This window comes from Cavia porcellus, unplaced genomic scaffold (genome assembly GCF_034190915.1).
Source record: "Cavia porcellus strain 051 isolate PalLab524CR breed Dunkin Hartley unplaced genomic scaffold, mCavPor4.1 scaffold_32, whole genome shotgun sequence".
Classification (NCBI taxonomy): Eukaryota; Metazoa; Chordata; class Mammalia; order Rodentia; family Caviidae; genus Cavia; species Cavia porcellus.
This window is the reverse complement of record NW_026947515.1, coordinates 29,409,199-29,534,404: the sequence shown is the minus strand read 5'-3', so window position 1 is coordinate 29,534,404 and position 125,206 is coordinate 29,409,199. Positions and strand designations below refer to the sequence as shown.

At 56.9% G+C, this 125,206-nt stretch overlaps 2 protein-coding genes, 1 long non-coding RNA gene and 1 other non-coding gene across 15 annotated transcripts; 3 read left to right on the top strand and 1 right to left on the bottom strand.

Moving 5' to 3' along the window:
* Positions 1–18,047: 18,047 nt before the first annotated feature.
* On the top strand, positions 18,048–53,172 carry Aatk (apoptosis associated tyrosine kinase). Of its 7 annotated transcripts, none has more exons than XM_063242291.1 (14): positions 18,048–18,237; positions 37,890–38,023; positions 40,550–40,697; positions 43,039–43,118; positions 43,382–43,500; positions 43,626–43,713; positions 44,584–44,741; positions 46,003–46,087; positions 46,161–46,282; positions 47,576–47,725; positions 48,080–50,627; positions 50,711–50,858; positions 51,004–51,221; positions 52,018–53,172. In XM_063242291.1, exons 1-14 carry the CDS (start codon positions 18,156–18,158, stop codon positions 52,129–52,131), a joined length of 4,194 nt encoding a protein of 1,397 aa, XP_063098361.1. In that variant the 5' UTR covers positions 18,048–18,155; the 3' UTR covers positions 52,132–53,172. The 7 variants fall into 7 exon arrangements, with proteins under 7 accessions (XP_063098361.1, XP_063098360.1, XP_013002600.2 ...); XM_063242290.1 differs by having other exon boundaries at positions 37,887–38,023; XM_013147146.3 differs by having other exon boundaries at positions 18,049–18,237; positions 44,608–44,741.
* Positions 53,173–53,767: 595 nt separating this feature from the next.
* Positions 53,768–120,232, bottom strand: Baiap2 (BAR/IMD domain containing adaptor protein 2). 6 transcript variants are annotated; one of them, XM_005001434.3, is made up of 15 exons: positions 120,066–120,232; positions 104,439–104,514; positions 101,069–101,155; positions 79,114–79,175; positions 78,349–78,420; positions 77,645–77,782; positions 67,457–67,609; positions 64,982–65,206; positions 64,597–64,798; positions 63,857–64,058; positions 62,793–62,861; positions 62,245–62,407; positions 60,601–60,635; positions 58,366–58,410; positions 53,768–54,564 (listed from the first exon to the last, which is right to left on the bottom strand). In XM_005001434.3, the coding sequence occupies exons 1-14, from the start codon at positions 120,117–120,119 to the stop codon at positions 58,383–58,385; spliced, it is 1,566 nt and encodes a 521-aa protein (XP_005001491.1). In that variant the 5' UTR covers positions 120,120–120,232; the 3' UTR covers positions 53,768–54,564; positions 58,366–58,382. The 6 variants fall into 6 exon arrangements, with proteins under 6 accessions (XP_005001491.1, XP_003464938.2, XP_063098387.1 ...); XM_003464890.4 differs by lacking the exon at positions 58,366–58,410; XM_063242317.1 differs by lacking the exon at positions 58,366–58,410 and having other exon boundaries at positions 64,597–64,678.
* On the top strand, positions 96,114–96,215 carry LOC111755466 (small nucleolar RNA U13). Its single transcript, XR_002790025.1, has one exon. It is a non-coding gene; the product is annotated as a small nucleolar RNA U13 (small nucleolar RNA).
* Positions 120,233–120,550: 318 nt separating the features above from the next.
* On the top strand, positions 120,551–124,730 carry LOC106026498 (uncharacterized). The gene is made up of 2 exons (XR_001200138.3): positions 120,551–120,764; positions 121,293–124,730. It is a non-coding gene; the product is annotated as an uncharacterized LOC106026498 (long non-coding RNA).
* The last annotated feature ends 476 nt before the right edge of the window (positions 124,731–125,206 follow it).

Below are 125,206 nucleotides of genomic sequence, written 5' to 3'. Positions count from 1 at the left end.
TCTCACGCCCCAAAGGACCTTCTCCCCACCCCTGCGGGCCCTCAAAGCCCCCAGGCCACTGTTACAGGTCCTCATGGCTGGAGAGACTCCTGGGGGAATGGGCACCCCTCCCCGGATACCCCTCGCCATCGAGATGTGGTAGCCTAGAGACTGGATGGGGTGCCTTGAGAGCAGCACTGGCCCAGCCCGAGCACAGAGCACATCCTCTGCTCACTGCGCTTAGCCAGGATGGCAGCCCACATGGATGGAGGTGGAAATGGTGGGGGGAGCTCCAGGAAAGCCACCACATCCTAGATTGGCCTTGTGTCAGTAGGGACGCCACCAACGCGCTCCCAGCCCTGACAGAAGGACCTGTTACCCTGAACCTCTGTCCTCACCTGCAGCTGGGTGCCCAGCGTCCTGGAAAGACCCTTCGGGGATTGCAGGTGCTGCTGGTCACGTCTGGGCCTGCTCCGGGGGCTACTCGAAGATCTCATCCACCAGGCCCACGGCTGCCCAGCCCCTAGCTGATCACTCTGGGACATGAAGCCACCATCAACTGTTTCTTATCCTCACAGAGGAGCTGGCTTAGTCCCTGATCCCAGGCTGGGTTCTGGTGACCAGAGGCTGTAATGATATGGCGTCCCTCCCTGGCAGAGGGTGCGTGCAGGACCACCAGCTTCCACCCACTGAGTTCAGAGGGCATAGCCCAGGTCAAGAGGGAATTCAAACAGTGCGAGCTGCACACAGCCTGGGCATACAGGGCCCAGGGCAGAAACTGAGGCTTGGTTGGAAATGGCAGTTCCAGAGTCTGGCGAGAGCCAGGCAGGCCAGCACCGGACCTCTGTTGCCCTCTGTGCCCCTGGTCCTAGCTGCCTCTGCAAGTGAGATATTGAACAGACAGGGGCAAAAGGTGACCTCTGCAGACAGGCAGAAGGCCGTGGGACTCAGCCCCAGCCAGGGGGCGGCCCCTGGCCCCCGATCCAAAGGCTTCCGCTGCTCCACTCCTTCTGGGGTTCATTCGTTCCTGAGCTCCTTTGATTTGTTCGTCCTCCATGCATGCCTGGGTTCACTTACTCAGTTATTTGCCTTTCTGTTCCTTCCTCCCTCCCATCCTTTGTTCAGTTCTCACTGGTTCTCTCATTCCATTTTTCACTCCTTCCTGTCACTCCGGCACTCAGGCTTGTGCCCAGCATCCCCCAGGCACTGGCCTCCCACACCTGCTGCCTTCGCACCTCTGTGCTTGTTATTTTTAAATTCAAGTTTTGGTTGTCACGATCATCCGTCATCCGTGTGTGCCGCTAAAGGGAGGGACTGAGCTTCTGTCTTGCCCACGGCCCTCCTGTCAGCCACTCAGCGTGTCCCACACCCTGCCTGGGTGAGGTGTCCCTGAGGAGCCGGAGCTGGGGGAGGCAGGCAAGCCTGCGCTGGGCAAAGGGACTGAGACACCAGTTCTGCCTTCTGGTGATGACACGGCCAGGCAGGGGCGGTGGGGGCTGGACCCCCAGGGCTCTTGACACCTCAGTCTCCCAGCCCCTTCTAGCACTGTGTGGATGAGAAGACAGCACAGCGGGAGATGGGGCTGGTGTCACCCAACAGGCCACACACTGGAACGCCCCATTTCTGCCGTCTTGACGGCCAGGCTGTCTTCCCAGGCTTCGTCCTTTCCCAGCCAGGCTGGGTGGCGGTAGGGGCCTGGGGAGCGAACAGAAAGCCAGGAATTTAACAGTCCAGCTTTTCTGCCTTTACTTCCTTCCTTCTCTTTTCCTTGAGTCTGAGTTTCTGTTCTTTTTCTAACTTCTTGAGGATACAACTTGTAGCTCACTGGCTGCCAGTCCTTTTGCCTTTGAAGTAATTGAAGCCGCACCCACAAGGGTTGGTATGTTGTGTTTTCCCTATCCTTAGATCCAAAATATTTTCTGATTTTCATGGTGGCTTCTTTGAACCATGAACTGTGTAGACTGCATTGCTTTTCTTGTCTTTTTGTTTTTGCTTTCTGACTTGGCTTTCCTGTGGTCACAGAAAATGTTTCATCTTATTTCAGTCCTTTGACTTGTATCTGTGCAGTTTTGGTAAATGGTACACCTGTGTTTTTAAGAGGCTGTGGTTTGCAGTTGTCAGGCGCAGGGTGATATCTGTACCACCGAAGTTCAGGGAATCACTGTTTTCTGACTGCCACAGCCATACCGATTTCTTTTCCTACCTGCTCTACAGTGCTCAAGACAGGAGGGCTAAAATCCCCACCTTTGTACATCATCTCTTCCTCTCCGTGCTTTGCTCATTTTTGCTTTCTGCATTTGGAAACCATATTATTAGGTGTATACACATTAGTGCGATTGTGACTCCCTGTGGATTGACCCGTGTCCTTACAACCCGATCCTCCTCCACTCTAGAAGTGAGTCTGCCTTGAAGTCTCCTTTATCTGATCGTAGTTTAGCCGCACAGGCTTCCTGTGCTTAGGGTGTTGCCCGTGTATCTCTGCCTGCCTTTTTACTTTCTGTGGCCTTGTCATTAAGCATAGCACAACAGCAGCCACAGATAATATGCAAGCCACGTTGGGACGGTCACCTGCTGACCCTGACCCAGGGCCGGGCAGTGAGAGGAGGATGGACTGATCGTGATGGGCTCTGGTCTGGGAGGACTGACTGGTGGGGCTTTCCGACTCCTCCTGGGTCGCCCCACAGAAGCTCCCTGATGGGTACTGAGCACCTGGGAGTCTGCTGGGCCCAGACCAGCCACCGACTGCGAAGCACCTGGCGAGACCTGTGCCTTGGTGTCTGCAGGCTTCCATTTTCAGGAACCTCAGGACCTCATATCCTGGGTATTTTGTTTGCTTATAAAAAAACATAACTCATAGTGAATATTATGGTAGATTGAGGGGTGGGATTGTGGTGGGGAGAGACTGGGATGCTCGGCAAGGCAGGGGTTGTGTAGAGATCAGCCTCACAGGCTGTGGCATCTGGGGAAGACTGAAGAGAGAAGTGGTGTTCGTCAAGCTGCAGAGAGCACACTAGTCTGAGGAAGGGTGGGCCTGGAGGAGGCCACCGCTTTCTGTCACGGTAACCAAGGTTACCCCCCACACACACTGCTCACCCTCTGCCCCTAGATGGCACTTACTACACCAAAGGACCTAGGAGCCTCTGTGCTGAGGGCTGAAGGCTGACCACTAGTCCCTGGGGTCCTGTCTGGAGAACTCAGCAGAAGGGGAAGCCATGAAAGATGAGCACGGAGGGGAGCAGGACCAGAAATAGGGGGAGACAAGATGACAGTTGCCACCTGTGGTCTCAGGCCTCAGAGAGGTACAAGCGCCAGGTGCCTGAGCCATGACCATAGCTGCTGTGTGAAGTGGGAGGTGTGGGGCTGGGGACCAAGCCCAGAGCTGATGGGGAAGGGGCCCTTCAGGGTGAGAGGGAGGGTGGGTCCAGGAGACCTAGGTGTTGGGGCATCTCTGCGTGCCCACCTCCCCCGGGACCCCCTTGCCTGCCCTGCCAGCACCTTGCACACACACAGGACCTCCATGTTCGTTTGAAGTTGTTTATCTTCCATTTTTCTGGCACAAGTGGCATCTGTCCTCATGTCCTCTTCCTCTAACCCTGGTGACATCCACCCCTGTCCACCTCTTCCCCCGACAGCCCCGCAGGAACTCCCAGCAGGTCCAGGGCTGATCATGGGCCTATTTCTTCTTTGGAATTTTCTCATTGATTTCAGAAAACTCAAGCAAGAAACTGGTTTCACATAAACACCCTGTTTTCTCAGGCTGTAGGTCCTGAAGCTAGAGCAGATGAGGGTGCCTCTTCTATGAGGCTCTCAGTCAGGGGACCCATCCCCAGTGTCCAGTGGGTACAGGAGCGCCAGAGACCTCGACATTCGCCTTGAGCCAGACCCTTGACAATCACGTGAGGCCCCTGCGGGGACTCACAGTGACCTGGGTCCCTAGGGAGACCCTCAGGCATTCCCACCGGGCCTCGCCAAGTGGGGCTGTGATGCTGCAGGCTTTCTCTGTGAAAACTGAGCACAACCCTCCTTTAAGCCTTGGGCCACCCATGTGCCAGTCCTGGGAGTTGAAGATGGGGCTGTGAGACTTGGGGCAGGCTGAGGGCTGAGCAGTTGGGGAGCATATTAGGTGTACCCCCACCCGCCATGCAGTGCAGCATGCCTGCCAGCGGGTGATCACCATACAGCAGAGCTTGGCAGGGTTTCCCGACTCCTAGTTGAGCTCCCCTACCTTGTTATCAACCCTCCCATCCCCTTCTGCATTGACTGCCTGGAGCATGGTTTCGGCCTCCTCATCAGTTGGATGTGGCAGGCAGGATGTACCTGAGCTGAGGGAGGCACGAGTCCATCAGGGAGCTGCTGGGCAGTGCCCTCCCTGCTCACTCGGGCACATTACATTCGGTGAAGCTGCTCTGGTCCTTGTCTAGGGTCTGGAAGGCCTTGCGGATGGCTCTCCAGCTGCCCTGAGGCCTGTGCCTTCACATGTACTCAGAGAACTAGGGGTGGTTGAAGGGCCTGAGGCCATCTGGTCTCTGGTCACTGCATGTGGCCCAGCAGTCTAGTAGACAGTGCTGGCCTGAGCCCAGGGATGGGGCAGCAGTGCCTGTTCCCCAGTCCCCACCCACCAAGGTCATGATTTCCTGGGCTCACCAGTCCTGGGACACACGAAAAGTGTAATAGCTGGGCTTGAGCCCAGGGGTAGGGCAGCTGGCCTGTCTCTCTCTGCTGGCCATGCCAGGGTGTGCTGTGTCATGGTTTCTCATGTCTGCAGGGAGCACCTGTGTATCTGTGCCTGACAGGGATGTATTCAGAGCCAGTGCCACCTTATCATCTGGGAGAAGTCTCATCTATCCAGAGAACTGCCTGTGGGATGCTGCCCTGCCTGGCTGTGCACCCCATCCCTAGAGAAGACCACAAACCTTGGGTGGGGGGACAGGGCTTAACAGAGGGGCAGAGGCCAGGGGACTCAGTACTCAGCTCCAGCCTCTCTGTGCCTGAGTTTCCCCGCTGAGAAAGATGGATGCTCACAGGACCCAGAGCCTGTGTCCCCGGCTCTTGTCAGGGAGAGGTAGATGTCATTGTCCATACTCTGTAGGGCACCTGTGTCCTGCCAGGTCTGCCAAGGCCAGCTGGGACCCCAGAATCCAGCTGGCTGGTCAGGGCTCTGGGCACTGGCAGAGGGGCTACACAGGTGATCTTGGGGCAGCACCCTGAGCCCACCAGGCTGTTTCCCAGGACAGGTTGGATTTTGGGGCTTGTGGAGTGGCCACCTGAGAGGCTGCAGGGCTGGAAGGTGTCCGGGGCTCCTTGACCCTCCCAAAGTTCACAGGGTGGTGGAGCCTTCTGGAACTTGCATCCCTGCTGGAAGGGAAGATCTAGGGGCTCATAGTCCCAATCAGGGAGTGGGCGGTGGGTGGAGTTGTTTCTCCCTCCTGACAGGTCAAAGGTGACAATCCAGAACAGAAGGAGCAGGGGCACTTCCTGTCCTGGGAGTCCCCACTTCTCTGTGACGTTGGGGGTGATGGGAAATGGTGGGCAAGGATGTTTGCACCCTTTGTGCCCCACACCTGGGTCCCTGTCAGTCACCCCAGTCACCTGTGGCAGGGAGGGAAGCAGAGTGGTACCAAGCTGGTGGGGGTACCACAGGACAGGCCCCAGCACCTCACTTTCCTCCCCTACACCGCCATCTCGAGATCCATTCTGGAAGACAAGACCCTTACCTGCCCCTTGGGGTCCTGCCAGGGACCTCTCCCCTGCCGGTGTTTTGGTTTTTGTTGTCGTTGTTGTTCTTGTTTTGGTGCAGGCCTTGCACGTACTAGGCAAGCACTCGCCACTGAGTTCCATTCCCAGCCCTTTTTATTTTTCATCAAGTTCTCACTAAGTTTCCCAGTCTGGTTTTGAGCTTACGATCCTCCTGCCTCAGCCTCCCGAGTAACTGGGATCCTGGGAATGTGCCCCCACAGCCAGCTGACCTGCACCTGCTTTATGGAGCACAGGCTGCACCAGAGCCCAGGCTGAGCCAGGAGTCTGCACCCTCCTGGGTGCCAGCCTCCCGTCCCCTCCCGCTCCACTCCGTCCGGACTGCACCGCAAGCAGTGCTGGAGTTGGCGGAGAGGCCGAGCCACCAGCTGTTGCTTGTAGCTCCTGCATGCAGAGTGAGGGGCAGCCTGAGGAGGCGGGGCTGTCCAGCTTGGTGTGGGCCTGCCCAGCTCTGGGGCTGCCCTCAGTACCAGTGAGGCGTTTTTTCTCCCTGCAGGAGCCTCCCTTTCCCCTTTCTACCCCCCGCCTCCTTGCCCTCCACACCGCCCAGCATCACTGGGTGCTGGATGTCCTTCATGCTCTGCCCTTCCTGCTCCCTGACCCTGCAGAGCACCCACACAGCACCCCCTCCCTGGCTCAGGAGCTGCAGCACTGGCCAGGAGCGCCCAGCTCAATGCTGAAGTGCGAGAAAGAGCTCGTTGGTGGGACAGGGTTGTGGGGTAGTGAGGTCCCACGGGTGGGAGCCTGGGGAGCCTTTGTGCTGGGAGACCCTGGACCCACAGCCCTGCCAGCTCCCACCTTGTCCCCACCCAGTACCTGGGGCCTGAAGGTCTGTGCAGATCTCAGGCTCCCTGGACTGTCCTTGCTTGTGACCACCCTCAAAGGCTGCTGATGAGCCGGCAGGAGCTCACACCTGCACACACGCACACACCTGCAACCTACACACACGTGGCAGCTCTCAGACCTGGGTACCCCCTTCCGCTTCCTACCCCTCCCCTGTGTTTCTCCAGGTTCCCCTGGACTGTGGGGACTTCGTCTCATCATCCCTGGCTGGCCCAGGCCCACTCTCCTTCCCTCTCCCGGTGGGCTTATCCACTGGGCTCTCCTCAGGGGCTCTGGGAGTGTGAGGCCGGCTGCTGCATGGTGGTAGTGGTTCAGGATTTCTGTCTATGGCTGCTCTGCCTGTTTACGTCTTGAGGCTGCGACTGACCCCTGCTGTCCTCCTGGGTACTCCAACCTGGCACTGGCTGTCCCAAGGGGCTCACTGGACATATCCACCCTGGGCCTGGTAGAGTGACCACCACCAGCAGCGGCCGGCCTTGCCTAGCCATGGGTGGGAGCAGGAGGAGCAGACAAGACCGGGGAGAGGCTGAGCAAGGAAGAGCGCCCAACCTGTGACCTTGCCCAAGAGACCAGGCCTCCAGCTGCAGCCGCAGTGCTGGGTTGAAATGGCTGCAGGGTTGGCCAGGGGTAGGGCTCAGGGCATGCTTGAAAGGTGAGTGCTATGGCAACGTGGGGACCATGCCCGTAGGTGCACCCAGAGAGGCTCCTCCAAGCCATAGCTACCTCCCAAGTCACCGTGTTCTCCTAGTAGGGCATAAGGGAAGGAAAGGTGACCCTTGCTGGCTCAGGACACCAGGCATATCATCACTTCTGTCTGGGACAGGTGGCTTCACCCCTCATGATGCCCAGAGCTTGCCCAGCATCAGTGGGCTGGTCATACCAGGGACAGAAGCTGGGAGGGGGTTCAGAACAGGGCTGCATGCTGTGGAGGGACATGGCTTTCTGGCAGAGAGCCTGGCTGCCATGGTGGCTGGTCCTGGTGGAGGTATGGAGGTTTTTGTCCTAATGAAGGCTATGTTTTTATGATAGGTAACCAGTGACAGTGACCATGGTTGAGTGGGCTCTGGCCCATGCCACGCTCAGGAGAATCTCAGGTGACCCTCAGAGCATCCCCAGGCAGGTTCAGGAGGCTGAGGAAATGAGCCTCAGATTTCTGCTCCAGAGAAGACCATAGGGTGCATCCCAGCCAGGAACCACAGGTGTCATGTCAGATACTGGGGAGACGCCCAGACCAGCAGAGTGTAGAGACTCCAGTTTGTCCCAACAGCTCACTTCCCAGAAGGTGGAGCCATCCATCTCTGATAGCAGCAATTGGAGGCAGGTGAATTCCTGCCTGTGTTGGGCTCTGAGTGTCCTTGTTTTAACTGAGGGGAATGAAAGCCAGGCATGGCGGCATGGGCCTGTGATCCCAGCACTCTAGGAGGCTGAGGCAAGAGGATCACAAGTTTGAGCCCAGCTTAGGCAACTGGGTAATTCAGAGAGACCCTGTCTCAAAAAAGGGGTGGGGGAGGCCGAAGGGGCTGGGATAGAGCTCAGTGCAAAGGCCCTGGATTCAATACCCCGTCCTGAAAAAAAAAATTAAACTTTTTGGATGCTGAGCTTTTCTCGGACCATTTCCAGGTCTCCTTTGGGGACACGTCTATTCCAGTCCCTGCCCACTTTGGCATAGTGGATTTTTTGTTGTTGAGCTTTAGGAATTCCCTTTGTATCCTTCATAGTAAGCCTTCCTCACATACACAATTGGCAAGTACTATCTTTCATTCTTTAGATTACCTTTTTATCCTGTTGATGTTTTCTTTTGAGGCAGAAAATTTTTAAATTTTCATGAAGTCAAGCATGTCTATTTTTTCTTCTTTCATTGCTGGTGTCTTTGGTGTCATGTCCAAGAGATCGCTGCCAAATCCAGTGTCAGGGAAGGTTTTATCCTGTTTCCTTCTAACAGTTGTGTGGCTTCAGTCTTATGTTTAGTTGTATGAGCTAAGAGTCCAGCATCATTCTCTTACTCTACTTCTCCTGGAGTTATTTGTTTCAAAAAATCTATCTCTCCCCCAGTGACTGGTTTTCACAGCCTTGTCAACAATAATTTGGCCAAATATGCAGGGCCCTCTCTTCCATCCCATGCGTCTGTGCCTGGCGTGTGCCACAGCCCAGTTTTTTTCCAGTACTGTAGCTTTGTAGTAAGCTCTCAATTAGGAAGTATGAGCCTGCCAGCTTTTTTCTCCTTTTTCAAGACTGTTTTGACAACTCCATTTCTTTTGAGATTTCATATGAATATCAAAATGGGTTTTTCAAGCATGATATTGGCACAAAAACAGACTTGAGGATCAACCAAAAAGATTCAAGGATGCAGAAAAAACTCCAGATGCACTCAGCCACCTTATCTTTGACAAAGGGGCCAAACACATTCTCTGGAAGAAAGATAGCCTCTTTAATAAATGGTACTGGAAAAACTGACTCTGCCCATGCCAAAGACTAGAACTAGACCCATGCCTATCACAGTGCACTAAACTAAAATCAAAATAGATCAAAGGTCTAAATATTAAAAATAGAAACACTGAATCTTCTGGGAGAGAGGATAGATAAACTCTTGAAAACACTGGTGTAGGCGAAGACTTTATGAACAAAACCCCAGTTGTGTAGGAACTATCACGAAGAATCAACATCTGGGATCTCATCCTACTAAAAACTTTTGCACAAGAGAACCCATCAACAGAGCAAAGGGACTCCCCACAATGTGAGAAAAATTGTTTGCCAGCTGTTCTTCAGACAAAGGATTGCCATCGAGAACATACAAAGAACTAAAAGCAAAAAAACCCCAGAAGCCCAAATTTAAAGACCCATCCAAAAATGGCCATCTGAAGTGAAGAGACACTCAGTTAAAGAAGTAGAAACAGCAAACAAATATAGGAAAAGATGTTCAATATCCAGTCATTTGAGAGATACAAATTAAAACAACACCAAGATTCCGTCTCCAGGAAAAATTGCAATTATCAAGAAATCAGCCAATATACCAGGCGTGGCACCTGCCTGTAATCCCTGCACTAGGGAGGCTAGGGTAAGAGAATTGTCATGAGTTCGAGGTCAGCCTGGGCTACATAGTGAGTTCAAGGCCAGCCTGAACTGCATAGGGGGACCATGTCTCAAAAAAAGAAAAGAAAAATCAACTAATAACAAATGTTGGCAGGGCTGTGGAGAAAAAGGAACCCTTCTCCACTGTTTATGTAGACAAGTATAGAGAGCAAATCAGTGTGGAGATCCATCAAAAAACTAGGAATAGAAGTCCCGATGGATCCAGTTAGCCCCCTTCTTGGTAGCATCCCAAAAAGAATTCAAAGCATCATACCACAGTGATACATGCATGCCCATTTTTTATAGCAGCACAGTTGGTAATAGTTAAATCTTGGAAATAGCCCAAATGCCTATAAGCTGATAATTAAGTAAAGAAGCTGTGTGTTTTTTTTATACCATGGAGTACTACTCAGCCATAGAGAATGATAATCTTAAGACATTTCTAGATAAATGGATGCAGCTTGAGGCCATATTTTAAGTGAAATAAATTGGACACATATACATACATAATACATAGCTTCTCTTGTATGAGAAACCAAAAGTGTAAATAGGGACCAAAATGTACAATCGACCCTGTGAAATAGGAAGAAACGTTCAAAGGGGAGAGGGAACTAGGGAAGGCGTGGAGAGGAAGGAAGGAAAGGAAAGAAAAAAGATAAAAATAAAAGGAAAAATCCGAAAAAAAAAAAAAAAAAAAACACGAAAGTAGGGGACTGGGGATTTAGCTCAGCGGCATAAGCGCCTGCCTTGCAAGCAGGCAGTTGTGAGTTCAATCCCTGGTACCGATTAAAAAAAAAAACGAGAAAAAAAAAAAAAGAAAAGGAAAAATGGAAACAAAACTTTTGTAAATAAGGAGGGGAAGAGGAGTTGAAGGGAGGTGTGAAAGAAAGAAATCAAGACATACCATGTACAGATAACAAATTCCCTAGCATGCATGTGATCATTATATATACCTAAAATTTACAATAAATTAATGTCTTAAAAAGGATGGGTTTTCTATTTCTCCAAAATCACTGCAAGCTAGAGAGAGATTGCACTGACTTTGCTGATCACGTGGGCAGCCTGGACTTCACAGACGGTTGCCATCTATTATGTCTTCTTTACTCTCAGCAGGGTTTTGTGGTTCTCAACGGACAAGTTAGTGACTCCCTGCGTGTTTTATTCATTTTGATGCGATTACAATTGGAGTTTTTGCAGCTTCCTTTATAGATAGTTTATTGTTAGTGTTTACAAATGCAACTGATATTTGTGTGTGGCTTTTGTTTATTGCTACTTTGTTGGATCCATTTATTAGTGCTGGCATTTATTTGTGGATTTTTTTTTTTCAGTAGTGGGAATTAAACTCTGGGCCTTTGCACTGAGCTATATCCCCAGCCCTTTCTTTTTTCTTTCTTTCTTCTTTCTGAGACAAGGTCTTGATAAGTTGCCAGCTTGTCCCGACTGGACTCACACATGCAGCCCCCTGCCCAGCCTCTCAGAGTGTTCTGGGATGACAGATGTGCACTCCCATGTCCATCTATTTGTGACCTCTGTGCACACGATTGTGTCACCTGGGAGCAGAGGTGATTCTTAGTTATTTCTTTCCAGTGGGGTGGCTTTTTATTTTTCCCTCACCTAGTTGCTCTGGCTGGATTCCCCAGTGCTGCTGGAGCGGCAGCAGCCAGAGTAGCTCTCAGGCTCATTCCTGACCCCAGAGGAAGGGCACCAGCCGACATTTGGTGTGTGTGATGCTTGCTCTGGGTCCTCCACAGGCGCCTAGCACTGTGTCAAGCTAGTTCCCTGCATACCCAATTTGCAGAGTGTTTCTGTCACAAAGGGGCATTGAATTTGGTTGGCTCACTTCTCTGTGTCTGTTGCCACGATAGTGTGGTGTTTTCATTCTTGGTTCTGCTAAGGAGGGTTATAGTTTAGATCTGAAAAGGCCTCCACACCATAGCCTCATGTGTTTAGAAGGTGACAGGGCCGTGGGGGGCTCTAGCTAGGAAGAGGCAGGCCCCTGGGGTGTGACCAAAAGGCTGTATCTCCTTCCGTGGCTCTTCCTTCGACTCGGGCCTCCTGTCTGCCATGAGGGGAGCAGCTCTCTCTGCCATGCTCCACGCCCACGCTGTTTCCACGTGAGCCACAGCAACTGTCTCCTTCTCGAAGCTGCTGGTGCTGAGTATCGTGTCTGTAAGTGACAGACAAGTGAGGCGTTGCACTGAAGTGTCGCCTGGTGATGACCCTTGTAGCCTGCAGGTGGATTCTGTGGGCGTGTGAGTCCTTGAGGGGTTCTGCTCACTGGTTTGCTTCTCTTGTGGTGTCTTTACTGCCCCGGTATCAGGCAAGAGTTTACATAGGGTCAGTGGGGTATTCTGCAAGAGTTTACATAGGGTCAGTGGGAGTTTTCTAAGCATGTGGTGGCATACGGCACTGAAGCCAGTGGGTCTGGGACTTTGTCAGGAGATTTTCGATTACTAATTCAATCTCTTATTAACCATAGGTTTATCTGGGTTTGCTGTTTTTTGTGCATTTGACCTGCCAAGTTTTGTGTTTCTAGGAACTTGTCCAGTTCCTGGAAGCAAGAGATGGTGATGTGGCTGGAAACCACAGGTCTGCCTGGAGTGCCCGAGGGGAGCAGAAGACCCTGAGCCTGCTGGGTGACCAAAGCCGAGCAGCTGTCTTTGTCAATGCCCTGGAGAATTAAGGCCAAAGGAGGAGGCGAGGCTCTGTTGGGCCACGTTGGCTCCTGTGGGTGCCTGGCCCTTGAAAGGGCCCTTGAAGGGCTGTTACCATGGTGAGACCTTGGGGACTGGAGCAGGGACCCCACATCAGAGGGTCCCTCTGGTCACGGCCCGTCATGAAGAGGACACCTCACTGTCCATTTGTTTTCCAGGCCTAAGCTTCTTGTCTTGATACTTCACCTCCGTAGTGACAGGGAAATCAAGGCCCAAGCAGCCTCTTTTCCACCCTGGCTCCTGCACTCTCTGCCTTTTCCCATGGGCTCCTGAACTTTGCAGGGTTACAAGCTCCTCGTGTGATCCAGCAGCTTCCCAGGCTGTGCACCTGTGCTGGGCCTAGAGAGGCTCCAGTGTGGTGTCCTTGCCTCTGGTCTGGAAACACCTCCCTTGCTTTGGCCACTGTCCTATGAATACAATGGCCGGGTCACCTCAGGGAGGGGCCCTGGAATCGTCCAAGAGGCTTTGCCTTCAGCCCTGGGGTCCAGGCAGCACCGGATGGGGTGGGGGGTAGGGCACACCCAAGTGCCACTTCTCCTCAGGAGCAGCTACACTGAGGTGACATGGAACAGACTAACAATATGTGGCCCTGCCAAACAATGGGATTTACTCAGCCCCACGCAGATGAATGAGGAACATACAGCAGGTAAAGGAAGCCACATGGAGACATGACGGGACATGGGAATTTATTTTTACGCAATGTCCAGGATAGGCAGAGCCATAGGGAGAGCACAGATGGGGGGTGGTTGGTGTTCAGTGAGGTCAGGTTTCCTGCTGGGATGTTGAGAATGCTCTCAACTGGACAGTGTGCAACTGTGTCCCAGCTGGACAGTGTGAAGGTATAAATGCCACTGGGTGGCACGTGTTAAGATAGCTAATTTTGTTATGTTCCTTGTACCAGAATGAAGAAAGGAAACCCAGTTCCTGAGAATGCTTTAATAAAGCCAAAGCCCTGGGAAGAGTGAGGCGGGGGCAGCCTGGCCTCTTGCTGGGGCTTGAGGCCAGGCGGAGGGGCAGCGGCATAGTGCACACAGGGCGCGGCACAGGCTCCCATCTTCCTGAACCAGCACAACTTGGGGTGGCCAACAGCCTGTCCCCTGTGGCCCCTCCAGTTCCACTCTTGCCTGGAACCCCCCCCCAACCCTGGTCTCCCTGAGTGAAGCAGGCCTGCAGGGGGTCTCCCATCTGGCACTGTCTGGAGCACTGACCAGCAGGGCGTTCAGGCCCCCTCCTGCTGGACACCCCACTCAGCTGGGCATGGGAATGGATGAGAATTAGCTCCTCTCTCCAGGAGCCTCTTCCTTGGCCTCCTCCAGGCTGTACCTGGCTGTGCCCTCTCGGTGGGTGGGTGCTTCCTGGCCCGATCTAAACACTGGGCAGCAGGCTTGCCTACCCAGGAGGGCTGTGCACTCACTCTTACGGGCTGCCCTCTGCCCACTGGTGGTATCTCTTTGGCAACTGCCAGAACCACTCCCTGCCTGCTGGGCATGACTATGGTGGGCTGCACTGTGGGGCAGGGCTTACTCCAGGCTAAGGAGCTTAGGGCAAGCTGGGCTGCTGGTAGGGCGACAGCCCTCTCCCTGCAGCTGTACCTCTCCCCCTGCGCAAAGGTCAGAATAGCGTGAGAGCCAGTCACCCATCACTCTACCCCACCCTCACCCCCAGTAGGGGTCACAGCCAGTGGCAGCAGAAAGGGTGGGCTGGGGGCCCACCCTTGGTTTCACCTTACTGCATGCGTGAAGTTTCCCCGTTGTTGTGCCTGTTTCCCTGTTTCCAGGAGGTCCAGTGCTGCGGCTGAGTGGGAGCCCCCGGCACTTAGAGATGCTGTTCAGAGCTGGACAGGAGGAGCTGGGGATGTGTTTGGAGACTGCCTATCTGGTGTGCTCCTGCCACGCAGAAGTGCCCCTGTGGTGCCCTCGGGGGTATCCTGCATGGTTCGTGCTGAATTCAGGGCAGCAGTGCTCACGCACCTAATTGGGATTACAACACTTATGGGAAGAATTCAGGCAGGTGTTGGCCTGGTCCCCTCGGCCCTGTCTTTCAACTCTGCACCTCTGTGGCTGGTTAAACTGCCTCCTGGAGCAAAGGAAATGTTCAAGTCCTAACCTCATTCCTGCGAATTGGCCTGTGCAGTGCTCAGAAGCAGGGATCTTCACCGGGGGAACAGGGAGGCCTGGGCTGGGGTGCAGCTTGGGGCTGGAGTGCTCACATGCAAGGCCCTGGCTTCATCCCCCACGCTGCAAGACAAAAAGATGAGGTGGAACTGGCACAGGGTGGGCCCTACCTCAGTGACAGTGGCGGGCTGGCTTCTGTGGTTCCAGCACCCGGTGTGCGCAACCCTTTGTCTGGAAGCCAAGGGACACTCCCAATCCCCCTGCGGGTCTCTTCCTGCCCCTTGTCCTGCCCCTCCCTGAGCCCCTGAGTCTCAGTCTGCTGAAGTGGACTTGCTGGAGCCATCCCAGGCCAGGGGACCCATGTAGAATGTAGAAAGGAAAACCCACAGTGTCCTCCTCTCCTGCCCATGCCAGGTCCAGGACAGGATGCTGAGCGGGAGTGACCACGGGCTCCAGAGGACTCGGCAGCCTTTCCACTCATGCCTTTGTTCAAAACTGTGGGATTCTGTTCATCTTGTATTGCTCATCTTGTATTAATGTTCTCACATGGATTCTGACTCTTTAAAATACTGCATTAAAATATGTTACCTAAGTCACAATAAAACACTTTAAAGACTTCAGTTCAGTGGTTTTTGTTTTGTGTGTGTGTGTGTGTGTGTGTGTGTGTGTGTGTGTGTGTGTGTTTGAGGTAGGGCCTCACTGTGTTGTCCAGGTTGGTTGTGAATTCCTGGCCACCTGAAATCCTCCTGCCTCAGCCTTGAGCTCTGGACTATAGGTACATGCCACCATGCCCAGATCAATCAATTCAGTGGCATGTTTTTGATTTTTTTTTTCTTTTTTCCAGTCTGGGATCCAACTCACAATCTTGCACTTGCCAGGCAGGCATTTATCTGCTGAACTAAATCCCCAGCCCTTTTTTTTTGAAGCCAGTCAAATTTAGCAGTGGTGGTGGTGGTATACCAACTTTAGTGACACTAATGTTAATAAGTTCTGATAACCCACTGCAATCGGACCAGCCTTTTTTTTGGTTTTTAACCATCACTTCTTTCTAATTCCAGAACATTTTCATCACCCAAAAAGCAGCTCTGCCAACACGCCCCATTGCCCCCTGGGGCCCAGGATTCTGGCAACCACCAGCCTACTTTGTGTCTCTGGATTTGGCTCTTCTGCACGTTTCATGGAAATAGGATCATGCACCCTGTGGCCTTTTGTGAGGGAAGCTTTTGTGAAGGCTTCTTCCCAAGCACTGAGATGCCCAGATTCTCCAGGCTGCAGCTCACATCAGCGCCTTCATCCTGTCTATGGGCCCTAATGGTGCTTGGCAGACCTGGGCCAGTTCGTCTGCAGATGGACACAGTTACTGAATTTTTCTTGGGAGGAGGTTGAGACAGGGTCTCTCTATGCAGTTCAGGCTGAACTTGAACTCACTATGTCACCTGGGCTGGCCTCAAACTCCTGGCAATCCTTTTGCCTCTACTTCCCAAGTTCTGGGACCACAGGTGTGTACCACCATGCCAGGTTTACAATTACTGAGTTTTTTGGTGTCACTGAAGTTTTGCTCAGGTGGATCCTGCCTGCCTTATACTCATCGGAGTCAAGCCACCCCCCCCAACCCTCTAATTCTCCAAGGCTCCCATTATGTTCCCACACCCTCCATACACCCCAGTATTTCCTTCCAGAGTCTCTTGTGCTACCTCTTGGACTGGCAACTCCCTCTGCGCCAGGCTGGCCCCGTGTCAGCTCCTTCAAGGAAAGGCGTCTCTGTGGGTGGGACAAGACTTAACAGTATCCTTTGACACTGGATCCTTTAGCTGCTGTTCCTGGCTATCGTCACTGAAGGACCTCCAAGGACCCTGTGGGACTGTGTCCTCCCTAATATTAGGTGACAGAATAGGGTTCTTCTTTAGGGTCTTTCACTTAGAGGTGCTCGATGACCCTGGCCTGTGATTCGCACAGGCCAGTACTTGGGCCCACTGTCATTAGTTGCCCCCTTCTGTCTGCCCTGTTCACCGGGACTCGGGAAACCTGAGCCCCCAACCCTCCTGGGAGCTGCCGCTGGGCCCCGGCCACTGGAGTGGGTCACTACAGGCCCTGGCAATCTGGACAAAGACCTCACCCAGCTCCAAACCAGCACCAGCTCTATGTACCAGTTATCCACACTGCCCAAGGCCAGGTGCCCTGGCCATTCTCTAGGTGGGCAGGCCAGGGGCTGCAGTGCTGACCCTGGGGACCTAGCCCTGGTCCCTCACATTCCTGGGCCACAGCCCTCAGGGGCCATCTTGGAAGCCTGTCTCAGGGCAGGATCCATTCTTGTTCCCCAGGGACCTGTGACCCTCCAGGGCCCCTAGAGAAAATAGACACAGTGGATGATGACCTGTGACTCCCTCTGGGGGCAAATTCTCCATGACGTTTCACCAGCATGGCCCCTTGTTCACAGGGGCAAAGCCGCTGAGAGAGGTGACCATGCCAGCAGGGCCAGGAAGGATGTTCTGGACACCTGGCCTGACACAGGCTTAGGGTGGATGAGGCTTGGCTGCCCATAGCAGGGGGTTCCTAAGGTTCCAGAGGGCAAGGTGGGGTCTCTTGCTTTGCCTGTGTGTGGGGAGCACAAGATAGCACCCCCTCCCCCAGGCTGCCGACCCAGAGCACTCTGTCCTTGTCCCTGGAATTCTTTTCTCTAAGCCCTTAGGGCCCTGTGGGACAGACACCCCCCTGCTCCCTGCCTTTCAGCTGGGCTCCCCAAGGGGTTTTGCAAATGGACCTGGAATGAGTGCCCCCTCCCCAGCTTGACAAGTTTCCAAGTACTTTAAGACCTCCAGGGTGGCCCTGCAAGATGGCGCTGCGGGTGGGGTGGAAGGATGAGGAGTTCACAGAGGGACTGAGGGGTACACACTGCGGGGTATGGCAGTCTGTGCTCCAGTGAAGTTCGTTGCGGGTGGGGGTGGCGTAGCACGTCTCCAGGGCTGCCGCTGGTGTCGCAGCGCGGCACAGGTACAGGCAGCTTGTGCAAAAATAACCCCCCTCCCGCCCCACAGCACAAGCGCCGCCCAGTGGGCACGCAGAGGGCCAGACCCTGGCCATCTGCGACGCCTACAAGCCACGCCAGCGCTGCCGAGCCCCCTAGGCTTGTGCAGCCCCCCACCCCGCGACTCCGCTTCCCGTGGGCTTCCGTGACCCTTACACCAGTCTACATCGTGCGCCCTCTGGGCCTCCGCGTCCTCTGGCTTTGGTGTCCCCTGACTCCGTGTTCCCCTGCGTTCGTGCCCCCATCCCTAGCTTTTCTACGACCCCCCTACAAGCCTCTGTGTCCTTGGCCTCCGCACCCCGCTTCATCTCCACGTCCCCGTCTCCCCCCTCAGTACCCCTCCCCGAGCTCCCCCAGGCCGGTCCCCGCCTCCGCGCCCCCATCCCCCCAGCCTCCGTGCCTTGGGGCTCCGTCACCCCCCCGCCCCCCGCCCCGCGCGCTCCCGCGTGTTTTCGGACTGCACCAGCCAGAGCCCCGCGGCGCCACGGCGGCGGGCGGAGGCGCCTCGTCTGTCGCCGCCCCCGCTGGTGCCCGCTCTGCGGCGGTGGCTGGGGGCGCTGGGCGCGGGGGCCGCGAGCTCCGCACCTGCGGCGGCCGCTGGGCGATGCCGCGGCGCGGGCCCGGGCCGTGGGCGCTCTGAGGCAGCGCCTGCCCGGGATGCTTGGCGCGCTGCTGGCCCTGGCCATGTCGTCCTCCTTCTTCAACCCAAGCTTTGCCTTCAGCTCGCACTTCGACCCTGGTGAGTCCGCGCGGGAGCCCCGGCCGGCTCCTCGCTGCAGCTGACCCCCGCCCGTCCCCCACTGCGGACCAGCTGCTGCCGCCCAGCGCTGGGGGTACCGTTTTGCATGGGAATTAACCCTTCCTCCACCCCGAGCCTGAGCCCGCGCAAAGGACGACAGCACGGCAGGACCCCTAAGCTCTTCAGAGGTGGGCAGGTGTTGGGGCCCGACCAGGTGCATCTGGGGCCTCCAGCTGCCCGCAGGCAGCAGTCCGGGGCCCCTGGGTCTTCGGGATGCCTCCTGGCGCAGGTGCCACGGTCTGCGAGGGCCTGTGTTGGACCCCAGTGCGCGGCTGAGGAGGTTGCCAGGACTCCGGCCCTTGGGAAAGGGTAGGGGCGTCTGCGGCTGGGGCCCAGGCCTGCTGTGGCCTCCTGCCTGTCCACAGCCTTGTGTGGGAGGCTCTTTTTCAGGCCTGGGGCTGTTTCCAGGGATCCCTGCCCAGACCCCCAGCAGCCTGTGGGGGGAAGTGGGAGTCAGAGCTGGTCCCCAGGACAGTGCCCACCTTGTAGGGGCCTCCGGATGGGCCTCAGGTGCTAGGACCCCGGATGGTAGGTAAGCCCAGTGGGGCACTGTCAAGCCAGCTGCATAGGACCCAGGCCAGGCCTTTTACGGCGCCCGGCAGTGGGCCTGGTGGTGGCATGTTTACCAGTGGGCGCATGGTCGTGTTGGCAGACTGGCAGCGGAGGGGCTGGGTCAGCTGGAGGCCCTAGGTGCTGCCAGAGGGTGGGCTTCCTTCCCTCTGCCCTCTCCAGCGCTCACACCTGCTTGGCCTGAGTGGGGGATGAAACCCTTACCTAGGGGCCCAGGGTCCCACCCACATGTCCCTGGGGCTCTGGCAGAGGGCCAGTGCAGCCTAAACAAAGCCTGGTGCACACGTGACAGCTCTCCTGGGTCTCCCTCCCTGGAGTGGGGCCAGCGTGGATGGTGACGTGCCCTGGGCAGGGCCAGGTCTGAAGGCATCTGTTCCTGGGGAAGAGCAACTGGCAGGAGTTCTGTCTGTTCATCCTACAGCTGAGGGTGTCACTTGCTGAGAAAATGATTTCCTGGAGTGATTTGAGGGGCTCAGGGATAACAGTGCCATTCTCAGTGGAAGGCCAAGGACTCAGTGGCAGTGGCAGTAACTGTCCAGGCTGAGAGCAGGGAAGGGCCAGGGCAGCAGTGGGGCCAGGCACCCCTGCAACGGGAGGTCTGGTCTGGGCCCCCAGGCACTAGTCAGTGCGCTCGGTCCTTGCTCCTGGGAGGCGAGTCCAGACTTGGGGTGGGTGGCCTGGAACTGTTGGTGGGGTGGGAAGTGGGTGCTGGTCAGACTGACTCTGGGAGGGAGGATTCCTCTGCCTGGCCCCGGCCTCCGCTTTCTGCTGCCCTCGAGTGCAGGTGTGACTGTCCAGGGCAGGAGGGGCCCTTCCCCCGCCAAGAGGAGCTGCAGCTCTTTGCGGCTCTGGCACACGTGTGCTGACAGCTGTGATCAGTGTAATTATAACGTGTCTGGCTAATGACCGAGGAGAGGAAAGACGTGTGAAGGCAGGAGGAGGCCTCCGGCCAGGGCTGTGTGTCAGGTGTGTGCTGTGTCCCTCAGCCAGAAAGGTGGCAGTGGAGAGGGCAGAGGGCCCTCCTGGGGTCACAAACCGGGGCCTCCAGGGCTTTGTACAGTCCCCGTGTACATTAGGGAGAAGGTGAATTGAGGTTCCCTCCCTTCCCCCGCTAACTTGGCCCAGTGTGCAGAGCTAGCCAACCCCATGAAGTTCCTCTGTCTGTCTGTGCCTCTCTAGGCCTCTGTTTTCCCATCTGTAAGATGGGAGGGTGGCTGCAGCAAGGCCTGGGTAGGGATGTGATGCTTGGAGAGTACCTGATGTGTTCCAGGCCCAATGTTTTGGAGGCACAGAGGTGTGTGGTAGTGTGGGGTGAGTGGAGCTGAGGAGGTGAGAAGTGTGCACAAGCGTGGCTGTGTGTGCATGAGGGCGGGTATGGAGGCAGTAGAGCAGGGTGGCTTGGGTGGGGGGTGAGAGGTGTGGGGTCAGTGGAGGTCGGGGGTGTTGAGGTGGAGGCATGCAGAGGTGTGGAACTGTTGGAGATGGGAGGTGTGTGGAAGTGGGGGGTGAGGAGGTTTGTGGCCTTCTGGGGCACAGCATGGGTACAATGGCTCCGCTCTGCAAGGTGGCCTGCTGGCCTTTCCACCCCAGATGGAAGGCGATGCCTCCCTCTTGCACCCATGGGGGGTCCTACTGGGGCTGCTGACCTGGGAGGGAGGCCCTCACCTCTGTGGAGGTGCCCATTTGCCTATAGAGTTGCTCAGGAGGCCTGGCATAGGCACAGGGTCCTGACCACCAGGCCATGCGCTGCCCACACAGTGTTCTTCTGGCACAGGGCTTGATGGACTTCTAGGGGGCAAGGCCGTCATTATCACACAGGTGGAGGACAGGTCCAAGAGATGGGGCTGCCTGCTACCACCAGCAGCCATTCTGGGGTATTGGGGGCCAGCCCTGGACATCACTTCTGGGCAGCACAGACCGCTCAGGTGAGCCCCAGGAGTGCTGCCTCCTCTGAGGCCTGGCTGTGCCGCTGCTTCCCTGGCACGCAGGACAGGGGTGGCTATGGTGGGATTCTTGGCAGTTGTGGCCCAGTGGCCTCTCTGCAGCGGGCCAGTTACCTTCTCTGAGTTCGGCTCTGTACCAGTGCAACTTCCGCTGGGGAAACTAAGCGGGCAGGGAATGTAGGAGCTGGGAAATGCAGGGTGATAGGTGGCTTCCTGGGGGCTGGGGGGCTAGGCTGGACTGGAGGGAGTGGGGCTCCCTCTTTTCGGTGCCCTGAGCAGGGCTGCATTCCTTCCTCCAGCTGCATTGTGAGCAGTGGGCGTTCTGAAGCTGTCCTGGGCACGGCAGTGGGTGTGGGGTACCAGGCTGCCCTGCACTTCGAGGGGCTGAGTGCTGCTGGCTCCTGCCCTCCCTTGCTCCCTAGTGCCCTCCTAATTGTCTCCCTTGCACTTCTGTGTCCTTACCTGGGAGGTGGAAATTGCCGTGGTGTCCGTGCTGGAGGGGTTAGTGGTGTGTGGCCCCCTTGTTCCCAGGATAGGTGTCACTCTGGGCCAGGCCGTGGTACTTGGAGTTGGTGGCAGCTCCACTGCAGGTCCAGCCTCTGGCTCACATCCTGTCCCCTGCCCAAGTCCTCACCTCAAGCAGGGGTTCTGGGTGAGCACTTTGTGACCCCAGGATGGTGGCTCCCTCCTTCAGTGTGCAGGTGGGGCACACCTGGGGCCCTCAGTGACCATGTGAACTAGGGATCCATGCACTCTTGGACACCTGTACTCAGGGGGATCGGGGCAGGAGTGCCTCAGTTCCCGGCTTACAGATGCGGCCCCTCGTGCTATGGAGAGCAGAAGCTTCTGCCCAGTCCACACACACAGCCCATGGGCATGGGGCTTGGCTACAGCCCAGGCTGTTGAGGCTCTGCCTCTGACAATCAGCCCCTTGTGGGACCTGAGGACACAGGGCAGGCTGAGGGGCTCCTTGGAGGAGTCCTCGATGGAGCCTGGTCTCAGAGCAGGTGGCCCCTGCTGGCCAGCTTGTGACACTGGGGATGGATGATGTGAGTGTGAGGTCGCAGCCCCCACAGTGTGTTCCGTGGGAAGCCAGGCCATGCCTCTCTCTCATGGGGCTGCGGGACCTCTGCTCTCCCCATGCCCTCCCCAGACCTCCGTGGCTGCACAGAAGGCTCGTGGGTTCACACACACGTGTATACCTGCAGCACAAGTGGCTCGCACATGTACCATTCACTTACCTGTGTGATAACACATTCACCCACCTGTGTGCACACCTTGTGCGACATGGGGCACAGAGCTTGCTCTTCCGAGTGCACTGCCACCTAGTGGGGCCTCCCTTGGTGCCACCCTCTCATCCCGGGCTGCTGCCATCCCCTGTCTGTGCCCTTTGGGGCTTCGGTTAATCAGAGCCCGTGCTCGGGGCTCTTGTGGAACTCAGTCCCTGCCAGGGGCAGATCCTTTTCCTGGCCTTGTGATCTGGAACTGGGCACACTGGTGATCCAGCTTTTGCATGGGCCTGAGTTCCTGGAGCGGGCCGAGCCAGCCCTGACTTTGTCGGTGCCCCAAATGCCACCTTGCATGTCATGGTGCAGAGGCCCCTCCATACCTGCCCTGTCCCTCGCCTCCACTCTGCTTTGTGCAAGAGGGTAGGCTGGCCCTGACCCTGCCACGTGACCATGCACAGTATCTTGCCTTTTTGACATCTCTCTGTCCCGTGGGCTTGGCAGCTCTGGCTTGTGTGCTGTACCTGAGGGAGCGGGGCCTTACCACGGCAAGGCCACCCTGCCCCACTCATGTCCCTGCATCTCACCTGTGGCCAGGGCAGCCTTCTCCCTTGGACATGAGGGCTCCTCCCTGTGCCCCAGGTGCCCCCTGAGGTTGTGGGAGTTTGAGTGGTGTCACCCAGGTTCAGACCCACCCAGAACTTCAATGAGGGTCCCTGTTTGGAATCAGTGTCTTTTCCTTTTGTGGCACTGGGGATGGCACATAGGGCCTTTGCAATCATCTAGTGACAGTGAGTCACTAGGCTGTCTAGGAGGGACTCGAGCTCAAGATGGTTCTGCCTCAACCTCCCAGAGTGCTGGGATTAGAGGTTCATGCCTTTCTGTGCAACAGAAATAGGGCCTTCGAGATAATTAGTTAAGATGAGGTCACACTGAGGAAGGGGTACCCTAAATCCAGTGACCAGGATCCGTGTAAGGGGACACAGACCACACATAGGAAGATGGCCATTATGGCTTGTGTCCAGATGTCCCCCCAAAGCCTCATGTGGCCACAGGCAGGGCTTTTTCAGAAGTGACGGATCTAGAGTATGTGATCGATTCATGGTGCAGTGCTAGGATCGAGGGTGGTGGTGATTACTAAATCAGTCCACTGATCGGTGTGGCATTGCCGGAGTCCCGGTAGCCTGGGTACAGTACAGGGGCAGAAGAGGCTTGTCTGGTCCCTTGTTGTTTTGCTATCTTCCACGTGCCACAGGCTTTGTTTCTCCGTTGTGATGCTTGCCTGCCACGCCACCCTGCCTTGGAGCCAGCTGACAGACTGAAATCTCTAACAAACTGTGAGCTAGGCAAACCTTTTCTCCTTTAACTCTGGGTGGTGGGTACTTTGTTGTGGCAAGGAGAAAAGTAACTGAAACAATGGCCATGTGAGGCAGAAACTGGAATGATGCAGCCACAAGCCAAGGGCACCTGGAACCCGGAGCTGGAGGAGGCTGAGAGGACCCTCCCCTAGAGTCTGGAGCGAGTACAGGCCTGCCCATCCCTGAGCTCAGACTTCTGGCCTCCAGAACGGAGAGAATGAAGTCTGGCTGAAGCTGCCAGTTTGTGGTGCTTTGCGTCAGCAGGCCCAGGAAGCTGGACCGAGAAATCGTGGGGCCAGAGGTGGTGGCTTCCCCAACTTCATGTACTGCAGGCAGGTGGCAGTAGCCTTGGGTGGGACGTTTCCACCTCAGAGTCCACCAGCTCCCCGACTGTGCTGTGAAGGGGTGCGGGCTAGTGGCAGCCGCCAGACCCACCCTGTTTGGGGCTGGGTGCACAGTGGTCACTGGCCTGGTCTCTAGCATCGAGGTTGGCTGGAGGGCCCAATTGGTGGGGAAAACCTAAAAGATGTCCCTGCTGTCCCTGGCCATGTGTCCCCAGCAGTCCCCCTGCTAGACCTTGGGTTGGATTTCCCTTCCTGTCATCTTGAACATCCTGGGGATAAAGCTGGGCCCATGGAAGCCGAGTTGGCCTTACCTGGGTGGCATCTCATGCAGACACCTGCCAGGGATCCCGGCCTGCTGTCCAGGCCACTGGGCCCTGTTGTTTTGTCTCCAGCTGGGTAGGGTGGAGTGGGCCCAGGAGCCACATCTGGGGCAGGGAGAGCCCTGTGCTGCTCCCTGTGGACCATTGGCTTCTGGGTCCCTTGGCTGGCCCTGCCTGGCTGTCACAGAGGAGCTGGTGGCCACAGGAGAGCAGCCACGGCCTCCCTGCCCCCCACAGAGGAAGCTGACAGAGGAAATGAGGGCAGCGGACGCGGGGCCGCAGCCAGTTCCCAGGCCGCCTGTCTGGGTGGACGGTTGCCTGAGAATGTCACCATAGGCAGTGTCACACGGCGTCCCTTGCCTTTCTGTGCCAGGGCAAGGGTGGGTGGGGGTTATGCAGGGCACAGCTTCAGCTGGAACCACACGGGAGCAGCCACCAGAGCTGGTAGGGTGCATGGGGCCACCCTGGGGTGGGAGTGGGAACATTGGCTTTGGGCCATCGAGAACGCTGCCAGAGGACACAGCCACATCACAGTATGCCAGGCCTCCCTAAGGGGCAGTTCTGGGCAGCAGGGGTCGCCTGTCACAAGTGGCTGAGGTTAGGTTATGGGTAGCTTACCCAGTCGGTCCCAAGGGGGACCATTTTAGTGAGTGGCCACGCCTTCTGGTCCTGGCCCCTGATGATATGGGGGGTGACTCTACCTTCTCCCTGCTGAGAGAGTGGAATCCAACTCCACCCACTGGCTCAGGTTGCTAGGGAGCCCCTCCTGGTCTCTTGCTCAGGCACTTGGCACTAGGCAGTTCTGGGCAGCTGGCTTAAAACTCAAGGTGGCAGGCTGGGGGTTTAGCTCAGCGGCATAAGCACCTGCCTTGCAAGCAGGCGATCGTGAGTTCGATCCCTGGTACCGATAAAAATGAAAAAGAAAAAAAAAAACTCAAGGTGGACAGGACCTGCCTGCCAGGCCAGGGTGGGGCGCTTGGTCCCACAGCTGTGCCCTGAAGTCATCCCTGGTGACCAGCAGGACAGTGGGGAGGGCGAGTCCTCTGTTGAGTCCGCAGGCAGTTGGGCCCCTCTGGCTTTAGGTCCTGCCTTGCCGGCTTGACATTCTTCACATTTTGAGCAAGGGGCCTGGGTTCCCTTAGCATGGTAACTCAGTTCCTTTTCCTGGTTGCTGCTGTTCAGTGTGACCTGCCAGCCAGTGGCCAGGCCAGGAAGGCATCCTGGTGGGCCGTCACCTGGTAGAGGCATGTGGTGGCTTTGGGGCTCCTGTCCCGTTGGGTTTTCTCTGTGCCTGCTGCCTCGAGCCATCCGTGGTCCTTGGCCCTGGCCTGAGCGGCCTTTCCTTGAGCTCCCAGCTTCTCATTGAACATGGCCCCTGGCAAAGGTGCTGGTGTCTTAGTGGATTTGCCTCCGCTGGGTGGATCATGCTCCCAGCCCTGGCAGCCTCCTTGGCCCCGGCCCTGTCATAGCTTCTGGGCCACTGCACTGCCAGGCATGGTGATGACTCACTTGCTCCTTCTCGGGTGAGAATTCAGTCTGTGTGGATTTGGGCTGTCCCACAAGGTGAGGCCTGCCTCCCGTCTCCCTTACCTGCCACGAGGTTTAATTTGCGCACCCTGCAGGTTATCCAGTTAGTATAGAGGCCATGCTTTTAGTGGTGTCATGAAGTTGTGTGACCATGGCTACTGTCGACTTTGGAGTGTTTTTATCCTCTTCATTAAAGCCCCATGCCTGTTAGCCACCACTCCTTCCCTGGCTGATGCTGCCCTGGCACCCACGAGATCTGCTTCCCACCTGCAGTCAGCCCTCCCGGATGCTCCTGCCGGCAGGTCCCGTGGTTTCTGGTCACACTGCCCTGTGCTATTTAATGTGTGGGCACCTCTTGGCCAGGGCCTGGTGATGTGGTGTGTCACAGTCTCGGGCCCTCAGAGGGTCTCTCGGAGACCTGAACCCATCCTGAAACCTTTTCTGTGCCAGGTGAGCGCCATCGCCTAATCCTAGCCTCCTGATTGCCAGAGGCCCTGAGCACCTTTCTAGGCATCTGGTGGCCTTGTGGCCAGTCCCCTCTGTGAATGGTACCTGAGCCTGCTTGTTGCTCTGGCGGAAGCCCTGGTATATGCTGGGTGGATCCTGTCAGACATGTGTGTCCTCAGGCTCGCTGCTTGTCGGCTTCCCAGCAGCCTTGTCCTGCCTGGCGATGGGTATGGCAGGGGATACCAAGTCAACTGTGGTGGCAGGCGTACTTACACCTGGGGAGGTGCGTCCCCCGTCTCTCCCCAGCTCCTAGGATGCCGAGCACCGCCAGGCACACCCCTGGGTGCAGGTGGCTTGATCGTCCTGAAGTCACCTGGAATCAGCCAACAGCCATTCCTAAGAGGGATAATCAGCAGGGTGGGTGGTGCTGTGCCAGTTCTCAGCTGTGCTAGTCCCATCCAACCTGCCCCTCCCTGGCCACGGGCACGGAGCTGCCCACACCTGCAGCTGCACCTGGTCTGGGCCCTGCCCCAGCCATTCCGTGGCTGCGAGACTTCTGAGGCTCTGTCCACCCCCTTCTCCATTCAAGGGGCCCTGAGTGGGCACAGCTGCTCAAGAGCCAGAACTGATGTATCACGTTCCTTCCATGACAGGCAGCCCAGAAGTCCTGAGTAAAAATAATTCCAGCCACCATGCACCCTGGTCCGGCTGGGCCCTGCGGCAGGGCTGAGCCTCAGGGCGTCCACTGTTCTGGTGTTTGGTGGTGTCAGGCTGGGCCTAGGAGTTGAGGGCAGTGTGTCAGGAGGCTGAGGTGGGGTGATATCTGGGCAGAGAGGACAGTGTGCAGCACAGGGACCAGCCCTAGGACAGACCAGTGAGGACCCTGTGTGACCTGCACCTCACCTCCTCATGGGCACAGGGACATCCTGGGCACCCACCCCTTTTGAAGGCCTGCCTTGGGGTGGGCGTAGGTTGCCAGGGAGAGCAGGGGCTGTCGAGGGACTTTGTGCTGGACTTGTGTGTTACAACAGACTTGTCACCAGCAGGTGTCACTCTGGCAGGACTTCCTTTCCTCCCTGAGCCTTTCAGGTGTTGCGTGTTGATTTCAGTCCGGCCTGTTGAGGGGCAAGCCAGGTAGGTTCCGGGGTCTTAGGAGAGTTCTGGAGAGTCCCACGGGGTCCCTGCATAGAGAGCAGACACAGGGCATCCAGGGCTGGTGCTCCCACAAGAGTGGCCTCTGTGTGCTCCAGGATCGTGGGGGCGGAGGCGGTGTGAGGATGGTGTGCACAGGTGAACACATGGCTCTCCTTGTGAGAAATGCACACATGAGGATGTGTATGCACTTGTGTGTAAGCATACGAATGGTGGGAGGATAGACACGCTTGCACGTGTTCATGTGTCCATGCACAAGTGTGTACATACGGTTGCACGCATGGCCCTTAGGCAGGCACGTGTGTGTCCATGTGGGCGCCTATGTGCGTAAGGCCCCAGTGTGAGAATTGGGAATGTGCGTGGCTTACCTGGGAGCCTCCGGTTCCCCCGCTTTTAGGCTTCTGGGTACTGGTGACCTTTTATTTCCCAGTCCACACTGAGGACAGAGAGGAGGCCAACACCACTCTCACCTGCCGTTCGCTGCCCTCCGGAGCTGGATTCAGGGTGCCTTGGCTACCTGTGGCCTCCCCTGCTGTGGTCCACCTGCCAAGGGGCTGACCTATGGATTACTGTGCCTGCAGCCCTACCCTGGCCACCTTGGTGGTGGCCAGCAAGGTGTTCCAGTTGTTTGGAAGAGAGGAGGAGGCCTGAACTGAGCAATCTGTCCAAGGCCTGGTGGCTGCGAGTGGTAGGCTGGCCTTGGCCCTGAGGGTTACACCACCCTTGGCAGAATGGCTGTGGCCACTTCTCAGCCATGGGACATCCACATTCAGCTCTCTTGAGGGAGTCTGTTGGGTGCCCTTGTGGCTGGGGAAGCTAGGAAGGAGCTGGGGTGGGCAGTGTTATGCCTGGGCCTCTGGGGGTCATGCTCACCTCTCCCGGCTTGAGAGTCAATGGGATTTGGCTGCCCCCTTCCTGGACCTCAGAGGTGGGTAGCGTGGCCCTCTGTGCCCTGCCTGTGGGACTGAGGGCTGGCAGGAAGTACCAGCTAGTGTGGGTGGGGCACCTCTGGATGTGGCTTCTGTCCTGTGAGACTGGAGAGACAGGTCCAAGTGACAGCTGGCCAGAGAGGCTGGGCTCTTGAGGGTTACCAGGTGGCACCAGACAGGGCTTCCATTCTCCACCTGGACAGGGTGCTGTGTCCCTGCTTGGGAAATTCGCTTCTCCATGTCCAGGCTTGGGTAAACCTTTTCCAGAAAGCCCTGACAGTCCCACAGCTCTGCTGTCCTCAGATGCCTTCTGGGGGACAAGGCATCTCTCTTCCTCCCCTGCCCCAGGAGCCCCAGAACCCTGCTGCATACTCCAGCCAGCAGCTGGAGGAGACCTCTGCAGCAGATGCTTGGGGAGGGGTGGCCCTGGCCTGGCACCCTTGTGGGGCTGGCTGTCTTGGTTTCCCAGCTGTAGGGGCCCCATCTCGGTTGCATGAGTTCCTTCCTGCCCAGATCCCATTTGCATCATCAGGTGGGTGGGTGGCAGGGGTGGGACTGGTGCCAGGAGGTGCTCAGGGGCCCAGCCTGCCCATGCCTCATCTCCCCAGGGGCTACAGGATAGGCCCTTGGGCTTGGAAACTAGATGGGGTCCCTGGAAGGGGTCTCCAAGACAGCCACCTGCTGGGATGTGGCTCTCATTCCAGAAGATTTGGGGTGGCTTTGTGAAGTGACTTGTCTCAAAGTAAGAAGTAGGGCTGGAGATTTAGCTCAGTGGCATAAGCGCCTGCCTGGCAAGCACGAGGTCGTGAGTTCAATCCCTGGTACCGCAAAAAAAAAAAAAAAAAAAAAAAAGGTAAGAATTAAAGGGGGCTGGGGATGTGGCTTGATATGAAAGGCTTGGGGTCAACCCTGCTACCACAAACAAAAGCAAGGAAAGGAAAAGAAAAGAAAGACAGGGGGAGTGGACAGGCAGGCCTACCCCCAGGGGTACCCTGGCAGGTGCCTCAGCCTCTCCAGGGTGCCAGGGGATGAGGTGCTGTGTGCAGGATGGGGAGAACAGCCTGACCCTCAAGAACTAGTGAAACAAATATCGAGCATTGCTAAGGAAGTGGTGAGCTGAGACACCTCTGGGCAGTGGGGCATCGGGGACAACAGCTCTGCGCAAGTCTGGGGACATGGGGCGCCCTGCCGGACCACTCTAGGGACCCAAGAGGTCCGTGGTTGCAGGGCTCGAGCAAACGGGGACCACAGGGCTGTAAGAATGTTCTGGAAGCAGAGGAGATGGCCAGTGGGACCCGTGTTCCAGGAGAGGCCATCAGCCCAGGCAGACAGGACCAGTGGAGACTCCAGGATCTGAGACCCCAGGATCCGAGACCCCAGGGTGGAACCTGGCCTTGAGGTTCTTTAGAGAAAGGCAGGACTGCATGAGGTCTGGGGGTGCTGAAATAAAATGCACGCTCCTCCCCTTCTTAGCGCAGCATGGAAGACACCGTGGGATGAAACCTAGGTGGTTAGGTGGTTTCTGCAGCCAAGGAAATCGCCATTCATGGCTCCCAGGTTTCCAGCTTTACCTTTTCCGACATTGTCGTGGCCGGTATTTGCAGTCCGTATTCTGCCCTTGGGTTTGGCTTTATTGAGGTAAATCAGTGTAGACCGATGCGCATCTCTGTATTCAGGAATTTGGACGCATTTTAGAGAAGTTCTGAGCTGCAGAGGCGCCGGTGTTCATGGCCAACCCTGACCCCAGCCAGCGCCACAGGTGCCCCGGGGCCAGATGCCTCCCGTGCACCCTCTGCTCTTAATCCGTGTGACATTCTGGTGTTATCATCTCCCTGATTATTTTTTTTCTTTTCCTTTCTTTTCTCTCTTTTTTTTTTTTTCTTGTTAAGATAGGGTCATAGGAGCACCTTGAACTCATTTTGTAGCCCAGGCTGCTCTCAAACTCAGCGATTCTCCTGCCTCAGCCTCTGGAGTGCTGGGATTACAGGCATGTGCCATCACACCTGGCTTTCTCCAATTATTTAAGACATCTTTTAAAATTCTTTTACATTGTTTTTTAACAAATCATCTGCTGTTTTTATTTGAGGACCTCTCATTGTTAAATATTTAGAGTACTTTCTTCTCCATAAACACCGCTGCAGTGACTCGATTTGCGTGGGAAGGTTTTTGTGGTTGTGGCCTTGACTTACACAATTTTTCATCCACTTTTGCCCTTCGTTTCCGTGTCCCTGGTGGTTTCTTAGCTTGAAATCCTCAGTGGGGCCTTAGCTGACCATAGGGCAGGCTGGGCTCTGAGGCTGTACCACTTAGCACCGGCCAGAGAGCCCAGGCAGCAACTCTGCTTTCCTGCTGTCATTAAAAACTCCTGCTGCATGGACGGTGGATGTGGCATGCCCGCCTGTAATCTCAGCACTCTGGGAGGCTGAGGCAGGAGGATGGTAAGTTCTGGCCCAACCTGGGCAACATGAGACCCTGTCTCAGTATAAAAATTAAAGAGGAGCGAGAGATGTAGCTCTGGTGTGAAGGCCCTCGGCTCAGTCTCCAGGATGGCAAAAAATAAGCGTTTTAAAATTATGACCAAAGCTGTCGACATCTTTGGAGGGGGTGGACATTGATATTTCCTCACTGTGAGTGGTATCACGTGGTTTTCTCCTTCGTGCTTTGGGGTATTAAAGTCCTGGTTTTGCAGGTGATGTCTGTATTCTTCCTAGTGCTGTGTGCCTTTAGTTTGAGGCTTTTATTGATCATACCAGATTTTTTATTTCTCATAGCCAGATCTCCCTTTTTTTTTTTTTGGTACCAGGGATTGAACTCACAACCTTGCTCTTGCCAGGGAGGCACTTAAGCCACTGAGCTAAATCCCCGGCCTAGATCTCTCATCTTTTTAAAAAATCTTTTATTCCTTCTATTGCCATCTCCACCCAGGATGACACTGTGCTGCAGAGTCGCCCAGTGATACGGTGCTGTCTACAGCTGACACACAGCTCTGGATTCAACCTCAACCACCACACAAAACCAAAACAAGCCCCTGCTGGTTACCTGTTTTCTCTTAGGATGCACTGGAGCAACCTGGACACCAGCGGGGAAGCCAGGCCTGGCCTCTTGAGCCTGCTGGCTGCCTTCCTGGTACGCAGATCCCTGCCAGCCAGGCCACGTGGTGGGGTGGCTCTGTGGGCTTTGCTGCATTCGCAGGAGGAGTGGGCTCTGTGCTCTGCCCCTCCCTTCCCACATGTTGGCCCCTACCTGTCCAGGGCTCTGTTGGAGAAGCCCTACTTCGTGGGCAGGGAACAGTGGGAGTAAATGAGTGTCCTGGACCCACAAATTGTCAGATAAAACAAAAGCTTGATCAAGAGAGTGAGACTGTCTTGGCCTGAGATGCAACTTAGGTTGCACTGAGTGTGGGGGTCAGCCCTTGCCCCTTGGTCTCTGGGAGGCCCCTGCCCATCTCCGCTAGCGCCCACCCAGGCCCACACACACCCCTTGCATCCACCCCTGCTGGAGACTGAGCACAGGGTCCATCCACAGGCTTAAGCCCACCCTCTCTCCAGTCCTGAACACAGTGCTACAAAGGGGTCTGGGTACAGGAGCCTCACCCTTCGAGCCCCAAACTCCTGCATGCAATGTTGCTTACTCTTTCTTGTTCACTTATGGGCAGTTTGGGGCAAGTTTAGTGTGGGCCAGGCTGGGTCTGTGCAAAGGAACCTTGACTTTTTGTGCCACCGAAGACAAATGAGAACCTGGTGCATACCTGTAATCTCAGCACTCTGGGAGGCTGAGGCAGGAGGATTGCAAGTTCCAGCCCAGCGTGGACACCTTAGCAAGACTTTATCTTGGAAAAAAAATTACCAAAGGACTGGGAACATAGCTCAGTGTGAAGCCCTTGAAGAAAATTCTCAATACTGGGAAAAGAAAGAAAGAAAGCGAAAAAGGAGAAGGAGAGTGAGCCCTGCATCATTAGACGGGTATATATATTGGGCAATAGTCTTCCTGAAGGGCCCAGCAGGGGTAGGGGCACTGAGATCCCAGCTGCCCCTCACCCATGTACTGGCTGCCCTGAGATTTGGCCCAGCTTGGGCAGTGTGTCCATGGTTCCTGGGCTTGGCATTCCTTGTGCCTCTGTGGGGCCAGAAAGGCCAGTGCCTCAAGCCCAGACCATGCTCTGGGGCCCCTTGGCATCCTGGGCCATGTAGATCAGCGCAACAGGGAGCAGGCTGTACGAACCCGAATTCCGGTGCAGTGAGAGGCTCAGGAGGGTGACAGGAAGGGGCAGTGAGAGAGGGAGCCTAGCCTTTCCCTCTTTGCCTAGAGCCTGGCAGGACACAGTCCTGCTCTTGTGGGGTGTGGGGCACTAATTCTGGGCTGACATGCTGAGGATGTGGGTGTGCAGGGGCTGTGAGTGTGTGGAGGCTGTGCTTGTGCGTGGAGGCTGTGAGTGTGCAGAGGCTGTGCCTGTGCACAGGCAGCCAGCAGCAGACGCAGGTGGAGCCTGGGGAAGTGGATCAGGCCCCAGGGGAGAACTTGCTGGCACTGCGGGCTGTGTGGCAGGGCGCTGGTTCCCACTGTGTAGAGCCGGAGCAGGTCAGGTGACCTGGAAGTGTGTGCTCAGCAGGGCTGAGGCTCCTGTCTGGGAGCCACATGAGGCATGGCCAGGGCTTGGGCAGCTGGGCCACCTCTGCCTCACTCAGGTCACTCCCAAAACCCTCCCGGCGGCCAGGAGCCAAGGACTGATCAATTTCATGACCTTGGCAAGGCCTTCCTGGGAGGTGGGGCTGGCTCCAGGAGCTCGAGCTGGAGTGGAGCAGGCCATGAGGGTTCCATGTTCCACGCCACCCTGTCATCTAGGGGTACATGGAGAGGCACCTGGCCCTGAGGGTCAGGAAGTGGCTGTGTCCAGCCCCTTGAGTCTCTCAGCAGACCAGACAGCCAGGACCTGTGTACTGGAGGTCTCAAAGTGGTGGCAGGTAAAGCTCAAGGCCACTGGGATGGTCTAGGGCTGGTGCCTGTCCGTGGTGGGCAGCATCCCCTCAGCTGTTTACCAGCGGCCCCACGTGGGAAGGGGGCCAGGGACCTGTCACTCTCCTGAGCCACTCTGGGGAGCTCAGTGTTAGGGGCTGAGTTCACAGGGTCTGATGGTGTGGGCCACAGCAGATGGCCCAGCTCATGTGTCTAGCTCCTCCTCACACAGTGTGGCGAGTGCCTTGGGCTGTGTGGTCACCCCACACATGGCTCAGGCTCAGCACAAGCATAGAGCACAGATGAGGGGACAAGGTCTTCTGGTGGGGGAGTCATGGGTGCCATCCCTGGCTGATGTGGGAGGGGGACATCTCTCTGTTGTTCACTGTATGAACTAGGCAACACCGTGGGGAAAGAACCCTGCTTCCAGATGGAGATGCTGGGGCTCAGGGCCTGTGGTAGTCAGAGTTTCAGCTGCTGGACCCTGTAGTCACCATTTAAAGGAAAAGTTCCATTTGGCTTATGATTTCTGGGTGTTCAGGCCATGGTCACCTGACTCTCAGGCAGAGCCATCAAGTTGAAAGGGGCTAGTGGAGCAGAACTGTTCAGTTTGTGGGGGCTGGGAAGCACAGGAGGGGAACAGCGCCAGAGAGGAAGGGGCAGAAGGATTAGACATAAACCCTAAAGCCATGTTGGATGGGGTGGCACACGCCTTTAATCCCAGCACTCAGGAGACTGAGGCAAGAGAATCACCATGAGTTCGAGGTCAGCCTGAGCTAAATAGTGAGTTCAAGGCCAGTCTGAACTGCATAATAGACCCTGTTTTAAAATTCAAAAATAGCCTGGTGTGGTTGTGCATATCTGTAATCTCAGCAGCTGGGAGGCTGAGGCAGGAGGATTGCTGTGAGTTTGAAGCCAACCTGAACTACACAGTAAGACCCTGTCTCAAAACAAAATAAAACAAAAATGAAAACATCCCCCCAAATGAAAAACCCAACAAAACAAAAAAATCCACAAAAATCCTCTCAAAAAACTAAAAAATAAGTAAATGAATAAAAAAACCCCTAAGGCTACACTTCCTTGACCTACCCAGACATCCCTAGGAGTGTGCTCCACCAACTACCCTGGTGACCCCAAAGCCAGCCTCACCACCACAGGGCTAGGGTAGCAGAGTTGCTCCTCCACCCCAGGCTGCCCTGAAATGTCAACCTCTGTCTTACCTGCTCCCTCCCAGTTTGGCAGGGACTTCCTGCCTGATGGGGCCCAGGTAGCACCATCGACCTGGAACTGTCCCTGCCACGCTGTGGAGGGTGGCAGGTAGTCACTCGCCCCTATGGCCAGATGCCCCATTACCTACAGGTCAGTACACAGCAGCACCCAGGGGGCACCCAGACAGGCAGAGTGGGGCAGGACCCCAGCACCAAGTGCCCTGGGGGCCAATGGGGCCAAATTCTGGGCAGGCTCCCTATTCCACTCCTGGCAACGCCTTTCTAGAGCCACACGTGGCCACACTTGGTCCGCCAGTCCCTGGACAGAAGCCCCTGATCCCGTCAAGTCCTAGGACTTGCTGCCCCTCCCAGGGTGTCTTTAGAGGGGGCTGACGGCAGCTCCTGGAGTCCCTGGCCTTCCATCCTGCAGTGAGGGACAGGGCTCAGGGGCCCATAGTGACAGAATCATGGGCCTGAACCACAGAGTGCAGAGCAGGTGCACAGAAATAGTGGTAGAGGCCAAGACCCCGGTGGGGCTGGACTGGCACAGCAGTTACCTAGCGGAACCCTGGGGTACCTGCTGCCATCAGGGTTAGCCGCAGCTGGGCGGAGCACATGGAGCTCCCCCATCCCTGCCTGAAAGGACCCGGTGCTCACACGCGTCCTTACACTGGCATCCCCAGGTTGCGGCCCCTCAGGCAGGCCTGTGCTCTGTACCAGTTGTATATTTGGTCACCCCAAACCTCCCCTCATCTGCCAAGGGATCCGAGAAGCCTGCTCCTCTGAATCACATGTGCAAAGCAGCCAGAGTGCTACCTTGTGGGGACGAAGGTCACACAGGATTAGCCTGTGGCTGGACCTCAAGGACTATGGGTAGAGCAGGTGCCCAGGTGGCCCTTGAGTCCTAAACAACCCCAGACAGTGGCCCCTCAGAAAGACGGGGTGGAGCGCCATTGGTGAGGGTGGGGCCTCTGGAGTGGGCGAGGCCTCAGGTGAGGGTAAGAGTGGGGCAGGCTGAGTGTGGGCGGGACTTCAGGTGAAGTGGGGGTTGCCTGGGGCAGGGACAGGGCCTCCCTGGTGAGGCTAAAACTGCCTGGGTGGGTGGAGCCCCACAGACAGGGGCCAGGCAAGAGGGCAGGGCCCTGATTCCAAACTCAGCTGTTGAGGTCCAGGCCCATCCTTGTCCTCTTTGGCTCTGCCCTCTCAGCCTCCTGTCCCCCTCCTTTGGGCCTTGGTTCTGCTGTCTCTGCCCGCATCTCAGCAGAGCTGGCCCCCGTACTCCAGCAAAGGACATTGCTGACTGGAAGGGTTTGAGGACTCCAGGGCTCATCCTGGATGACCTGGAAGGTGGCCTGGCCTACTTGGCATCTTCTGGACAGGCAGCAAAAGCCTTCAGACTCTCATCAGAGCTGACTGGTGGCCAGCCCAGCCCATATCCCAAATGTTGCCTAGAGGGATGACTAGCCCAGGAGGGCGAGGCCTGCCTGTCCAGATAGACACTGGAAGGTGCCTCACTCTCCCCTGTGACCTGTCCATACCCCACACCCCACTCCCAGGCTGGCTTCCTTGGGTGAGGGCTGTGAACACAGGGAGGGCACAGTTTCCCAGACTCTGCTCCCTCGCCCCCTGGTGGACAGAGCTAGGAAGTCTGTGTGTGTGCACAGCACATCCCAAGTATAATCTGGGTTCTTAACACTGCCCTGGCCAGCCCAATGGTTCAGGGCTCTCTAGTGGCCCATCTGTGTCTGGACTTCCTGTGCTAAAAGAGCAGGGCTGGATCCTGCTTGACTCGTTTGATCCATGGGCCCCTGTCTCCCCTACCACTTCTACCCAGCCCAAAGTGCCACATGGCCTCCCTAGCCCCATGAGCCCCTGGGGTCCCTTATGAGTTGCAGAGCCTGGCACTGCCCTCAGGACATATTGTCCTGCAGCCCGGCTGCCTCCCAGAATCATGCCTGGGGGGTACCCTGCCCGTCTGAGTCCTGGGGCTTTTCTCTTCCTTTGTAGTCAGCATGGGTGATCGGTGGTTCCCAGGCCCTCTTGACACCCAGAGGGTGATTATATCCCTGAACTCAGCAGAGTCTCGCCCCTGACTGTGGCTGTTACAGGAACAAAAGGAGCGGGGACCTTCCTGACTAGTAGGAACAGATTGTGAGGGGACAGTGGTGCAGTCTGTCATGGCTCACAGAGGACTGGGCAGGGCTGTCCGTGACCCCTGGCACACCTGTGGGCATTTCTATGGGCACATGTAACTCTCCTGAGCCTATTTTCTTCCCTGCCAAGCGGAGATGATCCCTACAGAGCAGGCTTGTGGACTCAGGAGAAGATGTGTGTACACATGCCCATTCATGCATGTGCACATGGTGTGTGCATGTGTGTCTGTGCACATGAACCTGTGGTGTGTGTGTGTCTGTGTGCACATTCACTTGTGTGGGCCATGCAGTGTCTGGTGCACGGCATGTGAAGGCAGCGTGTGTGCTGTGCTGTGTTTGGCAAGTGCAGTGGGGCCCCAGAGCACCGGGCCTGGGCCCCACCTTCTCGGGTCAGGTTTTTCTGTCCAGGATCTGACTCCCAGTGGGCTGGCCAGAAGGGCCCCTGCTTCCGCAGATGCAGGGAGACTCAGGCGGAAGCCTCAGTTGAGGGTTGGCGGGCAGCTGAGCGCTAGCACAGCTGAGGGCTGAGTCAGCCTAAAGCCGAGGAGCCGGCCTTCTCCACCTGGTGCCGTGCCGTGGGACTGCTGGCACGTGGCCTGGTCCGAGTCTCCTGACCTATGGCCTCAGTGTCCCTGTTCCAGAAGGGCTGGGCATGAGTCTGGAGAAAGGTCCTGATGTGGATAGATGGAGCAGGTCTGCTTAGCCCTCTGGCTGCTCTCTGTGGTGCCGAGCGACCCCCCTCCTCCCGGTGGCCCTCTGTGGTCAGGGCTGACAGCCTGGCCTCTGTTTCCCCCTCTGAGAGGATGGAATTCACTTGAACCAGCTGCTGGAGAGGGTGCCCTGTTGTGTCCAGGACAGAAGCAGGACAGAAACAGGACACCAAGAGGCCTTAGGGGTGGGTTGGGCATGGGACAGCTTGGAGCAGCTCCTGCCTGGAAGAGGGCCATCTTCTGAGAGCCAGGGAGCTCACTGCACCTTGCAGAGAGGAGGCTTGTAACATAGGCCCTGGCCTCTAGTGTCCAGGCCCCAGCATGTGGCTAGGGGCCAGTAGCGAGTTCAGTGGTTGCTCCTTCTAACAGTATCTGTGATGCCCTCCTAGCCTCAGAGGGACAGAGTAGGGTACCCAAAGTCCAGAAGAAAAAAGAGGGGCCCTCCCACAATCCCTGAGACCCTGATCTTGTAGAGATGTCTGTGAACCCCTGCATTGGGAGCTGGGCCCAGTTTTGCCCCACCGGGGTCAGAGTGACCCTCAGTGGTCAGCCACAGGACCACGAGCTCTGTCTGCTGGCTCTGGGCCTTATCAGGGTGCAGGGTCCTGGACAGCTTCCCTGAGCATGAAGTTGGTGCTGAGGCCCAATGCAGAACACAGGAGTCCGGGGTGGGCTGCGGCTGGGCGAAGGAGGCAGGCCCTTGCTGGATGCCCGGCTCAGGCCCCCTCCCCCACATGCTCCCTTCTCAGCAGACGGTGCCCCGCTCAGCGAGCTCTCGTGGTCGTCCTCCCTGGCCGTGGTAGCTGTGTCCTTCTCTGGACTCTTCACTGTCATCGTCCTCATGCTGGCCTGCCTGTGCTGTAAGAAAGGTGGCATCGGGTTTAAGGTGAGGGCTGGGGTCCACCATGGTGGCCCACTGGGCCCCTAGGGGGTCTCACACCCACTCGGCTTGAGCTGCCCGCCCTCCTGGTTCTGTGGGGCCTGGGATCTCACAACCCTCCTCCTGGGGCTCTCATGGGCCCCTGCCCACTGCCTGCTCACTTTTGGGTTGCCCTCTATAAGCCATGGCCTCCTGCTGTCCTGTCCCAGGTCAGGGTCAGGCCTGTCAGGGGTCAGAAGGCCGAGGGAGGCCTTGAAGGCTGGGGTGGGAGGGGGTTCCTGCAACCTGAGGACTCTGACTCAGAGTGGAAGGGCTGTCCCTGGGGAGGACCCTTGTTCATTGAACACAGAAGCAGAAGTCATGCAGACAGGCTTCCTAGGCACCAACCGGTCACTTGGAGTCCCCAGTTTGAGTATCTTCTTCCCATGAGCATCATCTGTATCTAGATGCCAAAGCATCTGTGAGCAGCCACATTGGCAGCTTCACTGGGCCCAGGGAGGCTGGGCTTGAAAGGTGGATCCCTCTCTGAAGATGGGGCCTGAGGGTAGACTGTCCCCCACCATGCAAGCCCCCCAGTCACCCCTATCCAGCTGTGGCTTGGTCCAGCAGGAGAAGCATGAAGCTGAACCCGACACAGAGGCTCCACCTAGGGTGGCGTGGGCTGCAGTTCTGCTGATCAGCACATTGCGGCCTGGCCGGGGCCTTCCAGCCATTCATGCACCCACGCAGGGCAGCCCAGCTGGGCAGGAGGTCAGATTCCTGCCCTTAGAGAGCAGGGATGGGAGGAGCCTCTTAAGGCTGAGCACAGCACCCTCTGTGTATTTCAGGCCCAGCCACTGTGGGTCTCACATTAGAGTCCCCCTTCTCTCCCCAGCCCCAAGGGGAGGCTTCAGGCTGGCATCTGCTTGCCCCCTGCTTTTTCCAAAGCTGCCTCTGAATGCTTTTAGGGGAGCTGAGTGCCCGGGTAGCATTGGTGCCCCCTTGCCCCTGCCCTCAGGCACATGGTTTTGATGGAGAATCCTGAATCCAGGGCCTCAGAGCTGTAGGGACAGGGGTGGGGTTGGGACAAAGGGTGGGACCTGGGCCTTCCTCGAGGCCGTGAGAACAAGGCCCTATACACAGGCAGGCACCCCCGCCCTGTGCCCTCATCACCTCCTGGGGAGCATGGTGCCCAGAACATTCCAGTGCTGGCAGACCCTGGTGGGAAGCTGCCTCTCAGGCTCCCCTCCTGGAGCTGCCCTGGGGAAGGGGCTGGGCAGCCCCGATGCTGACACTGTGCTACTTGATCGCCCGCTGTGCTGGCAGCACCTGGTGGGCACCCAGGCTGAATGGGCAGGTAATGGGCTGAGCCCACATGGGGAGGGGGTGTGTCTATGGCCCAGGCAGTGGGGCCTGGGCTGCAGGTGGGATGACAGGAGGTCTTCTGGGCCCCAGGGAAGGGGGTTTGCTATGGGAACCAGCTTCTCTCACTCCTTTCCCTGAGTGGCTCTGCCTCTGGGTGCAGACCAGATCGGCCCCCAGGAAAACCAATAGAGAGCCCACAACTGCCTCTTTACAGTGAGAAAAGTGACAGAAAAGAGGGCCCCCAGGCAGCAAGGGTATGAGACCTCCTCCCTCCTAGTCCAGTGCTCTGTGCAGGAGCCAGGGCCCTGAAGTGGGCAACCAGGTTCCAGCTCCCAGAATGCCCCATGACTCTGCAGAGCGTCAGTTTCCCCGATGGGCAGCGGGGCTGTGGGGCAGTCCAGCACGTGGCCGGGAGAAGCTGGTCCTGGCGTGTGTGTGCCTGTGCACACTTGTTTTAAATTGGGCCTGGGTCTCGTTCTGGGACTTTGGGGTGTGCTACAGCTGCTGTGGGGGCTCCTCCAGTGAGGTGTGGCAGCCCCATTTCAGGTCAGCACCCTTGCCAAGAGGAGCCGGGCCCCAGGGTAGGTGTGTGGGGAGGTGCAGGGTGGAGGCCCATGGGTGACTCTGTGGGGAAGGGGGTGGGACCTGCCTGGGGGTGGAGATGGCCTGGGCTTGCTGCCCCTCTTCTGCCAGAGGTAGGGACACATAGTTGCTTCTCCCAGAGGACTTTGGGGACCAGGTAGGATGATGTCCTCTGTCCTTGAGATTGTCCCAGGACAGGATAGGACCACAGACAGGGTCTGGGGTGAGGGCTGCTGGATGTTGGGGTGGTTGTGGTGTTGGGGTCTGGTTCTGGTTCAGTCCCTTGCTTCCAGCTCCTCCCCAGGGTGGGGCTTTGCCCATCCCTGGCCTGAGACTTGTGGCCCCAGGCTCACAGTGTTTGCTGAGGGCTGAGGCACGTGTCCTGGCTTACCACTGGCCTTGGCTTCTGTTGGGATAGCTGAGTCCCTGGGGACAGAGGAGCTAGGAGCCGGGCTCTGCAGAAGAGGTGACAGAGCAGTTTCACAGGATAGGTGCCCTCTACCCCCTGCCTAAACCTCCTTAGGAAGGGGTGCCTCGCGGGCCCCAGGCGCACCCTCTCCTCTGACCCTCGTTGTGCTGGGCTCATGGCTGTGCTCTGGCCTGCAGGAGTTCGAGAATGCTGAGGGGGACGAATACGCGGCCGACTGCTCGGCCCAGGGCTCCCCAGCAGTGGCGGTGCAGAACGGGCCTGACGTGTACGTCCTGCCACTCACTGAGGTCTCCCTGCCTATGGCCAAGCAGCCAGGACGCTCAGGTGAGTGGGCTGGGTAGGGCGAGCAGGGCTGGCCTCCCTGTCCACTCCCCCATCTTGGGGGTCAGCAGGCCTGGCCCTGGGGATGCCCAAGGACCTCAGCTCTGGCAGTGGGGACAGGAGGGGCTGGGGACATATGGGCCCTCTAGATGCCTCCCAGGCTGGGCTGTGGCTGAGGGTGTGCTTCTCTCTCTGGAACTGGGGGCCAGCTGTCAACAGGTTTGGGGACAGCCTTCTACCTGCCACCTCCCCACCCAAGAGGGTGCTCTGTAGAACAGAGGACTGGCTGGGACACAGTGCGGGCTCTGTGGGCCTAGGACCGGTCACTTTTCTGTGCTGTCCCTGAGATGGTCGACCCTAGATTCCTGTTCCCTGTGTCCCCGCTCTCCAGGGGGGACATGGGTTCCCCTATGGGTGGGGTCAGGAATTGGGGTGGGGGACCCAGCCAGTAGGTACAGAGGTTGTCCTCTTCCTGGGGATCCCTTGATTTGGGACTTCCCTTTGCATGTCCCCCTTTAGGCCTCCTGGGGTCCTTCCCACGGTGCTGGCCATAGAGGCACAAACATGGGGCCCAGGGTCCAGAGGTGATGCCCAAGGAATTGGAATCTGTTCTGTCCTGGATGGAGCAGGGTCCTTGATCTCAGGATCCCCCCATCTGGAAGTTCTAGCCAGGGACTGCCCCCCTACTGCCCAGCCTTGCTTCTCCATGGACATCGAGGGAGGGCATGTCAGACCAGGGAGCCCCACAGACCCAATGTGGGCTCTGTTGGCACCAGGCATGTCTCCATGGCCACTTGGCCTGCCTTGCTCAGCCCTGACCACCCTGTTTCCCATCTTAGGCACTGGTTGGGCCAGCAAAACACAATCAGATGACCTCCGGCCACCACCCAGGCTCAGTGCTCCACACGGGTCCTCCAGCCCCAAATCTGGAGGAGGGGTCACTGGTCAGACAGGAGGCTGGGCCTGGGACTCCAGGCTGGGAGCACATTTGTCCACTGACCCAAAGGCTTGAGCTGTTCCAGCACCTCCTGAAAGTGCAGGCATCTCAGTTGCATGGGGTCCGCCTTCCTGGATGCTGTGGGGGTCTCTGAGTCCTGTGTGGACACTGCTGGGAACAGATGGGAGCCACAGACCACCCTCAGTGTAATGTGCTAAGTCTGGGCCTATCTGCTGGGGGCAAGTGTGTGCCTGGGGCCCCACGATCCTGGTCCCAGCCACTGGAGGCCTCTCCCTGGGGGAAGGGGGACAGGGACCCAGGAGAAGACAGAGGTGTGTTTTTCCCATTGTTGCAGATCTGCTGTTTTGTACGGGACACAGCCTGCTTCTAGGGGAGGGAGAGATTTAGGATGAGGCTAGGGGTCCCAGATTAGAACCATAGGGGTCACAAGATGGCAGAGGAGGACAGCTCCGCCCACCCAGGGCCCCCCAGACCCTGTGTTCCATGTCTTACGACGCTAAGACCTATTCCTACCTTGCTAGCTCTCCTGATGTCTGCTGGCACAAGACCTGAGCCTGCTTGAGGACAAGTGAGGTCCTGGAGACCCCAGAGTGGGAGAGGGGGCTGCCAAGACAGACTGAGGTGCAGAGAAGCCCTAGGACACAGGCCCAATGGGACCCCCCCAAATTCTATCTACATCAAGCCAACAAAGCCCCCTGACCCCTGGGCTCTCCTGGGAGCCAGGCTCAGTTCCAACCCCCTCTGCCTTCTGAGCAGTTGGTGTGGGAACAGAATCTGGGGAATCCAGTAGGGCATGAGTGGGTGCAGCCAGCCGTGGCCCTTTCCTCCTGAGCCTACACTGACCCTTTCTGCTGCTGACCTCACCCAGCCTGGCCCACAGGGAGAATGGACCCAGTGTGTCTCGTACAGGGCTGTGCCAAGCAGCCCCCAACAAAGGAGCCTTTGGAGTGCCTGGTGCTGGGATGCTGGGGCAGGATGGGGCGGGCTGCTCTGGGCCGTCCCAGCCTCGGCACCAGCCTCCCGCCGCCGCAGCCACACTGCCTGCCTGGTGTCTCCTGTGTGTCAGGTCCAGCTCCAAGCCCTGCTGTCTCTGGCCTGACTTGTCCCTGTGGCTCGGGTACCCCTGTGCCCAGGCCACCCAGAGAGATGCCTGGGTGTAGCTTTCAGAATCATGGCTCTCCTGGGCATCAGCCATCCCTGTTCCTGAGACAGCTTGGCCCCTGATGGTGGCCCCCAAGTGTGGCTCTGCTTTGGGGGTCTAGTTTGCCCTCCCTAGCTGGTGCTGGGGGCCTCAGGGGGGCTCCCCAGGAGAGCTGAGGAGCCAGGGAAGAGGGTGGAGAGTGGGAGGGGGATGACTGGGGTCCTGAGCCCCTTGCCCTGTTACAGTGCAGCTCCTCAAGTCCACAGACCTGGGCCGGCACAGCCTTCTGTACCTGAAGGAGATTGGGCACGGCTGGTTCGGGAAGGTGAGTCTGGCAGTAGCCTTGTGTTGGAGGGTGGCGGGGAGCAGCACACTGAGTCCGGCTTCCTCTGGACCCCTTCCTCATTGGGGACATGCAGAGGAGCCAGGACAGCCTTGGGGTAGACATATGCTCATGGTATTCCAGCCAGAAGAGTCCAGAACTCTTGCAAGGGGTAAACCGAGGCACAGGAAGGAAGAAGCTTATCCTGGGGGAGGGGGAGGCAGAACAGGGCTGGAGTGTGCCCTGAGTGACACCTGTCCCTGCAGGTGTTCCTGGGAGAGGTACACTCAGGTGTCAGCAGCACCCAGGTGGTGGTGAAGGAGCTGAAGGTGAGCGCCAGTGTGCAGGAGCAGATGCAGTTCTTGGAGGAGGCGCAGCCCTACAGGTGGGTGGCACCTGGGGACAGGCAGCTGGAGGGGCATGGGCCAGTTGGCCAGGACACCTGCAACACAGGAGGCTCTGTGCCACCCTGCTCCATCTTGCAATCAGGACACCCTGTGGCTCTTGCAGGGCCCTGCAGCACAGCAGTCTGCTCCAGTGCCTGGCTCAGTGTGCTGAGGTGACACCCTACCTGCTGGTGATGGAGTTCTGTCCGCTGGTGAGTGACAAAGAGCCCTACCTGTCCAGGGCCTCGGATCTGAGCTGTCCCCTAGATGGGATGGGGGGGGCCCTCTGCTGAGTTGGGGCCTCCATGCTTTGCCCATAAATAGTGCCAGGCCTTGGGCCTCCCATCTCCCTTAAAGTGGAGTCCCAGGGGGCCCTGCCCTGCCCTGCTGCCTTCCAGAGGAGGCCTGTGCAAAGTGGGGACCCAGCAACACCAGCCATGGCTCTGAGGGCTGGGTAGCGTGTGTGTCATTGCCTGGCTTTCAGAGCAGCCTGGGTGGTGGTTCAGTGCAGGGCATCCCGGGGAGCTCCCTGGCTTCAGTTTCAATCATGACCAGGGACTGGCCACTTCCCCAGGGCAGATTTGAGTCCTGTGCCTGCTGTGTGCCCCATATAGCTCCAGCACTGGCACATTCTAGGGCACCTGGGGCACAACTGGGTCCCTTGCAGGACAAAGGTGCCTACAGCCTGGTGTCTGGACTCTTGGGGCTGGGTGGTCAGCAGTGGTGGCTACTGGCCCACCCTCTGGTCACCAGCTCTGGGTTCCTTCCTGCGTTGCTTGGCAGCAAGCAGATCCACTTGGCTTTGTGTTCTTGTCTGTTCAAGGGGACATGGCGCTCCAGACCCTGAAAGGCCGGCCAGCAGGTTCATTAGTGAAGGCATTCTGGGAAGGGCCTCCTACCAGTGGGCCACTTGGCTGGCCTGTCCCTGGCACACACAGCCTCTCCCCAGCTCTGTAGGTATCTGTTGCCCATGACTGTTAGCCAGACACTGACTCAGCCCAGCATAGATGGGGGGCAAGGCAAGGCGAGGCAGGGATCCCCAGGGCAGGGTAGCAAATTGGCAGCCACTACTCTACTGCCAGGTGACATGTGCTCCCTCCTGGCAGGGGGACCTCAAAGGTTACTTGCGGAGCTGCCGGATGACAGAGTCTATGGCGCCCGACCCCCTGACCTTGCAGCGAATGGCCTGTGAGGTGGCCTGCGGTGTCCTCCACCTGCACCGCAACAACTACGTACACAGGTGAGGTGCAGGCAGGGCCACCCGGGCAGGGTCCTCCCTGCTGACCCTCGGGGGTAGGCTCCTCTCGGGCACAGAGGGTGGATGGCGCTGCTACTCCCTGGGGCCTCATAAGAGTAAGCAGGTCACCCTACGAGGCACCAAGCAGCCATGCTATGAGGGGTTTCACACCATGAAACCATGAAGTGAAGGCCCCACCTCAGCCCCACTCTGCCCCTCAGGATGCAGAAGGGGTCGGCTGGCCCTGCAGTGGGGGGATGGCTCTGTGCTGCCTCTGGCAGTTAGAAAGATGGGCCAGGATGCCCGTGCCTCGGGAGCCTGCGGGACGTGCTGGAAGAAGTAGTGATGGACGAGTGGCCCCCGCCAGCCCTGGATGCCGCACAGGCCGTCCTCCCCAACAATATCCTGGTGCTGAGTGATGACACAGGCAACTCCAGCATCAGTGATTTTGTTGAAGAGGGCAGCTTCTAGCCTCCTGACCTGCCCACCGTGCCCCTGCCCCAGTTGACACAGCCTCAGGCACATGTCTGTGGCCCCGGACACTTGCCCACAGCTGTCATCTGGCACACAGACGCTGACCTCAAAGAGTAGACACAGGCCAGGGCACTCCATCCCCAGCCTAAGTCCTCAGCACAGTAGCTGTGCAGTGGACGTCACGCACCCTAGAGTGCTCTGTGCCCCAGCTCCCACGTGGCCACTAGCCAGATGGGAGGGTTAGACCCAGCACCAGGGCCGGCTGCTGGGTAGAGGTGGCTCCAGGCCACCCCGAATGGCCTGCCTGCTGATGCTCCATGCCTACCATACCTTGGGGCCTCAGCCCCACCCCTACCTGGTGGGGCAGGACAAGGCCCTGGACCATGGGCTCTAGCTGTGGACAGGACCCCCTGGTACACTCCAGGCCTCAGTTTACCCATTGATTGCTTCCTCTCAGGGTGTTTGGAGGAGGGGAGACGGTCATGAAGACTGTAGACACACGGGGTGGGGCTGTTCCTGGCCCGAGCGCTCCCTGGGTAGGTCAGCAGACCGCTGTCCCAGGAGAAGGGTGGCAGCTGGGCAGTGTCTTCACTGGCAGCCCATGGGCCTCACTTCCCCCATCTTCACCGTCACCTTTGAGGCCATGTCTACCCAGGCCTTCCAAAGTGCCCAGTGTGGAGCAGCCTCTCTGCTTCCTGTGTGCCTGATGGCCTAAGCCCAGGATGCCCTCAGGGATGAGCCACTCTGTCATGCACCAAAGCCTCAGCTGACCCTGCCTCCTTCCCTGCAGCGACCTGGCCCTGCGGAACTGCCTGCTGACTGCTGACCTGACGGTGAAGATCGGCGACTATGGCCTGTCCCACTGCAAATACAGGGTAAGTCAGGTGGCTCAGGCTTGTGGGGTGGGCTGCTGCACGTGGGGGCCGACCCTGCCCTGTGTGCCCGCAGGAAGACTACTTCGTGACTGCTGACCAGCTGTGGGTGCCGCTACGTTGGATTGCGCCCGAGCTAGTGGATGAGGTACATGGGAACCTGCTGGTGGTGGACCAGACCAAGAGCAGCAATGTGTGGTGAGCATGGGGCCGCAACAGAGGGCGGTGCCAGCAGGGGCCAGGGCACTGCCAGGCCGCTACCCTACCCTTTCCACTCAGGGAAAGGCCACGTGTGCCCTGATGTGCTTGCGTCTGCCACGCTGTGGCCTCATAAGGTTGTGGGCTTCTGGTGTCACCTGTACCTGTACCCCGAGCTGGTGGAAGGACTGCCTGGACAGCCAGGGTATCAGGTATCCCAGGACCCTGCAGACACCAGCAATGTCAAGCAGGCTAAAGCACATATTTAGGTTCCAAAATGCTTCACAAGCAGCAGGGGGTTGTGTGTCCTTATGGGGCCTGGGGCCTTCACTCCATCTGTAGCTCTGGAGAGCCCTGGGGGGCTCTCTGCTGCCCTTGAGAGAGCGCAGGTTGTGGATGGAGGAGCAAATGGAGATGCTAGAACCTCCAGAGTTGCAGCCTGGATGCCTCCATCCCGAGCCCCAGCACTGAGCTGGGTACTGAGCAACCCTTCTTTCTGACCTGGCCCTGCAGCCTTCAGAGGGGTGGGGCTGAGCTGCCCTGGGGCTTGCACAGGTGTTGGGTGTGTCTCCTGGGGGAAGGGTGCCCCCTCCTGGTTGGAGCAGCCTCTGGGTCTCTGCTCCCTCCCACTCCTTGACAGCTGTATGCATGCAGGGGGCGCTCCTCTAAGTCCCTTAACTATGCCCTGTCACACACACTCCGTCACCTGCTTTTGAACCCCACCAACCCCCCCCTTCTTGGCACACTCATCCTCAGAACCCTGGCTGGGGTCCTCATTGCAGGACTTTGGCCACCAGGGTCACAGTGACTTCTCCAATGCCAAATCAACCCTGTCCTACTTCCCAGGGTCAAGGGAACCAAGGGAAGCCACCATGCCCTGAAAGGGACCCCCAGCTGTTTTCTCGCAGCCCTACATACTCTAGGCACCCCTGCCTGCCACCCTAGCCTTACCCAATCGCTGAGGGTGTCCAGTCTGCTCCTGCTTCAGCCTCTTAGACCAGCCCTGTCTGGTTCCAGGCTTCCTTTCAGTTTCATTGGCTGCTCCCACACCTGGTGTGGCATCCTCCGTGTGACCAGTGAATGAATGAGTGGACAGACCAATGCTATGACTGTGCAAGGCCAGACTGGCCTTACTTTGCCAGGCCTACCTCTGTACTGAGCTCGGGCCTGGCAGTCTGTCCTTGGGGAGGGACAGCTGGTGTGTACTGAGCTCTGGGCCCAGAGTAGATGGCACGATGGTGTCTTGTATGGTACTGCCCAAGCCTGTCTGTTTCATGGTAATCACCCCTGCAGGTCCCTGGGTGTGACCATCTGGGAGCTCTTTGAGCTGGGTGTTCAGCCCTACCCTCAACACTCGGACCGACAGGTGCTGGCCTACGCCGTCCGGGAGCAGCAGCTCAAGCTGCCCAAGCCCCAGCTACAGCTGACCTTGTCTGATCGCTGGTGAGGACCCCACCATACTAGGGCAGGAATGCTGACCCTGGGGGAGGGTACCCCAAGTCTCCAGGGACAAGTGATTCAGTGTGACTGCCTGGGGTTCCAGCTGTCCTCTCTTCCTGCTTCCTCTAATCAGGGAGAGGCTCCAAGGCAGTACCCCCTTCCCTCACCTCTGCTCCCAGGCTCCTGGGGCCTCAGGAGGTTCAGGGTGTTGAGGAAGTGAGAGATTCTCCCAGCAGCCTTGGAGGCACCTGGGGTCCAGGGGAGCTCCCATGTGGAAGTCGGTGTTCCACTTTCCCGGGTTCCTGGCCAGCCCGCCTCTGAGTGGGGGCTGGACCACCCATAGGAACCTCCCGGCAGGTACGAAGTGATGCAGTTCTGCTGGCTGCAGCCCGAGCAGCGGCCCACGGCGGAAGAGGTTCACCTGCTGCTGTCCTACCTGTGTGCCAAGGGCGCCACCGAGGTGGAGGAGGAGTTTGAGCAGCGCTGGCGCTCACTGCGGCCAGGCCGGGACAGCACGGGTGCCGGGCAGGGGGCATCGGGTCCTCCGCTGGGCGTGGCGGCCGAGTTGGCAGCAGCCTCATCCTTCCCACTGCTGGAGCAGTTCACCGGTGACAGCTTCCACAGCGATGGGGACGACGTGCTGACGGTGACTGAGACAAGCCGAGGCCTCAACTTCGAGTACAAGTGGGAGGCAGGCCGTGGCGCCGCCGAAGCCTTTCCACCCAGCCCAGGGCGCACCGCACGCCTGCAGGAGCTGTGTGCCCTGGACGGGGCGCCGCTGGGCGTGGTGCCCGTGCTCAGCGCACACAGCCCCTCGCTCGGCAGCGAATACTTCATCCGCCTGGAGGAGGCCGCACCCACCGCAGGCCACGACCCTGACTGCGCTGGTTGCGCCCCCAGCCCCCACGCCGCCGCCGACCAGGATGAGGATGAGGACGAAGACTCAGACGGCAGCGCCTCCGCCTCGCTGGCCATGGAGCCCCTGCTGGGCCACGCAGCGCCAGCCGACAGCCCCTGGGGACTCCGCCAGCACCATCTGCGCCCCCGGGACTCACCCTGCCCCTCCCGCTCACCTTCACCCACAGCGGAGGACATGGACTGGGGAGAGGCCGCCTTCTGCCCACCCTTTTTTGAGGACCCCTTGGGCGCGTCCCCTTCTTCGTGCGCAGGGGCTTTGCTGACCACGGGCAAGGAGGAGCTGGGGGAGGTCAAGGCACAGAGGGCCACCCAGCATGGACACTGGAGCTCCAACATGTCTGCCAACAACAACAGTGCCAGTCGCGATCCTGAGTCCTGGGACCTCGGCTATGTGGGCAGCTATCCTGACAGCTACATGGATGACTGCCCCAGCCCAGTGGAGACCCCATGGGCCTCCCCGGAGGTGGGCCCCAGAGAGCCTCTGCTTGGGCCACAGTCAGTCTCCCTTGGTCCTGATTCAGGCCCCTGCCTCACCCTTCCCCATCTTGGCTCTGCCCAGGGCCTGGCACCTGCTCCCTGCCAGGTCATAGCCCCCTGGACTGGGGCAGCTCTAAGTGGGGGTGACAACCTCCAAGCAGAACCCAGGCTTGCCCAGGAAGCTGAGGGCTCTGCTGGACCCCCGCTGTCCCTTCCTTCCATCCCTTCTCCTTCCCATGAGGGAGCCCCTCTTCCCTCTGAGGAGGCTAGTGCTCCTGACACCCTTCCAGCTTCCCCCACGCCTGCTGCTAGCAGCCAGGTGGCAGTGCCAGAGTTGGTCCTGACTCCTGGCAGCAGCACCAGCGTTCCAGAAGTAGAGGAACCCGGCAGTGAGGATGAAGATACAACAGAGGCCACTTCAGGTGTCCTCACTGATGTGTCCAGTGATGGCCCCCAGGATGAGAAACCCAACGTAGTGACAGCCTTATATGCTTTGCAAAAGCAGGTGTTGACACCTGACTCCCTGAACTCCTTGGACATCCCATCCTCGGCCAGTGATGGTGACTGTGAAGTCTGCAGCCCCTCCGCTGCTGGCCCCCCTGCTGGGCAACCCCGTGCATTGGACAGTGGCTATGACACAGAGAACAATGAGTCTCCTGAGTTTGTGCTCAAGGAGGCCCATGAAGCCAGTGAGCCCAGGGAGCTGGCTGCAGAGGGAGACAGTCCAGGGCCTGAGACCCAGCGCTCAGCCTCCCTGGGGGGCCTCAGTGAGAAGAACCCCTACCGAGACTCTGCCTACTTCTCAGACCTGGACACTGAGCCTGAGCCCCCTTTGGGACCTGAGAGCAGCAGCCCAGTTCAAACCTCTGACCAGAACCCTGGGCCACAGTTTGCGCAGACCTCTCCTGTCTTTGGGGTTCTGGGGGAGGCACCCAGCGCTCCTCACAGGGAGGTGTTGTCACCCACACTGGGGCCTCAAGAGTCTCCTTCAGAGCCACGGGCCTGTCCCTCTATCCCCAGGCCAGAGCCTCCTGCGTCCCTAGGCTCAGCTGAGGGGCAGCCTGTGCCCAGCTTCTGCTCCTCCAAGTTCTTCCTACTAACCCCTGTCCCAGGGAGTCCTGATGGTGATGGTGCAGAGCTTCAGGGCCCTCCAGAACTGTCGTCGGGGCGGACGGGGAACCCAGGTACCCCCAGAGCTCCGCTCTGCCTGGCCCTTCCTGGGTGCCCTGGGGCTTTGGAGGGCCGGCCAGAAGAGGAAGAGGACGACAGTGAGGACAGTGACGAGTCTGATGAGGAGCTCCGCTGCTACAGCATCCAGGAGCCCAGCGAGGACAGCGAGGAGGAGTCGCCCGCGGTGCCTGTGGTGGTGGCCGAAAGCCAGAGCGCACGCAACCTGCGCAGCCTGCTCAAAATGCCCAGTTTGCTGTCGGAGGCGTTCTGCGAGGACCTGGACCGCAAGAAGAAGGCTGTGTCCTTCTTCGACGACGTCACCGTCTACCTCTTTGACCAGGTGAGCGCGCAGCTTCCGCGGGGTGCGCTCGGTGTGGGCGTGGCGGGGCGGTGGCCGAGCAAGGCGTGCTGTGATCCCCGCAGGACAGCCCCACCCGGGAGCTCGGGGAGCCTCTCCCCGGTGCGAAGGAGACGCCCCCTGCGTACCTGCCGGGCAGCCCTGGCTCGCCCAGCGCCCCCAGCCGGCCACGGCGGGGTACCCGCATTCCGGACGGCTCTGCTACGGAAGAGGGTGAGTGGGGACGTGGCATAACGTCAGAGAGGGGCGGTGATGCATGGCGGACCGTGAGGGGAGTGACATTGGGGAGTGTGACATAGTGACGTCGGGGCGCGGCCTCAGCAGACGCGAGTGACCCGGTAGCCCGGCCCGGTTTCAGGTGGCGGGTTCGAGTGGGATGGCGACTTCCTTCGGGCGCCGGCTAAAGGGGCTTTGGTGACCACCGTGGGTCCGGTCGCGCCCGCCCCTGCCGTGACCCCCACACCGGCCGCGACTGCGCCCACCTCGCGCTTCACCGTGTCGCCCGCGCCCGTGTCCCGCTTCTCCATCTCGCACGTGTCGGACCTAGACGCCCAGTCCGTGGAAGGTAAGGCACAGGTAAGGGGAGCGGCAGGGGACATCGCAAAGGGGAGTGGGGAAACAGGCTGGCGAGGTCAGGTCCCTTGCCAGGGGTCGCACGCCTGCTCTGGCCTGTCTGTCCTTGTCCCTGGAGCAGTGGCCTGGCCGCCCCACGTCTTCTGGGCAGATGCAGTGTCCAGTCGCCTGCCCCACCCCCCACCGTCCTGGGCCTCCCGCTGGCTGTCCCCCCTCCTGCCCAGCCTCATCCCCAGAACCCCCACTTCTAGCCTTCTGCTGGTGCGTGTGCCAGAAGCCGCTGCACACAGGGCTGGCAGCAGCAAAGCCCTTAGTGCTCAGGTGGGCACTGCTGCGATTCCCCCACTGCCTGCTGTGCCCAGGTCCACACCTGGCTCTTGGCAGGTTGGTGAGAGCTCTCCCTAGACCCATGCACAAATTCATTAGGATCCTGCTAGGTGGCCCTGAAAACCGGCTTCTTCCAGGGAACCTACCTGCCTTTTACCCTGCTCAAGATAGATCTGGTTCTCCACCTGCCCTGGGCTTGTGCCTGCACCCTGGCGGGAAGGGTCTGTTAACCTCACTCTGCCACAGACAGGCCAGTGACCAGGAAATAATTGCACGACTCTGACCAGCCTCTTGCTCTTCAGGCCTCTGTTTCCCCACATATAAAAGGGCTTGGTCAGGGTGGAGCTGTGGGACAACCAACTCATCGTCTAGACGGTGGACAGGCAGGGGAGAGGAACGCTGGTAACCGTGTGAGCATCTGGGCAGGGCAAATGGGTCCCCATAGGCTCATGTCGCACTCTCTCTTTGCCAGAACCTACAGCAAGCACCGGAATCGAGTCCACAGAGGCTTGAGGCGCAGACACTCCGTTCTGCAGAGACTGGTGTCAGTGGAGCCCCTGCTGTCCTGTCCCTGGAAGCAGCATGATTGCAATGAGTGGGGACCACAGTCCTGGTGACAGCAGATCCAGGGTCATGGCGCCCCATGCAGCATCCTGGAGAAGCAGGTGGACAGAAGGCCCCCCGGCCAGCCATGGACAGTAGATTGTGCACACTGCCTGTTGGCACCCTGGGGAAAGAATGTGTCCTGGACACTAGGGTTCGCTGCCAGACCCCCAGGATGGCCTGGCCCGAGGGCTGTGGGTGTCTGGATACACAAACATAGACACTTAAAAAGGGCCCCACATCCTACATCCCTGGGCGTGGCTGGCCCCAACCCTGCAGCTGCCTTTCCACTCTGGCTGCTGCTGCTGGACTGCTCGGTCCACGCTGAGATGCCTGCCCTGGGCCATGGGCCTGCATGCAGTGCCTGGCTGGCCCCCTCCATCTGTTCACAGGGACACTTGGTCACTTGGTTGGACAGGGCACAGGCCCTGAGGTAGCTGTCAGAGCTGCCCCCACCCTGGGTCTGGGTTTACACAGGTCCAGGATGGGCACCTGGGCTGGTGTCCCCCGCCCTCATCAGAGTCTGGCTGATATCCCTTCACTGCCTTCCCTGCAAGCCCCTGCACAGGGCCTGGCTGCTCCCGCAGGGGTTCTGATGAGCTGTGGCACCTGCAGGCACCCAGAGGACTTCTAGGCTGCGTCCCTGACCCTGGCCCTGTTTTCGAGGTGTCCCTGGCAGGGCAGTGCCCTGTCCTGTGCCTGGCACTGAAGGAGGGTGGAGGCTGCACCCGTTATCATTGGGGCTCCTCCTGCCTTTGGGGATGATGGGGTACAGGGAAGGGTGGCGCTAGGGGGCTGGGTAGCACAGGGACTATTTTTGTAACAGCTATTGCTGGAATGAATAATAATGGGGTGATTCTAAGTTATTGTTGCCAAAGAGATGTAAAGTTTATTGTTGCTCTGGGGGTGGGGGGAGTACTAGATTTTGGTTTGTGTTTTTTTGTTAGTTTGAGGCTTAGGACGCTGGTGCAATGATTTTTTTGTTTGTTCGTTCATTTTTTAAGAGAAACCAAGCTATGAAAAAGTTCTTGTACTCAGCATGTTTTGTTTTGGGGTCAATATAAAGTCCTGCGTTGGAGGGAGCAGTCCAAGGCTTGGGTGGGATCCAGTTGCCAGTACTGCCTGGGGACAAGAGGGACTCTAGCTCTTCCTCCTGGCCTGCCACAGCTAGCAACCTGCCACAGCTGGCGACCTGCCACCGCTGTGCCTGGGCAGGGAGATGCCTGAGATCCCTCTTTCTCTTCCAAAGGCTGGCCCTACCCAGGGTAGGGTGAGGAGGGTAGGTGTAGGCATGTACCCCACAGGCAACTCCCTAGAAGCTGGACCTTCCCAGGCCACTGCCTGTCTTTCAGCCCAGCATGGGGAGAGACTCGGGGAAGTGGGTCGTTTGTGCTCTCTACTGTCCAGGCCCTGTGTCCAGCTGTGTGTCCCCACCAGAGCTCTGTGCCCTCAGCCATCTGAGTAGGGTGTGGGCAGGGAGTTTGGGGTCTGGAGCCCTTGGGGGAGGGTCTGTGAGCAGCAAGCTTTGCCTGGACCTCTACAGACAAAGACTGCTGTCACCAGCTGAGGTCACCACATGGTATTGCATTCAAAGGCGGCACAAAGTACAGATTCAGAAATAAAAATGTTAAAGTCTTGTATTTGAGCAGTGGCCCAGTGCCTGCAGGAAACAGCCTTCGGGGAATCCCCAAGAGCCAGAGGCAGAGTCCAGCAGCAGGTTCCCCGCTGGCCGGCAGGCCCAGGATCAGTAACCCAGGCCACAGATCTGGGGGCAAGGAGGACACCAGGAGGCCCCATGGCAGTTCTGTGGGAGTGGTGCTCAGGCAGGGAAGTAATGGTGTCTGCTGAGAGGCAGGAGTGGCAGGAGCCCAGGGGTGCACTGGGCAGGCCCAGGCTTGACCTCGGCACAGCAGCAGAGCTGGCAGGAAGTCCGGTGCTTCTGATACTCCTCCAGTGAAGGTTCGGGCGCTGCCCACTCCTCAGGCCACAGATCATGCTTTGCACAAATGTTTATTGATGAGACATGGGCGCTGGAAGCAGCTTGGGAGTGAGCTCCCTTCTAGCCACTGGATGAAGGGAGTACCTTCCTTGTGCTCAAGGCTTCGCAGACCAGGACCAAGGTCCCTGGCCTCAGGGAGCCGCGTCTTTGCTGGGGTGACACAGCCAGTGACTTGGGTTTTTGGATAGGCTCCTTGGAGCAGTTGGAATCCAGCCCAGGGCAGGCCGACGTGCAGAGTGACGCCAGGAAGTGGGCACCAGACATTCATCCTCTAACCAGGGACACACAGGTGGTGACAGTGTTAGTTCTGCAGATGGGCCCAGAGGGTGGTGACATAGACATGGCCATCAGCCAAGGAGTGGGGCAGACCTGTCGTTGGTCACTGTTGGCTTCAGCTGCACATTGGCAAAGGGGTTCCTGAGGAGAGAAGAGCAGTTTCAGGTCGGGACAGTGCTGTGGACAGGCTGCACCACTGGGGCTGTCCTGGGACCCTTAATGGGGCCCAGCCTAGGGTAGGAGATGAGGGAGCTGGGCCAGGTGCCATCTGCAAGACCTGCTGGCCCCCAGTGTGGCCCCTCTGCTCACCCCGCATGCTCTGGGCAGGCAGAGTACCCTTCACCTGCACCTGGGGATTAGTGGGGTCCAGCTGAACCCCTCCCAGCTCAGGTCAGATGTCTGTCCTGGGCAGAGGGAAGACTTGGACAGCCTTGAGGAGGGTCCACATCAGTTTGGTGAACACCCCACCAGGCCCAGCCCTGAGGACAGAGGGGCTGATGGCCTCTCAAAAAAATAGGACATGGCTCAGCAGACAGTACGAGGCAGCCCAGGCATGCAGGGTGCCCAGACACGCAGACACAACAGACAAGGTACACACGCAGGCTGGGGGTGGCCCCTGTGGCCCCTGTGGAGGGCTGACCACAGGGCAGTTTCCCTGTGGAGGACACAGTGCCTCCTCCTCCCAGGAAAGCCACACCCTACCCTGCCACAGCTGATACATGGACAGGACTCCAGAGACAAGAAGTGGAAATGGAACGAGATGAGCACAGATGGGGCAGCACTGGCCTTGTCCTCACACAGCCTCCCCCTCGTAGGCCCTGCTGGGCATGGGGACAATGCAGGGAAGTAGGCGGGGACATCAGGCAGCTCCATGAGGGACAGCACGGATGGTGTGTGGACACAGGGGCTTGAGGCACAAGACCACACTCCGGGGGACGCAGGCTTGGCGCTGGAGCTATTACCTGGAAGGGCTGGTTACCTCAGGCCCAGCTGGGTCCTTGAGCCCGGTGGGTCAGTGACGGGCACTCCATCCAGCATGCCCCAGAAGACCCACATGGGCAGGGGCATTGCCCCATGGTTTTGAGGACCTTGTATTTTCTAAAAATCTGAAACACTTCGACTGTGAAGTTTGAAAAGGAGAAGACACTAAAAATAGACTGACAGGTCCGTGCAGTTTCCCCCCTAGAATGCTGTCTGCACATTTTGTGGCTTCACGGCTGGCCACGCCTGGGCTATAGCATTCAGGATTAAAGGCCACTGAGGACTCTGCCCACAGCATCGGGGTCTGCGACATCCTGTGTGGCTCTGGTCTGTACAGGTAAGCCTCAGGCCTTTACCTGCGGTCTGGGTAAGGGATGCCAGGGCTCACAGGCTGGGATCCTGCTGTCATCAGCAAGGACCACCAGCTATTGGCCCAGGGCAGGGGCCAGGCCAGCCCAATCTGGCTCCTAGACTGCTCTCGGGCCCAGGCTTAGGCAGGTCTGTGGGGACAGGTATCCCCCGTAGTCTGGGACAGCAGAGGAGACAGTAGACCTGCCTAGATACCAGAGCAGGAAGCCAATTCGACCAGTGGCCAGGGCAGAATGGCCAAGTATCCTGGGGGACATACCTGACTTCTGCCCCAGCCTCAACTCATACCCCAACTCTCCCTGACAGACATGCACTGCCAGCCCAGGCCAGCGCAGAGGTGCAGGCCTGCTGAGTTCCCCCGAGAGACTTCCAGGAGTCCCACTCCTCTCTGACCCACATGTTCTTTTCTCCACCCCCCCCCCCAACATGGTGGGGACCAATGGGGGCCTGGCACCCAAAATGTGGTCAAGCCAGTCTGAAGAGATGGTGGCAGCAAGACCTCTGCTCTGCACACGGCCAGAAAGCGCCAGGTGCAGCCACCACTCCTGGAACAGTGTGAGGGCAGGTGCCTGTGAGTGGCCCTGAGCTGGCCTGTGTGACTCTGTAGAGGTTAGGGCCCAGCCCTGAGATGGCAGAAGGACCAGATTTGAAGCCTGAAGTCACTTCAAAGCCTCTATGTGTGTGCCTGCCAGGCATGTCTGCCCCCTCTGGAGGACACATTTTCTTCTGAACGTGCCGTCCAGCAGACAAGCAACAACAAATCTCTGGGGACAGGACCAGCACATGCTGTGCCTGGCAGAGGAGTGTCACTAAGAAGTATTCAAGAGCGGGAGGACCCAGAGATGGCCTGCTCGGAGTCAGGACAGTTGAGAAGGCTGGGTGAGCTGGCCACAGGACATAGGACTGTGGGGCTCTGGGCCGGATGTGACTCAGAGGGCAGGTTGGGGATGTTGCCGGGGCAGAAGCAAGTTGGGCGACCCTTGTGCCTGCTCAGAGCAAAGAAAGATGAGGGAGGAAGACCTCAGCCCTGTGGGCAGCAGTCCATGGGGGTCACTGACCAGAACCTAGGAGAGCTGGATTCCCTGGAGCCGCTCCAGCTTGTCTCCCAGGCTCACAGAAACTAAGGACGTCGCAGGCTTTACAGCATCATTTTCTGATCAACCACTTGAATGAGAAGCAGGGTGACTCTGAGAACAAAGATCACCACGAATGTCTGAACCTTTGGGGGACTCTAGGTCAGAATCAGGCTGCTGCCCATTTTCTTTGCAAAAGTGGCTTCTGGCATCCTCGGAGCAGGGCCCTCTAGGCTCAGGTGTGCTGTGGGCCTCTGTTGACCAGCAGTGTGAGTGGTGGACTGGTACCAGTCCTTCTCCCAAGGCCCTACACTTGGGGTGAAGCTAGACAGTGGAGGGGGGGCACCTGTAAAGCAATCACAAGTAGCTTCTGACCACCTGCTAAGGCCAGCTGCCTGTGTGGTCAGGAAACAGTTTGAGGCACCGAGGCACGGTGCCAGATTGTCTGCCAGCAGTACCGACTACCGCTCTCATGTTTTTCAGCCCAACGGAGACTTCTAGAACTTTCAGTCCTCCTCAGCCTTGCAGGTGAGGACAGCATGGTCCCAGCTGGCTCAAAGGGATGTAAGGGCAGCACAATGGAGGACTCTGGGAGGAGCTGGCATGTCCGCTCTCAGCAAGCAGCCTGTGTGCAGGAGCTGGGGGTGGTACAAGCCACCCTGCCCAGGGCCAGCCAGGGGCACTAACATCCGGTCCTCAGACTTCAGGAGCATCTTCCTACAGAGCTTCCTGCCATTCACGCTACAGCTCCCATAGAAGGTAGGGACAGAGAAGCCGCGGTCAAGGACTGGTCTGAGCTGGACAGCCTGCACAGACGTGGTGACCAAGGTCTTCAGTCAGGGATGTAGATCCTGGCTTCCCAGGCTGCCTTCGGAGCGTTGGGGGACAGTGGGAAGCCCCCCACCCCAGCATGACAGATGCCTGTTTGGCCTGGGGGTGGGAGCATGGGTGTGTCTGTGGGCGCTGGCCCTTCCCTGGCCCAGCACTGAGGGAAGGGCAGCTGTCACCAGAGAAGAGACTCTCCCTCAGCAGGTGTCCTATGTATAGCAGCAGGGCACTCCTGAATCGCTGAGACAGCGTATCAGACCGTGGGCAGCAGACCAGGTAAGGTCAGAAGGTAACAGGACCTGGTCCACCACCCAGGACCCTGATCCTGAGCCCAGCCTTATCCCCCCAACTCTGATACTCACCGGGCCACTGCACAACCAGCGGACCACCCGCACTGATGCTGCAGTTGGGTGGTAGGCCCGTCCCCAGCTGCTTGCCAGTGTCACCCTTTGATTGTAGCCAAAGCAACAGGGGCAGAAGACAGGCAGAGGCCAGGCCAACCCCACACCCAGAAGCAAGGGCAGTGACGGGTCAGACAAGCAGAACCACAGACTCCAGGCTGAAGGAAGGAGACCCATGAGCCCAAGGAGGGAACGGCTGTTAAGAAGGCCCAAAGCAAGGACCAGAAGGCCAGGTTCTGTCCAGAGCCACTGCAGATGCGAATGGGCATGGGAAGACCAGGGCAACTTACTAACTAGTCAAGGCGGCTCAAAATCGGGCCACTTCCACACTGGCACTGCAAGGAAACACAAGGCTGGTTGGTGGAGCCGGGCTTGGGGGAGAGAGTCAGTACTCTGCAGGGAGGCTAGGTCAGCAGGCTGCCAACCGGGACCCGGAGCACGGTGTCCTGGGCCACTGCTTCGGTGCGGGACCCCCCTGGTGTTATCTGCAAGCAAGGTGGAGACAGGTGGGCCCACACGGCCTGCAAGTCCAGGTCGGGCCGGCCACGCTCCGGAGCTCTGCAAGCAGCCTGAGGGCCCTGGGGAAACTGAGCGTGGGCCGCAGTTGGGGAGCACAGGGATCCGCCTTTCACTCAGCCCCGGCCTACACTGGGAACTGGAAGGAGGCTCCCGACCCAGCTGGATGCAATAAATAAAACTTTTATTCAAACAGTTAACTGCAGTACAGGGCACAATTCAGGTTTAAAAAAGAAAAAAAGAAAAAGGCAAGGAGAAAGGAAAAAAGTATTTTCGGCACTACATCTTCATACGCGTTTCGCTGCTTTGTGTCTACATTCATCCATTGCGCATGGGATCCCCTGGATTTGAAATCTGTTTAGCAAAGTGAGAACACACAGAAGGTTCTTTACACAGGTCCAGGCTCTGGCTATGATTTCCTTAAATATAAAACGGTCGGTCTGTGCCCGAGCCACCGCTCACCACGCTACCAGGCCGCGTCCCGGTTCTCGGCAGGCAGGCGCGCAAGCGTGCGCTAAACCGTAGCAGAGGCACATCCATAGCTTCGTGAGGGCTCCACTGGCCGCAGGCCTCCCCGGCTGCGCCCCAGCCCAGCTGCCCAGAATTCAGGGTGAAGAGACAAAGCCAGTAGCCACTGAGTCCAGTGTGCTTGTTTCTACAGTCACCAAGACACACAGAAAGACGAGAGCGTTTGGGAGAACCCGGGCCAGGCCTGCCTGCCCCCCGGGGGGAGGCGTGGGGCCAGCCCAGCTAGGCTGGGGCACCCTGCCCCTGTGGCCCAGCAGCCACGGGCAGTCACAACTTCCTTGCAAGGCTGGTTAAAGAAATGATTTCCAAAACGTGGGGGTGGGGTGGTCTCTGGAGGTCTTTGGAATGTCCGCGTGTGGCCGGGCAGGGCTGCTCCCGACCCCCGCCTGCCAGCGCACTTGTGAGGTAACACCACTCCCGCCCTATGTACACCTGTCCAGCAGTGTCACCGAGGAAAGCGGCCCAGGGCCCGGCCCAGTGGGCCAAGTAGGCCCAGGCATGGGCTGCAGCCTCCCTCACAGGAGTGGCCAGCTTCCTCGGGAGGCCCCCCGGGGCTTGTCATGAGCCCCTTTTTCTCCACGTGGCCCTTGGAAGGGGTCTGACCCGCTTCCGTCCTAGAAGACGTGAGGGTGCCGGGGTCAGATGCAGAGTAACAGTACGTACACCAGAGTCCATGCATATCTGTTTTTGTTTTTCAGGAAAAAGTCCTTTTCCTGTTTTTGACTTTTTTTTTTTTTTTAAGATTTTTTTTTTTCTTCAAACTCTAAACCTGGCCCACAGGGAGCCTTAGAAAAGGGGTGTGCGTCGCAAATACCTCGGGCCGGGGCAGAGCCTGGCAGGCCCCACCTGGCACTTTCTGTTTGAGGCTGGGGACACATGGGGGCGGGGGGGGGGGTGAGCACAGGGGGCGCAGGGAGCAGCACCATGGACCCTGGGGGATCACAGAGTCTGGGGTCACCAACCAAAAGGCAGGGGCAGGGAGGGAAGAAAACAATCCAAGAACAAACCCAACGAGAGCTGAGGAGGGAAATGGGGAGCTCTTCAGAGCAGCCGCGGCGGTCAGCGTCCTCACACTGTGGACACCAGTGTGCCACTGCCGCTGTGAAACAAAGCACAGGACAGCTGCCAGGTGCCCTTGGCCAGCCGCGGGCTGCCTGGCCTCGAGCAGGGGGATGGAGAAGCCAGGGCAGGGTCCAGGCTGGGACATGGACAGCAGTGGCCCTACCCGGCTCTAGGTAGGCAAGACCCAGAGGCAGTGAGCAGCCCTCCCCAACCCTGTCCTTGCCAGTGCAGGTGGACAAGTGGCCAGAATGCCAGAAAAGAGCACCACGGCCAAGTGGGTTTCTGAGCACAGCAAGAAAGAATGGAGCCCCAGGAGGAAGAACTACCATCTGTCTTCTCGGCCCCAAGATAGGCGCTACCCCAACCAAGTCCCTGGTACCCCAGCCCACGGTCCCAAAGATGAATCCAAAGTCCCTTACCTGCTCACAGACCGTGCTCCGTAGTCCTCCAGACCCTAGAATGAGGGTGCAGAAGTCAGGCTGGGACCCAAGGGACCTGTACCCCCACCCTGTGTCCTTGTACCCTCCACAGGGATAACCCTGGAGTTCAGACAGGCTCCCCCAGCTTCTTCACTTCTCCTCTGGCCACAGCAATTGGGGGCTCTCCAGAAGCCCTGATTCCCCATGGTGACCCCAAATTGACTGGGCCACTGGCATCTAGCCAGTAGCTGAGTGGATGATGTGAGCTCCAGGTCACCTCATCACCCGTTAGCACACACCTCCCATGCTGTGGGGCTCCTCAAGAGCTGAGGTCTGCAGGGCACCCTCCACTCACACGGGGTGAAAAAGGAAGGACGGCCTCGGCAGGCGGAGGATGCCAGCCTTGGGCCAGGACCTTACACAGACAGGCAGCAGGGGGGCGGGGCATGGAGGAGGCTGCAGGAGGCTGACTACTACAGGCCTGCCTCACATAAGCCTGGGCCAGCCCCGGGCCCCAAGTTCTCCTAACCCCCAGAGCCTGCTGCAGCTTCTAGGCCAGATCCTCCACCGAATCCTCCACCAGCCTGGCTGGCCCCAGGGCACTGAGGTTCACATCTCCCGGCTCTCCCTGCCTTGAACCGGAGCCAGATACCGCAGTGAGTGAGAGGGACCTCCCAGCCCAGTAACTGGCCTAGGCCAGTTCCTGGTTCCACCCAAGGGGATGGACCTCCCTCTGCTGCGAACATGTTCCGAGCTCCACAAGGTTCTCACCAAGGGGTGGCTACGCCAGCACCATCAGGATCCCCCTCCACACCTGCCTCCTACCACTCATTCCGACTGCCACACTCTCCACAGAGGAATGGGGCCACAGCCTGAAAGGCACCTCGTACCTCCAGTGTAACTTCCTGCAGAGCCTCAAGTCCTGTCGCTGAGGTTCCGCAGGCATTGGGACATAATGATGGCACCCCCAGAATGCCTAAGACTTGGTAACGGGTGGTTCCTTCTCAAACCCTAGCCTCGCCCAAGGACTGCACCCAGAGAAAAACCATCTTCCTACACCTGACCTGCAGGCCCTGGTAGACTTACTTCCTCCAACCACAACATCTGGCACAAGAGCCCCAGAATGGCAGGGGCCTCTCTGGACAGAGCCGGGTGGGACTGTGTGAACTGCACTCCAAAACTCAAACCCTACCCAGTCCAGACAGAGATGCAGGGCACCCGAGGACCTATGCTGAGGCTGAGGAACACGCCTCCACCAGTTGCCTCTGGCCTGCCGGATGAGATGGCCAGGCCCCCATGTCACACTGACTAGATGGTGCTGGGCAGCTGGAACTCACGTGCCGGAGGCCCACAGCTGGCAGGGAAGGAGCCTCTAGAAACCAATTCCCTGACCCCCAGGCTCCTTACAAGCAGTGATGGGTACACAAGGACAACCTCTAGGCCAGCTGTGCCCCAGCCCTGCTGTCACACCTTAGAGGTAGCGAGCAGACCAAGGCTGGCATGGGCCACTGTGGGGGGACAGGGACTCAACACTGACCCACAGGCATTCATGTGGCCCAAGTCCCAAACTAAACCCTTCTCCCAGGCCCGTCTGGCAGGACAACCGTCTCCACTCAGGGTCCCTGCTAAGAGCCCAGAACTCACCTGGGAGAAGGCAGGCACGGCCACACTGTAGGGCCTCTGCTTGAAGGTGCCAGCTGTCTGGTTGGAGAAGGCCCGGGAGGATGTGCTGTAGTCAGGAGGTGGAATGGCCAGGTCGTCCTTGTCCAAGAGGTTGCCTGTGCTGCTGCTCTTGCCCTGCTGTAGGCTATGGGGACGTGGGGCTCAGGGGCTGACCAGATAGCCCATAGGCTTTCTGGCCTCTGTGCCTCCACCAGGTCCAGGCACCCATGGTGCCCATAGATGGTAGAGGAGGGACTGAGTCCTGCAGTGACTTCCCAACCTGCCTGGGTTCACTCACTCCCACTAGGACCAGCTGAGTCCCCAAGTGCCAGATGACCTCAAGATCTATATGAGAGGGCTGTGTCCCCATACACCCTATTCCCAGGAGACAGGCAGCAGAGGTGTACCCTGCCACAACAGGCCACTACACACAGCACTGACCTCCAGAGCTCCTCTGGATGCCACAGCAGCCCTCTGACCTCAACTGTGCAGCTGGGCAGAGGAGGAACCTGGAAACACATCCCACTCACCTCATGTGCAACCTGTCACTGCCGTCACTGTCCAGGACCCGGGTGTAGGAGAAAGGAAACCAGCCTCTCCTGGAAGAGAAGCTCCAGGTCACCACTCCACCCATAGGCCCAGGCAGACAAGTGGGTGGCATCCTGTCCCCACCCCCAGACCCAAGTCCTTCCAGTTCTGCAGCCTGGCTGCACCCACCTGTGGAGGGACAGGTGCCCTGCTCTGGGGAAACCAGGGAGCTGAGCCAAGTGGACACAGACTAGCCCTGCCCGCTGAAGCTGTGGCTGTGATTACTTCCACCGTAAGGTGGGGCCCAGGCAGAGCTATGCACTACCTGCCATGCACCCCTGACCCCTTTGAGTTGTGGCTCCGAAACTAGAAGGGCCACTGGAAGTGGGTGGGGGCCTCTAATTTTAGGGCCCTCCCTGACCTGTAGCTACCACTGGGCATTGAGCCAGCGCAAGTATGGCTTAGAGCAGTGATGGTGAACCTTTTAGAGCATTGAATGATGATAAAAAGTCAGCTGCGATATGTATGCCACAGGTTTGCCACCACTGGTCTAGGCCCCGGCTCTTGTTTATCTTCCCCCAAGGACACTGTTTCTTTCTTCTCTTGCCCAAAGACACATGGACAAAAAAACTTTCTGAGAAGAGGAAGCCCCAGATGCAGCAGAGACAAGATCCTGGCACAGCCTGTGTGTGACAGGCATGGCCCTGTGACTTGGTAATGAAACTGAGAGCCAGTCAGACCCACAGGAGGGATGAGGTACACGAAGGCTACAGTGTCCGTCAGGCCGAATCCAACACTGCCATCTACCACCTGGGAAGTCAAGGACCTGTTCACGGGGAAGTGGCCAGGTCTTTACGGCACATAAGCAGTTGGGCTGCCACACTGTGTCAAAGCAAGGGGTGCAGCAAGGCCACAGTGGCATGGGTCACGCTCATCCTAGGAGAAGCTATAACCTGGTCATCAGGCAAATGAACCCAGCGTGGATCGAGCATCTGAGTGCCACTGCCCCTGCAAGCCCAGTAACAGGCTGGGACCCAGGACCCGCACCCCTCTGACTGATACTCACATCTTGGTCTTCTCACTCTCTCCATAGTGCCAGCCGTCCCGGGCCTCTGGTACCAGCAGGGTGATGAGGTCGCCCTCCTTAAAACTCAACAGGGTGCTGTTGTCGCCAGCCGCGTGGGAGAAAATGGCCTTCACCCTCATGCGGCCGTTCCGCTCCAGGCCAGCTGCCATGGAGCTTGAGCGTGGCAAAGTCTTGTTCTCTGCTGCTGGGACAACAGGGGTGGGCTTGAGGGGATGGGTGGTGGGCAGATGGGACCCAGAGTAGAGGCAGGGAGCCTGGATGCAAATGGTGATGGCACCCCAGACTGGACCCCGGGCAGGATAGGAAGCACTGGCTCATAGTTAGCTGCAACCCTCCCATGCCTATCAGTCTGCCCTGGTCATAGCTTGAGCCAGCCTGTGAGCAGTCAGGTCACTCACCACGTTGCATCTGCAGCCCAATGACACCATGCCCACCCATGCGTGCAAACACACACAGGCAGACATGCACAGTAAACATGCAAATGCATAACCCACACAGCACACAAGTGTGCATGATACCCCCACAAATGCACCTGCATGAGCACAGTTGCACATGTAACTGTGCATGCTGTCCATACACATAACATCCCCAAGCACTAGACATACAAGCTTTCCCAAGCCCAAGGCTCTCCCAGGCCTCTACATAGGAGTGAGGCAGTATGAGAGGCCTGGGGAGGCGTAGGATGGAGGGGACCAAGTCCAACACCCACAGGCCCTTACTGGTGGCGTAGCTGTTCTTCGGGGTCACGCTCTTGCGCACGGGGAGAGTGTTGGAATAGGAGTCACTCAGCTTGCTCTGAGACTGCGGGGGAGACAGGGATTTGGGCTGGGCAGCCTTGCGGTCAGCCCAGGGGTTGTAGTCCTCGCTGTCCGGGCCTGCGACGCCATTCATCATGGGCACATTCTCCTGAGCAGACATCCGCTGGAGAGAAGAGGAGGCAGGGGCAGGGCGTCGCTGGGGGGCCGGCTTGGGAGAGAACACTCCAGGGGGGCCCTGGGCTTGGCACACTGGGCTGGCCCTGGGAGAACAAGCGGCTGGACATACCACCTCCCACCAAATGGGGTCACTCCCATACCCATGAGCTTCTGGAGGCCCAGGACTCACCCCTACAAATGGTGCCAGCTCAGGGGGAACTGGCAGGGGCTTGGCTCCAGGAATGGGGTCCGAGATGACCAGGTTGGACTTGGAAGCTGACAGGGAGCTGGGGAGGATGGAGCCATTGCTGCTGGCCACCTGCTGCATGAGCTGAACAGCACGGTCTGGGATCTTGTTGGGGTCGGCACAGGCCTGCTGCCACAATGGCAGCTTCTGGGCCAGCAGTTCTTTGCCCTGCAGGAAAGGAGGAGCAGGAAAGTGGGAGTTAGGGGTGTCTGAAGCATTCCTGTAGTGAGCGAGCGGAGTCCAGCCTCCCCAACACAGTTGCCTTGTGTGTGTGCTCTGTGCATGGCAGAGCTACTCTTCACGGGGCAACTGCAGCGAAGCAGCCCATCTGTGAGCCCCTGACCCACCCACAAAAGGCACAGTGTATGGTGCTATGCTGTCTCACATAGGGTGAGGTCACCCTGAGACTCCCACAGTCAGACACGATGGGAAACCCCTCTGTGGGCAAGCCACACCACAGTAAGGCAGAGCCACCAGGGGGCTAGGAGAGGAAGTCACGCTGGGGAAGATGGCCATTGGCAGACGACAAAGTCAAGGCCACTGGTCCTGTCCAACCACAGAGATTGGGAGCCTGCCTGAGACAGTCAGGCTATACTCGAGCAGAGACAATGGACAAAGGATGAGGAAGCCACAGTGTGGCAATGACGCCTACTGTAGGGTGCTCCAGGGGTAGCTGTGCTTGGGACCTGGGCACCAGCAGAAAGCCCCCAGCCCTGGCTATCAGGCCAAGTGGACTATAAGGGCTACACTGTGGTGGAGAATCTGCAGCTCCCCCTACCCTTCCTCAGGTGGCTGTGGCTGCAGGCCAAGGGCACGACTCTCAGCCAGCTGCTGCCACCACACCAGGTCTGCGCTCTCCTCCCAGACTGCATCACTGGGCCTAGCCACCACTAGAGGGCACAGCCACCTGCTGTTAGCTACAGAGTGGAGGCCATGTGTGCAGGCAGGAGGCCTGCTCTGAGCTAGCTGTAGGACAGCAGTTCACCCAGCAGGGACTTCAAAGGTACAGAGGGAGAGAAGGCGTGATCAGTAATGCCCCCACCAGGTACAGACACCATTGCCATCTTGTCCTGGTTCTGCTCCTGCCCATAGCCAGAGCAGGCCTATGAAAGTGAAAGGCTGTGGGGAGGCGGGCATGTGTCTCTTTGGTGCCCCAGGCTACAGGTACCAGAGCAGTAGTTTCAGTCCTGTGTGTGCACGCAGGAGCACACCTGTGAGTGGGGGGAGGGCCGTGTCCACGAGCACCCTGCTGATTCCTGATCTTCATTTGGAAAGGATACAACCAGGGCCTTCTTGGCCAGCTCAGCTGCCAAACCACATCTTCTAAGTTTTGGAAATGTTCCAGGGACACAGTCTGACCCCAGCTCAGGTCCAGTGTATGGACTACGATTGAACAGGGGCCCCACGCCACCTGCTTATAGCAGGAAGCCTGTGGTCTGGGCGCCCACTCCAGCCATCTACCATTCTAGGCCTCTTGACTCTAGGCTCCCAAAGGGGAAGCCCAGCAGGGCCTCTGCCGAGGAGCTCACCTCATGGGGAACTGTGACCACCGCTCAGCAAGACAGCCGGACACTGGGACATGGAGCCTCCCAGGACAGAATTCCCCACAGAGTCAGTGGTTTGAGGATGCAGAGGTGTACATTTCACCCAGGGAGACTCGCAGGGCCATGTGGGAAGGAGCCATCTCAGAAAGCCAGAACACATAAGCGAAGGACAAGGGCAGGCTGAGAGGGCTGAGGTGGCCGGTTCCCCCAGACACAGCTAGCTGTGGCAGCTGATGACATGGCCTTGTCTTGGATGATAGGGTCCCTGGCTGGGGGCTAGAAGCCTTTGGCATGGCAGGAAAGCAGAGGCCCAGGGGACCCCATGGGGGACCTCATGGAGGGACTGTCAGAAAGAAAGAGTGAAGGCATGGAGTCGGCACTGCTGGAAACCCTGTGCCCAGTGAGGAGCACCATGTGCCGCTTCCCAGCCTGCGCCAGCCCCGGTCTCACCAAGACCTGAGTGATGGTGGTGGTCTCGGAACCTACCCTCAGGACCTCCCCAGCAGGCACATAGCACAAAGAGCCCCAGAAGTGGGGCTGGGGATTTAGCTCAGCGGCATAAGTGTCTGCTTTGCAAGCAAGCAGTCATGAGTTCGATCCCTGGTACCGATAAAAACGAAAAAGACCAAAAAAAAAAAAAAAAAAAAAAAAGAGCCCTGGAAGTTCCTGATATGGCTCTTTAGAACCCTTGTTCCTGAGATCTACCAGATCTCCTGACAAAGCCTCAGCCCCTGCAGTCTTCCAGGGGCTGGAGTGCAGAGGTTTTCACCCCTGCTTCCTCATTGCTGCCACACTGGTGGAGGGTGGGCTCTGCCCCTCATGCGTCCCCCAGTGGCCCAGCGTAGCAGCAGTAGCAGCCCAGGAACCGCCTTACCTTGGAGTGGTAGGCAGCAGAGTTCTTGGCCACGGCACACTGCTTCTCCACCAGGAAGCAGAACCTCCTGCGCTCCTCGGTGAGTGCGGTCTTATAGCCGTCTGACACGTAGTTCTCCAGCTCGCCCTGCTTGTTGCTGATGGCGTCAATGTACTGGGGAGGAAGGATATTTGGGATGAACGCTAGGAGGATACACAGGGGCTCTGGGCCACCCTGAGGATGTAGATGACAGGTATCCACTCTCACCAAGTGGAGACTGGAGATGGAATGGTGTCTGGGCTGCTCAGGAGACGCCTGAGGACCAGGTCTCTAGTGGCCACGCCCATGTGCCTGACAGTGCTGACCATGGTGGCTAGGGTTTGCTTCCTGCTGGGGTTTAGGCTGAGGGTCAGGCTCTGGGGCTCCTCCGAGAAGGGAGGATAGAAGGTGCCCAGAGACCAGGCCAGCCCTTCTATGAGGTCTCACAGTGCAAATTTTTTTTTTTTTTGGTCTTTTTTGTTTTTATCAGTACCAGGGATCGAACTCACAATTGCCTACTTGCAAGGCAGGCGCTTATGCCGCTGAGCTAAATCTGCAGCCCCATCGCAGTGCCGTTTATGAGGGACCTTGCTGGTCTTCCTGTGACACGTGATGGGCTCTCAGCTTCTGAGCCTCAGTTTGAGCATGAGACACAGGGCAGCGACAGCTGGGGACGCTGACTGAGGGGATGCTCCTGCCATAGAAAAGCCCGAGACTGTCTTGGTGTTTCTTTGCTAGGCAGGGAAAGCCCCTTGGGGACTGTCCTTCAGGAGACTGCATCTCTCCCCGGTCAGTTGAGTGCTTAAAAGGTTGAGAGGAAGATATGGCACCGAGTGGGAGTGGGGCAGGCCCCTTCCTGGAGACACGTGTGGGGGTCACACTGGAGTGAACAGGATGCACGTGGGGGAGTAGCCCTCACTGAGCCAAGACTAAAAAGTGACCCTGACCCTCAGCGCTCTGCCATGGAGCCTCCAAGGTTAGGGCTGGGGTAAATATGTGGCCAAACGCAGTGGCTTTGGAAGCCGCGTGGCCCTTGAAGGTGCCGTGGGTTCAAACCGTCAGCAAGGATATGAATGACCACCCAAATCTGCAAAGCCACAGGACCACCTCTCCAGCACACTTCAGGAGCCTGACCCTCCTGGCCTCTGACATACCTTACTCAGACTGAACTCCCTCTGGCCTGCAGCAGAGGGTGCCCCCATCCCTGGCTGGGGGGAGCTCCTGCAGAACTGCTTCCTGAAAAGGCTGTCTTCCTGCAGGAGCAGGCCTGCCTGCAAGGACGTCTACCATCTGACTCACGCTGCCTGCAGCTCTGACTCAGCGTGGGTGGGCGGTGGAGTGTGGGCGGTGGGGGCGTGAGCAGCAGGCTGTTCTCTGGGGGCCTCTCCATGCAGGGCTCAGCTGGATAGCAGGGAGGAGCCAGCTGGTGTGGGCTGGTCCCCAGTGTGGCCACCAGCCTACCATGTCTGCCTACCAGTCAGTGCAAGTGAGCCAGATTGTCCCACAGAGCCTGCTCAGCCCTGTCATGGCACACAGACTCTGTTCCCTACGTTCCCGCAGCCAGCCCCCCAGCTTCCACACTGAGCTGCATTCATTACCTCTGGGAGAGTAACTTAAGTGGGTCTCAAAATAGCAGGGTTACTACCCTTATCTCTACATGCTAGCTGGAACCACCAGGAATAGTGGCCACAGGGCCTGCCTGATGGAATCCAGGATGGCACTCAGGAGAGAGAAGTCTAAGCACCAAGTCAAAGGCTCCAGGCATCCCTAAGACGCTCTCCAGCAGCTCTGTTCCCTGCAGTGATGGCACAGCCACCATCTCTTCCTCCCCCTCCCCCTACCCCCTGCCCCTCCCCACTGCTGCAAGTACGCTTCCTCTAGTTACATAACATGTGCCTACCAGGGCCTCCCTCTCCTGCTCCCAGAACCTCCTCCTCGCAGAAGCTCCTACTCTGGTTAGTGGGAAGCAGTCATTCAGATTCACAGCACCTCTCAGGCTATGGCAGGAAGGACGCCCAGAAGCAATGGAGGAGGGGTACCCGCGCACTGTGCCCTGGGTCTGGTCTGGGCTCCTTTCCAAAGCTTCCAGGAGGGAGGGCCTGGGTGGGGCATGGCAAGGCTCATGGAGAGGGTGAGCTTGTGCCCATAGAGAGGCCCAAAGCCACACCCAGCCCTGGACTGCAGCTGCCCAGAGTTTCTCTTTGCTTGGCTGAGCTACTAGGAAACAGAAGTGGGCAGAGATGCCAGCCCCACAGTCTCCACGCAAGCTATTCTTTCACAGAACTTTGGAGAAGAGAAGGCACTACTTGGAACATTCAGTTACCCCAGGACAGCAGCATAAACCAGGACACGAGGTCCCCTGAGTTCTCTTGCCCTGAGAACAGTGCCTCCTGCACTGAGGCCTTGGAGTCGGTGCTGCCCACCTGCCCGCTGGTTTCTGGGTTTATAGGCTGCGACGCACCTTCACATCGAGCCACTGTTCCCTGGAGTGCAGTGCACTGCACTTGGCACTGGCCTCATTAGCAAGGTCTGGCAGCCTCTAGGGCAAGGAGAGAGTGGTATTTAAGGTTTCTCCTTAGGAGCCAGAAAGGTTGAGAACCCCGCAGGTCGCACCCCAGAGCCCAGTGAAGGGAGAGCAGACAGCCTGACTGCAGGTGCCCCAACTTCTGAAGGTGTCCGTTCTCTGAGCCACCACTGGACAGCCAGTCCAGGCAGGGGTCATGAGAACCAGGACAGAGCCTCCAGGCCCTGAGTGTCTCAGTGGCCCTGGGCTTCCCTGCCTGCCAAGTCTTCTGGTGACATGAGACTGCCACATTGTCCAGGAACAAGAGCTGACCATCCTGACTCCCTTAGCAGGTTGCTGACTCCTCACAGAGAAAGGTCACAATTTCTCCGGGCAGGTCCTGGAAATCTGTGCCAAGTGAGACATGTCACCCCATGAAGGGGACAGTAAGGGACACAGAGTAAGGAGGTGTCGGCCAACCCCGTGGGTGCTGGGTAGACAGGGGTGCCCATGAGGGCAGGGGTGTCTGAGCTTTCTGAAGAATGCAGAGCACAACGTGAGCCCTACACCTTGACAGCATGGAACAAGCCAGCCGAAATGGCACTGAGCTTGTCGCCGCCCGCGCTGCCTCAGCTCCTTGCTTAGCTGGGTGCTATGGTGACGGCACTATAGAAACACCCAGCTGAAAGCATTTAAGACCCACAAAAATGCTCCACTTAGTCACCCTGGGCTGCACAGCCCTGTAATCCGAGAAGACAGAAGTGATTGTGGAGAGGAGAGCAAGCGTGTGTTTCCTCTTCTCCCCCAGCAAGGTGTGACTCAGAGCAGGGAGAGGTGTTCTAGAAAAATCCGAAGCCACTGCAGTTCACCTTGTCCCACAACGCTTCAGCTTTCCCTGTTTCTCAGATGCTTGGGCTGCTCCTGGAGCTCCCCTGCAGCTAGAAATCTCACTCTCTGCCATCCCTGGGAACAAGGGCTCCCTGGGGGACAGCTTAGACCCCATTAGCCGGGCTGTGTGCAAGTGGAAACAAAAGCTGGTCGCCTGTGTTGCCCGGAGCCACTGAGAACTGCCGGCCCACTGCGCCCATGCGCTTCCCTGAGGCCTGCTGCCCAGGCCGCCTGGTATGGTAGGCCCGAGAACCCACACAGCCTGGGGCCTCCGGGCCAGAGGATCACAAGCCCTTTAAATCTCCCAAATACAAGAGCTCAGGCAAGTGCGGGGCCAGGGCAGTGCAGAGGAGCCAGCCAGCCTCCTTGCCCCAAGAGGAATCTCGGTATTCCTAGAAGGTCCTGTGCTGAAAGTTAATCCCCCAAATCTTCTGCCAATGATCTTTGGTGGCATGGGCCAAGGAGTGCCTTTGGGAGGTATTCAAGTTAGATAGGTGATGAGGGTGGGACCCAAGGAGGATTCAGTGGCTTTGTAAGAAGAGGGACCCAAGGTAGCACACTGGCTTGCTCTGCCAGATGACACTGTTGAGAAGCCCTCATCAGGTACAAGCACCAGGCACTTGGACTCTAAGCCTCCAGAACTGGCTCAAGAACTAAATAAACCTCCATCCTTTAAAAACAACCCCATCTCAGGTGTTTAGCTACAGCAACAGGAAATGTTCTAAGGCAAATGTGTTACAGCAACATCCTTAGGCAGAGAGCATCCTCTAGCAGGCTGCAGGGATCCTCACGTCCTGGGTCCCCATGTACTTGGGGAAGGCCTCAGAGTTTGCATCAGATTGGCAAGGGGTAGCTCCGAGCAACAGGTTCTAAAAGCCCCACATCCTGCCCAGCACATGTCCTGAAGCCCCCATACCCCAGATTTCCACAAGCCCAAAGGCATGAAAGGAAGCTAGGCCACTTCTGTCCACCCCAGGGGACTTACCATCCAGTAAAGGCTGAAGCCCCAAGGACCAAGCCGGTCCCAATGGCTAAGTGAGGTGGAGGCTCTGATTCTGATTGGCCCAGCCCTGGGGCACAGGGCACAGCACCCTGTCCCCAGTCATCCAGCTGCCTGGGCATGCAGAGGTCCAAACGTCTGCGAGGACTTGGTCTCTGGCAGCTTGTACTCCCGCTCCTTCTTGGCGAGGCCTCCTGGCTTTCAGCCAAGAAGAAGGTGGGGTCTGCCTGGTTCCCAGGGTCTGTCCACGCTGACAGGGAGAGCTCTGCCCAAGCCAAGGCTGGCTCGGCAGCCTGCAGCTCCTCACACTCAGAGACAAGGCTCCCAGCCTCTGCTATTATCTTCTCTGAGGATCTAAACTATGGCTATTTCATCTTTGCTTTGTTAATTATACAGCCCCTTAAATAGAATCAATCTCTCCCCTCTCAGACCATAGTCTGGGTGTTTGGGCTGAGAACACAGAGGGGTAATGAGCTCACTGAAGACCCTGGAGGGGCCAAGGCCATCTGACCACCTCTGTCACAGTGACCAGGGAAGTGGAGTCGTTTCCCAGCACAGGAGCACCTCTTCCCGAAGTCCTCTAGAACAGGCACCTGCCTAGGACACAGAAGGGCTCCCTCTCCCCACACCAGCACCTATGTCCTTCCTCTCTGAGGAGACAGGTGCAGATAGCGGGCAGGGACCCTGGCTCTCCCTGTAGCATCCAGTATCTTTTCAGTCTTGATCCAGGGAGGCCTCGGGGTGGGGGAGGTACAGGCCTGTGTCCCTGCAGCAGGCCCATGGAAAGGTCAGTGGACACATGGGCTGGGCTGCCCAGATGCCTGGTAGGCTAGGCAGAGCCATTCTGGGCCTCTCTGCAATCTGCTCTAGGGCTAGCAGGCCCCACCTCTGCCCAGCAAGATTCTGAGTGGGGTGGGGCTGCCTGTCTGCCTCCAGCTGTTTCTCTCCAGGCTCTCCCAAGGCCTTTGGTGTCCCAACACTGAGATCTCACTTGCTCTTCCTGGAGTCTGCACACAGGTCAAGAAAGACAAACTGCTTCCCCTGACTCCAACCCACCTCTCAGCAGCACACACTGCCAAGCACAGCATGGATAGCGGGTTCCTATGGGCATGTGGCCTCTTGGCCTGGTACAATCCAGGCTGCTCTACTCCAGAGAGGAGAGCAAGGGCCAGAGCCAGGGAGCATGGTGTCACAGAGTCACAGAACAGGAGCAGAAAAGCAGGTCTCACGTGGCACAGGACTGTCACGCTCGGGAAGGCCTCCTACCTGTGCTCGGTCTCCTGAGACTAAGGCTGGGAGAGGGGTCAAATGGGACAAAAATGAAACCAGGAGAAATCCAGCCCCAAGGACTTGCAGAGGGGAATAGTGTCTACAACTCACTTGGCTTCTCCCAGCAGGGCTCTGAGTGCTAGGCATAAGGAACCTTCTGCCTGCCCTGACCCTTAGCTAGGAGCCCTGGGACACCAGCTGGCCAGGGAAGACTTTGGTTAGAATCACCCAGGACTCAGAACACAGTACTGGGACAGCCCAGCTACTGGGACAGTCAGCAGCAGATGTGGGCAAGGAAACCCTGAGAGGAGGAAAGCCTAGCCAGGTGAGGAAGCAGCTCTGGCAGGCACCAAAGCCGTGCAGCAGGAGGAAGAAACACCGTGGCATGGGAGTGGCCTGCCTCATCCCACAGTGGGCAGCTCAGTGCAATGCCTCCATCCCTGGGTGGCCACACAGCCATGTGGCTGCCTCCTGTGGGCAGAGCTGCTGAGGAAAAAGGAACGGGGTGGCTGTTAAATCACGGTCCTCTCTGCCTCCCACCTGGACTCCAAGTGCATGCAGGCAAATGCCTGTCCCCGCGAGAAGGATACAGGCTGGGTGCATTCGAGGCTGAAGTGGCCCCTTTGCTCTGGAGCTGGGCACAGAGACGCCACTGTGTTCCTACAGAAGGGTCCTGCAGGTTCCGTGGAGACAGGCTCCTCCCTGGTGCCTGGACGGTGACTGAATGGGGACTGAACGCTGGTGGGGGGAGGGTGCAGCCCTCGGGTCATGAGGGTGCCCTTGGGTACATCCCTCCTTTTATATAAAACTCTTTGTCCCAGTTAGTGGCCCCAATGCTTCTATGTTCCTGTTCCCTGACCTATAATTAAATTAGTTCTTTCTATGGAAATTGCAGCCCACAGCCTGGGCAGGCTCAGGACAGTCCCAAGCCTGAGTGGCTGTCATGAAGACCCAGGATGACGATCTCATCCCTTTCTCTCTCCCGGCAGGCTCTGGGTAGCCTCACTCTCCCCACAACCCTAGCAGCTGTATCTCACTCCCTGCCACACGTGTGGGTAGCAACTGTCCTCAGTGCAGTGTGGGACACAGGCCTGAACACTGTCACACATGGACTCACTTTTGGCAAGGCCTAATGGCAGAGGGGACACCGGGGAGGGCGGCATGTGCTGGGGGCCCTCTGCCAGGCAGGTGCCTCAGGGCACAGGGTTAACCCCACAAGTGTCATGGGTTCCCCGCGATGGGTCATGGCCACAGGATGTCCCTGACGAGCTCCTGTCCAGAAACCCCCAGGACACAGGGTCCAGAAGGTTGACAGGGACCGCAGCTGTGTTGGGTTCCAAATACACCAGTGATGGCAGTCACTAATTTGCAAGATAAACCATTCACCTTGTGGGTGGGGTGCATGGGACCCAAGTCTGATGATTACATCTCGAAGCCCTCCTTTCCAGCCCACTGAGCTATGCCTGAGAAGACCAGGATGGGGCAGCCTCATGCATCTCTTCCTCTAATGGTGGCAGCAAAGGTGGTCAACACTGGGGCATGGACTTTAGTAGTGATCCCAAGGTAGGACACGGTGCCAGTCATGGACTTTCACACACCCAGGATGCCCACCTTGCTGTGCATGGGCTGCGCTATGCCAAGCGCTGCTCAGCTCTGTCTGGTCAGGTGAGGAACCTTCACAGTCAGGGAAACTGAGGCTAAGAAGTATTGTGTGTTCTTGAGCCAGGGGCAACTCAGTGAGAGCCAGGTGGTGGAGATAGAGACAAGGTTGACCACTAATGACAAGGCACAAAAGAAGCCCCAGACCCAGAAAGAAAAGTCAGCATCAGATGTGGGCAAGGAAAAGCCAGGAAGCCAGAAGGCTAAGGTGCTGGGAAGAGTGGTCAGGGCCAGCTGGTCTCAGGCATCTCCAGCCAGAGGCACCCACACCTGGACACTGCTGCACCCCACACTAGTTACCACCCACCCCTCCTACTCCTGCTTACCACAGTCCCCCCACACTTCCCTCAAGCCCAGGACCCAGGAGCTGGGAGGACCAGGACCTCAGCTGGACAGGCATCACTGAACAGCCAGTCAATCAGGCCCCAGAGCCCAGCTTCTGTTCCCATCCCATCAGACTCGTGAGGATCAATACACCTGCCCACTGTTGGGATGAGGCAGGCCACTCCCATGCCACATCCAAAGCCCTGACCTTCCTGAGCTGCAGGAACCTGGCTTCACATCAGCTACAGCTGGTGCTTCAGTTCTCCAAGCATGGAGAGTCTCAGTTAAGGGTGCCAGGTTTACAGTGGGAGGGACACCTACAGGCTATCTGAATAGCCCTGCCACCAACCCCTTCAGTTCCATACTCAGCACTTTCAGTGTAGTGCCCACTGTGCCCTCACAGGTAGTCACTGGGGCAGGTGAGGGAAGCGAAGGACCCTGCCTTGCCCAAGGCACAAAGCCCACAGTGATGGAAGCAGAACTGGACACTTCTCAAATGGCCTCCATACCCAGGCCCAGGTCAGTCTGAGACCATGAAGTGATCAAAGTAACCCCGAGGGGAAGGAGGGAGCTGCATGGTCCCATGGCCCTGGCAGGCCTGGGAGACCATCGGAGAGACAGCCCTACCTATGTGCATGGAGACGGGGCAGCTGCAGGGGCAAATCCCACCTCCAGTCCACAGGGCCCAAAAGAGGGGTTGTGGCAGTTGGAGACAGGGGTATGGTCAACACTTCCTGAAGAGACTGGCTAGCATCATGGACAAGGGATAGCTTCAGGGCTGGAATTAACAAGAAGGAAAGCAGGTTGGAGATGAACTGAGGGAAGATGGGCATTTCTGGACTGGGTAAGTCATAATCAGCCCAACTGGACACTCCCACGATGGATCCTGGTGAGCTGGCCACAGTACAGGCCAGTGCATGGACCAAGGGCCTCATCCTGAGCGAGAAGAGCCTCACACAGTCATGTGACCCATGGCTGCTGAGCTGTAGATGGCAGGCATCGATATGCCAGGATAAAAGCATGGGACTGCCCATGCGCCACAGTGTAGACAAAACTCAGAACAGGTTGACTGTGCCACACTATACGCGTGACACCCACCACAGATAATGCATAGGACAGGAAACTCTCAGAGGACAGGATCGAGCTGGCACGGAGGGGGCACAGGGAAAGTAGAGGTGACTCTGGATGAGTATGAGGTTTTTAGGGTGATAAAAAATGCTCCAAATTAGGGTGATGGTTTCACAACTCCATGAAAATACTCAAAACCACTGAACTGCACACTTTACATGGCAGATTGTATAGCATGTAAACTGCATTGCAATCAGGATGCTCCCAGGTTTTAAAAAAACAAAGGTGGGCCTCAAGGACAGGGGCAGGCCCCAGCCTACCAGAGGTGGCTGGCCCCAGTGTCCCAAGACAGCAAAGGTCAGAGAAAAGAGAAAAAGACAAACACTGACACATCCGTGCTGTGCTCCTCAACCCCACAGGGCCCCAGGAAGAGCCCAGTCACGGAAAAGGCTCTCTGCCCTCAGAGCTGCCGTGGGTGTGGACGGAAACAAAACAAAGCCACAGAGCCAAAGACCCTGGACACACAAACACACGCTTCACATGGTGGTGGCAGGAACATTACTGCCACACTGCAGGGTCGTACGTGCAGAGCCCAGCAGCAGCAGTGGAGCCGGGTCCATACCTCCCGCTCCTGCTGTTTCTTATTCGGGACATGGGGTCCTCATTCTCATTCAGGGCTACTTGGCTGGCCCTGTCCTCCCCTTTGGCACAGCCCAGCTCTTCCAAGTGTCCCCCGCAGGGCTGCCTCCTGCTGGCCAGAGCCAGGGGTGGACACAGAACTTGTCCTCCTGGTCCTGGGGAAAGGCCAGAGGCACTCACTGCCACCTAGAAGGGTGGACTGCAGGCCAGATGCTAATTGCAGAGCCACACCCAGTCCTGCTCAAGGGCTCTTACAGAAGCCAGGACAGCCGAGGTTGCTGTCTCCTTTACAAACAAGATTGACCTCAAGAGTGGCAAAGTGCGTCCTGGGCTGCTCCGTGTAAAGACAGTGGCGTGTGATAGGACTGGAGGGCATAACCTAACTCTGGCCTGTCTAGCATGTGGTACTGGCAGGTTGGCAAGAGAAACCCAAAAAGCCCCCAAGGCCACGTGCCATGGTTGCCCTTGACAGGCTGGCTGGGATTACTATCGGTCTGGGGTTTGGTTCCTGGTGCCAACCAGGGGCACATAGGGAGGATTTAATCTGGATTTTTTTCTCCGGTAGCCAAGAAACTCCCAGAAGCCTTTGCTAACATCGAGGCAGGGGGCGAAGAAGCCGGCCTTCCCAACAGCTGGGAACCAGAGGTTCACTCCAGATCTCCCAGCAGAGTAGGCCCAGGGCTTGACTGAGTTGGCTTGATGGCTGGTGGGCACGTGAGGGCTCTCCCTTCACCTGTCACTACAGGGCCATGCAGCCCCAAACGGAGAAGAGGCCCCAGGTGGGGAGCAACGGAGGGCACCTGGCGCCGGGCAATCCTACCTGCAGCTCCTTGTCCGAGTACTTCTGTGGGTTTTTGCTGCCCTGGCTCTTCTTGCGAAGCTTCTTCAGCTCGGCCTGACACTTGTCCAAGGCATCTCCTTTGCTTCTCTGTTCTGTCTGGTATTTCTTCAGTGCAGCCTGCAGGTCCACAACAAAACAGGTCCGTGAGACTCACCGAAGCCGCTGAGCAGCAGCTCCCTTCCTCCACCATCCTCGGCTGTCCCTGGGCCACAGCAGGCCCTGGCGCAGGACCGCAGGAAGTGCTCAGCAGCAATCAGAGCAGGGGTCCCAGCCAAAGACCTCAGCCTTGCGAGGCCACACAGGCCTTGCTTCCCGCAGACCTGGGGAAGGAGCCTGGCTCTACTCCCTTGTGAAGTACAGTAAATACCTGCGGTAACTTGTAAACTCGGTGTGGAATACACAGCCAGGAGTGGGGGCCCATGATTTCCCCCGGCTCACGGTAATGGACAGCGAAATACAACAAGCCAGAGTGCCTGTGAGGGCTCCGGAGGGCAGCTAGGCCATGTCATGAGCTTTACAAGTGACTGAGAGTTGGGGTAACTGCACAGGGTCATAGATGGGCACCAGGAACACTCAGGCCAAGGCCCCTGCCTGGGTGGGAGGCAAAGACAGGGTGCGGACACAGGCAGAGGGAGGGTCTGAGCCCATAGGAGCCCAGGAGGTGAGCTGCAGGGTGTGCTTACACTCAGGTACCGGGAGTCCAGTTCCACCTTCTGCTCCAGCTGGGTAAGCAGCTCATTGTGAAAAGACTTCAGCTAGACACGGAGAGAAAACAGAGCACCACTGAGCTCCAGTACACCGCCTGGGAGCAGGAGCCCTGGCCTCCAGCAAGCAAAAGGGCCTAACGTCCCAAATGCTGATTAATCTGGGGAGTCCAATGTCCCAGAGGTCCCACTTCTTCCCCATCCTTTTGCCACCCTACACTGGGGTCACTTAGGCCAAGGCTGATGGAGCTGAGCTGAAGGGAATTGGAAAGATCTCCACGGCTGCCTGCGGCTCCCTGCCATACATGGGACACTGCCGGCTGGTCTTCCCTCACTGTACTGGTTCAGGGATATCGTATTTGCTGGCCTGTCTACACAGTTGAGGTCCACAGGAAATCCGACTTTCCAGCTCACCAGTGGTGGATGCTGGGTCCTCACGGGGGCTGCTGCCAGGATTTCTCTGGGATTGGTGCTCACACACCCTGCCTAGTTCAGGCCAGTTGAGACTGAAACCCTGGTTTGACCCGTGCTCTCTCCACCTAGGCCTTCCTATACTTGGGGACCCCAAGCTGCACAGCATGCCATGTGACCCCTTTCCGGAGTCCAGAGTGTGTCTCTGCCACTGTGGCCACAGGACTGTGAAGTAGCCGCATGCGGGTTCAATTTCGAAGCACTCAGCCAGATCTGATGCCCAGGCACCCTGCATTTGTTCTTCCCCACTAAAAGAGTGGGTCCTGGACTCACCATCTCTTCCAGCTGGTTCTGTATCTGCCGGTGGACTTCAGCCATTTGGAAGAGAACGTCCCCTAGGAGGGCAGGACATGAAGAAATAGCTTACACACACCAAACTGCCACCTGCCCACCACCCTGGGGCTGAGTAAGACACCAGCAGGCCATTCGGGGGCCTGTGGGCTGTGTGTGACAGGAGGTTCCACTCAGCAAGCTCTTATTGGCTGCCTGTGACCCCAGGCAGTGTAGCTCCCAGGGGCCACGGCCAAACAGAAGTGGTGTGGGAAGGAATCTGGTGAACAAAATTCTAGAATACAAAGGGTCTCAGGTCAGACCACCTGGCATCTTTGGGAGACCTTGAGTGTCTGCATGAAGCAGATGTTCAGGACCCAGGCGAGACACAGAGCTACGTACACACTTCCTCCCAGGCAGCATCTCAGGTGCATGCATGCAGGTGCCAACGACCACACACCCTAGGTGGGCCCGCACCGTTTCTCTCACTTCCACTCCAGCCAAGGCAAGGGACACAGGCCTCAGGGAGAAGAGACTGACCACACTTCCTCCTCTGCAGCTGGACAGTGAGTCAGCTCAAAATCAGTGCCGGTGAAACTGAGGCTCCCAGCAGGGAGTGTGCACCTGCTCTGTCCCTGAGACCCTCAGGGTCCCGCCCCTTTTAGGGAAATGGCCTCACGTCCTTGTCTGCAGACAGTGGGGCAAGAGCTCAGGAGTCCAGGCCAGTGTGTACTGAGTGGCCGTTTTGGGGACCCAGCCCTGAGCACGTGATGTGGACATAAACAGCAGGAGTGCCCGTCCCTGTCTCGGGTGTTGGCCATGTTCTAGTAAGCCCTGCCCTGCGTCCTGCCTGAAGGACTTTTCTCTCTGCTCCTACCTAGACACCCCAGGGTGATGTGGCCCAGGGCTTAAGCAGGCAGGGCAGCTACCGAGGAGCCTCTGGTGCCACAGAGGTCCACAGAAACCGGAACAAGTTCTCTAGAGCCCAGGAGGAAGCCTTATCTACGTGAGTTCCTCCAGGAATGCAGCTAGCCCCAGGTATCTCCATCCCTCCTGTTTGGGTTCCAGGAAGGCCAGATCCTTCAGGACTGTCTCAGCTACAATGGCTATAGGACACTGAGCAATGACCAAGGACCAGGCACTTGACTGACATCTTTCTTTGTGTGTGTTTGTGTTTTGTACTGTGAGTCAAACTCAGGACCTTACACTTCCCAGGCAGGCGCTGTGCCACTGAGCTACATCCCTGCCCTGAGGTCTTTTTTTTTTTTTTTTTTTTTGTATTTTTGAGACCGGGTTTCACTATGCAGTTCAGGCTGGCCTTGAGCTTACTTTGTAGCCCAGACTGGTCTCAAACTCACAATGACCTTCCTGCCTCAGCCTCTCAAGTGCTGGGATTAGAGGCATACACCATCATGCCCAGCTTTTTTTTTTTGCCATCTTTCTTAATTAGCACAACCAGCCAGGTGTACCAGCGCCCTCCCCCCACAGTAAGCAGGCAGAGCTGCCCAGGGCCCACAGCCAGGACTCAGCCCTGCTCAGTCTCCACTGCTGGCCTGGGTTCCACCCAGCTGGCCCAACTCTCCTGGCGGGGACCCCTCAGTGTCAGCTGCCTGGAGGGAAGCACACACAGCCTAACTACCACACACACCTCTCCCACTCCACAACACGCCTGCGTCTCTGTGCCACAGGCCCCTGCTTGCTCGGCTCCCAGGCTGAATGTTGCCATTGGGCTAGCGACTTGGAGTGACAGGTGCTGTGCCCCCAGGAGCTGTACCAACACGATTGGAAATGCTTGGTGGCTGTGAATCACAGGCTGAAGGTGGCACGTGAGCCTAAGGTAGGAGAGGCCACGAGTCAGACTGTGACCCTATCTCCAACTTGGGTTTCGTGGTCCTCAGGAAAGGAACCAGGGACAATGGCACAAAACATAGCATGGCAGAGCCTGGTCTTCATCTACCAGGTGGAAAGGAAACCTGGGGACCACAGACCAGCGCAGGGGCTGGGGCGAAGGTGGTAATGGGTGGTAATGACATGATGGAGACACGGATGGGGGGCGGCGTGGCTGCTAGAACATACACGGCCACCCTGGCGAACCCCGATGTCTGTTGGTCTCCCTGAATCTGTCAACTCTCTAGGACAACTTTCCACTAACCTTGAGGCCAGGAAGCACAGAGAGAAGCACACTCTATGTTTATGGTCTGCTGTGCTCCTGTGACTGGAAGGTCTGGGACCCACCTGCTGCCTCTCAGAGCCCCACACAAATCCACGAACTGGCTTCAACCAAGGCCAGAAGGGCACCAGGTGACCCTAATGGGCACAAGATCTGGCCTGGTCAGGGAACCTGCTCCACTCCTCAGCCCTGCTGGCCCTGACCTTCCCCCCTGGGATGCCACCCGCACCCAGCTTTTCCGAGGCTGCTGCTCTGTCCCCCCTTGAGAGAGGACCATCCAAAGGTGAAGCAAGGGACCATGATGACTTTGTGACAAACTACACATGTCTCTCTACTGGGCAGTACCTATGGGTCTCACCACATTCTTTAGGCCCTGGAATTACACACACTGAGATCAAATAGAACACACACATCCCCTTGAATACCAATTCAAAAAGAACATTCAAGAAGAACCAATTGAACCATGTAGGTGTCAGAAGATTGCAAGTCTGGCCAGGCCCGGGCAATTTAGCAAGATCCTACCTTGCTCCCCAGCAGAACAGAAACAAACAAAATGAGTGGGTATTGGAGTGCTTCTTAGTGGCAAAATCCTAGGCTCACTCCTCAGTACTGGGGAGGGAAACATGATTTGGAAAATTTGTCAAAAGCAAATCCTTCAGAAAACTTGCAATAGGGGCTGGGTATTTAGCTCAGCGGCATAAGTGTCTGCCTTGCAAGCAGGCAGTCGTGAGTTCAATCCCTGGTACCGATAAAAAAAAAAAAAAAGAAAGAGAAAAGAAAACTTGCAATGATTTAGGAAGCTTCTGTCAGGATTCTGGGGACAGGTGTCAGAGGCCCAATGGGGACAGTCATCACCATTCTAGATGGGCCATTCCAGTCAGATCCAGACCCGAGCCTACTGGTCTGTCCCCAGAGCCCCATACCATGTGGTAGGAGCACACATGGGGGACACAGAGGCAAAGTTGCACAGAAACAGGCGCGTACACAGCCCTGATCCCCAAGCTGGTGCTGTGCAGAATTAGCCCACACACTGAATTTGTGAGCTGCATTTTACAAGCAGCTGCAGGAAGCCATGTGCACCAGCATCATGAGCACAGCCACAGCTCTTAACCCCTGCAGTGCCACACACGTTGTGCTGGCAGGAGAGGTGGCACCCCTAAGCCTCCGGTGCCAAGTATCCCAGTGGCAGGGTGAAGAATCACTAGCCAGGGGTAGTGGCTTTTGCCAGGTGAGAACCAGGTCCTGGGATATGGGCTGGCAGGGAAGGGTGGGGTGCTGGAGACTCCAGGCAGGGTTCATCAGTGGACTGTGAGGCCTCTGCCCCCACCCCACCAGGCCCATGCTGCTGAGGGCTGCATGGATAACTGGCCTCATGTGACGCACACAGCCAACCTATAGGACTCGGTGCCTGGGGCCACAGCACAGGTGGGTCGAAAACTTGAAAAACCGGGTTCGAATGGGGAGGTAAGGTGCGGCTGAGCCAAAGCAAACAGCAAGCGACCCAAGGAGCGCTGTCCTCTGATGCACTGCCAGGGCACTGCGAGTGTCAACAGGGCAACCAGCAGCAGGCAGCCCCACCCCAGAGCACTGCCTGGGACAGCAGGGAGGGGGAGGACACCCCGGCTGCCCTGAGTGGTGAGTCAGCCGCAGCCCTGCCACCAAGGTTGGGCAGGACCCTGGGAGTGACATAGGGCCCAGGATGCTCTGCTGGAGCTTGCAGCTGGAGCGTTCAGCCACCAGAGCATTTTGGAGTCTGGGAGCAGAGAGGAGCCCCAGGGACATGTGGGTGTCATAGGCAGCACAGTCAGGCTGTCAAAAGGTCAGCCCCTGCAGGTGAGTCAGTGTGTGCTCCCCGCCAGGCCCCATCTCTGAGGATTTCAATACTCCATGCAACCCTGAGCAGAGACATCTGGAGCTTCGAAGTAAAAAACCAGTCCACATGGAAACTGCTCCACTCCCCAACGGAGACAGCTCGGCTGGGAGCGCCAGGTCCAGCCAGGACGTAACATGCACGGACCATATATGCGCACATACACATGCGCATGTGCGTGTTCACAGCACACAAACATGTACACATGGACACATACACAGCATGTCTATGCACACACAGGTACACACGTAACACACAGGCACACACACACACACAGCCACAGATGTACACATAGCCACAGCTGTGAATGCTGTAATTCGCAGAGTGGGTGAAACACGAGGAACATCCAGCCGACGCGGCCACCTGTGCGTGCGTGGTCACCCACTCTTTCCTCACCGCCTCTTGCTCCCCTAATCTGGCAATGAGACTCAACTCCTCAGCTCCTGCAGGGAGACTAGAGCTAGGTGAGGCTGGACTGAGCCAGGGTGCCCACGGCCCAACAGGCACCTCATCCCTGGCTGGATCGCGTCCATTCCACGCACTCAGCCCAAGCTCCTCTGGAACTGCAGCAGGGCCTGGCAGGACCGTGAGGAAGCCTCACCCTGAAGGCAGCCATGGTCGCTCCAGGGCACACACAGCCTGACTCCCACTCAATACTAGCCATGAGCGCCCAGGGCAGTGGGGTGTGGGGCTAACCCCAAGCCTCACTGCCAAGCACCTGACCCAGCCGCTGCCCTGTTTCTCTATCCTTCCTCAGAGGTCTTCCGTAATCAGCACTCACTGACCCCCACTGACCACTGTCAGATCCCAAAGGCATGTACTCCAGTCCTGGGTGGACCCCACTTGACAGGAGAGGGACCGACAGCCCTGTGCTAGTATCCTCCACCCCAGTCCTAGGCTGGAACACTAGGCCAGGAAGGCAACAGGTCACAAGCCTCAAGGTTCAGGAGCCACAAGGGCCTCGAGGGCCTGCACCCTTGGGACTTGTAGCCAGCCTGAGGGACAGGAAAGAGGGAACTCTCTGGCTGCACTTATTCAAGATGCCTATATATGAGCATCCTGAGACCTTCTGGGTTAGGTGTGGGGCTCCTCCCCCACATGTCCACACTTGTGATCTCTGTATGACCCGAGTCTGCCCTCTCAGGAGCCAGCTCTGCTGTTTAGTAATTAGCCACTTAATATTTTCTTTTCTTTCATTTTTTTTTTGGTTTTTGAGACAGGGCAGCAACACTGTATATAGTTCAGGCTGAACGCAAACTCACTGTGCAGCCCAGGCTGGCCTCGAAGTCATGGCTCTCCTGCCTCAGCCATGGCAGTGCTGTGATGACAGGAGGGTGCCACCACCTCTGACTGTGCATTTCGCAGTCTGACAGTGAACAACTGCAGGGCATCTAGTACATCACAATGCCACATAACCCCTCCCACACACACACAAAATCCTAGGCCATCTTTACCATCCCCAAATACCCTGACCACCCTTAGCAGCCACGCCCTCTCCCCAGATCTCCCCGGTTCTTGGAACCACCAGACTCTGGTCTCTCTCTACAGGTCCTCCTACCCTGGGCATCTCACACAAGTGGAACCATGCGGTACGTGGCTTCTTTCACTGAGCCCGACGTGCACAAGGCTCATCTGTGTTGCAGCAGGATTCAGAAGTTCCTCCTCCTCCACAGCTAAGTAAGACTCCACTTATGAAGAGGCCACAGTGTTACCCACAGATGCATCAGTGATATTCCAGGTGCTTCCATGTTGGGGATATTACAAATGGCACAGCATCTTCTCTTTTGTCTTCCTAAATTCTACCTGTGCATCATTAGTCTCTTGATACACTTTTTTTTTATTGGTACCAGGGATCGAACTCATGACCACACGCTTGCAAGGTAGGTGCTTATGCCACTGAGCTAAATCCCCAGCCCTGATACACTTTCTTAAAGATCTCTCACCTGCTTAGAAACAAGAAATCCATGAGTGGGTGGCCCAGGGGAGCAGACGGGCAGCATAGGTGCCCACCTGGGGAGGCCAGAGCCTTGCTCTCAGGGTTCCTGGAGGAGGATCTGGGCTCCCAGGTGTCTGCTTGCCTTTCTACCACAGCTAGTTTCTCTCCTGCCCTGGGGCTAGTCCCTGTCCACTGGGGAGATAAAGGAGGAATGAATGCAGCAAATGAAGCCACAGCTGCTAACAGGGATCAAGTCTCCAAGGAGGTGAAGGACTCGTCCAAGGACTGGGCAGGTCAGTCTCCTTCCCAGGCAGGCTGGCCACTCAGGTGCACTCCCAGGGCCTCTATCTTTGCCAGCCTCTGCCATGGCAAGAGCTGGCTTCAGCCAATTCTTGGGATCCGGATGAAAATGGATCTCCAGGGCTTTGTCATGGTGTCTTCTCTTTCTGATTCATTTTATTTCACTGCTACTACAAAAATAATTCTTAACCCCCAAATATACATACAAACTGAGTACAGTGGTGCATGCCCATCATCTTAGCTACTTGTGAGGATGAGGCAGGAGGACTGCTCGAGCTCAGGAGTTCAAGACCAGTCTGGACAGCAAAGCAAAATGCACCCTGTCTAAAAATAAAATCAGATCCAAGAATCTCAGTACCATGAACAGAGTGGCCCTGCAGAGTCCAGGACCAGTGAAGGCAAGAACTGGACAGTGCCTGGGGGCTCAAAGTACCCAACGAGAGAAGGCATCAGTGAGGACAAGAAGAGCACACGCTCACAAGTGAGCCCAATGTAGAGAGAAGAGAAGAAAGCAGAGACCTTTGGGCCCAGGGGCTGGAGAGGCACTCAGAATTTAAAAAGCAGTGAGAAGGGATGGTGAGGAGGGCCTGGCATCAGGGACACAGGTGGGCAAATGCTCAGCGCACAAGCCTGGGCAGGACAAGGCTAGGGAAGGTCCCAAGGGATGAGTGTGCAGTGAAATCTCCCCAAGGCCCCGAGGTGAGGATGGCAGGACAGGCAGTGCCCCTGCCGAGCCACAGAGCAGATGGCAGCGGGAGGAGGAGCACTCATCCCCGGCTGCCTTCGGTATTTGGCAACTTTATTTTTTGATGGTACCAGGGATGGGTGGATGGTTCCTTGCTATCTTGTTTTCTTTCTTTCTTGTATTGGCAATCAAACTCATGACTTTGCACTTACCAGGCAGGCACTGTGCCACAGAGCTATATCCCTGGGCCTTGGTACTGGGGATGGAACCCTGGCCTGGTGCATGCCAGGCAAACTCTGTACCACTGAGTGGCAGTCCCAGGCCCCTGCATGTTTTAAAACATCCAGAAAGAACACAGTGAGAAGCTGCTCGAAGAGGAAAATCTGCGGTGCCTTTAGTTGGCTCTACCCCAGGTCAAGGACTTAAGGCCACACTGGTAACATCTGACATCTGGTGACATCACCTGGAATGCTCAGGGAACACTGTGAAGACCACTGAGACTGGAAAGAATGGAGGGTGGCAATCAGGGATGACACCAGGAGGGGGCAAACCTGAAATCAGGCTCCCAAGTCTGGCTGGGGGTGGCTGCTGACTTGTGCAGGCAGGGAACAGAGGGACAGGAACAAGACACCTCCTAGCCCCATGCACAGCACAGGTGCAGGGCTTGCCTCCCGCTGGAGCAGCAGTCTCTGGGGGATCCACCACTGCTGGAGACAGCTGCCGGTGAGTCAGGCTGGTATCACAACCACACCCAGGCTGTCCAGGAATGTCCCTGGGTCAACAACAAAGTAGGAAATCACCAGAGACTAAAAAGGCATATGTCATAGCTTTACTGTGCCCATCCTACTTGTGGCTCAGAACATGTTCTCCGCAGCCCGACCTCTGGAACCTGTGAGCAACTTGCAAGAAGAGGACAGCAGACACCGTTCGCCTCCTCCATGGTGCCCCGGATGATAGTGCTGGCCACATCTGTATAGCTCTCGAATACACATGGGAGCACAAAAGCTGCTCTCATGCTGGTGCACACACAGGCACACACGGGAAGGCACAACAGTGCACACAGAGATGTGTACATATGTATTTCCAAAGCCACCTCAGATCCAGATGCAGACAATGGGACATGCCCCCATCAGCTTGGCTGTATCCCAAAGCAAGCACTTGTTTGATGTGCAGCAAGTTGGCCATGACACCCAGTACACACCTGTGTCCCCGAATGGCCCCTGCCACCATCACATGCACACTCACTTGGGTGCACATCCCCTCAGTCTCTTTCTCTCACCAGCAATGCTCCATTTACTCAGACTGCTCCATAAACACCTGAAACCAACACAAACGCATCTGGCCTGCCAAGGTATGGGCTGGGGGGAATTAGCGGAACTTCCAGCACACCAGGATTCTCACCTTTGCTCCCGTGCTGGGAGCTTTGGTCCCTTTAATCTAGGAACAGCCCCTTGCCTCCTGTTTTTCATACCAGTGGCATTTTAAAATGTTCAGGCCTTTTTTCTTTTCCCAGAAAATACAACATGTTCTTCTAATCCTCAGATGACAAGGGGCTGAGCGGGAGTGTGAATCTGGGAGACTGTGAAGAAGGCAGGGAGGGGAGTGGAGAGTGGGCTGGGGTGCAGCCCCTCATGGGTCCCTCGGGGAGATCTGTGCAGCCTCTTGCCTTCGTCTGTAAAGGCCTGGGAAGGCCAGACCCCACCTGAGGCTTCTCCAGAGAAAAATGAGACACCTGACCCTAAGCAGAGCCAGGAAGGCATCTCATACAGATCGGAGTCAATTCTCTTAAGTTTAAAAGAGAAATCACCTCCACCATCTCTAGGGCAGCACAGATCTGTGAAGGCAGCCAGGGGTTGAGGAGGCTCAGTGGTAAAGCTGGGCTGTGGCGGGGGTCCTGCTGGCTGCCAGGGCCACGGAAGACCAAGGCCCTGGGCCAGGGAAGCAACCACTCAACAACTGGTAGAGTGCAAGTTTCAGGACTCGCTGCCAGCCCTGGGCTTGGGCCCCAACAGGGAGAGCGCCTTGGGTCAACAGAATCAGTGTCCAAAAGGCAACCTGTGTTGAAAATTCCAGCGCCTGCTTAACCCAAGAAAGAGTGAAGAAGCCAGGAATACCAGGGTGGGGCAACAGTTTCCATCTCTCAGCTGCGCAGTCCAGCTGCCTGGCCTGGGCGGGGAGGGCAAGCACGACACCATACACAACAGCCAATCCAAGAACCAGAACCCACTGCCACCACACAGGATCCTGCTCCCAGCAGTAGGGACCTCTGTCCACCATTTGTCTGCCTGCTGAGGATGTCCCCATGCAGAGTGACACACTGCAGGGTCTGTTGGGGGAGGACTGTAGGACTGGACACCACAGACAGAAGTGGAGGACACCCACATCCTCATGGCTAACCGGACACCACCTGGTGCCTAGCAGCAGATCAACGTGCGGATGGGGACCAGGCAGAAGACAGGGACCAGACACTGCCTCGATCACAAGGTATGGCTCTGGCCACCCGTGTCTCTCCTAGCACAGCCTCCTCTGTGCAAGAAGGGTATGCTATGAGGAGGAAACAGGCAAACAGGTAAGAACCTCCAGCCGCAGGCTGCTCAGGAGCAGGCCCCCCACGTGGCTACCTTCTGTCCCAGCTCCTCCAGCCCCAGACCCAAGAGGCTGGCAGAGAAGACCCCACCGTCCGCCAAGGTTTAGGTGCCAAGGTCAGATGGACACAACGGGCCTCAAAGCAGCAGGAACTCTGAGTGGACGCGGAGAGGTGCTCACATGGCTCTCAGGGTCAAGCCGAGCCAGGGCTACTCTGCACCCCTTGGAGAAGCCTGAAAGGGTCCTGGAGTATGAGGGAGTCAAGGGATGGGGATGTGGCAGGGGCCGGGGCCTGTGGGCTGAGCTGGCCCCTGCCTCTTCAACTCTGCCCTGGCTGCCCAGGCTGGGAGAAGAGCATGTCACCCTGGCAGGAGAATGTGAGGAGTTGGCTGGCTCTCCCAAGGTTCTGGCACCAAGAGCCAGGAGCGACTGGGAACGCGGGAACTTGCCCTGGCTCAGCACCCGGGAGCAGCTGGGAAGGGAGACAGGACTGGCCCAGTCATGACTCTGAGGCCCCGATGCTGGCACCAGCATGTGCTGTGATGGAGGTGGCAGAGACTCTGCCACTCCATACAGGTCCTCAGACGGCAGAGAGTGATGGAAGGGCTCCCAGCCCCAGATCGTGCTAGAGGGTACAGAGAGGGGACTCTTGACCCCTCAGGAAGTCTTGGTCTAGAGCCCTGGGTGTCTGGCCCCAGTGAACTCCCCAGGGCAGGGCAAGGAGGCGGTTGAGCAGGGTGCCTGCACCGTGGAGTGTCAGCAATGGACTCCTTCCTCAGGCATCCCTGTCATTTTGGGAGATGACAGCGCTATCACACTCTCTGCTGGTGGCAGAGGTGGCTCTGAGCCAAAGGGTCAGCTGCTCAAACTTGGCTGCGAGCACTCATCACCTTCTGGAGCCTTCTGAAGCAAATATCCATAATGCTCAATTATTCTGGTGGCTTCCCCGAGCGAAAAGGCACCTCGGAGAGCTAATTAGCATACGCCTGAGTGAGGCACGAATAAGAAGTTCTCATTAGGAAAGACAGATAGTGAGGGGGCTGCAGGACATCGTGCTGCTGGACCCACAGAGAGGGGTCTGGAGCTGAGACAAGAAGAGGAACCCTATTTGGAGACCACCAGCCCTGCTCTCCTGGGCCTCCGTGCTTCCTTGGGAGAAGTGGGTTCCTCTGCCAACAAAAAGGCTGGATTGGAATGTGGCCTGGGGAAACCAACAGAAAATCAATGGCTGCGTTGCCATGGTGATGACAGCAGATAGTGATGCTTATGGTCATGTTGTTCTGAAACAAAACAAGTCCAAAGAGCCACCTGGATGTCAATGTTGTGTCAACAATCAGACCATGGGACTCCGTGGGGCTCTGGACAGGCTCCTCTACTCCACTGCCCACCCCCACCTCCCAAGCCACTGCTACCTCCCCTCCCCTGCCCTGAGCTCAGCTCCCAGGACCACTGTCACCTGGGCGTCTGTTCCCATCTCAGAACCTCAGGACAGACTTGGGTGGTCACAGCCCACAGACTCATCCACCCTAGAATGGCAGGACACGCTTCAGGCTCATGTGTCTGTGGGGGGGGACAGGGTGGCTGCTGCCAAGGGCCTGGCCATGCACAGCAGTGGAGACAGGGCCCTGGACTGATCTGATATGATCTGATGCCCTCCCCACCTTAGCTGCACAGCAAGGCCTCGGCCCAGCTCCACAGTACGAACCAGGCCCATGTGGGGCTCTCCCTGCCCAGCACTGCTGGACACTCATCCCCAGTAGCCCTCACTGTCCCCTCAGTCACATCTGTCTTCTCTGTCTGACACCTGCAAAAGCTGGATGCAGGGTCTGAAGGGGCAGAAGGACTCTCCTATGTCCTCACGTCCTTCCCTGCTCTCTCCAGGCATGGTGACCAATCTGGGCCTGAGCGCGCACTCAGCATGGGTGGGCAAATTTACTTCTCATCAGAACACTGCTTCTCAGGCCCCAGCTTGTGCTGCCCGACGGGTGGAGAAGGGAGGTGGGCTGAAGTCACCTAGAACGTGTGGGCCAGTGGCCATGCTCAGGACAATGAAAGGCAATAGGACAATCCCTCATAGGGTAGAGCCAGCCACCATGGACAGGGACCCAGTGCCAGCTCTTTTGCCAGGGCCCAGGCAGGGGGACCTGTGCATTCCATAGGAAAGAGGCTGTCGCACAGGCAGAAGATGCCAAGTTCCTGCTGAATATCGCTGAATATGATCTGGGAACCCAGCTAGCCTCACAACGGACAAAAGTACCACTGTTGGGAGCAGATGAGCACTGTAAGTCCTAGAGGACCACTGCCCCATGGAAGGACTACTAGCCTCTCTGGCCACCAGTGTCAATATCCTGTCACTTCTCCAGCCAGCACTACTGCCCCCAGCACTTCAGAGATGGTGTCACACTGCTGGTGGGGACTATCTGTGCCTATGTGCATACTCTGGCTGCTTAGGTCTCTGCCCAGGAGGCAGCCTAGGCAACAGGCCTACCTGCATGTGACACTGGTAATGACCACGGATTGCTTCCATTCTGATAATGCTACCCCTCCGCAGCGTCCCAGAATGCTGGGATACAGGAACGCACCACCATCCCCAGCCAGCTGGGCACTCTTGCCTCCTCTGCCCTCACGTGGAAGCTAGAGCTGCTACCAAGACACAGCAGGCCAAGTCTGGAGCACCTCAGCTGGGGGACAGATGGACCCTGGGGCTCCCTGGGGCTCCCTGGGGCCCTGAAGAGCCCTCTTGTACCCCTGGCACCTAAGGCACAGGCTGGCTATCCTAAGGCAGGTGGCTAAGGTCTCAGACTTAGGTGATAATGCTCAGCAAACCCCTCCAGGGTCTGTGTGGCTCCAGAGGAAGGGGCTTAAAAGGCTTCGTGCCTCCTGCCTTGGTAACAACACTAGGACACTGGGCGGGACAGGACTGAGCCTCCCCTCAGAGCAGGAGCAGAGCTGGCAGGGGCCACCAACCATTCTCTAAGGCACCATGCTCCGCTCTGGTTCCACCTGCCTTGTCGCTGAGCAACGACTTTCACCTCTGGGGAACAGGCTGGATGGAATTCAGCTGCTGGTGCCTCCTTATCTGCTCCTGGTCAGAATCCACTGGTCACTGGAATGGAGGCACCACAGTCACCTGCCCTGGTGGTGCTGCTGTATTAATATTCCTGCCACAGAGCAGACCCAACACTGGGAAACACGGACACACACGGTGCCACCTCCTGTTACCACAGAGCCACTTCCCCGGCCACGGCAAATCCAATTAAGGCAGTTATTAATCTCTCCCGACAGAGGCTCCCCAGCCCTACAAAGCTTTCAGCAGGGCAGCCGGAGCTGGAGGCCCACCCCAACAGGAGCCCAGGCCACCTAAGCCGGGACCTCCCTTGGCTGCCCACCCCCAGCCTCCAGGACCCATTGCACTGCAATCAGCCAGCCCAGCTTTGGAGTACCCCCCCACCCGTCTCCTCGATTGGAAGGGAAGCCTATGGGGCTGGGAGTGGCTCCCCCCTCCCCCTTTTGTTGCCAGGCAGCAGTTGCCACGGAGGCCAGGGACCAGCCAGGTCCTCAGGGATGTGACACTGACACAGCCCCTGCTGGGTGGATCTAATTAAGGCTCTGAAGGTGTCTGTCAGGAGAATTAGTAGTCTCCAAGGCAGGTCCCCACAGTTAGATCTGACAGCATGAGATATATCCAAGACCCAGCTGTCACATACTAATGGGGATGCCCAAAATTCAGCCGGGGACACACAGGGCTCCTTGGCCAGATATGGATGGCTCTTCACAACCCAAGAAGCAGATATGGCCAGGTGGCATTCCCATCCCGACCTCCCTGAGAACACAGAGTCCAGCCACAGCACAGCATGGGCAGCAGCTCTGAGCCGCCTTGGCCAATAGGAGCCACTGAGAGGACAACCTTGAGGGCTCCTGGGGTCACAGCCCAAGGACATTCTCTCCTACCTAGCCCCTAACATTCCAGAGATGCCACATGCAGAGATGGGTCATCCTCAGCCTCTGAGGTAGACGCTGACATGGGAAAACACTGAGGCTCAACTCACAGCCCAGGGTGGGGGCCTAGCTAGGTGGCTGGAACGCGGCCTTGGTGCCTGTCTCCGCATGAGAGGCAGACGGCAGCCAAAGCCTGTGGGAGCTGTCCAGGCCACATCTCAATTCAGTGACTCAGTGACCAAAGGCCAGCCCACAGTTTCGGGTAGGGTGGCAGCCACCTGCCTGCAAGCATCCGCATTCAAAGGCACAGAGCTCCTACTAACTCCGGGGTGCCCAGCGGTGTCAAAGCAAAAGGCAGGGCCTGCGACAGCCAGCAAGCACACACATGCCCTGTGATCACAAACAAGGGTGCTGCAGGCACCGGCAGGTACAAAGCATCCCTTCAAAGGCCAGGACCATAGTGGAGGCCTCCAGAGACAGGCAGCTTAACTGAACAGCCCGTGGGGACCAGGCCCTCGCATGGCCCGTGCACATGGGAAGTTCATGCACGCCAAGGCCTGGCACTGAAATGGCCCCAAGGAAACCCTGCCCTATTGGGACAGGTTGTTCCCTGCTCCTGCTCTGGTGGCTCTACTTCACACCCACCCAGGTGCGTGAGCTGCAGCAGGAACATCGGGACTCTGGTCTTCCACTCTGCCCATCTTCCCGTGGGGGCTTGGGGTCAGTCAGATCCTGTCACCCAAGGTGCCGGGGAAGAGTCCCAGGCCCAGGAGGCTGGAAGCCGCCCAGGAGTCAGGATGTGCTCAGCAGGGAGCCCCCCAGGAGAGGCATGAGAACAGCAGCAAGGCAGACGGATCGCAGTCCTTCCCCCAAGCAAAGAACCAAGAGCACACCCACAGTGTGCATCCGAGGCCCCAGCAGCAGGGCCAGCTGCCTGCCCACCCTCTGCCCTGCAGCCTCGGAGATGGCCCCCCAGTGCCAGCCACCCCAGTGGGCAGGGGACAAAGGGAGGAGCAGAAGGCAGAGATGCTACTGTCACATGTCAGAGAATCCCTATCTGCGAGTCTATTGGCTGAGGAATGTGAGCCCCTGCAGAGACCTGGGACGGTGCGCACAGCATGACTTCTGCCACCACTCAGGACCCTGAACTGCTGCTCCGTCAGCCCCAGCGAGCACCAAAACCTTAGAGAAGGCAGCAGTCACATCCAAGCACACAAGGAGCAAAGGGAAAGCAGCAGATTTTGCCTCTTTTTTTGCTTTTGCTTTTGCCTCTGCGGGAGCTGGCACTGAGACCTCGACAGACACAAGGGTGGGGAGGGGACTGGAGACAACCGCAGACGGGCGTGTGGGTGGCTGCTGGCTGGGGGATGAGAAGGACTGCGAGCCTTACTCTCGACTAAGCAGCCTACTGCATCAAAGCAGAGCCCTGAGAGTCAACTGCAGAGACTTTCTCACTGCAGGGGGAACGCGCTCCACTGCAGATCAGAGGACCTGGCTGAGTGCTCTAGTGTGTGCAGGCCGAGGCCACCTCCACACTGTGAGGCCAGGCGGACCAAGTGGACCAAAGACAGACGCTGCCTGGCCCCCCTCATTTAGGAGGCTAAGGGAACCAAGGGGCGGTGCGGCCTCATCTGAAGCACAAGTGACTCCCTGGGTTTGCATGGCTGCACAGCCTCCAGGAGGCCCACATGTAGCAGGGTGAGTGCAGCTCCCACCTTCAGATTCAGGCTTGGGAGCCAGAGGGAAGAGGGGTCTAAGGGGGAGGCAGACGTGTTAGCAGTCACTAGGCGAAGGTCAGCGTAGCCAAGCCTGCACCATCCCAACGTGACTACAGGCTCAGGGAATAGGGCAGCAGCCACAGCAAACTTCTTCCTGCTTGCACAGACAGGACAGGCAGGGGTCAGGTGGAGAAGGCTAAGAAGTGGCTTCGCTGGGGCAGCTCCCCTGGGCAGTTACTGGGAACTGCTGGCTACACAAAGGGGCCCAGCTCTTAAAGCCTAGCTCTTAAAGCACCAGAGCTAGGCACAATGGCACGCGCCTGTAGTCCCGGACTCAGGAGGTTCCGGCAGGAGATGTCCAGAGCCAGGACTTGAAGACCGACTCAAGATTAAATCAGGGGCCCAATCGAGGGCTGGTCTGGGCAGGGTGCCCATCACTCCTCCTAGACCTGAGTTCCACTGCCCAGGGTGGGCTCTGGCTTAACCTCCAAGATAGCAGAGACCACGTTTCACCCCTCCCACACTGGAGCAAGAAGGACAAACATCAGAGAAAGTAATAAGAAATCAACAATGCTCTACTCAGGAAGATGATGAGAAAACCAAGCTTGGTATCAAGCAAAAGAGATAAAGCTTAGTCCAACTGGTCCAGAGAAGATCAGCTTAGAGTGATCATGTCCAGTTTAACAGGAATATGTCACTGGTTGGGGTGTCTGCATATAACAGGTAGTGCTGTACTTCCAGCATTCTGGGAGGCTGAGGCAGGAGAAGCACAAGTTTGAGCCCAATCTGGGCAACTCAGCCAGACTGTTCCTTAAAGAAAAGAAAGGGGGCTGTTGGGGATATAGTTTAGTGTAAAATCTCTGGGTTACATTTAGAAGAAAAAAAAAGTATATAGGGAGCAGAAACCACGAGAACTCACATTTAAAAGAAAATCACACCAAAGGGCATTGATCGTTACAGCCCCAGGAGTTAAGATGGAAATGTGTTATCCTCAAACTCCAAGTGAAAATCACTTCCTGCCTAGAATTACACCAGCTAAAGTGACCAGAGCCAGGCAAGAAAACATCTGTAGACACACACAGCTCAAAAACAGCTCCTATCAGGGGGCATCACAATCCTTGATTTGAAATTATACTATTGGGGCTGGGGATTTAGCTCAGCGGCATAAGTGCCTGCCTTGCAAGCGCGTGGTCATGAGTTCGATCCCTGGTAATTTTTAAAAAAAAAAAAAATTATACTATAAAGCTACTCTGATAAAAACACCGTGACACTGGCAAAAAGCAGACCCCCGGATCAGTGGAACAGATTAGGAGATGCAGAGGCAACCCCAATACATTAAGCCACCTTCACCTTCACTGGAAGGAAGACAGCCTCTTTAATAAGGGGTGCTAGAAAACTGGCTTCCACATGCCGAAGACTAGAACTGGACCCATGTCCTTCACAATGAACTACACTAAATTCAAAATGGATCAAAAATCTAAATACTGAAACGTACACATTAAATCTGCTGGAACACAGTGCAGGTAAAACTCTTGAAGACACTGGTACGGGCAAAGACTTTATGAACAAAATCCCGATTGCACAATTATCTTGAAGAATCAACAACTGGGATCTCATCTTATTAAAAAGCTTCTGCACAGCAAGAGACACCACCAACAGAGTGAAGAGACAACCCACGACATGGAAGACAATGTTTGCCAACTGTCCCTCAGACAAGGATTACTATGGAGAACACATAAAGAACTCAAAAGTATCAGACTTCCCACATTTAATGACCCAATCAAAATACGGCATCTGAGATCCTCAGGCTCATAAGCGTGATGATTGGGTGTTCATGCTCCATGCATGACATGTGCCTCCTTTGAACCTTGTTACGACCTCGGCACATTACCCATGTGACGTGAAAAAAAAATACGGGCATCTGAGATGAATATATACTTCTTAGATGAAGAAATACAAACAAATAATATGTGAAATAATGTTCAACATCATTGGTCATTCGAGAGAGTCAAACTACAACAACACTGAGATTCCACCTCACCCCAGAAAGAATGGCCACTATCAAGAAATCAACCAGTAACAAATGCTGGAGGGGTTGTAGGGAAAGGGGAGCCCTTCTCCACTGCTGATAGGAATTCAAACTGGTGTGACCGCTGTGGAAATCAGTGTGGAGACCCCTCAAAAAACTAGGAGTAGAAGTCCCATTCCAATCAGCTATTCCCCTTTTGGGTATCTTCTCAAAAGAATTAAAAATATCATACCACAGTGATATACACGTACCCATGTTTATAGCAGCACAGATTATAATAGTCAGATCATGGAAACAACCTAAATGCCCATCAACTGAGGAATGAACAAAAAAGATGTGGTCTTTTTTTATACAATGGAGTACTACTTAGCCATAAAGAAGGATAAACTGGAGGCTTCTATAGGTAAACAGATGCAACTTGAGACCACACTCATAAGTGAAACAAACCAGATGCACATGTGCATATTGTCTCACCAGTGTGAGAAGCTGAAAGAGTAAATAAGATCCAAAATGTACAACAAATACTGAGAAACTTACAGAAACTGTTGAAAAGGAAAGAGAAACTAGGATGGGAGACAGGGAGGGAAAGCAATATACACGTACATAGGATACATGTGCATGGAACACATGTATAGTTAACACAGTTATTCTACTAATTTCTCTCAGTTCACTGAGAAGACAGGTTTGTGCTAACATTGTTCAGACAATCAAAGGCCTGTATCTTGCACTCTGTGGAACCAATTTAAAGATAATACAGAACGAATTAATCACTGTTGCTCTTATCTTGTTTTGAATTTTTTTTCTCTTTAAAAAACAAACAAACCAACCCAAAAACTAGTTCCCGTTTCCCCCTCTGGAACCTTAAAGGAAGCCGAGACGATTCTCCTAATGCTGGGAGAATGAAAGAGTGGGGGCGGCACCCCAGGGGGCCCCGGTGCCTGCCTAAACAGATGTCCCCAGGTACAGGAGGGAGCGAGGGGATCGGGGGACCCAGGAGACACAGGCAGAGGGACCCAGGCTACAGACAGCAAAATGTGTGCGGCAGTGAGGTCTGTGGCTTGGAACAAACCAACGCGAAGAAGCAGCAAACGCAGGCAGGAGTAGCTACCAAGTCCACAGGAGACGGCCGGCCAGCCGGGCGGGAGACGCCACAGAAGCCCTCATCAGAAAACCAAAGCAGCCAGGGGGCTCTGCTGAAGCTGAACATTCTTGTTCTTCTGAAAACTCAGGCGAGGGGGAGCGTGAACCTGTGGGAGAGGCCTTGCCTACCTCATGCCAGCCTCTGGGTTCCAGCCCCAGCACCAAGGAGGAAAAAACCTTGTTATAAAATGAAAAGCCGACCAGCTTGAGAGAAAGTATTTGCAAAATACCCTACTAACAAGCAGGACTTGTACCTAGAGATATCGTACATGTGGAGAACTCCCAAGTCAGTAAGACAGACACCCAACTAAACGGGTAAAGATTTGAAATAACAATTCACTACACATGGACACATCGACAACTAGGGCCGGGCGTGGTGGCGCATGCCTGTAATCCCAGCACTGGGGAGGCTGAGGCAGGAGGAGTGTTGTGAGATCGAGACCAACCAGGGCTACAAAGTGAGCTTAAACAACGGGTAAATAAGCACATAAGAAGATGGCCCTCGCCACCAGAGAAACGTGAGTTTGGAAACACCCTGGCTAGAAACCCAGAGGTCCCTGTACAGACAAAAGCCGTGTCCACCATAACACGGCTATGAGACAGTGAAAGACCACCAAGGCACAGCCCCCCAGATGACCCGCAGGCAGACCAGAGGGCGCGACCAGAGAACAGAGCAGCCTCATGAGTCCTCTCATGTCCCAGCCGGAAAACAGTTCCAGCGGAGGCAGGATGCAGGACCACCTGGAGACGGGCAGAGGTGGGCAGGGACAAGTCCACCACCACTGTCACTCTGGTCACAGGGTGCACATCAGGACTCTTCATGCTATACATGCAAATCAGTGCAGTTTACTGTGCTTCCGTGATGCCACACACACGGCAAACCCAAGTCATCATGACCCACTGTGTCTGGCGATGACAGGGCTCTGTCTTCTCCTATAAGCATCGCGGACTGGTTTGTCTGTTTTGAGACAGGGTCTGACTGTCGTTCAGACTAGTTTCGAGCAGCCCAGGTGGGCCCAGCACTCTCAGCAAGCCTACCTGCCTCCCAAGTGCTGGGACTAGGGGCATGGGCCACACCCAACGACACAGTGGGCACTGACTTCAGCAGAAACTATGATCCCTAAACTGGGGTGGGGCAAGGGGACAAGATGAAAAACTCGAAATCCAGCTGGGTGTGGTGGCACACGCTGGGGATTCCAGTTTGAGGCCATCCTGGCTACATAGTGAGCTCAAGGCCGGCTTGAACTACACAGTATACAGGGAGACCCTCTCTCAGAAAGAGAGACAGACAGACAGAGATAGCAACAGAGACAGAGACACAGAGACAGAGATAGAGAGGAAGGAAGGAAGGCAGGCAGGTTTAATCCAAATCTCCCATCATAAGAAGTCATTAGGTAACATCTAAAATTAAAAAGAAGAAGAAACAACGTTAACCTATCATTCAGACACACAGGAGAAAATGGCACAGGCGCTGGAGGCAGCTGCCTCTGAGAAGCGCGGCGTGGGCAGGAGGGGGCTGGCAAAAGAACCAACTTATTTTTAAAGCAAATGCTTTAATAAAAATCCAACTTCCAATTATTTGACCAGCAGTTTTACTCTCAGGCACTTGTCCAGAAGAAAAGAAAACATACATTCACGCAAACATGCACACCCATGTTCACGGCCACCAAAACGTGGAAGCAACCCAACTCATCAAGCAATGATCAGATGGCCCCACACACACTGGAATACTATATGGCCACGAACAGGAAGGAACTGACACACAGCATGCTGTGAATAGCAAAACCATGGCTGGGAAAGCAGCCAGACACGCAAGGTTGCAGCCTGTGTGATTCTGTTCTAGGAAACACTCAGAACGGGTTCACACGATGTGATTTTCAGTGACATTTCTCAGGCTTAACTGCGTGGTGCTCAGACACTGATCCACACCAGCGACCACAGAAAGCCCGGGCAGATAAGGGAGCAGGTGTGCGGGGTCACTCTGCCTCCCAAGTCGCCACACGGGGACGGAGACCCTCCTGCAGCTGACATCCCAACCCGGTGCAACTCGGCAAGTTAAAATGCAGTGATTCCGGGCGAGAGCATTTGACCTGGCACGCGTGTGGGTGTCTGTGAAGACAGGTGGTTACTGACAGCACGTAGACATTTCAGTTTCCTTGTTAGCCTCGAGGCTGTTGTTTTATAAAATAATTTAGTAAGTGAAAATATTAAGAAATACAGGAAGGCATGCTTCTCATACGCTTCCACTATCTCATGTATTCTAGTGTGGCCCCAGACAATTCCTGCCACTCACAGTGGCTCAGGCAAGCTAAAGTGTCAGAGCTGGGGGACAGCGTGGACTCATCCCCATGGTCCCGCTAAGCTGGGCTTTGTCCCCCTCACTCTAGGCCAGTCCCCAGTTGCAATCCATCAGCACAGCAGCACCTCATGGACTGTGGAGGCTGCAGGAACCCCGAGACCCATGGGATGCACAGCAGGCCCGTGATCTCATGTGAGGGAGTGGCAGAGGTGATTGCAAAGCCTGCCACCCACAAGGGTGACGGCTGTCTGTGCAGAAGGGTGGGCACGGGGCTCATGGCTGAGGCCCACTACACATCAGAGACCAAGGCCCATGCAGCAGCTGGAATTCCCCGATGCCAAGGCAACCCAGCACCCCACCTTCCAACACGACTTGGGCCTTGCATCAGTCAAGGGAGCTACTGGCCCCCACAAGGGACCAAACAGAGGACAGAGCGTGTTGGCCTGACCACCCTGTCACACTGAACCATCCGCTTTGGCCTGAGCATCTCCACCTGCTGCCCTTGCTGGCCAGACACAGGGGCCGCCTCCCAGAACGGTGGCTGTAAGGAGACCCCATGGTTAAGGCAGCTGCACGGGCACTGCCTGCCCTCCACGCTCACAGGCTGGGAGGCACTCCCAGGGTGGTGCTTCCACTGTTCAGTCAGCCTGTGGCTGCAGCCCACTGAAGCGCTGCAGAGGACACAGGCCAGGCCACCCCAGGCCCACCCCACAGTGTGGCATCCCCAGGAGGGAGGGAGACCTCGGGTGCCTCAGTGGCACTGACACCCGAAGCCACGCTTGAGATGATACCACAGGCAGCCCAAGACCGCCTTGATTTCACGAGCAACATAGACTTCTCACAGAACATTCCCGAAACACAGAAAAGCATGAAGAAAACAGTGTACCCAGGAATTCCACCTGCTGACACTTCATCTCCATCCCACTCGCGGGCCTGCACCCCTCCCACCACTCTTCACCCCGGCAGGGATTCTGCGCATCCGCAGACCCCGGCAGCTGAGACTCGTTTCCCACACATGGCCCCTAGGCTGGTTGTTCAGGTTTTGCAGCTCCGACGGCCTCTCTTCAGCCCTGGGCCGTGCCCCCGTGGGAGATGAGCCCTCCAGGGAGAGCATGGGTGCCCACCTGGGGCTCCTCACCAACTCTGGGGCTGTGCACCATTTTAAAACATCTTTTCTTGTTTGACAGGTAAGCCCTACTTGAAGCAGGGTCAGAATGGAAGAAGCCCCCAGAGCTGCTTGGCACGTGGCAACCAGGGACCCTAGGCTCCACAGTCTGGGTTCTTACCGAGTTCCTTGGAACCCTGGCTCTCACTGGCCAGTTCCCCCATCTTCACTAGGGCATCAAAATAGCCTTTAGCAGCGAAGGTCACACCTGTAGAGGAGAGAAGGCGGTTACTTCCTTCACAATGCCCAGAAGAGACCCACGGCCAAAACACACTGCCTGCAGCCCGGCCTGACTGGACAAGTGAATACACCACACCTGACTTCTGGGCTGGAGTCACCTCATCCTGTGTTGATTTCTTGTTTTTGTTTTTGCAGGAGGCACTTTGAGACAGGGTCTCATTATGTAGCCCAGGCTGGTCTCAAACTTGAAGTGAGCCTCCGGCCTCAGTCCTTGTGTGCCGGGATTACTGCACCACCACACCCGGCCTCCAGATGTCCCTACCTCACTCCAACCCTTTGGCAGCAAGAACACTGTGTGCAGTCCAGATCTGGAGTGATTCAAGTCACCTACAGAGGGCTGCACCTTGTCACGTGCTGTGTCACCGATGTGGGGGAGGGAGCCAGTGTTAAGTACATTCCTCGAGACAACGCTGATAGGGAAGGGACAGCAGACGAAGGACAGAGGACACTGCTCCACCCTTGGATCCTGAACCAAACCCAAAGGGACAGCCACTCCTCTGTGTCCTGTCTCAAAATAGGACCTAATGGGGAGCGAACGTCACTGTTGAAGGCAGGCCGCAGAGCCATGCGCTCAGGGCTACCCCTGAAATCCTAGCTACACAGGAGGATCACCCATGTCAATCTAGTCTGGGCAACTTGGAGAGGCTCTGTCTCAGAATAAAAAGGGCTGGGGTACAGCTCAGTGGTAAAGTACTTGCCTAGCATGTGGGACACCCCTAGTTCAACCTTCAACACACAAACAGGTAAATCTCCCAAGGCCCACATGGCTGAAGGCAGCGGCTGGCATTGCTGCAGCCAGGGGGCTCACTTTGACTCAGGTAACCCTGGCCTGACCAGTAGAGTAGAGGGGAGCTGATTGCACCCCCATCCCAACTCCTGCCTAGCTGGGGCAAGTTCACAAGGAGCCAGTAGGTCTTGGCTTCCATCCAGGTAGCTTGGGACCCTCCTGAGCTCCATCTAGGGTTCCTGGCAAACTCCTGCACCTGAGAAGAGGCCTCACCCATTCTGCCCTTCGGGCTGCATGAACGCTGAGACACTGGCCCTGGAGAACAAGGCCAGGGAGCAGCTACCACTGGCATAATTACAATTTCTAATCCGTTTTCTGCAGAACCCACTCAGGGGCTTATAACTAGGCACTTGATCAAATTTTATTTATATAGTTTTCAATTAAGCACACATAATTTGCTTTGCAGCACAAGATCCCGTCTCTGGGGGTGGGAGTGCTTCTGCTGCCAGGACAGGTGGGCTTCTTAAAATGAACCAAAGGAATGAGGCGGCAAGAGGCTGGGTGTGGCCAAAGTGGTGTAGGGCCCAGACTGAGCGTGTCCCACGAAACAATCAGGGAAAACAGGAAGAGGAAGTCACCTCCAGATTGTGCACGCAGCTGGGATAACCCTGGGAGGAACCCAAGGGGGAGGCAGAACAGCCGGAAGGAAACTGGCGCCCAGCATCAAAGAGGAGGCAGCCATAGCCCGGGCCTCCAGGTCAGCCCCTGGAAGTGCGTCACAGCCACGCCCTGCCTCTCCCTGCCTCGGGACACCTGAGAATCGAATTCCGCCACCCCAGGGAGAGCCACAGGAGGTAGAGAGAGTCCCCGGCAGTTTAGGTCACTCAGCACATCACAGAGCATGGCTTTGGGAAAAGATGACGTCACTGAAACTTGCACGGCTCACTCCCTGCCCCCTGAGGAGCCGTCCCACGCATTCTGAGGCTCACAGCCACGAAGCACAAGCACACGGAAAAGGAGACTGCTGGGAAGTGAGAAGTGGTGGTGCTCAGAGCCTAGAAACGAGCCTCGTTTGGATAATCTGACCATGGCGTGCAGTACTTGTAACAGGAAGTCTCTGCCAGCCTCTGCGACCCCTCCCCTTCCTGCCACCTCAGGAGTCTGTTCTTGGGTCAACACTCAGACACGCCAAGTCTACTCTCATGAGGACAGGTCAGCGGCACGGTGAGCAGGCACCGTACAGTGGGAGGGGAGTGAACCAGACTCAGCTTCTGCCGGGGCACAGAAGTGGCTGTGAGCCCACACCCAGCCCGGAGCTCCTTCTGCCACAGCCTGGGGACCTGTGATGTCGCAAAGACCCTGCACACTGGTTCTCTACAGCTCCTTGCGACAGTTCTAATGGACACAATGCACATACATAAGCCAGTGGTGTCCTGGGCTCTGTGACTCACAGGTCCCTGGGACTATATTACCTGGTTCAGGGCTGCACAGGGAAAGGTGGGGCTCAGGGAGGCCAGCCCAGGATGGCCACGGGGACCCTGACACACGCTGGCTGCTGAACCACTTCTGTGTACCTAAGCAGAGGGCAGTCAGAGGGAAGCCCTGATCTCTTCACTCCCACAGAGGCCACTCCCAGGGGCTGCTGGTCAGTGCCATGGGCCCCCACAGGCTGGGAATGGTGGAACGTTGCAGGAAAGGCTCCTCCTGGCACGGCCTCAGTAACCTCTCAGCCTGTGCAAGACACTGCTGCCGCTCCCCTTCCGTGGGATCCTACATGACAGAATGCTCTCTGTGACTGGAAAGTGTCCCCACACTACATGTGGGGCACGCATGACAGTGGTGGACAAGGAGGCTTTGGCCAGGGACAAGCCCATTTGCTGTTGCTTGGTAAGGCTGTTTTGTCCCAAGTGACCAAGGGGTAAAGGTGCCAAGAAGAGAACAAGCGTGGAGTCCTCTCCTTTTCCTGCACTGAGCCAGGGCCTCGGCCCACTTGGAGGAGGCAGAGATGGAGCCTATTGCAAACACACATGACCTTCCAAGCTGGGGAGCAAGGTGTCACCAATAAAGACGCCACAGCTACTGGACAGCTGCAGTCAAGGGTACAAGGAAAAACAGGGTCAGGCCAGAAAGAGCTAGTTTCCAAACAGCACCCAACTCAGCCAGACCCGGGTCCTACCCGGCCCAGGACCCTGCCCGCCATTCCAGCCACTCACACTTTGTCCTGGTTCCTCAGCAGGGATGGGACCCGGACACACTGCTGCTATGATACCAACGGCTGCCTGTACATCTAACCCTCAGTTTTCAGGCAGTTCTGAAGGGCAGACAATTATACCCATTTTTAGATACCCTGAGAGCCACCACAGCCCTGGGAGAAGACCCACAGGTGAGGACACTCAGTCACTCTGATGGCATGCACACCCTCAGGCAGCCTGTCGGCTTCTGCTTCTAGAGGAAAGGGCCTGTGGCTTCCACCCAGGCTCTAGGGGCTGAGCCAGAGTCCATCTGCTCAGGGCGCCAGCACTACCTGCCAGAGCCTTCTCGTAGTTCTTCCCCATGGCAATGAAGGTGCGCAGGCTGGGGTTGAACTGCTCCATGATGGTCTGGAAGAAAGCAGAGAGAGAGTGTGTCATTGCTGTGTCCACCCCAGGACTCTGGGAGGGCCCTGTGAGAGCAAACTCAGGCTAGACGATACCCCGGTCTCAAAGTTCAAACCCCAGCTCTGGCGGAGGCCAGATGCCCTTGACCAGGTGACCTTGGGGCTCTAGTTCACATCCATACTCTAGAGGCACACACACAGACCTGGCTGCAGGGGCTCTGCAGAGTAAGGAGGGAGCCTCTCCGGGCCAGGCGACACACAGCCAGCCCCAACACGTGGCTGCAGAGGCTCCACTACCCGGCTGGCAGGGCTGAGTCAGCCCCAGAAGGCCGCCTGCCGGCCACACACAAATGCTCAGTGACACCCCCCACGCTAAAATCCTAACTCAACACATCAATTACAAACATCAGCTCTGATTAGAGCGAGCCACAGCCTGGTTTGCAAATACCATGCTATGAATAATCCAACAGGCTCCAGATCTGTTCGCCTGACGGACTGCAGTCTCCCTGCCAATATCGGCAGTTCTTAGACTCAAGAAATTAGATTTTCACGGCGAAGGCCAAATAAATGTTTTAATTATACAGCGTCAAAACAGGCACACACAAACAGCAGCCATATGAGAGTTCTACCGTCAAAATACGTATTGACTGTCAACAGCCAACCCCAGCCAGGAGGGCCTGGGGAGGGACTCTGAGAGGAAGCCCCGTCTGGGCTGCATCCTAAGCCTTCCCGCAGTGTCACATCACGAGCCTGAGCCTCCCTGAAGACAACAGGAAGGGGGATCGGCTGACTCTGCAGGCGCGCAGAAGGCTGTGCAGCCCTACACCAGTCCCCAGCTGCCGGTCCGGATGAGGAAACCGTGTCCAGCTCCTGTCCCAGGTAGCAGGACAAGCACAGTAGATGAGGACACCAAGCCGTACCCTGGTGTGGGGCCTGGCTCTAGGAAACCTGCCACCTGTCACATGCTCCAGGCACTCACCCTGAGGTATGGCAGGATGCCCACACCGAGACTGAGCCTGGTCTTCTTGCTGGATGAGGGCTTGAGCTCTGAGCTGCCAACCACCGGCATGTGGGCCTGTACTCACTGACCCCTGGATGCCACACCAGGTGCCCGCAGGCTGGGAACTGTGGACAAGAGTGCAGATGGGCCAAGTCCCCATGCGGATGGTCCTGCCTTCCTGGACACAGCACTAATGTGGGAACCCATCCAGCCACAATCCCACAGAGCTAAGGGAAGACACCAGATGGGAAGGGTGAGCCCAACTGCAGCATGGAAGGCAGGGAGGGAAGTGGCTGTCATAGTTCAGGACAACATCAGCAGGTGGGCCACAGAAGTTCAAAGGCCCTGGCCCAGGGCCATGCTGTGACAGGAGGTAAGACCAGGAGAACTGAGTGTGGTTATTCTTCCAGGCGCTCACGGCGGGCACTCGAGTCTGAGCAGAGCAATGCCAGCCACATTTAAAATTCCTAGGATACCTCATACAGTATATGCACCAATTCCTCACAATGACGTACGTACTACATACCACGAACGTATACTAGTAAGAATACTAAAATGTCCCTCTGGCTGCTGAGATTTTAGCCACAGGCCCAGGTAGACCGTAGGAAAATCCCACGAAGCTGCTCAGTGCTCCAAAGAACAGGAAGGCAGCTCCAGCCAGGCCTGGATGCCTCCAGCTCTGTACACCAGGCAGCAAGACATGAAAGGGAGGGAGAGCAGGCACTCACAGGTCTCTGGTCTGGGGACAGGACACTGAGGAGAAGCAGGCTGCACACAGGCCCGAGAGCCAGGGATCTGGACAGGTACAACACATGGAATGCCTAGGACTGGGGCAGAGATGCCTCTGGACAGCGGGATGAGCCCGCTCTGCACTCGGGAGAATCTTGGCTCAGGATGTGAGGGAGACGGCTCTGAGCAGCGGCGCTCCCCTCCCTGTCCCCAGGTTCAGGAGTGGCAGGCAGAGGTGGGGCAGGGGGACTGCTGTAAAGAGAGAGAATAGAAGTGGAGGGCAGATGCAGCAAGGCCAAGTGCAACTGAGCCTAGTGTTAAAACTAGTGTGTGAAAATGTTTGTGTGTGCACAAGTGCTTGTGATGTGCAGGTATCTGAGTACATGTGCACATGTGGGCATGATCAGGCATCTGTTCATGTATCTGTGCACGTTCACGTGTGCTCTGCACATCTGTGTGTGAGCTGTGAGCAGAGTGGTATCAGACCTGTTCTCGCCGTTGGTGACTGACGTTGGTCTACAACACAGGCCCAGGGAAGGTGGCAGTGAGGGAACCCTGTTCACGGGACCCTGGAGAGCTGGGCTGTAGGTCTACCTGGGACCAGTCCTCCAAGCTCCATTCATGTCCCGAGTGACAGGAGAAAATGTCAGAAACCACCCAGGGCCAAGCAAGGTGGGTCACAAAGGTCCTCGCTTTTCTCTCAGGGTGATACTCAGGGACAGCCGTGAGGTTTCATTTCCTCAGTGTCACTGCTGAGCTCACATGCAAGGAATGTGGGAACAAGCAGACAAGGCAGCGTGGGTGCTGAAGTGCCAGACAGGCCACCTGGGCACAGCCACAGCCTCCATCTGGCCCAAGTGGCCAGCCCGCCAGGACACACAGGTGCCGCTGTCTCAGTGTGGAGGTGGTGGCAGAGGTGTGGATGCCACCAAGCTGACAGCATGGAAGCTTCTGCTTACTGGGGAAGGGCCGGTCCCTCCTCCCAGCTCTGTGGATCACACCTGATCCTAGGAGAAGAGCAGGCCTTCTGGAGAGCCAGCCTTAGTGTCCTGGTGAACGTCACAGACCCTTCTCCGAGTCAGTCCATTTCCCAGCAGCCATGACGGATGGCTGCGGTGGGGAATCCATCTCTGTGAGGAAGGGTTATGCAGAGCTCATAAATCCACCCATCATTCTGGGGCTCACACAGTGGCCATGCTGTCCCCATGAGAAAACTCAGATGGTCCCAGATCCACATACAGAGGGCCTAGATAGAGGCTCCTGCCTCTTACCTGACAGCCACCGTGATATGAGCACGTTCCAGGCCTGCCTACCCTGGCCAGCTCCCAGCCATGTCGGTGCAGCCTCTGAGAGTACCTGTGGTGGGCAGGGGCTTTAGAATGTATCTGGGTAGGGCGGGGGATTTAGCTCAGTGGCATAAGCACCTGCCTTGCAAGCATGCAGTTGTGAGTTTGATCCCTGGTACCGATTAAAAGAAAAGAGATGAAATGAAAATAGTCAAAAAGCAAAAACAAAAACAACAACAACAAAAATAAAAAGGTTTTGAGCCAGGCATGGTAGCTCATGCCTGTAATCCCAGCACTCGAGAGGCTGAGGCAGGAGGATCGTTGTGAGTTCAAGACCAGCCTGGGCCACAAGGTGAGCTCAAGGCCAGCCTGAACTGCATAGTGAGACCCTGTCTCAAAAAGACATAAATAAATAAATAAACATAAAAAGGTATGTTAAAAAAAAAAAAGAAAAAGAATGTACCTGGGTCCCAGGAGGGACCACGGAAGCCCCTGACAGCAGACACAGCTTCTGTTTTAGGAACCTCCTCCTCCCCCAGCAAAGAATGTCAACACCATTCATCCCTGGGTGGCAGATGCTTCAGAGGGGTCACCAGCCTCATCTTCTCAGGCAAGAAAACAAAAGTATATTTCTGCAGAAATCTACCAACGGGAGCTGCACTAACAGCTGGAGGGATGGGTGTCACCTTTAAAGAAGAAGGGAATGCCTGTCCTGAACGACCCCAAAGGAAGCCAAAATAAAATGAAAGGGGCAGGCAAGAATTCTGACCTTGAGGAAATAAATTCGGTCTAGGCCAAGTGTCTACAAAGAGGGCCCCTGAGCCTGACTGCCATCTTACTTAAGCCCATAGTGAAACTCAGGGGCCCTGGGTGCCCAGACCATATCACCCTGTGGGGACACAATCCCAGTAGATGACCAAGGGCCACACCGCCTCCAATTGTGATGATACCTGTGTTGTGTAAGGAAACCCCGACCTGCTCGAATCCTGCTGCTGCATGCTGGGTCTGTGAGTTGTTCCTCAATAGCTGTCAGGACCAAGAACTATATTTAGCACACGCATCCTTCCACTTATTCACTTGTTCATGCAATATACTGGAGAACACCTCTGCACACCAAGTGAGGTGCTGGGGGCTGTGGACGTGACACAGGGACTTCACTCCCATAGAACACACGTCCAAGAGGGCTATGGGAGGAAGTGGGCCCTAAGTAGCACTGCTACTCAGTTTAAGCAGTTGACAGTTGCCCTCCCTGCAGGACCCTAACAAAACAGGACACCCTGCAGCCCTGGAGCCATGAGGAATCTAGGCCAAATGGCACCGTCATGGCAGGAACCTGGGGTCAGTTCTGTAGAGGTGTATTGGTCACTTTTCTCTCATTGCTGACACAAAATACCTGACACCCAAAGTTAGGGAAAAAAGGGTTTATTTAGCTCACAGCTTGTGGAGGTTTCAGTCCTAGAAGCCCATCTTCAAGACTGCATGAGCTTTGGGGAACATCCTGACTCAAACCATAACAGGGTAGGGGGTGATGGGAGAGGCTGAGCCTACCAGTATTAGCGGCTGTCACCAGCAAGACACTGAGAAGCCCTGGGTGTCTCTTCTGCATGGCTATTCCCAGATACCCTGGGCTGATGGTCTGCCAGGCTAGTAGGACAAATGTCAACAGAACGGCTATCCTCACCCCATCCCCTGCCTGAGGGAGCAAAGAAGAAAGCCAAGTATTTATTGAAAAGAGGCCCACCAAGGGCCTTTACTCCTCCTGCCCCTGCATACTGCCAGCTCACAATCCTGTCTGTCCTTAGTCCTGGCTCCTGCCAAGCCCCTCCTAGCAAAGAACAGGATGGGTGTGTCTGGCCACATCCCTGTGCATGCATGTGTTCATAAGGGCACACACCTGTGCTACCTGCATGTGCAGCAGGCTAGGCCAAACTTCTCTATCCTCATGACACTCAGCAACAGAGGACTCTAGGAGTTTCCCTGAGCACCTGGTGCTCTAAGTACCTCAATCTGTTTTACAGATGGACAACAAGGGGCTCAGGGGCTTAGGGAGCCAGCCTACTTGACTGGTGGAATCAAGTCCTGGCTTCAGCTCCAGGCCAACCAAACGACCACACTCAACCTCCCTCACACTGCCATCCCTCCAACAACATCAGAAGAGTAAGGCACCCTACTGCAGTTTAAGACTTTTGTGGAGGTCACAGCTCAGGACAGCTCCTGCCCAGCAAGGGCCCTAGCGTGCCCCTCTTGGTTCTGCACACCACCACCTCCTGCCAGTTTCCGGGGCCCAGAGGCACCCACCTGCCCCTCCTGCTGCTTCCCTCCCCTCTCTTCCCACTAGTGCTAGGACTCAGCAGGAGAAGACAGACCTGGCTTTTGGGCTGGAAGCCTCCCCAACCCCCAAATGGCACTGCCCAGGTGAGAGGGCTGTATACAGACACAGAACCCAGTGTCCCATGGCTCTGCTCCAGGTTCACCAGGTGAGACCTGTCCAAGACACCAGTTCCCAGGATAGGCAGGGTGCCAGATGTGGGAAGGGACAGAGACCTTGGTAGCATGGGTTGTCTCAGTAGCTGGCTGGTTGTCTTGGTAGCTGGCTGGCCTGAGGCTGTAGGAAACACCCCCTCTGCAGCTTCCCACAGGGGGAGCATTGGCAGTAGCCTTCCCACAAAGAGCACCAGGGCTTGGCTTGAGATTTTGTTCTCCTCTAAAAACTGGGAGAGCATTCTTGAAAGGGTAAGTCCACTCCAGAAACTCAGTGAGTGGCGGGAGCAGTGCTTGGGAGTGCTGAACGCTGAGCTGCTTCTAACCTGGTTAGAGTCATGGAGGAGGGGAACAAGTTTGCATTGGTGTACAAGGTAAGTGAATGAGGGAACAGTCCTTGGGGATAAGGGAGAAGCACAAAAGCTAGTGGAAGCCACCATGGGGAGCACAAGCAGGGAGCAACCGAAGCACAGCTCAACTTCTTGTCCCGTACCCTCCCAGGCCAGGGCAGGACGACACGCCTCCTGAAGCATGCACCAGCGTCAGGAACTAGGCCCCAAAATCCCTGTGGGGGCAGGAAGAGCTGGCCTGCCCCAACTCGGAGGGCCAGAGTCCCTGCCCAAGGGAGGGAGTGGCCAGCAGGCTCAGAGGGTAGCAGGGGAGTGGGACGGTGGGGAAGTGGAGCCTGAGGGGGACCTGGAGAGCAGTAGAGACAGGTCCCACCAGACCCGGGGAGAGACCAGAATTGCAACAGTGCTGGTTCCCACTTCTCCCCCAAGAAGCTGCCAACACTAATAAGGCGACTCCCTGTGTCTTTGGCGGGGCGCCCAGACATGACAGCAGGGCACCCAGCGGCCTCCTATCAGGAGAGCCAGAGAGGAAGGTCCTCCTCCCTCTCACCCCTGCCTGCCCCCCACCAAGCAGGGCACCCTCAGAGGCCACAGTGGAGCCTTAGATGAAAACAATGCCACAAAAGATACTGCTGTGGCCATTCAGTTCACCTGGTCACTGTGGCCTTCATACTGAGTTCCAATGCACAGGTTTCCCAGACTTCCTGGCATCTATTCTGCTTTCGGAAGCTTTCAACTTCTGCACCCCAGCCTGGCTCTTTCCAGGTGTCTGCATCAATCAGATGCCAAATCTGACATTCCCTGCATGAGGTTCCCCAGGGGCAGAGGTCCCCCAGGGCAGAAGCTACACCTGCGGCCAGCATTACAGACATCTGGCCACACAAGGCCCACATCCACGTGGGGACATGCTTGAAGGGCTTGGCTACGGGGCACCACTGTGAGAGCCACCCCAACAGGAACCAGACATCACCCGTCAGCCCAGGAGCCCTGGACAGCAAGGGCCGGACACAGGACATAACAGCCTGGCCGTTCTTCCTGTCTGAGCGGCATGTCCCACCCACCCTCACTCCAGGGGACATGCTCCCCAACAGGCCCCGCAGGCGCCTCCCCAGATTGGTTACATTGGCCCAGCTCACAGATGGTACTGTCTGGCATCCGGTCCCTGTGGAGGAGCTGCCCATTTAAACTCGGTTCTGTGTGGAGGAGCTGCCCATTTAAACTGCCGTCTTCCATGGATAGCACTGAGCTGAAGCAACACTTCCGAGCCAACCACTGTTTAAGGACATCACAGTGTGGCCCCTGGGTCCCCGCTGTCATAGGCTGAGGGCTGCAATCTGAGGGAAGCTGGAAGGGACTCAAAGCACAATTGACCTAGAAATGGATGGTCGACATCCAAGACAGCACCCAGGACAGTCCTCCCTGGTAGGTCACAGCCTGCTAACCACAGGGCAGGGGATGACACACTGCAGCTCCCCCCACCAAGACCTTAGTGACTGGACCTGGAGATGGGGTCTTTAAAGAGGCTGTTAGGGAGTTGGATCTGTGGCCAGAATTCTGGGAGGCAGGAGCAGGAGGACCCCGAATTCAAACTCAGCGTGAGCAATACAATGAAATCTGTCACAAAATAAGAAATTTTTTTAAAAAGCTAGGGGATTTGGCTCAGCGTAAAGGCCCTGGTTGCAATCCTCAGCACTACAAAAAAAAAAAAAAAAAAAAAAAAAGGTGGGGCAGGGGAAGGCCATTCTGTGAAATGGGGTCACAAAGGTGGGCTCTGAGCCAATCTGCACCTGACAGGTGTCTTATGGGAAAGGAGCTCAGGACATACAAGAGAAAGAGCACATGGGGACACAGGGAGGAAAGATCTGACTGCAAGCACAGTAGCCTCAGATGGACCAACCCTGCTCAGACTCTGATCACAGATTCCTGGCCTCCGGCACTGTGAGAGGGTAAACATCAATTTAACCATCAATTTGGGGTGCTATGTCACAGCCTGAGCTGACTGATGCCGGATTACTGCAGCCAGCAGAGAGAGGCCAGTCGTCAGTTCCCTCACTGATTACAAAAGGTTCTGCTGACTCGGGCCCTAACCCCAGTCAAGGCACTCACCAAGCCAAACTCCTCCCTGCAAGAGCACTGGCCAGGCCCACTTCGGGAGAAACCAGTGATGAGCAAGCTGGGAGGCAGCCTTGGAATGCCCTGGGCCTGTCTCTCTGGCCAGTGACCCTGGCTCTTGTAAGGATGATGTGCTAATCCCAGGGTGTTGCCACGAGCAGGAACACCGGACCCTCCACAACCAGGAAGAGCCTAAGTGTCCCTGACTCCTGTTCTCCAAAGAAACTTCAGTCCCATGTAATAGTCATCCTGGTCACCACTGACCTAATACTTTATGGGCTAGGAAATACTCTATCATCTCACTGAATTATTATTAGTTTTTTTTCTTTTATTTTTGTGGTACTGGGGATCGAACTCATGACCTAGCACTTGCAAGATGGGGAGGAGCTTATGCCACGAGCTAAATTCCCAGCCTCTCACTGAATTTTTGATGAGAAACAGTGACCAAGGAGTTACAGATCCTGTCTGAAATCCCAGGGATTCCTGCACGACAGGACAGAAATGGCACCTGGGAAGTCGGGGCTTGTCCCTGTCTTGACAAGGGCATCTGTTATCTGCTGATGGATATGCTCCTTCAGCCAGAGGCTCCCCAAGAGCTCCTCAAAGCCAGCTTGAGGGTGAAATGGTATCAGGTCCACAGAATTCTTGCACCATGCCTGGTGGGATTAGTGTGAAATCTACCAAAGATGAAAGGAGGCTACAAATTCCCGGCCTCCACAGCCGACACTCCACCTCCCCCAGCACACAGCCAGAGAAAGAGTGGTGACACTGTCCAGCCCTTCCCCCAAGGAAATGGGGCTCTGGTCACTGGCCTGACCAGAGCCTAGGGTTCCCATCTGCCCATCCCTCCAGGCCATCAAGGACCTGGATTTCCAGCCCAAGGACCAGATGGGCCTTTCCATGGATGAAAGATGGAACAGTGGACAGTTAGCTTCTTGTCACCCAGGGCAGAGGTGGCTCAACCAGCCCCTGCCACAGGCTCAGCGGGGCATAGTGTGCAGAGGGAAGCCAAGGCCATTCCAGCTCTGTCTCTGCCATCGTTCTGTGATATAAAAGCCCCACCTGGAAGCAGCAAGACCACCCTGCCTGCCACAAATAGGTGTCGCCCTCACCAAACATGGCTCCCTGAGACAAACTCCCCTGGACAGAATACCAACTCCCATAAATAAGGAAGCTCCCCTCCACCACCCACTCTGAAGATCGAGGTGGGGACTCCTCTCAATGCACGGACACCTGCATTTCACAGAGTCTGCGTCTCCATCCCAGCACCACCAGCAGCTACAACATACCTGTGGTCACCTAGCACTGGCCCACCTGACAACTGTCCCTGGCACAACAGATGCTTCCATCCACAAACCACTAAAAAAAGAGTAGAAGTGACCCATCTGTCATCTGAAAACTTTGTGATCATCAAGAAACTGTCAGTTGGGGCTGGGGATTTAGCTCAGTGGCATAAGCTCCTGCCTTGCAAGCAGGCAGTTGTGAGTTCAATCCTCAGTACAAAAAAAAAAAAAAAGAAACTGTCAGTAACAAAAATGGCACAAATGTCTGGGGCCAAGACACTTCTAGGAACATATCAGCACAACCTGGGAAGGCTGAGGGGAAGTACTGGAGACCCCCTAGATGGGAGCAGCTCTGAGCTGAAATGCAGTGCAGAAGGGTCTGAATCCAAATAAAAAGAAGCTTTGGGAAAACCCTACTCATTTTTTAAAGATTAAAATAATGTTTATGTACTTATTCGTGTATTTGCAGTACTGGAAATGGAGTCCTATACAAGCACTGAACCCCTCTACGTTCCAAACAAGTACAAACTAAGAACCCTAACCAAGAAGAAAGCACTCTAGCTGGTAGCCTCACGGCTGTACAAACTCCCAGCGAAGTCTGTAACATCTCCTAGCTCCTGCATCTGGAGCCACAGACATGACATGCAGAACTTGTCAAACCTACTCCCCACAGAAGGAGGTAAGGCCCAGGCTCTGGCCTTTCAGCTGGGGATGTTAGCCTCTAGGGGCCCTGGAATCATCCCTTTCGTTCTGTCTCTGGTTCGAGGAAAGAGACTCAAGCAAGGTCAGACTCAAGCAAGGTCGCCTAGCCAGAGTGCAGGAAAGAAAAGGCAACAAGGTTTCGTCCAGCAGCCCCCACAGGAATTCTAAGACCCAACAGGATTTTCCAAAATGAGGCTCCAGCCCAAGCTGGAACCACAGAGGAGAATGCTGCAGTACAGGTGGGAAGGAGGCGCAAGGCTAATGCAGGGAGGTAGCTGGAGCACACAGGTGGAGACCTCAGTCTACCCCAGGTTCCCAAGTCAACCTCTTGGAAGCCATGAGCTCATGCTGTGAAAGCCAGAATGGACACGGACCCACCTCCGTATTGTCCTTAGCTACCTGGCCACTCTGTCCCCTTGGGGCTTTCTGGTCCCCTGCTAAGAGACCAGCCTCAAGAGCCCCAAGGACACAGTAGGCCAAAGCATTTCCCCTGCCCAAAGCAGCAGCACCGCAAAGGGAGGGCATCAATCCTAGTGTGATCTCTGTCAAGTCCACAAACTCACACCCCACTTCCCAGTCTGGCGGCCCCTGTCACAGTGTGGCTGCCATTGCAGGCCCTAGAATACATTAATTAGTAAGCAGTATATCCCCAGTCATGGAGCCAGATGGGGCTTGAATTCCCAAACTTGCCTCTTGGGGAAGAAGAATTTTTATTTACAGGAAGCCCAGGACAACTAGGCAAATCTCCTTGAGGACCTGCTGGCTGGAGCTGCCTGGGGTGTGGTTCAGGGGCAGAGCTGTCCCCCACCCCGACTGAGGGCCCCCAAGTCATCCTGCAGCTGTACAGGCACAATCAGGGGCCTGGCATGAGTCAGAGCTGGGGGTGGCAGGAGGGTGGAGGAAGGTGCCAGCTCCATCCACGCCTGCCTGTAATTACCCCGGCACAGGCAGCGGATCACAGTGCAGCGATGGACCGGGGAGGCTGGCAGCAAACCCCGCCACCCTAAGCACAGGGCTTCCGGGGGTACAGGCGTCCCCATCATGAGACTTCAAGGTAAATCTCTGGATTGAGGGAAGAGAAGACAGCAAGGGACAGGACTGGTTCTGCACAAGGGGCCCAGGAAGAGGAATGGAACAACCCTAGCCAGCAGCAGCCCAGGCCAACCCCACACTAATTCACAGATTGGATATTTCAACAATGACAGCCACGGACAGTGCACTCTAGAGCAGCCAGTGGAGCGATGGCCAAATGGAGAAATGTAGTAGGGGCAGCCCTCCCTCCCTCCCTCCCAGTCCTCCAGCTCTGAAGTAGGGCCCAGACCTACCACCTGTGAGAACAGGGGCAGACCTTTGCCTGTTTCCTTGATGCCACTCTCCTGGGCAGCAGCCAGGCCACCTGCCAGTGCACCCCCCCCAAGACTGAACTACCTGTGGACAAGGCCCGGGCCCCACCCTACAGCCTAGATCTGTGGAAGCTCAGACCCCAAACACAAGAGCAGTAAGAACACAGCTCCCAGCAGTACTTATCTCCCCTCTCCTCCCCCTAGCAGTGGCCCTCAAGGGTGGGAAGCAGTGCTGGCCATCATTCTGGTTGGCCTCACCGGTCAAGCTGAGCTCCCTAAGAGGCACACACCCGAGAGCCACAGAGACACCATGCACAGGCATGCACACTCCCAATCCAGGCCAGACACTGTAGAGAGCCATGTGCCCAAGGCCCAGTTACACCGGGAAACAGCCAGTCACAACCTACCACCAATCACTGACCCGATACAACCTGCACCAGGCACCAGGCATCTCAGGAGCCAACAGAAGAGTCAACAAGCTACAGGATACGGCCGGAGGAGAAGGTCTGCATACAGTGGTAAGCTCAGAGGTCAGTGTGATGGAGACAGTCTGCCCCTCCCAGGCAGACGAAATCTGAATGGCTGCCACCAAAATGCTGATGGTGGGCAAAGGCAGGCCGCATGGGATAGAAGACAAATACAGGAAGGTCCACCCTGTCATCTTACGTGAAAACAGTGCATAAGAGCCAACCCTAGCCATTCTCCCCAGCAGTGGGGTTCCTGGTGTGCTGCCCTTCAGGTAGATAGCTCCACTGCCAAGTCAGTCTCCATCAGGGACCCCACTTCGTTTACCTCTATACAGGCTCAACTACCTAAAAAGCCAGGACCACTGGATGTGGTGGCATCCGTAATCTCAGCACTCTGGGAGACAAGAGGCTCAAGCTTGAGCCCAGCCTGGCTAATGTAGCAACTTAGGAAGCCTGTTTCAATAAGGTTAAAAAAGGGCTAGGGATTTGTAGCAAAGTCCTACGATCCTGGGTCCAACTCTCCGTATGACGAATAACAAAAACACATTAAATTAAAAAGGGAGAACGTCTCACTGTGGTCTGCGGTCAGCAGCAGGATTTTGGGACCCCCACATTTTGAAAAATTCTGGAAACCCATCTTGAGAAGTGCGTTATGGGATATGGCAGGGATGAGGAGTGGCCTGTGCCCAGAGTCCAATGCCCACACTCTGGCAGCCTTGACCAATCATACCAGATACGGCAAACCCAACTGGCTCCAGGAACCCTCTGGCACCTGCCACCTTCACGGGACAGCTGCACCAAGGCCAAGCCAACTTCCTGCCAACAGCTGGGTGGTGAAGAAGACTATCACATGACCTATGCTGACCCCAGCCTGACCACACTGCCCAAGGCCTGGACTACAACACCATGAACAGCTGCACAAGGCCCTGTCCTGCCAGGAAGCTCTCCTACCCTGCTACATTCAGGGATGCCAATACTACTATTCCTAAAGAAGGCGTTGAAACTGCCACCCCCAAGTGTCACAGGTCATCTGAAGGCTGGCTCCTTATTCTCTTAGGACACAAGACCATGACCACAGGAAGCCACGGCCAGCTGCTCAAGAGGCCCCCTTCTCCATGCAGGAACACTTGGAGGACAGCTCAGAGCCCCCTTCAGTTTTGGGCTGTCTTAGTTCTGAATGTGCAGTAGACCTTAACCCAGTCCTTGTCCCTGGATCCTCTCCTCCCTGTCCTCCCCTGCAAAGCCTGAGGGACTAAGGGTGAATTCCCAGGGAATATCATGAAGCTGTCCTATTTTTCTTCCCCTTCATCTTCCATGAAATTCCCCAGCGGACATAGCTCCCAAGGGAACTGAGCCACCAGGAAAGAGGTCAAAGTCTGTGTTACGGATTCTTCCAGGAGGAAAATCAAAACTGAACGTTTTATTCTTGAATTTTTAATCGGCAGGGCCAAGGACAAGCATCCTTCTTTGCCAAGGCAAACACCACTCAGAACTGCAGTTGAGGCGATGCCAGGGCCAAAGCAAACAGCTGAGCCGCATCGCGGGGTGACACTGAGCAGGGCCATATCCCAGCCTTTCCAAGAGGTGATGCCAGCACTTCTGCAAGTGCCAACCTGGGCACAGGAATAGCCCATAGCAAGGACTCTCAGGCAGTGTGGGCCCGAGAGAAGACAGAGCAAGGCAGTGCCTGGACCGGCTGGATCAGCCCAGATCTGCACACAGATGACCTGGGCTGTTTCCTGACTGTGCCTCTGTGGAGGCTGTGTTTCTGCCCAGTCAATGTGCCAAAGCTCTCTCTGTGGTCTGTGGTCAGTAGCAGGATTTTGGGGTCCCCACCTGTACAATGCAGTGAGCTTTCCAGTGACAACACGCAAGAAGGTAACCGAGCACAGGACTCAGCTCGCCACTTTCAGCCTGCTTGTGTACAAACCTGAAAGCAACCCCATCAAGGTCTCATCTGCACACCAGAACAAAATGTAGAACCTGTGTAGTTAGTGTAAACCTCAAGCCTGCCAGACTGCGGCCAGAGGGGCTAAAAGGGCCCAGGCACCCTGATCTGGGCAGTTTTTCTGCCACCACAATGAGTCTCCCTTTAGCCATCCAGGTTGAGGACAGTTGGGGGAAGCTGCAGCGCGGTAACTGCAGGGCTGACCGATGGTACACCACAGTCCTTAAGGGTGCCCAAAGAATTCCCCAGGGTGAAGCCACTGCACACATCCCTCGTGAGCCTCGCTGTGAAAGTTCCTGTTTCATGGTTTCAATGCAGAAACAGGAAAAATGGGAGGAAAAAAGACTGTGACCACTTCTCTTCCACACTCCACAATAATGAGCAAACTGAAATGGAACTAATGACTAATAATTTAATAAACCTCCCTCCCTTGGCAGCATGTGCTTCCACAGAGTCACAAAATCAGTGCTGTACACAGACGCCACAGATTCTACAGGATACTCAACATAAAGCCCTGAAGGCTGTTCCCAGCTCTGTTTACCAGCAGCACCAACATGGCTTCAGAGCCTTCTTAGCACCCCCCTCCCGCCTTCGGGATTCCTCCAGATCCACTGGCTGCAACTTTAAAGCTCTGATTCAAAGCTGTATTAAAGTATATAATCTGCTCCCTGGACTCCAGCTGAAACCAAACGGGCCACCCCGGAAGCTTCCATCTGGCTGGTGGCAGCCTGAGGGAGCCAGTTAAGAGGTTTCACAGGCCACTGGCTAACAAGGTACAGCCATGGCTGGTTAACACAATTAGAAACTGTTGCTCTGAGAACGGGTCGCAAGCCCATTCAGCGGCCATGAACCAGCAAATCCGTGTGAATACCAGCTACTCTAATCGTCAGTGTTTCACTTAACCTTCAGACAGTTGTGAAAGAAAGCGTATCTTTGTAGAAGGACGCCATGGACCGGCCAGGGCAAGGTTTTCTCTCTTGAGAAAATGCCCTGGGGAGCTGCAGCCTGCCTGGTGCCACCCGGAACGCGGCTGTGTGGCTGGGGCTAGGGGTCTGGACTGTGAGAAGGGAAGCTGGAGAATAGAACACCCAGGGCCTGTCCGTCCGTACACAAGGCACAGGCATGCCCGGCAGGGAGCAGAGAATTGGCTTCCAGGGGTTCTGCGGTTGTTCCAAGAGAAACTGTCATTTCACAGATGAGGACGTGAATGCGACTCCTAACACATATCTGTAGCAAAGGCAGGCGCGTCAGCCTCCTACACAATTAGTCTTCTCCCTCCGCGGTTACATAAGATGATGGATTATCTGTCCACCCATCCAACCTGCCCGTGCTCGACCTCGACCTCCCACCTTGGACCACGTCCTTTACACGGGGAGAGAGTTACGGAAAGCGAAAGCCTGTTGCAAAGAAAGTGCCTAAAGGCTGGCGTAACTGCGCGTGGAAGAACCCCACGGTGCCACGGTGCCAACCGGGCTCAGGGCAACGGGCGACGACCTGCCGCCCCCACGACCCCCCCCCACAGACCGCTCCACTCAGGTCCCCCGCGGCTCGGAAGGGACCCGAGGGCTCCACGACCGGACCGGGTGCGGCTCGGTTCCCTAGACGCCTCCCAGGATGGGCGCGCAGAGGGGCGCGCGGGGGCCGCGTGGCGCCGTCGGAGTGGGGGCGCCCGTCAGAACCGCGACGGGCGGAGGGGGCTCGGGCGGGCGCGGCCACCTGTGACTGGCCGGCGCCGGGCTCTCCACGTCCGCACTCAGAGGCTGGGCAGGAAAATTCTGCGAGGGCGCCGGCCGCTGGGGCAGCCCGGTTAGGACCGGGCCACGGGGGCAGACTTAGCCGGGCGCTGGCGCTCACCTTGTAGACATTTTCCGTGAGCCGGTGCATCTCCTCTGAGCGTGACAGCGACATGGCCTTGGGTCCCGGCTGTACCACAGACCAGGGCGAGGCAACGGCCAGCGGAGGAGGCAGCAGCAAAGGGAAGTAAAGACGCGCGGACCCGAACTACAGAGCAAGGCGCCGGGCGGCAGCCAACTTTATAGTCGCGGTAGGCCCCGCCCTCCACGGGCTCCTCCCCTCTCCCCGCCCCCGTCGCGCCCGGATCACCGCCCCCGGTTGCCCGCCCCCGCCCAGCCCCGCCGCTGCTAGGCAACCGCCAGGCCCGCTACAGCGCCGCCTTTCCCATTGGTGAATTCCGGGGGCGCGGGGCGGAGGGTGGGCTCAAGGGCGTGGCCCGGAGATCAGCTCCCGGCGGCGATTGGCCGGCGGCGCTGTCGATCCCGGAAAGCAGGCGGAGGCGCGGCGTGGGCTGGGGCCGGAGCTGACTGAGGGGGCCCCCCGCGACAGCCGGGCTGGGGGCGGGGAGCGGGGGCGGGGTGGCGCAGGAAGAAGAAGCAGAAGGTAGGGGGAGGCAGCGGGGTACCGCCCGCGCGAGCGCGCGTGGAGGCCGCACTCTGCGGGGCCGTAGCCCGACGGCCAGCCCACTGGGCTCGCGGCCTGGCGCTGCGGAGGGTCCGGGTGTCCGGCCTGGAAGGCGGACGGGCAAGTTAGTCGCAGGTAAGTCCGCGAGGCGGGCGGCTACCCAGCGGGCCTTCGGGGAGCCAGGAGAACCGCGGCAGGGGCCGGGTAGGGTCCTGCCCCAGGCAGATGGGCCCTCTGGCGGCGCCAGGAGGTGGGCAGGCGCGCGGGTTGGGGGGCACTTGGACCCAGGATTCTGGTAGGGAAGAGGACCCTGGGAGAGGGGAATCGGGAGAGTGGGGGTTGGGTACAGCATTCTTCCGCAAAGAGGGGGACCTGGAGAGGGAGAGGACACTAGAGGGGAAGAGCCTCATAGGAGCCAGGAGGGATGGCGTGGGGAGGGCGGTGCTTGGAGCCGAGGAGGAGGAGCGCGACCAGAGCCGCCTGGTGTTAAGGAAGGTCCTCAGCCGCTCTGCTGAGAGAGATGACCGGAGTGGCACATGGGGTGCCAATACAGTACCTTAGGAGAAATATTTACATAAATTAGACGAACACGGAAGAATTATTTGCTTTACGTTGTAAAACACGAGATCTGAATGTTTAATTAAACCTGACGCTCTCCACCAGCATCCTGTTCCTGGACAGCCAGCCACTCCGTTTATTCCATCAACAGCAGGCTTCCAGAGAACACAGATCCCACAGGGCGGCTGTCAGATCCCCAGACAGACAGCAGGAAACGGGCAACTCTCATGGGCTCCGACTCACGTGGACGAAAGAAAAGGGAAGTGGGATCCAGGAAGGAGCGCAGGCAGCAGCTTGCCTACTCTGCCTGGCTTCCTTTCCTTCTAGTTGCCGACATTGGCCTCCTCCATTTCTTTCTTGCCCCTCAGTGTCTTAAAGTACATTCTTGTGCATTTCTCTTCTGTGATTCTTTTGGTCACAAGTGACAGAAAGCCAGCTCAGTCTGGCTCTTCCAAATGAGGGAATTATTAACTCGAGAGTCTAGTAAGTCTCAAGGTCTGTCTTTCTCCTTTTCAGGGTCAACATGGTCCAGTGCACACTCCGCTGGGCCACTTAACATACTGGCTTTTTTTTTTTTTTTTTCCTTTTTGGTACTGGGAATCAACCTCAGGACCTTGCACTTGCCAGGCAAGCACTTGTGCTGCTGAGTAACATCCCTGGCCTAACATTCTGGTCTTTGGATTAATCCTGACCTGAGCCAACCTGGAGCTGGTGGGCGCAGGAGGTCAGCCTTTGCTTGCGTAAAGGCTGTGGTATCTGGAATCCAAATGATGGGAGGCTGACGGTGAAAACTGAAGGCTTCTCACTGGGATAGGGGAATTGGCCTGAGGAGAATTGTCCTCCAGACCTTGGTGCTCTTCCCTGCAGCCACAAGACCTAAGGAAAGGTCAGGGGAGCCCATTCAAAAGAGCTTTCTTATCCTGGCCTGTTCTGAGAAGTTTCCTGCGGACTTTCCTGGGTTGCCCTGCAAATGATTGTCCTGTGCATGTCTCAGGGGGCACACTTGCCCATGGTGACCTGAAAGACTCAAGAGTCCAGCAGCCTTCCAGCAGACTGAAGCTTTGGCCTGCAGCTAGCCAGGCAGCCAGAATAAAAGCCCATGGGGAGAAGACCATCAGAATACCCGGCTCTGTGAAAACCAACACACATCCCATGTATGACCTAGTACTGAGAAAAGGCACTGTGGTTGATGGCAGGCCTGGGCAGGACTGCCTAGGAATGGGGAGCAAGGGGGTGCACATGGGCCTGCCTGTTCTTGCCTTGCACCTCCAGGAACAAGTGCTTGCCTTTTCAGCTCTTGAAAGGAGAGGTTCTGGCCCCAGGGGAGACTTGACCAGGCACCACTGAGGCTTTTCTGAATTAAGCAGTGACTCTTTTTAATAGTGTGGTTACCAAGGATAGGAGCTCAGGGCCTCAGAGTGGTCAGGCAGGCTGGAGGGTAGCGTGTCCACAGACCGGCCTGACCCCAGCTTGTGGTGGCATCTGGAGGGTACTCTGGCCCAGATCCTGTGAGTTTTGGAGGCATCAAGCCCTCTGCAGACGTACCCGCATTCCTGCCTCCCTGACTCCTGATGGCTGGGTAGTCAGCATGACAGGGACCTCGCCCTCACCTCTCCTGCTAGACTGCCAGCCCCCACACCCTTCTGGGCCTTCTGCTTCTCCCCGCTCCCTGGTAGACCCTCCTCTTCCACTCTGCTGGGGACAGGGGTGGAGTTTTCAAGTCCAAGTTCCCAGGTGGGGGTTGGAGCTGGTTTCTGCAAGTGAGCAGCTCCTCGGAAATCACTGAGTGCAGAGACACACGGGAATCCATATGCTCCAGCTTTCGCTCTGCCTTGAGACTGTCCTTCCTTGGCAGGGCACTGCGTTGGGCAAGGGGGACGTAGCCATGGAGATCTGCCGCTCCCCAGCTCTGAACCGGAGGGTCCACTGCGCCTTGTTCCAGCATCAGGCCCTCTGCACACAGACTAGTGAGCTGGGGCCAGGGACAGGAATGACCTCATACCTAGACCTGACCCCCAGAGCTCTGATGCTGACCCCAGGTTGGCAGCACCAGTGGGCAGCGTGGGAGACAGGCGGGGGGCAGGAGCACCAGCGTGCAATGTCTCCAGCAGCTTATTTTTAGTTGCATTATGTAAGTGGCTTCATCTCAACGTCACGTAGGAAGGGGGGTCTCAGATTTAATTACAGGATGACAGCCTTTGCCTTTCAAGCAAGCTGTTCTCCTGGCAAGGCAGGCTCAAGGATTGGGAGTTTTCCCTCAACACAGGCAGTCCATCCAGCAAAACTTAAACTCGTTTTCACCCCTGTCCCCCTCTCTCTCCTGTCGACTCACCTGCTCTGGCTGACCTGGTCTGAGAAGGTGGCCCTTGGTCTGGGAACCCAGGACAGTCTGTGTCTGTTCAGGGAACTTGCTGCATCCCTCCCTTGGCAGTTTCAGGGTCTCCAAGGGGAGGAGCCACCCAGGCAGAACTCCTCTCTCCTCTTTGCCGGTCCTGGAGTGATGCTCTTGTAGCCAGAAAGTCGCTGAGCAGACAGTGGAAGGCACAAGAGCAGGGTTCTCATGGGTTTCTGAGGCAGGGCCAGCAGGGCCGGGTCTGTCCTCTGCTGGCCCTGCCCTGGCTGCCTGCTTCCCTCTAGCAATTCTGGTCTCTGGGAGGAATCCGTCCACATCGCGTGGACACTGCTTTCCCGTTTCCTGGATTCTAAATGGCTTGCCGCCTGCTTTGTGCCCTGGGACCTGCCCATTTGGGAGTCCTGCTCCCTTCCTGCACATGAGCCATCTCAGCCACTTTGTCCAGTGGTCCTGCTTTGTAGAGCAGGACCACGGTTACACTGCAAGCTGTCACCTGAGGAGAGGGTCAGGTCTGACTTGGGAGGGTGTAACTTGAGGGGAAAGTTGTAGGGGGTCAGTTCTGGGAGCTGGCTGCTTCTGCTCCTGCATGGGCAGGATGGGGCTGCTGGGTGGGTTTCACAGCCTGTTTGTCTGTCTCTTTGTGTTTTTTTCACAGCCTCTCTGAATGCCTGAGAATGGAGGGTAAGCTGGGGTAAAGGTCCTCAGAGCCCCTGACCTGGCACACACCACGCCCCCAGTGTGTCTTAGAGGGTGGTTAGGTTGGGTGGGATATCTCCAGAGAGCTCCCAAGCGCTGCCGCCCAGAGAGGTGTCCGAGGCCCCTGCCTCCTTCCCTGTGGGCTGTGCAGAGGCTGCACCCTTCCGGAGTACACGATCCCGAGCAGGGACAGCAGCGTCCTAGAGAGGACCCTCAGCACTGTTCACTTGGTGGCCAAGTCCAGCACCAGTGAGAGGCACAGAGACACTGGCCCCAATGGAATCTGTGGGCGCTTCACTTCTTTGATCTTCCTCTCCAGAACCCTAAACCCCAGGCTAATTGTGAGAAAAATATCACAACTGTCCAGATCATTGAAGAAAGAAGTCTGAGACACTGGCAACAAGAGGAGAAAGGACAGCTAAAGGTCATGTGGGAGGCTGTGTGGGACCTGGGTGCAACCCTAGAGAGGTCTGAATAAACTGCAGTCTTAGTAACACTGTGTCGTTTTTAAGTTAACTGTGACAGATGCACCACATCCCTCTAGGGTGTGTGAATTGTTTGTTTTTTGCACCTGGGTGACTCTGTAGTGCAGGCTGGCCATGAACTCAGAGTGATCTTCCTGTCTCAGCCTCTTCAGTGCTGGGATTACTGATGTGTATCGGCATGCCCTACTTGGGTGTGTGAATTCCCACAGTCACTCTTTGTATAAACCTGAAATTGTCCTGGAGTTAAGTGCATTAAAGAGGGCAGTGGCCGTGGCATCGGCCTGCAGCGGCCTGAAAGTGAGTGCCTGTGTCCCAGCCTGGAACGAGTCAGACCTTGCATCCCCTCTCTGCCCGCCCTGCCCATGTGGAGCCCCAGCCCTTTTTAGTCTGGTACAGCCTGGCTCTTTGCAGAGGGACCAGTCCAGGAAGCTGGTTAAGCTCCTGCTGTGGCCATGGCCACACTATGAAGCTGAGGCCAGGGGGAC

Coding starts and splice junctions, on each gene's coding strand:
- Aatk (XM_063242290.1), top strand. CDS start 18,156: ATGCTTGGCGCGCTGCTGGCCCTGGCCATGTCGTCCTCCTTCTTCAAC. Junction 47,726..48,079: donor CTGACCTTGTCTGATCGCTG/GTGAGGACCCCA, acceptor ACCTCCCGGCAG/GTACGAAGTGATGCAGTTCT. Junction 51,222..52,017: donor CCGTGGAAGGTAAGGCACAG/GTAAGGGGAGCG, acceptor TCTCTTTGCCAG/AACCTACAGCAAGCACCGGA.
- Baiap2 (XM_003464890.4), bottom strand. CDS start 120,119: ATGTCGCTGTCACGCTCAGAGGAGATGCACCGGCTCACGGAAAATGTC. Junction 67,610..77,644: donor ACTCGGACAAGGAGCTGCAG/GTAGGATTGCCC, acceptor CTTCCTCCCCAG/TACATTGACGCCATCAGCAA. Junction 62,408..62,792: donor AGTGACAGGTTGCACATGAG/GTGAGTGGGATG, acceptor ACGTCCCCATAG/CCTACAGCAGGGCAAGAGCA.